The sequence below is a fragment of the Anopheles moucheti genome, chromosome 2, assembly GCF_943734755.1.
Source record: "Anopheles moucheti chromosome 2, idAnoMoucSN_F20_07, whole genome shotgun sequence".
NCBI classification, from domain to species: Eukaryota; Metazoa; Arthropoda; class Insecta; order Diptera; family Culicidae; genus Anopheles; species Anopheles moucheti.
The window spans coordinates 55,400,663-55,515,474 of NC_069140.1; the positions used below are offsets into that span (position 1 = coordinate 55,400,663).

General features: G+C 42.6%; 1 protein-coding gene across 1 annotated transcript; it reads left to right on the top strand.

Moving 5' to 3' along the window:
* Positions 1–39,009: 39,009 nt before the first annotated feature.
* LOC128310394 (uncharacterized) lies at positions 39,010–87,441 on the top strand. The gene is made up of 6 exons (XM_053047023.1): positions 39,010–39,436; positions 79,566–80,405; positions 80,953–84,959; positions 85,038–85,200; positions 85,276–85,444; positions 85,541–87,441. Exons 1-6 carry the CDS (start codon positions 39,010–39,012, stop codon positions 85,716–85,718), a joined length of 5,784 nt encoding a protein of 1,927 aa, XP_052902983.1. The 3' UTR covers positions 85,719–87,441.
* The last annotated feature ends 27,371 nt before the right edge of the window (positions 87,442–114,812 follow it).

A 114,812-nucleotide genomic window follows, 5' to 3' on the forward strand; every position in this document is an offset into this window, starting at 1 on the left:
ATTAATCACTCCATCCGCAGTCGGCATCTGCTGCTGTTTAGCAGTTGTTGGTGGATGCGGATCAGTTACCAGGGCTGGATGCAGCCGGAGGAGGAGGAGACAGTAGGAGGACGATGTTGCTTTTAAACGGGTTGCTTCACTGCACACAAGTGACGCGTTCTCGCACATGTGACGGTAGTAGCCATTACGGTTGAGTTCCTCTGCCGCACCCTCGATCGCTTTGCGATTAATTTCGCATGGATTCCTTTCTGAGTTATTCGGTTCCAAGGGCCAACAATGGCTTACACTGAAGCTCTTTATCTTCACGGCAGCATTTTGTTGGAACTTGGGATAATCTTAATAAAACCCCGCGAAGTGCAATTAAAACTTGGAACTTGTAAGCTCTGGTTGTATGAGCTCGAAAGTTGTCTCTGACGATCGTATTCAAATTGCAACCGTTTATTCTCCTCTCGATCACACAGTTATTTGTGTGTTTCCAATCAGTTGCAGTGTTACCGCGCTATGGACACGAGAATGCATTAGGTTCGTTCACGAAAGCTACCGGAACCCGGCGTAACATCTGACGCGATACGATTGAGCGAGCTTATCTAATGACACACAATGTAAACAAAGTGTTGCAAACCACATCCCCTCGCTGGGCAACGCTTCTGAACGATGATTTATGAAAGTGAGGCGCGATGATGGCCGGTTTTATGGATTCCGATCGGTGGTTTGTTTTCTCTGATTCTCCGACACCTCCCTACCACTGCGTGCCGTTGCACAAACACGACTCAATTCTTTGTTGCTCATTTTTATATTGGTTTTGGCCCGTATGCTTCTTGTGCAGCGTGTGAGCACGTGGCAGTGTTTATGGATCGATTTCGGGCGGGATAACAAAAAATATGCTACACAAATCTAAAATCGATACCATTTCGCCCCGTCGCCCGACGGTAAATTGGGGCCATCCATGTGCAAAAGGATGTGGCACAAAAATGGGAAAAAACGGACCAACCACCACCAACACAGCCTCACGGCGGAAGTTGCAGACATCCTTGTTTTTGCCGCTTTGGGGTGAGGCACCGTCTCTACCGTCGCCGGGCATACCGGTGCCGTAGGCCCATAAAGCGTAAAGCCAACTTGGCAAATGGTCAAATGGGTATAAATAAAGCAACGGACGGATCGATTTTTTGGTGCTTGTTTAGATTATTTTCTTTTTGCTCCCTTTCGCATGCACAATTGTCGCAAACCGTGTTGTGCAACAAGGCATTGAAGGACAGTTTTATTAAAATTCATTTCAAACCGTCGGGTATAACATATGCGAGCAACGACAGTGATGATGATGCGGTGTTTACACACGATCTTAATCGAGTAGGCATTTTTTTAAAATTACTTTAAATTCTAATCTTACTTGCGCAATCACAAAATGGCAAGAATATAAACGAGTTTCTGGTAAAATGGTGAACAATCATTTTCAACTCCAGCGCATAACGATCGTAAGTAAAACTTCCGTTAGGTACACTAAGTACGGTTTAACCTCACTTGTCGTCTTGCTTTGACTTTTCACCTGGGAACCTCACAATTTCACAGTTTCCGCCGTTTGACATCGCGCACCCACCATAGAGGAAGTGCGAGAAATAGCAGTTGTGGCAAACCAATTCAAACGGTACAGGAGGACGAGGTAAACGGTGGTGGTGCTGCGTGTGTCGGGCCACCGTAGTCGGTGGGTCCGTAAATAAGTATCTTAAACACCTTTGCTAATTGTCAACCATCAAATTAGCGAGTAAGCAGGCAAGCAATTGAGCGAACGAACGAACGTACGAACGACGAGCCGGTTAGGGCGACATGCAACGATGCAATCGAAACACCACGACAGCAGCGTACACATATGCACCACCCGACGGCGCAGTGCCAATGAAAGCATGTCAACGGTACTACATGGCCATCATACGCGAGGCAAACTTTCCAACCGAGTCCAGCACTCGTTTCGTCTGTCCTGTTCGCCGTTGAAATTGGTCAACTGATTCCCTCACTGTTCTCTCGGTTTTGTCACCCTCCCGGCTATGTTTGGTGACTCGTCGGCGCATTTCTTTAGCAGCGGCGTTGTTTAACTTTGTTCTGCTTTCGCCTGTTTCTTGGCTCGTATTGCACACACACACACACACACACACACACACACACACACACACCGCGAGCTCATTTGCATATGTGAGAGAATGTAACAATTTGCAAACATAAATCCCGACCCCGGGCGCAACACCTCCAATAGGGGTGGGATCGTGTAGGTACGTTTACGCTCACGTTACGGTCGCAACGTATCCGAAACCCGCCATGTAGTGAAGGAGATGTTCAACCAGCTGGGGACACGGAGACCATAGTAAGGCGCCTTCACGAGTGTTGTTTCGGCGGACACCCGAAGGCAGCAGCGCGGAAGATCACGCGGAAGACACAGAATAAGTTCCTATAGGACTTGACCCCCGAGTCACGACTTTTGCCTGGTTGGATTGACAATAAAAATGCGCCACATGGGGTGGTGTGGTGGCGAATGCCCGCCGTACGTCTGTTCCGATGCATCGACTTTATAGTCTTTTTTTTTTGCGAAGAAGTGTTTTTCGGTTGCTACTTTATTGTAACCATATAGCGTAGAACGACCTGCGGGAACGACTGCTGACAAAATCACGATTTTCACACATTTGGCAAGGCACGCACTCGGCAGCACCTTCGGCTAGTGTTGATGATTACCCGGCAAGAAGACGCTTCATCTTGTAGCAGTGTGAGAGGAATTTTAAAGGTAGCAATTACCAATCTATCGATCATTCCATGTCACGTGCCACCGTAAGAGGCGCTCCAAAAATCATCAACATACGATCAGACTCAATCCGCTGGTCGCTGGTAAACGATACCGTCCGTTTGGACCGTGGACGACGCTTTCGCGCTAATATTGACTACAGCGACAGATAAATAATTTATAGACTAAAGTTTGCTTGCAGGCAGAGTCCACCAGCATAGCATAGTGTCTATAGAGTTATTACCACCCCGTCGCATCGCAATAGATCCAATGGATACCGTGAAACTGTACCATGGCAGACACACGCTAGCGTACATCTGATTACGACTGATTCTGCATCCATATATGTGCGCGTTTAGTCTTGCATTGGCATTTTGCCCGCTATGGTTGTTTGCCAGTAGTCTCAACAGTGAATGGTAGAGATGAGAATAATCACTCTTTTTTGAATGATTTGAATCAGAGTCAAAAAATGGGTTTAAGGATTTGAAACCTTTACTCACTCTTTTGCGATTCATTAAAAAGTATTGCAGTGCAATAATGATTTTACCACTCTTTTGCGTGTATACTCACTCTCACTCTCTGTGCCAACTAGAAACTCACTCAGGAGTGAGTGAAAGAGTAGTATAACTCGTTTGAGATTGTAAACACTAGTGATGAAACCTTTTCTCACTCTTTTGCGATTCATTAAAGAGTATTGCAGTGTATTAATGATTTTACCACTCTTTTGCGTGTATACTCACTCTCACTCTCTCTGTGCCGACTAGAAAACTCACTCAGGAGTGAGTAAAACTGTTTTGTCACTCTTTAGATTATAATCACTCTGTAAGAGCGAGTAAAAGAGTAGTATAACTCTTTTGAGATTGTAAACACTAGTGATGAAACCTTTTCTCACTCTTTTGCGATTCACTAAAGAGTATTGCAGTACATTAATGATTTTACCACTCTTTTGCGTGTATACTCACTCTCACTCTCTCTGTGCCGACTAGAAACTCACTCAGGAGTGAGTAAAACTGCTTTGTCACTCTTTCGATTATAATCACTCTGTAAGAGCGAGTAAAAGAGTAGTATAACTCTTTTGTGATTGAGATTTGAGGTTAAAGGAGTCATAAAAACTCTTCGTGCTGATTTATACCCATTCACTCTCTCGAAGGTTTCAACTCACTCATTTACTCTTACTCAGCGCGCACATCTCTAGTGAATGGTCACGCGCACACGCGCAAAATTATCGCAAAAAGCGGAAATCTCAAGATTACTTTTATTTTGCAATAATCGTTCCGATTTGCGGAAGAGTGAACCACATTTTTTCCTGTATTTATTTTTTTTTGGTTAGACTCCTGCTTGGAACTCTGCCAATAATGGCTTCCGATATGTCTGCCCATTTTGCTGCTAGTGACTTCAATCCAGCGGCAAAAAGGGTCGTTTATCTTGTTGAAATGATCTAAACTGTTCGGTCGTAGTACCTTATGCTGCATTTATTGGACAGTTTTGTTGCCTAAATAAAACATTTTATTTACACCGAGAGAGAGAGATAGGCGCCATCTCTGCAAGAGCATTATACATTTATCTTTACCTTTTCCCATCCCACCCAGTACCAGCCAGTACGTGGTGTTATTTGTTTTCATTATAAATAGTCCGCATAGCATAGCACATAGAGGCAAACTTCTCGTCGTAGTGGTCGTCGTGAACATGACAAATTGAGTGGCGGGATACAAAGAGCGTGGTGATGGTGACGGGATCTTCGCGATGCGGTCGTGATCCGAATTCACGATCGATCTTCAGTTGTTTTAGCCATCTCAAACACGACGATCGCGGAGGCTCGCTTGTGCTGCCCCATCGTGGAAAACTTATTTATGTAAATGAAGGTGGCGGTGGAGGGTAAAAGGTAAATATTTATAAGATTAATTGTGTGCCCCGGCTGTATGGCGGGCCGGGTCAGCCCGCTTGCTTTCTTGATTTTTGCGGAAGGTAGAAGGTAGAAACGGATCAACTGCGGTCTCAATCGATGCGTGTGGTATTGACAAACGTGTAAAAAAAATGGAAAAAACAGTTAGCCAAAGGTCGTCTAAAGCACATGCTGTGAGCTCTTCGGTATCGCTCCAAAGTGTAGCCCGTGATTTATAAGGCAAGTATCCAGCCGATTGCCCTTGTGAGATTGCGGTGGAGGAATTTGATCTTTGATCCTCACATTTTGCGCGCTTCTCCCAACCACTTGTAACGGTCGGTTAAATCTTGTTTGTTTGTTTTTTTGTTTTCCATTTATAATCCTTCGAACGGATGATAAAAAAAACAAACCTTCGGAAAAAAAAGTTAAATTTTGGGATGCCAGCTGCAGATAGAGAAAAACCAAGTGAGATATTGTTTTTTTTTCTTCCTTACAAATGGCTTGAATGAAAGCCCAAAACGGAAAACCAACGGGTTGCAACGAGATAACAAAATGAAGAACATATACTGTTCTAACTGATGAAGCCATCACGAGCTAAATTTGTGCGCTTCAGCTTCTAGAGCAGAAGCTCTAGAGCACTGAAACTGTTCGAAACTTTCGCTTGTCAGATAAATACCAGTTTGAGGACGGGTTCACATCGGCGAGAGTAAAGGAAGTTTTTATTGTGATGATTTGTTGTTGATAACTCCGCTTCATCGAGAAACACTTTTCGGTGCCGTTCTGCCGAAGAAGAGAATTGGGACGCCGCACACACATGCAATGGTTGAATAGCACAACGATTTTCGAAGTAGTGTGTCCATAAACTGTGCAGTAAGATTGCCGGATAAAAGCAGCTGCTGGCGTATTAGGAGCCCGGTGTGTGTGTGTGTGTGGCGGTATTTGCAGATGGAGGACGATGAAAAGCGACGACGGTAAAATTCGACCTGCCCGTGTGCTAATCCTGCTAACCTTTTTCAATCTCGTGTAACGCACCGCCGGTCCTTACCACCGTTCGCTTTGCTTGCTGACGTTGGGTGTGTGTGTGTTTTGAGTGTCCGTATGGCAAAAAGGTGCGGATATTTTCTAATTATCCTTTTTTCCAGTTCAGTTCATCTCCTCCGTCAACGCGAGCGTTTCACTTGACTAGCTTCTCAAGAATCAATCTAGGAAGGTAAAGGCCTCGGTATCAGCATGGCGCAAGGCGCAAAAGGTGGAGAATATAATAGTGCCTCAGAAAAACTTTGCTCTAAACTCGCCTTAAGGTATCCTCAATGAGTGTCGGCCATTTGGTGCAAAAGACTTACAGACAGAAAAACGATGGAAAGCGTTTTGTTCGTTCGATGTTTTTTTTGTGCGTACGACTATCATCTGGTAGTAGAATAATTTATAATTCTGTTCAAAATTGGAGCCACGCTGTTTAGCAGTGCGGACAATTTAGGAAGATAATAAAAATATGCAAACTTCAGTTCAAATATCGAAATAATTCTACACCAACTTTCCAATGTAGAACTTTTCCAGTTATTGCGTTTTTAAAAATGAAATGTAATGATCGTACAATTAACACATAATCAGTTTTCACATTTGATGATCGCAGCCGCTATCCGCGATGAAGAAGCAGATCGCCGGGAAGCGAAAACGCAAAGAAAAACGATTAGAAAAGAAGGCTAAAAGAAAACGGTACCTCAATACTACCAGGTGCTTCCAGGTGGTGTGTGCCGTCGGCGGTCCCTCAATTAGATTGAGCAGCTGCTTCCTTTGGAAACAAAACGAAAAAAAACGATCCTCCGAAAGGATATGGCTACGGTCGGTGCCTGCTGTGTTTTTGTTTCTTCTTGCCCTGCATTCTGTGTGCACCGGTTAAGGAGGGGGTACAAGGGAACAACAACGGACATGAAAGCGAAGTTTACCTTCTTAAGAAGCATTTAATCTTTCCGTATTTGGAGTTGAACGATCTGGATCACTGATCACTTGAAGTTCGAAGATCGAAGAAGAAAACTTACGTGTAAAGAAATGATCGAATGAATTAGAAACGTTATTGTGAATAATGTGTACAAATGCGGATCTTTAAAATCATTTGTACAAAATAATCCAAATTCTTCTATTATTAATGTTTACCAACGGGTCTTTTAATCAAAACAATGGAGATTTTGTAAATGTCTAGTTACTGACATAGACATTATTGTTATGTGGGTACCACTATTCAGTACCCTAACGTTCATAAACGGGTTATACAGTGGCTCGAAACGTTCATACCCAAGGTCTGTATAGGATAGAGGTCGAGTAATAGCCAAGATAGAGGACCGCCATTTTGGATTTCATTTGACGTTTGGTCGCCCGTGTAAGATTCCTTGCGTCTAGCCTACTTGTTTACTATATCGTGAAGTTTCACAATTAGCTTGGTCGTTTTCCTTCGTTTTGAATGCCTTTAGTTAAAACAGCAAACTGTTGATGGTTTTATAAAGTGGTGTGTGGTCATCACCTATTAGTGTTCTGAACCAAGGGTTGATCACACGGTTCCGGACTTTCACGCCTTATTGTGAACTGGGAGATATGATGAGCCTCATCCTCTTCCTCATATGTGAAGAGCCTCACCTACTCGTTGCCAAATGATCGCTTTACAAAATCCGATTATCTGCCTTTTCACCTGCCTTGAACACCAATCATACCTAACACCAATCGCCAATGAGATCTGCAGATTTTATTCCGGACTAAAATCGAAAAACAGCGACACAAATTTCCAACCAAATCTAAAACAATAAAAATCTTGTTGCTATGATCGCCCCGATTAATCAACACAACTACACACAAAACATTTGAAAAGGGCGTCCAAACGTCAAATCACGTATAACTTTTGGATACTTGTCAAATCGCTATATATGACTCGACCTACACAGACCTTGGTCCATACCAAAGCCAGCATGTGGCACTAAATCACGCCCCAACGTAGTAGTACTGCGTTCTGTGCTCTCCTGTTGCTTCGTTGCCAGCCCCCGGCGTGAAGGTACGTCACGTTGGGCAGTAGTCGCTACAGGGCAGGGCAACTTTTGATGGCAATCATATAATTACCGATTATTCATGCAAATACTCCATAAACCATCAAGTCCAGTTTTACCAGTCGCTTACATTGGAAAATGGTAAAAATCGTTGGATTGCGGCAAGTCTTTTATGGTTTGCGATTCATATGCGTGACATTGTTATGGCAAGCTCTCTGGGCCAGCAAGACACGTGAATCTGGAAGCAAGAATTAAACGACTCGAGGTGCTTTTGAAATTGAATTGGGCTTGAGCTCTTTGTGATAGGAATTTGTATGCTAAGCAATCCTAATGAATAATAACAACAAATTGATAATCCGGTCTTATGGTAGAAAATGGTTGTAAAGTTTTTGCTCCGGGAAAGTTTGCAGTTTCACTTCAGAATATTGTCGCCTGCTAGCGGAACATTAATAGCGGCTCTTGCTACAACGCGCAATCTGAAATCGCTTGGCATCGAGATGCGAAGTCCAAAATTGTTCCTACAAATTACCGGCGAGCATGAAAAGCGTGGCGGAAAAACGCCTGGCCGTTACCGTCAAATCAGTCTAATCAGTAAACCGCATACTTTTGCTCACGCCAACTTTCATCTTACGGAAAAGGAACCTTATCCTGGCCAGCGAGAAGAGACCAACACTTCCGAAACTGATGCGAGGGGGACGGGGAACGGTGGCCAGTTGCACACGCGATCAACATGACGCAGTCCTCGTGTGCCTTCCGTAATTGGCGACCATTTGCCGTAAAAATGGTGGCCATCGTAATTGATCTGACTCGGGCGCGCGCGCGATTACCTACCGGTTTCCGTACGATTCTAGTTGCCGTGTCGGATCGGCTTGATGTGGGAAGTAACATGGGGCTGTGTATGATTAAAAATTTTATTACCTCTCGCACGTTCCTTCGCCCGCACAGTGGTGCGGGCCACCACGTGCTAATCGGTATTTTCATCGCCCACTCTGGCTCCACCGAGTGAGATGGTGCGGGTATTTCGTTGGTGCCCTCAAATGATGTGCAAAAATATGATTTAGCTTCCTCAGCAGCTGAGCCGCCGCTCGCTGCACGTCTGGAATGGCTTAATATATACACCCGGGGGCACACGAAGGAACACCAAACCTCTCCCCAAAGTTCAGAGGGTCCGCGTCCGCGTGCGGAGAAGGTGTGTGCACCTTGATGAAAGGTAATTTATTTAATGTAACGATTAGATTTATGAACGGCCAGGCTTATGGTTCGGTTCGCAGAACGATCCATCTACGAGAATACACTGACCTTTAAGCATACGACTGGGCTGGGCTGTAAATTTAGTGGTCAACTGGACACATCTGGATGGTATTCACACAATAGACAAAAATGAGCCTCATTGAAGGTATCTAACCATCTGTATCAGTGGAAAGGTCATGTTTATCATTAGTAGTGCAGAGTTTCTTTTGGGGGATTTGCATTTTCATTACTTTAGTTTCACAATTTTGTTTGTTTGCTAGTTTAAACGATTATTGGATTAATGCACATTTTAACGTGTGTTTGATAAAACTTTGATGAGGAATTTTGGATGAAGTATTCTTTAATTTTGTTTCAGTCTTTTAACATAATTTTCTACAAATAATACTCAAGTACCAAGTGCTCAAATAATGCATACGTGCATACATGCACGTGACTAGAACAAATGCCAGCATAATGTTGTGCATTAAAGTTAAACAATGCTGAACGAAACAATGCCTCCTTCTTCAGTTTTGTAGAGCTTTAAGAATTGTATCATCTCTATTCGGAGTGCTAAAGTCATACCACGGTGCACTTTGATTTCTACGTAGCCAAGTGCAAGAAAACTGCATCCAGCCTTCCTGTGCGGTTAGCCGCACAAAAAACTTCCTCCGCAAGTGTTTGGCGGGAAAAAATAGGCGGAAAAAAGTTTCTTACTCACCGCAAGAACGTATGTGCTTATTGAACTTGTGCACATGCATATTGTATTATGCCTTTTCTTTTTCCTGCCAAGCAGTGGAACACTTCTTGGAAAACTTTCGACCGGTGCAGAGTTATGCATAGGTGTTCGGAACAGAACACGGGAAAAGCCATTAGCATAGAGGAAACTGAAAAATTGCAGACTGTTGGAAAACTTTTCCCATAAGATCATTTTGCAACAAAAATGAAATTGTTTGTTTTTGTGTTGCGCATATTGTTCTGCTTGTTTGTAGTAGGTCTAGTAGGTACCGTGGTGTACTGCATGCGCTTATTATAACGACCTGCACTGTATATTGTTCTGCTTGTTTGTAGTAGGTCTAGTAGGCACCGTGTTGTACTGCATGCGCTTATTATAACGACCTGCACTGTGCCGCCAACCTACTGGTAGGTTGGTGAAAGTTTCTACAGATCGACCCACTATCATGTGCCCCGCGGTGTTGCGCTTTTCCACCCCGACCGAATCATTTGTTCCCGTTTTACTTTCGCCGTGTACTGCACTCCTTGCACTCCTTGCAACTGCATCTAACCCACCACCAAACTAAGCTGGGTTTTAAGCTCTCGCCATGAGCATAAAGTGTGTGCTGCTGGAAATGTCACTCGGCGGGTTATAGAATTTGAGGTTTTTATTTCGCAATAAAATACTTGCTTGTTTTAGGTTGGTTAATTAAATTAGATTATTCCTATAATTTTCATATATAATTTTGTTAAATAGTTTAGCCATTGAAATAACCACTGGAGTGGACGTTTACTCTGCTTACTTCAGTAAAAACCAAGTCAAATACTCCTCATATACTGCAGCCAAATGTGTTCCACGTTAAAAACAAAGTTCCATAATTAATAATCTGTAACTTCCGCCTCCAAAGCTACGAGAAAGGCTAGTTTATACCGGTACATATGTGTGGCATTAAACGAATGCACGTGCTCCCGAGTGCGTGCTCGTTTGCGATAGGAACCGTTTTCAATTCAACCGATGTCAGTTTTTCCTGCCTGCCAGCTCTGTAGCGTCCCCTGTCCCAACGCTTGCCAACGCTTTTATTAATGTTAGCCACCCAGAAACGGATGGGTCGGCGGCGGACGCCGTGTTGTGCATGGTTGTATGCGTGAAAGGCCACTTCCGGTTTAAATAGAGAGCAACGCCGTTGGCCAATGGAGACGTGTACGGATGCACTTAACTGCATCGAGCGAACGAACGACCGGCCGAACAAACGGACGGTTCGGAGAGATTTTATCGACTGTCGACGCCATTACGGTGGCCCATTTTCGAATGTCCTTCTTTCTCCCACACTTGTGCGTCTCCGCGCCCGATACTTCGGTGTCGCTCGGGCATTAAATAGCAGGGTTAGAGAACCGTGGGTGCGGTCGATGCTTTGACCGGAGGAACTCTCCGCTTGAACGGCTACAGCTGGGTGACAACGACGAGTGAAATGATTAACGTTTCCAAATTGCTGCATTCATTCGTGTCCGTACGTTTTCCGATCCGACTTGATCGTTGCGGAGCAGCTGCACTTCGAACGTTTTCCGATGTGTCGTTGTTTCTAGGGTAAAGTGAAACCTGTCCTTGTATGCCAAGCAGAGCTCTGGGGTTGGGTTACCGGAGAACTAATAATGCTGTTAAGCAGCAATCGAATACTTTCATTCTTCGGAATTTTAAGCTAAATCTCCTACACTACTGCTCACGTTTAAAGGGTGCCCCCGAAAGTATAAGCACGATTTAAAAGTTAGACAAAAAAACACCTGTTCCATAAATTTTATGTTAATTTGATAAATACAGTTTGTGGAGTTAAATTTTAAAAAACTATTCGTATGCCAATGATCACACTTTTGATCTGACGCCTCCCATCAGGCTCAGCACAGACTTGTCCCGAACGATTTTCGACACTTTCTTCCAGCCTTTTTGAAAACTGTCGATGTCCTCCGCAGCTTTAAAATGTTTTCTCAATTGTGCCATGGTTTGCGCCCAAAATAACTCAATCGGTCCGGCTTCAGGGCAGTTCGGGGGATTCATTTCCTTCGGCACGTACCGTACCGTCATGTACCTTCATACCATGCGATCGTGTCTTTGGCATAGTGGACAGAGGCCAAACCTGGCCAAAACAACACTGGACCAGTATGTTTTCGTTTCATGGCCAGCAAACGAAGATTCAAACACTCCCGGATGTCGGGATCGGTCCTCATCGTCTACGTTGTCACTAAACGGTTCGGACATCATACCGCATTCGCAAATGGTTTGTCACAACATCGCCTTTTTTCCGATATTTTGGGGAAAAATAGATTTGTCGGCTTCTTCGACGTCCTGGCTTTCAGGCACGGTGTAATATTGACTACCCGGAAGTGTTTTGTAGTCAAAATGTACGTACGACTCATCGTCCATCACGATGCGTGAGGATTGGCGACACAGCAGCTTGTCGTACGACTTCCAAGCCCGATATTTAACGCATGCGGTCTGCTTTGTACTCCGTTTCGGTTTCTTTTGTTTTTTAAACGTTTTTAAATTCAATCTTGCTTTGACACGTTGGATGTTACTGTTTGATGTACCCAGTTTTTGAGCCACATCGCGAATGGAACTTTCCTTTCTTTGCTTGAACGCTTTTGCCCTTTCCCGGTCCAACCGCTGATCGACAGGGCCAGGATTTCGGCCACTTTTCGACGCATCCTCAAAGCTGGACTCCTCCCTGGAATCTTTTGGATGGCGGTTCGTACGGCTGCGGTACTCACACCTTCCGATTTCCTTTTTTGCAAAATGCTTTTGCGCTTTTCGACGGTAATGCCTCGCATTTCAACAGACGTTATTGCAAAAAAATAGTGTTAATGCACTAACTAGTAGCTCTGAATGTAAACAATCAAGCATATCAAGAATCAGCTGTTTTACGTCATCCGTTTACTAGATACGTCATTTAGAAATCGTGCGTGTATACTTTCGGGGACACCCTTTATGACGCCTTTATTTTTTTCTATTCCAAAAGTTGTTTGTTGTTTTGTAAGGTGTTTGATGTTTGATATGTTTGATTTATTTATTTTTTTTCGATTGATTGACAATGCTCTTATCATGCAATAAAGAAAAACATTGTTGGTACCCGAACATTTTCTGCATCGTTCCATTGCTACACTATAGCATATTCATACGTGCAAATGAAACCCCTTACAGTACAGAAAGTACCTCTTAGATTGACATCTATGCAATCTGCACAGCACAAGTCAGATCGTTTAGACTAACCATCATTTCTCCCAACGAGTCCCATCATGAAAATGGCACATGTGCGCGCTGCTACCACCTCAAGTGTTTCATCATACACAAGGGAGAACCTGAATGCAACGCCCACACACACACGCGGCCTTAATCACTTCCACACTAATGAGTTGCCGACCCGGTTTTTAACAACAAGTAGTTGACACTTTAACTCCAGCAAAGGGATGACGGGGGATATCTTTACGCCGTTACGCTTTCGTCCGTCCGATAACTCAGTCCAGGGCAGGTCCGCGCGCAGGTTGTTGTGCAAGTGAATAGACGGTGCCTTTTTACTGCGACGAGCGCGTTTGTGGAAGCTGCTTTTAGAACGATGTAGCATAATCTTGACACGCTGCTTGTGAACTCGAGAAAAGTATTTTTCCGACCCACAATATTGTAACAGGCGCGCGCTGTACGCTGTCTTTTCTTTGGTGCGTAAAGAAAGCACGGCTTGCTGCCATTAAACAATAAATCTAGCATTCACAATTTCTGAATGCGCATCGAGGCTCACTTAAGTTAAGTTTCTTAAGTGAGTTCAAGCGGCAGTATGATTTAATGTTTCATTCACACCGTAGCGATGTTTTTAAAGGCTCTCAAAAAGCCATTAGTCTAGTTTTTGTTTAATATTGTGACCAGGAAACTTATGCACATCATTCAATTAGTAGTACGCTTAGAAGCTCCGAGTACTCTTGAAAAGGATATACTGATGATTATTGTTTTGCAAAAACCATGTATAATATTAATTGTGACAAAATTTACTTCAACAATCGCGGAACAAAATGGCCAAGGCTCGTGCCAGTTCGTATGGAAAGATTATAGTATGGAGAACACCTCCAAACAGCAAAAAGCATACGACCCATTTAGTAAAAGTTATAATCGTCTCCAGTGTTGAGCATGATTTCGCATATTTTCCTCCCGGTTCCAACAGACGGGAAATAACTTATTAGAATTAGCATTCGTAATTACATTTCGTGTCAAGATTTATCGATCGGAATAATGCTAGTGAATATTGGAAATGCAATAAGTACATTCGTTCAGATTGCTTCACCTAGTTTTTCCATCCAGCTTTTCCTTCTCGCCACCGACAGCAAAATGGAGTGAAAGGAAAACATAATTAGCAGCCTACGAACCTCTTTAAGGAAGAAGGTCAGGTTAGGAGCATGTTACTGCAGTTATTGAAGCACTTCATTAACAATCTAGACTCCATCCATCTCGAACAAGAGATGGAACGGTAAAGTTCATCCTTTTCCTTTTTGATATAACAGTACAATTCAGGGGAAGATTTTTCTCAATTATTTGATTAGTATGACCACTACCTACTAAATAATTTTTTTTCTGCAAGATCATCCTCAACACATCCTTTTGCTTCTAAAAGTTGCCCTGTAACTGCTTCGTAAAACTAAACTGTAACTGACCTTCGCACACAGAATTTTGTTGCAGCTGCGATCAAGATTAGGCCCAGTGGGCGCTACCTTTCGAGCAGTTTTTTGTCACAAACGTTCTGTTCGTACTAATTTTGCCCTGATTAGGCTCCTATCCTTTTCGGCACACTGTTTTCTACAACATAATAGTGAAGGTATAGTGCAAAGGTGCAAGTGGTGGTCGCGAGTCCACGTTAATCTACGATTGTAAATCTTTATTAGAATTACTTCATTTACGCTGATTGTTGTGCACGCCGATCTTGACCGTAAGTTACCTTTTTTTCGTTCTTTTGGCGAGATGTGGTTTGGTTGACCTGTGAAATAGTCTCTCGTCCTTGTAATTAATGTTCTCTTTAATTATGAATTCTTTGGAATTTTTTTGCGTGGTTTTTCTTACTTTGTCTTTCTTTCATTCATTGAAGTTTGACATAGAAAATGATTAAAAATCTACCTATCTACTACGGGGGTGATTTTTGGCGTTTGTCAAATTTTCTATCTTTTAAAATATTCTTCGCTATGATAAGAGCCGTTGGGGTTCACAAATGGGGTTTCTTGTCTTGTCGGAAGCCCAAGAGGTGTAAGAGCAAAGAGACGTCGAGCCACAAATTTCGGGCTCCTTTTATATCCTCTGGGGAGGATCTCATTTTTGTTTCCATGTGCTTTTGGGGATCTCACTGGACACTTCCAATGTCACGTTCGCTCATGACCCAATTAACATTCTCACGTCAGACGCTTGCCCATGCGTCTGATTAATCGGGATCGAACAGGGCACTCTAGAATAAACTAATTTAATGCAGCTTCAAATAACTCACAAGAAGTATTGAAAGCAAGTGGTTTTCCTTGTTTTTTTTTTTAAATGAAAATTCATATATCAATTTTATTAACCATTGTCTCGATCGATCGTGTTTTGGTTGAAACATGACGATTGACCTGTTAGCACAGGAAATCATTATGCAAATGTTGTGGACCCGTGCCTCGCATATTGTTATCACGTAGGGCCTCATTTAAAGTTGTGAGGTAGAAAGGGAAATTACTCGTTTGTTCGTTTTGAACGAAACTTACACAATTCATCCAACGTCAATATAAAAATAATGTAAAACGAAGTAATCAAAAGGGCCACTTTTCAACCTTCCATGGCTAGTTGACACCGACACGTTGTCCATCATCGTCAGTTTTGGGGGGAGAACGATGCTTTGGAGTGGAACTTATGGCGTCGGAAATGGAAAACTTTTACATCATCCATACGATGACCGTACATGGTCCATATTGCGTATTACATATACCGGCTAGACGTGCCACTAGTATTCAACGTCCAAAAGCGACGCCCCCATAGCTGATGCGGCAAAGTTTGAACCGAATGGAATGTATTTGCAAGAAAAGAAACACCATAAAATGATGCATAAAAAGAATCAAAACACCATCACTCTGGCCGCTTATGAAACGCACAGGTTGGGGCAGCTAATAAAAAGCACTCAAAATATTTTATTGGCAAAGTTTCAGTGCCAATAATCTTTCGCAAGCGCCCCAGTCTGTGTAGAATATCGGTGGGAAGCTTTCCCTGACGTCGAGTGCTTCTTCGCCTTCCGGGAGTAGCGAAGCGGACATCGGTTTCATCGAAACAAAAAAAAAATTGGCACGAGAAGCTGCTTGATAAACTTAGCGCATAAGTTTGTGTTGCAGCAGATAAATCCATCTACTGGATGGAGGTACTGGTTGTGAGGTTTTCAGAAATAGTATTAAACAGATTAAAAAGTCTCTAAGATGAGATCTGAGTATTCACCTGTTAAGGTCTTTCGCTTCTTGCCGCCGCAGATGATTTAAAGTTTTCCATGATGTGGCTGCAGTGATTTCATCTTCACAGAGATATTTAAACACTGCTAGCACTCGTCGTAGAACTAGAACCGTCCTTACCAAAGAGGAATCAGTAATAGGTTTCTTAACAATGATTGATTTGTTAGACAGAATTGCCTGGTGTGTGATACGCTGTTTAACTTTATTGAAATCAGCTCACCTCCTATCGATCTGCTTGTATTGTATTCCTGGCAGACAGTACGATTATCTCAATCCACTCTACTCATAGTTGCACATTATCATCACTTTCACTCCTTAAACTCGTCCCGCATAGGCGTACATTCCTTTGATATCCGGACTCGAAAGGCAGGTCGATGAATACCTCCTTTTTTTTTCTTCCCTGCCCGTACTCGACAGGCTGCAAAGATTGTAAGCCGATCTGCTAAAGGAGCCCATGCTTTCACACCACCCCCCCGGTATCGATTTCGTTCGGGTGGTTCGTAAAGCAAACAACAGAAAATAACATCCATTCGAGACGTGTACGACGCCGGGGCTACTTACGATCTCTCACGTTTTCTCCAACCCGAATGCCCCGCTTGCCTCGAAAACGCTCGATCATTATCCGCGTCGATGGCTAATTTGATATCCAAACAGCGATCCCCAGCTACGGTTTCCTGGCTGTGGGCACGAACGTCAAACGAGTGCGAATCTGTCTTCTTCACCGTTTCACTGCTCCAAAGCGATGCCCTTTTTTGCACGTCGTTTGAGGTGCGTGCTGCTATGCGAGATGGCACAATCTTGTCCTGACCATTCCGAGAGACCAAGCCGCTTGTCGCGCGTATACGTACAGATCTCTTTCCGCTTACGCGTACGCAGCGGGAACAGGGGGACTCTTGATGCTGATTTGGGGTTTCCGATTTCGGCACCATGTCTCAAAAGGCGAGTTCTTACACTTTTGTCCATGGTCTGGTGTGAGGTCTACTGTTTCTATTTTTTTTTCTCGCCCAAGAATAAGACCATCGCACCGCTGCGATTCAGTAAGCGCGTGCGTGTTTCGCGAATTAATCATATTATTGAATCTCGGGCTGTGCGGCCGAGTAGTTTTTCCCCAGCACTTCTCGTTTCTCGTGCACTTGATTCTTCGTCGACAAAGTCTTGCAAACGTTCACGGCATTTTCATCTCCAGAAGCACCACACAAACTTTTGTACCTTTCCGTTTCGTTGTTCGCTTGAAGATGCTGTTCGAGTCCGTGGTCGCTTCGCATAACCAGCCAAGAACAATCTGAAGAATGGTATCCAGAAAAGGTTCCAAAAGTGGAGAACCGAACGATGGCCGCAACTTGAGCTTGAAGCGGTGCGTGGGTTTACGGACCTCTGTTACCTAACGGCATCTGGGCTCGTTTGAGACGTTTTCTTGACAAAAAGTTTAACTCTCAACTTCGCGTGTTCTACTGAATGAATCTCATTTTTCATTAGTAAACAATGTCTGTTTATTGAAAAAGTTGTGTAACCCTTTAACACGATCATTGAGTAACACTATTCATTATTTAATATGAACAGTAAAGCACTTAAAAGAGGAATTAAGTGTGGGAAATAATATTGGAAATTGTAATTCTATCGATATATTTTTATTACTCCACAGCTTTTCTATTTTTTATAATAATTTTAGTAGAGTAAAGCACAAAATGACTTTCATTACTGGTCAAGAGAAAGATCCCAAAATTGGGGCCTTTACAAGAAAGTTAGATGACGTCCCAGTTAGCTGCTGCTGTGGGCCAAATGTGATAGCACATTTCATAGTCTTTCTAATAGGCGGCAGCAGTAAGGCAGATAAGGCAGTGAATAAAAAGGGGCACTGGGAGAAAATAAGATCCTCGAACAACATCATCACCGTTTGCGCACCCGGGGCGAAAGGTGGCTACGCACACAGCGCACGTACAAACGCACCCATACACCTTTCTTTCCAATCGTCATATGCATGCAGAAGAAACCTTGCGAAGGGTGGATCAGCAAACGGCAAACGACGAATGCTGGACGATGTTTTGCCTCAGTCCCGGTTCTCTGTGTGTGTGTGTGTGTCCGGTTCATTTTGGTGGATAATTTTTCATTCCGTGTTCCGTTTCGCTGGTTTTGAGTTTCACCTGCTGCCTTTCCACCAAGTGCGCCACCCTTTTCGGGTCGTGCGGCGACGACGGAAGCGTCTCGGAAGTGTGCTGCGCGAACGGTGGAGATGGAGACGACGTCTCGAAGATGGAGGGACCCCCTCAATGGGGAAAATGTGTGGGCATTCATTTCTCGGTTTTTTTTTTTGCCGTACATTTCTCGGCACGGCAAAATGTGAATTCACGCAAGAAGCAGCTATGCTCGTGGGGCATGTCGCGTATGCTGCTTATGCTGTATGGAGTCCAAGCTCAGCGACGGCTAAAAACCACAACGACAACCGACCGACCGGTTGTTGTGTCGGCCGGCCGGCCGCATGCTGTATCATTTGGCCAGTCGCTGGTTTCGGATGGGCGAATGATTTATCTGCCTGCGTTGCCGTTAGTCGCGCTGGTTAGATGGCTTATTAAATTATTGCCTCATGCTTGAAATAATTGATGAGACATCCTCGCGTGGTCTTATCGAGGAGAGAGGTAGATAAGCAAAACATCGCACCAGCAGCTTGTCTTGTGCTATAAATATACATATTTTTTTTTTTTGCGGAAGATTATTACCAATTCCGTTGCTAGTGTGATAAGCATGGCGCAAATGCAAGAGTCATTCGAAATTAGTATTAATGGTTTTATCAGCAAACAACGCTGCTTCGATTGCGGTCCTTCACGCATGAAGAAACACAATTTTGATCCCATCAGTAGGAAGGTGGTTCTGTCGCCAATTTTTCTTCTAATTGAAACTGTTTTAATCGCCGTATAAAAAAACATTCTGTGGCAGAGAAACTTTATGCGCTTTAGCATGAGCTTTTGCTAGTGCTTACAACGCACGAGTGTCAAGTTGTCATAATTAGCCTTCTCTGCACACTGAAGCCATTTGATAAATGAATGTTGTGCCTGATAAAAGTGTGACGATTAAAATTGGATCACTAGCGTGGAAAACAGGCATCAAAAAGGACATTCAAAAACAGCCGGCGAGCCGTCAGGCAGCAGCCGTAAAAAAAAAACGCTTGACATCCCATCAACTTTCGTCTACACGTTCCGGGCGCGCTGTCACATACCATGCCATGGGATGGAGTGGGACCGGTACTTTTCCCTCACGGTAGCTACAAGACAAAAAAGGCTGAAAGAAGCCAAAACAAATTGCTTCTCCGTTCGCTGAACCATGCACGTCGGACAGACTACAACAGCGTTCGCATAGCATTCGCCACGTAAGTTCTGCGTCCGGAAAACCGAGTCTTCACCGCTTCGGCATTCTGCCCCTTCGGCACCATAACGGAATGGCATCCTTTTTCGCTTATTTAGTGCAATTTTCCTCTGCTGTCACGAAACGACTAAAAGGTCGCACGGTGGAACGAGTCTCTTTGCAAGCGTTTTTGGAGTAGTCGGCATTCTAAAGTTTGTCTCCTTCCACCACGAATGGTTTCCTGTTTCCCGTTTCCTCCATCCCTACACTCGTATCGGTTAGGACGAAAAAAAATGAAAGAAATTAGAAAATCAAAGTGACGGCAACGGCTTTTCCCAGTGCCCGTTTTCCCCGAGCATACCCCCGTGCGAGCGACCTCTTCCCGACCGCGCTAAAACTCTTGAAGCAGAAAGCCGACGAAAAGTTTTTGGGAAAAATCGATTTTGGCTTGCTCTGGCCCCTTTTGGGCCACCCCCACTCTTAAGGGGTTGGGTGTGTATGGTATTCGAACACACGGCCGGCTTCTGAAGAGTATTTTCTTTTTGTCGGTTTTGTTATGCCGCGTGTGGTTTTAAGGCCTACACTCGTCGGCACTTCCGCTTCCGCGAAGTTTTTCCTCTTTGGTACGTGATTGGCTTCGTACGCTCGGAAAATCTTCCGAATTTGCTACGAACGCATGCGGGTGCGCCTTCGGCAAATGATTCGGTTTCTCGATCGAAGGGTCGTCCTTCTTCGGGTTCGGTTCGGGCACGTCCTTTCGTGTTCGGGTTGTGGAATGTTCTGGAATTTACTCAGCAGAAGTTGGCAGTTGAAATGGCATTTTCCTGCATTTCGAGACTTTCCACTCCACTCCCAGCCGTATCTGCCATGCCGTTCGACAGTGGATTTGAAGTTTAAACCTCCATTTGTTCACCACAGAATCGCTTTTTATGGAGATTTAACGAATTAGAAACCACCCGGTCGCTTGCCTTCCTTCCGTGAAAGGCACAGCGCTATAAAGTATGGCGTGGCGTGTTAGCTTACCGTTTGAATAAGCGATTTTACACTTTTCCATGAGCACGAAAAATGTGAATTCTAACAGTACAACAATTCTTGATTGCTTACCCAGTGTCTAGCGTAGAATAGCAACACTCTGCCAAACGTTCTTTCATCACCCGTCGTTCCTAAACGTCTAATTCAATTTCCAAAGCCTACTCAGCAAACGGATCCAACAGCAAATCGCAACGCAAGGGGCCCAACCCAGAACGGCCTGTCACGTGTGAATGTAGGGCTTCTAAGCCGACGGCAGCAACTGCTTCGAAAGCAAACCGAAAGCTTACAAGCTTGACAAAATGGTGGCACTTAAATGCGTGTCACCTCATAATCACGATGTTAAGCTGTGAACACCCTTGTCACAATCGATTCGGGTAATTTGACACGCTTCAGGAAGGAAAAGTGAATCTGACGCGTATGGTGGGTGACCTGCAAGGGTAATTTTATTTTACCTACAGCTAGGTATCGTGTACGTAACGTTATGATTTTTTTTTAATGAATTTGGTCAAGCAAAGATTTCAATAAAACGTTGAAATAGACGTATAAGTTAGTTAAATTTTATATGTTGGAATATTAACTAAGGAACTGGAGAGTTGTAAGAAATTGGTGGAAATATATTAAGAATTCACTGAGGTTTTTCTATTTAGCATCTCTTTTTGTAGATTTTTTGTTGTTATTTAACAAACAGCAATAATATCTCTAATCTTGTTTAAAAGTTGTATGGTTTTGATAACTTTAACACGATTATAGCAATTTATTTATATTAAATTCATTCCCTGCTTCTGCTGTCGTGTAATGCTTTGATCTTAAAACTTGATTGCTATAAACAAAGGTATTTCTATTCCTATTTGGTGTGCCTGTCCGAACTACTATAACCGGCAACAGTAATCTGATCGGTGCGCGTCAGACAAACGCGTCCAAAAACGGGTAATCTACAATCCCTGAGTGTAGGCGAGAGGTTAACAATAATGTGGCTACAGCGTACATAAATCAATTACCAATTCCGATGTCGTCAGCAGTGCTGTGGGGTGAAATGAATGGCAATGGAATGGATTTGCAACCACCGTTTCGCGACGACAATTAAGACTGATTTAATGTGATAAATGAATCCCGATTTGGTAGAAGACTCCACCGTTTCTTTCTCTTTGGACGTGGATATCCGGCAATGAATCTTTGGATTGAACCTGTTGAAATCGGACAATAACAGTATCCGTAATTAATCGACTTGAGAATGTCCATTTACACTGTGCTGTAGGGCTTTAGCAGGCCTATCAAGATTGCTACTGTATTCGGTATTGCTGTTCGTCTAGTTTACAACAATTTGATCATCTATCAAGGTGGTGCTGTTAAGGTTCGCATCAATCGATTGTTGGATGTCCAATGTCTTTAGGTGACATTCCGACAAAGCTGTTCCACCCCTGTCAGAGGAGCCTTATTGGATGACGCTGGACGCTGGTGGTGGTAACATTTGATCACTTATTGGAGCGTATTAAGACTTCAAAGTTCCGTTCCGTTTGATGCATGCGTCGTGTGATACATGATATAATAGGGGTGGCTTAATCACCTATCAGCTCTGGGAGCGCCTACCGTTCCGATATCACCTTGAAACCGGTGGAAGCGATGGTAAAATAATTATCAGCCGACCAAACACCGAACTGATGCCTGATGTAGGAAATTCCCGAATCGGGCTGACCAGATCGTGTAGCCGCTTCCACATCGCCCTCCTGTAGTTGGCGTCGACGATTACCTGCGTTTTCCGCATCGTCCGATGTGTTGATGATTGAAATCAACAGCACATAAGCAGAAACATAGTGAAAACATAAAATCGGTGATGAGTAAAACGGAAAGCAATACACAAACTTCCCCATCCCCAAGTGTTTGATGAGTTTGGCCCGTTGTGATGGATGGCCGAATGCGAACGGGGCAGACCAAAGGCTCACGACTCGTAGCCACTTAAGTTCTCGTCGAACGGTTAACCTGTGCTGTGGTAGATGGATAAGGAAGCTTGGTGGGAAGCGACGTCCATTGGCGTATGAAGATTGCGTGCGTTCAAGTTAATTAAGGCCTTAAGTGGAAGTAGCAGCGGTGGGTTTGGAAATTCAATCAGAACCAATTTCAAACCTAGCGGCATGGTAAGATCCCTCTTCCCACCGTCCGCGAGCCGACGCCACCATCTTCTGCTGCTGCTGTAAGTTTTGACGCCTTCCTATTTAACCTCATCGGAGCGCGAACTCTCCGTTTTGCTTTTCCAATGCGCGCCGTGATCGTTACTGACGTTGATGAGGTCTAGGTCTCACACGTACCCACCCAACATGATGTAAGGTGTGCTGTTTTTGTTTTTGTTTCGTTCTCGTCTGCTGCGAAGAAGAAGGTGGCACACGTTTTCATCGGTGTGTTTCGATAGACTCAGAAGCTCCGAAGACACCTGGGGCATCGCACCGAATTCCCCACGATTCCCACTGTTTGTAGCAGTTGTTTCTGCTCTCTGCATCATCATTATCATCATCGTCGTCGTCTTGATGTGTCATTTTTCCTAGTTCGTCTAGGAAATCGCGGAAGGAGAAAAAAAACACACCTCAAGGTTGTCATTTTGCGCTACAAAAACGTCCATCAATTCGATGGTTGAACGAACTTGCGTCGCTCGCTTTGGGGAACAGCTTTTCATCGCCGTAACATCAGTCACACCCGTCAAGGTCAGGTCAGTTTATCGGGTAGTACCTTGGTGATTCGTTTTGCAATCGACCGCGGTCATGCGTATTATGCTTAGCAGTGAATAGAGAATAGGGATAATCGAATCGTTTGAATTACCTCGTCATACCCGACAATATCGATGAAATTGTGCATCTTGTGAGATGTAAATCGTCGAAAGTTCGTCCAAATCATCCTTTGTTCTTTTTTTAATCATACAACATTGTTTATTCACTGGTACAAAAGCACTGACAAAAAAAAGGTCGCGAACTTTCACCGTTTTCTGTTGGGGCCTGCGAAAAGCGAACAAGCGGCCAGTTTGTTGAAGCACGAACACAAACCACTTCCCCCATTGGTACACTTTCGGTACCGGGGTTGCTCCTCGCTTCAGTGTGGATCATCATCATCATCGATCATCCAGTTTGATGGCAGTTTAAAACTCTACCGCTTGTCAGTGGTGGAAGTGTTTGTGAGCGTTCTATTTTGTTTGGCACAGTCTGACGCTGCTGTCGTCCTAAATTTGCCAATCCGACTTTTTTATTTCTTTTGACCTCCAAGCGCGAAAACGGCTTGAACAGTGTGTTTATACAGCTTGTGTGCCCTAGCTGTTCTATCTAGAACAATTCTATCGTTTACACAAATGATTTGAGTAATGCAAAATTTTTGCTCAGTGTATATTTTTCTTTGCTAAATGTCTACGAAATCGTTGTTTCAAGTGTCCCATAATACAGTGATAAATGTAGTATGTCTCATCGCTTCAGGAGTGGACATAGTGGATTAACAGTAACAATAAAATCCTTTTATTATTACTGTTAATTATTACTGTACATCCTCATTTTATTAGTTCAAAGATACATCTTTGGAGTATCAGTTTTATTATAAAGCCATAGCTGTAAATTTATCTAAATGCGTTTTTCACCTTAATGGTGAGGAGAGTGGTAAGTTGTTGGTAATTTAGCTAAACTGAAATGAAAAGATCCAATCGATGACAAATGGGCGAAGTTCAAGATCCTCCTGGCAATTAATTAATGGCTTCGAAACGATCAGAAGATTTAAGCACTGGCCGATGTAATATAGCCCATGGTTTCTCCTTAAGTAACAGCTTCAAACGATTAACTTCCACGCACAATCTCTAACTAGAAAAATCGCCCACTGAAATTCGCAAAATATGTTCCCATGCTGTCTTCCCGGCTTCTTCTACATTTTCCTAATGTAATCTGAAAAGAAGAGCACCACACACCGAAGGTCATCCGGAAATCGTATCTGGGCAACGTTTCAGTTCCGATACACGTTTTCAAAAAAAAAAATAAAGCATTTGGATTAGAATTTAAAATTTTATGCCCGCGGTTTAGCATGCGAACGAACGTAAAACAAAATTACCTCCAAACGAGATCGATACGCGCTTCCCACCTTGTCGAAAAATCTCGGCGGGATGAAAAACAAATAGATTTCATAGACACCGGGTTGCCGGTGCCGAAAATGGCGAATCGTGATTTGGCAATAAAAAATGACCGTGAATTCGCCGTGAGCAGCGATGGATGGTCGTAAACTTTGAAAAAGAGTCTGACCGTGTTCACGGCCTCCGGATACACGCAAAATAGTAGACAACAGGAGGTTTGAATGTTTGAACAAATGTGGAAGCAAGCTACGAAGCGTAGACACATGCATCAGCGCGGGATCTTAAAAGAATAGCAAAAAATATAATTGCAGCAGCGAATAGACGACAGCTTAGCCCCATTTGATCCGATTGATGCCGGCGGATTAGCGCCCGCATTAGCTTGCGAGCAACGCAGCCACCTAGGTTTCGATGAGATTTAATTTTACATTTCAATATTATTCAAATGAGGTGTGACCTAAACATTTGCCTTGTCAGCTCGCTGATCGATCAATTTGTTTCGCTCCCATTTTTTTTTTTGCGATTAAGCTCGATCCGGAAGCACAGCTTTACCCTGACCCTTTCCTTTTAGTTTAACACCGTACTGGAAAACAGTGTAATGAATTTTAACATGAACGTTGATCCTCCAATATGAACCTTTCCCAATGAATATATCATGTTCGGTTTTCGAAACATTGTCCGCTTCGCACTCACATATTTTGTTATTCATCGTATTAAATTAACGAACCTTCCTCCCCCGCCCCGAGTGCTTTTGGCAAGGAAGCGATGATACAGGTCGGATCGTTTGGGAAGGGTGTTATAATGACCACACATCTGTCGATGATGGAGAGCACACCATAAACAGCTTAAACGCAAGCGTGTAAGTGCTCTTACGCGCGCCGATGATAATAAATTCTGCCTCCGAAAAGTAATACAAGCACTGATATAACAAGACCAATGTGATGCTATGAGTGGGAAATAATGATAAGTAGCAGCTACCTTAATCCGTTGCTCACTCACCGTTGATTTGGACGTTTGATAGATTGTTTAGTGTTCAAACTATCTATTCAACATCCTCGTAAACACTCGTACGTTGCACTAGAGACAGTTGCAGACCCACATTCAGTAGGCTATGGTTTCCATGCTGGCAGAAGAATTTTGCCTCATCATAGGAACATTTTGTTTCAGTTTTGATTCCGTTTTGCAGTAAAAATAGTAACATAGTGCTCGATTATGATTGATTAAATTTCGCTATACAAATTTTAGTTGGAGGCGACTTATAACGTTTCCATGGTAACATTATTTCCCACATCCATGGATCTTTTTTTCTTTTGTGTGGAGCATTTTTGATTTCCCAGCTCTTCTTTAAACTGCTTTCTTTCGCTAGGCCTTCTATGATCCCCTTGCCAACAATTTATTTTTCCATGTGTACTATGATTTTACCAAATGGAAGTTACACGCATCGACGTTCACAGATGCGCAATTTGAGAATTTGAGAAAGGAAGATCAGAAATGACAGAAATAAAATAAATATATACTAATTCGGTGTACTAGGGATATACTATTTAGTATAAGGGGTATACCATATAAGTATACGGGGATATACTATATTAGAAAAAAAATAAAATAATAAAATAAAATTAACAACGTCCACCAATTGGAAAAAAAACCCTCTATATAAAAACGATGAAATTCCTTGGAAAAATTCGGTCAAATACTTAGGCATTTTTTTGGACAAAAGGTTAACCTTCAAGAACAACACTGAAGCTACCTTGCTAAAATGTGAAAAAATGTTTAAAATCCTATACAGTTTTCTGCACAGGAAATCGAAACTCAACTTTAACAATAAGCTCCTTCTCTATAAAGCAGCAATACGGCCAATAATGCATAAAAAAAAAACACTCACAAGAATTCAAAACAAATATCTAAATGTTCTAAATGTTCTAATCTAAATGTTGCTATACTAAATGTTCCTCCTTGGTACCGTACATCCTTATTACACAAAAAATTATCAAAACCTATTCGAAACAAATCCGCTATGCAGACCAACCTCTCAGACAGGAAATGTTATTTTCCTCAACAAAACCAGAGGTCGAAAATAATCACCATATAAGTTTACAATCAAGTCAACATGACTTAACTAGAGTAGGTAGATTAATGAATAGATACTATTTTAGATATAAGCTTAGTTATGATAAGGTATTTTTTTTTCTCTCGAACTTGTTGGGTTTTTGTCTGTAAAGTTTTCCCACTCATAATTTTCCGTACGCCTTACAGGTAAAGCAATATTCGTTACACATCGCAATGCGAGTAAAGTTATTAAGTATGCGAGGAAAGACGTAAAAGTCGAACCCGTTTTATGTATTACATGTAAATTACTATTGTGAAAACAAAATATTCATCGTCTTAATATATATCACTACTACTACTACTACCGCAACTGCTTCCTTCCAATTTTTTGCCAAATTGTTTTTTGTTATAATATCCAATTTCACGAATGGGGTTCTCCAATAAGTTTGGGACAATCAATTATAGGCGACGTCATAAACTTTCGCATTCAAATCAATAACAAAAAAAACCCACACGCAAACACCACAACGGACACAACTTTAAACGTCTCTGAAAAAAATATGTTTGGCAACACACGGCCCCGCTCGTGTGGCGTAGTGGTCACCGGTTCTTTGGGGTTCTTGTGATCGGTGGAGTGAACTCAGTTATGGAGCGGTTTATGGGACGTTTCGTTTTCTGCGTCCCTCATCGATTGCGTAATGTGGTCTCTTGCGCGAGGAGAGTTCAAATTTGCATGCTCACCATACACGGAACCTAATGGACGATTTATGGTTTAAACCGGTGATTAGTCTCTTCATGTTTCGATCGCTTCAGTGTGATGCCGCTTTATAAAGTGGAATGTTAGGTACAAGGAAGAGACACTCCGAAAGGACCGATAAACAAATATGGATTAAGCTGTTTTGATGCTTTTGTGGGCTAGCTTTTTAGGATGTAGCGCTCTAATTTAAGCAAACTCTTTGACCGATTGTGGAGGTTAAAAACAATTAGTGAAACAACCACAAAAATAAAATCATTTTGATCCGATTGACACTCGACACTCAATTTTGTGAGGTTTACTATGAAAAAGGACTGAAATGCAGAATGATTTTCTTGCGTGGAATAACTAAAAAATTGTATACAGCGTACCAAAAAGGATTAAACACTTGAAAAAAACTTACTCCAAACACTGTGCACATACCTCACCAGAATTTCACTCATTTGCTCTTCTTTGTGGGATCTGGGAAACACTTATGTTTCATTCCTTATTTCCGTATCGGTATCACTGCAATGTGATCCGTAGTTATTTCTTTTGCTTGCTATGGTTTTTTTTAAATTCTTGATCGATAGAACGCAAGAAAATGCTTCCTTAAACTCTTTTTTTCCTTCTGCAATCCCCCATAATATCAGTCAGTGAACGATAAATGTAGGACATGCTGTTTTGTGGACTATGCAACATCCGGAAGGTTGTACGGAGCGTGTGGGCATGGTTTGGTGCGATTTTTCTCCTGCCAAATTTACCAGACGAGCAAAGAGCAAAATCCACTACAATTCGTGGACACGAAAACACACGTTTCATAATCATGCTTTTGTCGTGGAGATCGATCGAGAGGATACAGACATGGGGAATGCCTGTCGTAGCTCGAAGCGACCAAATTGAGCAAGACAAGAACGAACGAAACAAATCGTTTCACAGAACCGAGAACGTTTTTCATTGGTGATGTTGTTTTTTTTTTCATTTCTTCTTGACACTAATGATACCGGTCAGCTTGGAAAAGGCGGAAAATACAGCAACGGAAATAAATACACATCTTCTTTGGCAGGAGGATTTTATTTCATAACGATAATCCTTTCATTATAATTCAATTCCTTGTATTTCCTTTTCCACAGCTTGCTTTTCGCGTAAAGCTTGCTTTGTTTGTTCTATTGGTAGAACGATCTGTTGAAGGTGTGAGATGAAGATGATGTCCTTTTTGAGTTTTTTTTCTAGTACTCTTTTTCGGTTTAATTTGTGAAACAGATATGTTTATCATTTGTTTGTTTTAAAGCTCAAAATATGAAGCAACGCTCACTACTGGACATACCTTGAATAACCTAAGTGAAGAGGACTGGCCCTTATGTTCCTAAGAGCCAAAAACGTTTACAAAAATATTACCAATTGCACATTGCCGGACATTATCAACTTTTCCCGTATTTCTGATCGCCCTGGGTTTATAAACTCTCCCAAAATAAATTGAACTATTTATAATGTTAATAAATATTAATTAATTCGGAAAAATCCAACGTGATCTTTACTGACAGTGCAAGCGTATTAGCCACGATTGAACGAGGGCACGTTAAAGACCCACATATTCAAGCAATAGAATCAATTCCTCACATCAATAATAGTACATTTTGTTGGGTTCCGAGCCACATTGGAATCACTGGAAATGAAATAGCAGACAAACTGGCAAACGAAGGTCGACTATCAACATGTCCAGATACTTACTCCATATCTAGAAAATACACTATAAAGCAGGTAAAACATAATATTCTTTCATCTTGGCAGAGAATCTGGCAAAAAGAACAATCAGGTTTGTTAAGATCCATTAAAATTTCTGCCCAACCCTGGGAAGATCTTAACAATAACAAGGACCAACAGGTGTTATCAAGATTACGGATTGGTCATACTTTCGCTACACACAGTTACCTACTCTCAAAATCACCCCCTCCTTTCTGCCAATTTTGCGGCTCCCAAATCACGGTCCGGCATCTTCTTATTGACTGCTACGGGTACGAAATACAGAGAGATCAGTGCGATCTGGATTTTAACCTAGACACAGTTCTGTCACCTCACCCTGCAGAACAGAGGAAACTTATAAAATTCCTGAAAAACAAACTAAACTATATAAACAAATAAAAAAACATATTCACAGTTATAATATGATAATAAATTATATTCAATTTCAGAGGGGAATAAAAAACAAAACATTGGGCGAATTCGAATTATACCACTAGTCTATCGTCTCTTAATGGCAGTAGGTTTGGGTTGCCTTAGCAACCCTGCTTTCCCCAAGGTTCTACTATTCTACTATTTTTATCTAGTATGCCACTTCCATGGGTAATTAGGATCTCAAAATCTCAAACTTTACCCCTCGCACCCACTTTTCTTTTTCAAACTCCTTTCCCCCTATTACCACCAGAGTCGAAAGAGACCCAGGAGGTCCAAAATCTCTCTAATAATTGACAACAACAACAACTGGCCCTTATGTGTAATTTGCCCGTTGAAAATCAGTTTAATGTTTTTTATTGAGTTTATGCTTTCCGTACGGAGATGTACACCCGACCTTGTGACCGTTCTCACATTGCAAACTGCACCTTTCCGTAGTGCTTTCTTGTTATTTGGCATCGAACTTTGGCATCTTGCTAGATACAAGATTTGTTGTCAAGGATAGAAGGGAAACGCATGAAATATGTTTATCGCCAACAAGTCGTACTTTCTTGGCGGCAGTGCATTCTGTTTCTTATATCTACCAATAATATTACGGTTGTTCTTCCTGTGCGCAATGCGTTGATGCATTGCTGCGGCAATTGTGCTTTTTGTTTATTATGTTAATAACAACTTTTTGGAGGAGGATAACAACGCTGATGGAGCGGCCCGGTGGCATGATGGTAGCGGAGCCGGTCTTCACACGAACGGACCGGACCAAATCCGATCCGGACCAATCCCCCGTAGCAAGGACTGACTATCCGGCTACGTGGTAAAATAAGTCGATACGGCCAGGCCGTTCTAACGAAACAAAAAAAAAAAAAAAAACAACTTTTTTACGGTACGCAAGACTTTGCTATTTGCTCATTGCTGCACCAATCGACTAGTGTCCTCTGTGTTAACCCACTTTATAACAGCGTTCTTCAGAGCTGGAAAAGGTGCTGCCAACTGGCGCAGTCTTGTCACGAACCATCCGGTCAACCCTTTTGCTGCACATAATGGAGATTTATGCCAAAACAGCGAGCCGAGCCGAAAACAAAAACGGTATCACTGCGGGATGCCCTCGAGGTGACCTGGGGGCATAACGGACGTTGAGAGAATTCGTTGATTGGATGCGAAGATGCTTATCGCTCGTGCCGCTTGTTTACTGTTGGCGCACGTATTTGTGCAAGATCGCTCTCGCCACGACGAAACATGCCCTGTCCATGAACGTCAAACATCCGCAGCAGGAGATTGGGAATCCGAAATTGCGTGACGAGCTTCTGCTGTTGTGTGCGAACGAAACGAGCAATCTTTTTCGTACGCGGCCAAACGTTGCAAAACCGCCTTAAAGTTTGGCAATCTTTACCATTCCGTACAGGAGTTTGTACACCTGTCTGTGTGTGTGCATTTGTGTGTTAGCTTAAAAGCTGAAGATCATGAATTATTCAGCAAACCGCACACGATCGTCTCGCGTACGTCCCCATTTTGGGACAACCGGACACAATTTGCCTAGGGTGTCTTACAGCATCAGCTACTTAAAATACCACCGGTTCTCGCTTCCAGCGTGCTAATGTGACAGGTTTGACGCACGAGAATGTCCGGGAGGGGTGGAAGCTACAATTGATTCGTATAACCTGCCGGTCTATCTAACTATCGCCACAGAACATTTGTACAAGGACGTAACATCGTAAAACAAGGCGGAACTCAAAGGAACCTCATGCGACAGCAAATCATGCTTACAATAGTTGGTTCATCTTTCATTTTAAAATACCATAAAAAGCTATAATTGATTACACGTTTATTGATTGAGAACAACCATGCTACGACACTATTTGTTGTTTTATTCTTCCTCTTGCTGAATTGGTTTCTAGGATCTTTATTTAGACCTTACCTTAGAATTCATTTGTAAATGTTTTTTTCTTTATATATTCTGCGTCGTTCTGCAGTCCTAATCTTCCCACAAAATTGAGGTTTAAGTTGTGTTGGAAGAAGAAATCATTCTTTATCTCATTTATACAACAATCGGGCGAATATTCGGCGATCGGTAGCGATAGATAATGCACCCCATAGTCCGATCAACTTGCGACATCCAGACGTTCGAAATTAACATAAGCACCATTTCGGCATCCATCCGCTCTACCACCGCTCTGTTGGGTGTGACTCTCGGATTTTGGTTTCGAAATTTCACCCAACTACATGCAAACACGCAAATTCTCATCGTCGGCGGCCGCTTCCTTTTGCACAACATATTAGGTAAAAGTTTCTCCTCGCAGGAAGACAAAGATGAGATATGTTTGGAGTGGCAAAAAAAATCAAAATTTCCGACACTCGTGAACTTTTGGTTCACGCGAGACATACATACAAATATAGCTTTTGCGCTGCTTTTATGTCGTGCGACACAACCTTCACGCATCATCCCCCCGGACCAGACGCGCGTCGGTCACGTTGGTGTTGGTTTTGACGATTTCGTACTATTTATTTGTTTCGTCTTTAGCTGTTTTTTTTTTGCTGCTCCTGTTTGCACAATTTGGCACGCTTCGTAATGATGGCACTATGGATGGTACGCATGATGATGGTGATGATGATATTTTCGCAGCAACGAACAAAACACTCAACACACGGACCTAAGCCTATTCTATTCTCGACATTGATTCACGCTGCAGGACGACCGCGGAAATAGATTCCCGATATGATGTGTGCCGAAAACGGTGGACTATAAACGAGAAAAACCAAAAAACACATAAAACGGATCATTATACCACGGGTAACACAATATATCGGGCTCGCTCACCACCACCACAGCCATGTGTCAACGTGACAGATACATTACGGATGCAAATGACAGATTAAACGATGCGAATGTCAAACCTCCCCGAAAAGGCCGTCAACTGACCCTCTCATGCTTCTCATGCTCATGTCTTCCCATACACCCCGAATGGTTTTTTGAAAGTTGATACACAGAGCCATTTTCGGCGGCAATAGCTATTGTGTTCGTTTCGACCGTTGACATTTTGGCCTGGTCTTGATCATCATGCTTACCGCGCCAAACCTCCTCTGTTTGACAGGTGACGTGTGCGGCAAATGGAGATGTTTAAAGGCAAAGATATCATCCCGAATAACAGTCTAAGTTGCAACAAAATACGCATGATTGTTGTAGCCACTAGCCCTTAAATCTTAAAACTGTTGCTTTAAATAGTTGAGTTTATCCTTTATTTGTACGAAACGACGAAATCGTATTGGGAAGCATTTCTCCGACACCAAAAAAGTACTAACTTAGAGCACTTAGTCTTATTTAAACAGTCAGCATGAAGGTACGTGCAAATGGTGCAATGGACGGTGGCTGGTGTGGGGGTCCAGGCCCAAAAAAGCCAAGCAACACAAATATGCGATTGTTCACAAACTAGACACTACTTCGTGCTTCCCGTTTTTCCACCTGCTTTACGGCAAACAACACACGGCGTATGTAGCGGGAATCCCGAAGAACCATCAAGATATCTGGGCGTCTTAACGGCCACTACTCGGGAAGCGCACACCCAAATCGGCACTGAAATATGATCCAACCGAAACCGGGCCACGAAACAATGATCATAAAATTCTCACACTCAAACCCACTCCCGGGTGCATACGAGTTGCGTGTTTTTTGCTGCAAGTTTTCTTTCCGTCTGTGCAGCAACTTCCACCACCAACGAGTGCGATAAATGTTGCGGAAATGGCACTTTCCAAAACGCCTCCGCCCGGTTACTCCTCGTTGACGGTTTGCTCTCACGGCCGCGCCAAACCCTCATCCTAGGTGCATACACACCGTGGCAGGACAAGTTCCGTTGCCTATACCCACGAAGTACGGTTGTACTTCGAATTTGCCGAAAATTCAATTATGTTGCCACCGAAAGGCAGCAGCAGCATCGGGGAAACAAACAAACTATTTGCATAAATCCAACCTACAAACCGCTTGCGCGCGCTGCTTCTTCCTTAGCCCGCTGTTTTTGTTAATCTTTCGAGTGGACGACGAAAGCTTTCAGCAGTTTGTTAAAAACTGCCGAGACTTACTGCCGCTTGCCAGTAAGGCAGACATTATTCCCAGCTCATCTTGCCATCTCTTGCCATGGTGGCGATGGTGACTTTTTATGGCTCACTTCTCCGTGAACCATAAGTCCCCAAAGCCTTCCTTTCCTTCCTTCCCTTTTCGCACGCCTAACGTTGCCAACAACAACAACAGCAAATAAAACGCATACACTACGGTTCCGGCTTTCACTTGGAGCCACAGTCGGAGCGTTCCCAGTGTAGCTTGGAAATGAAATAACTTTCATTTTGCCAACTGTACAAGATAAACGGGCAGTGGCGAACTGTAGCATAGATGGGAGGTAAATGTTAGTGTGGCGAAACTGGGACAAAAGGATATCATGCCATTTGTTGTCCATGCTGCCCTCGTGGAAGGAGGAGTAATGCAAAATTAGTGCACCCGGTACGATATCGAAGCTCATGCTTGCAGTAATTTGGTACAGCTTGCACAGATCTTTCAGATCCAGCAACCCTGTTTTGACACGCCTGAAACTCTGACCATGTCGTGTTCGTGTTGGCGGACAACCAAATGTATGTCGCTCAATATAAGAAATGAATTCTTACAGAACAATGTTCATAATGTTCATAATAAACACCAGCAAAGTGTTTAGACCTGGAGCAAAGACCTCCAGGAATGACTTCCAGAAACGTTTTGCTTCAGCAACAATTTGTTTAACTTCTGCTGGTAGATGACCTCTAAATGCATCCAGTACTAGCATTGCTGATTTTTCATAAGAGCTTAATGCGATACTCTCTGGTTTCTTTGCGCATTAATAAAAGATCACGTGAATTCGCCTGTGGTAGATGTCGCTGTGCGTCCACTCCTTTTATTTCCGTCTGTCACTGAACTGTCAAATTTTTGCTTGACTGACAGTTACGTTATGTTTACGTTTATATTACTAGTTGCTGGAGTTTAACCGCTACAAGCTCCAGGTCTCTTGTTCCAAACAGTTTTTAAACAACAGATTCATCCTTGTCTTATCCATCCATCCTTTTATTTTAACAAAACGAACTTTAATCCATAAAGCTAGAACGGAAAAGTTACTACCCTTGTATAACGACCCCCTTAATTGGACTTTGGTCATTTTTGACCTAAAAGGGGGCAAGGTTATACACGCTAAAATACGGTACGTTTAATATTGCCCCTCATTCAAGTCGAATCCTTTTTCACCTTACAAAGCGATCTCTTAAATGATTTAAAAACGAATGAAATTGTATGCTAGCGCGAGTGTCACCTTTTATAACCCAACATCTCGCAAATAGTTGTTGCCAAACGTGTGGTGTTTCGATGGGCCAGCAGCGACACTTTCACTCAATTCCAACGTGTGCAGCTTTTAACCTTCGACAGCAATATTGGCATCCTATTTGAATCACAAAAATGCGACCGGAAAATCGGCAACGAACCTTCGAGACTTCGAGAAACCCAATCCCCAAAAAGTAACCCCGAATTGATGGAGCAGCAATGGCGCTGGCTGGCTGGTCGATTGTGTTGTGCTTCGAGTTAACATAAAGGCTCTCACCCCAAGCTATGGTGATGGTGGGTGGAAAAAGGGAACCAAAAGGGCAAAAATATTTACCCTCCGCTTGAGGTTGTTGTGCTTTACCTCTTCTTGCAGCGATTTGCCTCATCCTGCGGTGATGGAAAACACATTTAGTTCAGCCGTTTATCGAACGAAATTGATTCCACCACAGTGGCGCATTTTCCTCTTGAAAAGGGATCGTCGTACCCGCTGATGCGGGATGTGATTTAGGCCTGTTAAAGTATGTTTCCGCTCTTTTTTCCCCCTAGTTCGATAGAAGAAGGGTCGATTATTTTAGGGGTTTCCGTTTCGTTTATGCTAAATCCGGATATACGAAGAGCTTGAAGGAAGTCGATGTCAGTAGAAGATTGTTTGCTCGATTAGGCAGTGTTTCTTAAGCCGTTACTCTGTCACTGAGAGATGAGTGTAGAAAAACGATGTGTGCAAGAAAAAGATTGCCTATTGACTGTCTAAGGTTCCGATATAAGAGGATTATATTACGAGTTTCTTTGAACCTTCAAGTGAAATGTTTGCTTTGAAATCTCTTCAACATTTGGCTGATCTTGGATTATTTGAAAACGAAAACAAAAACAAATAACAACCCTTATCATCATCATTCATTGATTTCAATAAGCCATGCCCCGGAATGGCGCGTAAAGCTTTATAATTCTACTAACCAGCACGCTCCATCAGCTGATTGCTGTGTATACTGCCATAAAATGAAGCCATCCTTCTTGCCTCTCTAGGGGTAAAAGAATTACTTTGCCGTAAAAATTCAACACCCCCGTTTGGCGCTGAAAAACATGCCTTTTTTCCGTCGCATTTAAATAAACATCGACGAAGAGAAAATCTACCGCGCGTCAGCAACTCGCGTCAGCTAACTAACTCAATCTGCTTGCGTGCTGTTCGCGTGCTTTACTGGGAGCGTTTTTCTTCTCTCCCTTCTTGTGAATTCATTAGCGATGATTTGCTACGCTCAAGCCCGCTCCGAATCGTTTCTTCGCCCAAATACGTACACCACAATGGGCTAGCACAAATCTCTGGGTGATGATGATCATTACTCCGATGACGCTGGTACATCCCGACAGCGACTAGCGAACAGGAACGGCAAAAATCCTCACTTTCCGGTGCCTTTACTACCCTTCGCCAGCATGATCCCCATTCCCAGCAAAGTGCAAGTTAACCAACCGAGAGTTGTGCCCACATCTAAGTTGGGCCTTGCCCTGCCTAACAGCGCTTCGCTCGGAAGCGAGTTTAATGCGAACAAATTAACGCATCATTTAACGCCGTGGTAAACGGTCGACAGAGTGCCAGTTTTGAGATGCTTTACATCCATTACACCGAACGCTCGTCGTTTACCCCCCTCGATAATATAATCACGGAGGGTGTGCTGACAGGGAGTACTCCAATGCCAGATCTACTCGCGGCCTAATACTTGAACTTCAGTGTCATTTCAATCCGTACTTTTCGCTGTCGCGCCGTTCCAGCCGTATATCTCCGATGGTATCTCATTAATCCAGTCCATTGCACTCGTGGAAACCTCGGTTTAGGGTTTACAGACATTGTCAATATTTGGTCGAGCGATTTCTTCCACACTTCCGCCCGGTACGGAGAGCGTACTGTTGATAGAAAAATCTGTTCTTAATTGCCAGACAGTTTGTTTTTTTTTCTTTGATTAATTGATGTTCAATATTATGAAATTATCAATTTTGATAAAAATTTAAGCTTTATGTTATTCGTTTGGTTAACAAGCACTGAGTTAGTTACAGTATATCTTTATTATTTATAATTTCTAGATGTGACGTCACAATGGTAATTTGGAGTAGTGGGTTCGATTAATAATCTCTGCGCAATGATATATTCTTTTCTAACCGAGATTGAATTTTTATACTGGTCGTTGGAGTTAATGATGTGAGAAACATTATTTCAAAAAAAAATATTAGACTAACTAGAGAAACACTCAATCTACCTAAATTAAATTATCTACTAAATTACCTAGATTATCCAGCTAGTTGCTGTACAAATGAATTTGCACTCATTTGGCCTTTTTTTGTAATATTTTTTCGCGCAATCAGATCGATATAATTCTTCTTCTTCTTCTGTCGACAATGTTTACCTCCTATGATGCCGGGTTGGCTCATAATCAGAGTTTTACTGTCTCTGTAGATTAGACCTGTCAGTCTATTTCTCTTTCTTTTTTTGTGTTTTGAATTGCTGTTGGTAGTTTAGTTTCTTTTCCTTCTTTTTCTATCTATCTATTTTCTTATCTTAATTTTGTTTGTTCTGTGGGTCTTCTAGTCTCAATTTTTATTTTCTTTTCCTTCTTGTTTCTCTCTATGCTTTGAATTTTTTTTAACTACCATGTATTTTGCTGTACAAAAGACATGTAGTTAGAGTCTCTGCCTATTTGTTTTTTGTTTTTTTTTTCTGCATTTCTATTTCTTGTTTTTTCTCTTTGTTTTATTTTTTTTGTCTTCCTTTGTCGATATAATTTGTAATGAGATGGGAGTTTGGTTTTTTTTTGTGCAGATCAATAGTGCGGTACCATGGTGGGACATTTAAGAGGATTTTTAGTAATCTGTTTTGACAAATTTGCAATTTCTTTAAGTTAGTTTTGGCGCAACTCTTCCATACAGGAGCAGCGTACATTAGTAGAGGCCTGAAGCAAGCGTTGTAAAGATGCAATTTATTTCGCAGATTCAGTTTTGATTTCCGGTTTACTAGGGATTAAAGACATTTGAAGGTTTTTTTCAGTTTTACTTACATAATTTTCTAAATGTGATTTAAATGTAATGCGTTGATCCAAGGCAATTCCTAAGTATTTTACACGATTATTTTTAAACAACGTTGGGGAAGTTTTCGTTTACTGGTGTATTTAGTTTAGCTGATTTATTTCCGTTTACTTTAAGTTTCCATTTGTTGCAAAATTTTTCTATACTTTTTTAACGTGTTGCTTAGCGATTTTATTATTGCTTTTGGTTGTTTTGATAACGATGTGATGGCAAAGTCGTCAGCGTGAAATTATGGCAGTGAAATTAAGGCAATATCTTCAACACAAATAGAAAGAAAAGTAACATTCAATACAGCGGTCAAAATATCGAGCCACGTCGTAAGAGGTGTGATGATCGTGAGGTCACACGAACACTAGAACCTTCCAGCTTGAACCATGCAACTTTTTTCACGTTTCTCTAGATCCTGTGCTGTCCAGCATCCGTGCCAAAAACTTCAAGGTGGTTTGTGCGTTCGTTCTTGCGCACTCTGTGTGACCACAGCGGGGGAATGCGGTGTCCGTGATGGATCACTTGCTATCCTTGACTAATTAGCGATAGTTTGTGACGTCCCAATGACAAATGCATCCTTCACACCAGTCCACCGTGGTGCGGAACGCTTCGCTCTTCGCCTTCGACAAGTTGGTGGTGCGTGCGCCAAGATGAGGGAGATCGACGTTTGTGGCACAGCCGCGACACCTGCAGCGTACCGATATGGATAAAGCGTACAGGCAGCACGCCTGTTGACGCGTTTGTTAAGTTTTGTTTTGAATGTTTTGGTTGTGGTAATATTGGTGGCCCCTATTGGCTGCGAATGCATACATACTGTACCAGCAACAAGAAACAAAACCGTGAGTGCATTAGAAAAATAACAGCTCCAACGACAGCAGCAGCAGCGTGTTGGTTTTGATCGGTAATCAGATTACCTCCTCCTCCGCGAAGACCTGGCGTAAAGCGTAGTTTTTACCTGAAGTGAACGACGGAGTGGTTTATCGATGATAGCAGCACACGTTTCATTTTGAAGTTGGACCTCATCTGCTTTTGTATCGAACCTAACGTTAGTTACTACATCCAAAAATCGATGCACGACTCCACTGACGGTGGGAGATAAGCCAAGGATTCGACTTCGTATCATGAAACAATGCACAAACTCGTGTAGTAGTACGGAAGGTGTCGCCGAAAGTCATGCCGCCGCTACACAACCGAAGGCTTCCACGATGACGGCAACGACGACATTGACGTCGGGGACTACAACGTCCACCGCTACGACCATAGCCACGAACGCTAAGACGAAGCACGCGAGTGGCACCACGCGGGAGTCGAAAGCTGATCCCAAATCATCCGGAGGTAAATCCGCCTCCGACGTGCATCCGTTGAAGCATCAGCAGCAACAGCCGCAGCAGTACCTTCACCATCCGCACCACTATCCGCTGCATCACCATCAGCTGGGTGCGAAGATGAGCAGCAAACTGGGTACCGCCGGTGTCGATTCGCTGTCCGCACTGCACATGCTTCCGGCGCACCTGAGGGATATGTTTCTTGCCGCGCAGCTGATACGAGGTAAGGTTTTGCAAACTGTCTGTGGGCTGCATCGCATCAAAAAAACCACCCCCCGCGATGGTTTAGAAATGAAATGAAAACTTCTTAAGGAAAGCAGCTGCCGGTAGCATTTCTGGCGCTGGTATCTGCTAATCTGATTACGCTTCGAGATAAAAAAACCCTCCTCGGCAATAAAACGATCGCTTAGTCAAGGATCGGAAAACTTTACGCTTCTCCCCTCTTCGGTGGTGTGGTGGTGTACCGGAGGATATTACTTTTATTGGATCTAAGTACGATCATAATGAAATAATTTCGAAACCCAGCTAATAGTACAAACGATCCAGCGCTTGTGTGCAAACGGATCCATTCCTGCGACCCTACTGTCCTGTCCGGACGCCATCGAGCACCGGTGTAATCCCGTTTAACTTTTGTAATGAATCGTGGAAGGGGAGTTTTCTTTTTGCTTCTAACCTTTTCCCTTTAACCAAAAGATGATTTCGTTACGTGCCTTACGTGAAAGTTTTACGTTGCCGAAGAATACGGCAACAGCGTCTTTCTATCTGCCGCGCTAACGCAGCAGCAAGTAGCCTCGATTCAGTTTTTATGATGAAACGTGCAAAAGTTATCTTCTTCTGCTCGTACCACTTTCACCCCCCCCCACTTGCTTGCTTTATCGTTTTAATAATTTAAACGCCCGCTCCGTCCGGGACGGGGCCAAACCTTATTCATTTTCGTTCCGTTCCGTATTCGAAATGGAAATCAGAACCGTGGCTCCCGATGAATTAATTCCACCGTTCGATTGTTTCGAACTCTATCGTGCAAATGTCTGCCTTTCCTCGCCAATCGTAGCAGGCCGGGGCGTTTGGAGTGCTGTTTACACTCCGCAGATTGAGTGCTCCGGTTGTAGAAAGGAGTCGGTGTTGAAGAGCGGCCACGACGAGAGGGCCAATGAAAGTATGAATTATTGCCAAGGCGTTGTGTTTACGATGCTATAGCCTGCTGTCGAAAGTTTTGTGCCTTCTGTCCCAAAGTTGTACCTTTTGCCCGTGTACCGCACGTTCACGTTCAAGATCCAAGCAGCCTAGTAACGAGTGCAACAGAAGTGATGTTACCACTGATGCCCGACGAGGTTGATGCGAAGGGAAAAATGATTGGAAATAGAAAAACAATACACGTACACACACACAGACGGGGTGTGTACACCCACACCGAGACTAACTAAATGAAACGATCGTCCAGAACTTTCTCGTCCGACGACGTGCGAACGAAGGTGAAGCTGACTTCATTTCCAACAATGAATGGCAAAGACCAGAAATCAAATCGAACACCACTTGTGGTTGGATCGAGGGGCGTTCGACAGGAATAGTAAACCATCCTGCTCAGGACGTGCCCAATCATAACTGGCCCACGCTCGTCCTTCGTTTTGTTGGCGCTTGGCGAAGCGGTCCGAGCATAGACTTTTATTGAACGCAAAAGGACGCTTCTAGGAACCAGCCTGGCGGATTGTCTGCTACCGACGCCTGCAATGAAATATTGGCTTACAATCGTTCACTGGCACCAGCTTTCTGTTCCAGCGCCTAGCATTAGGTCACGAGCGAAATTGACCTGCTTGTGTGTGTGTGTTTTGTGACAAGACCGTTGTGCGAGAACCGTTTTCACCGGATGCTGCAGGCAGTATAGTAGGGATCACCTTTGGCCACTTGTCCTTTCCGTCTCCGCCAAAACCCCCCCAATGTCCTGTATTGTTGCGTGTTAAGAGACGAGAGGGAAAGTTCATCTAGCCATTGAAACTTTTCCAATTTGCAATCCTTTCTCTCGGGACCGCACCACTGCCGGACCACTGCGCAAAAGCTTTAGAGCTTTGGCGTCGGTGGTCCCCGAATCAGCATCGCTCACCGACGGTATAATTGTTCTATATATTCCATCCACCGATAGGTGGAATGGTTCGTTGTAACTAAATTGAATTGTAACTAAGATAAAATGATGACATTAAACTGCGCCTTCGGTCCGGGACAGATCAGATTTTCCTTTTCGGAGCGCGTTCCGACGAAGAAAACATTGCAAAGATACGTTTTCCAGCGTTTGGCCGTATGATTAAAAAGTTAATTGAATGTCTCCAGCAGCACCGTTAGGAATACCGATGAATGATAAAAGTTGCGCTGCTCTAGCACGCTTATCGTGGAGAAGTAATCTGCAGGAAAAGCTGTTCGGAATTCGTGAACCGAATACGAAATTCAATACTTCAATGCCTCCTAGACCAACAAAAACTATTCCTACTGCTAGCTGACAGCTAAACAAAACGGTCAAGGTCTGTGTATGATAGAGGTAATATAGTAAGTAATATAGAGTAATATAGAGTAATTTGACAAGTAGCCAAAAGTTCGTTACGCGTGATTTGACGTTTGGACGCCCTTTTCCATTCAAATGTTTTGTGTGTAGTTGTGTTGATTAATCGGGATATAGTAAACAAGTAGGCTAGACGCAAGGAATCTTACACGGGCGACGAAATGTCAAATAAAATCCAAAATGGCGAACCTCTATCTTGGCTATTACTCGACCTCTATCCTACACAGACCTTGGAAAACGGTAGTAAAAATTATGAATCAGCCTACTTTGATCATAGTTCTCGAATGACACATACTGAAGCAGTAAAGCTATCTTTACAACATTTGCGTAAAATAAGACCTGCATCAATTGTCTAAGAGTGTATTACGGTTTTGCTTAAATGAATGTCCAATTATTAAAACATCATTTCTAATGGTTGTGTTTATTCAAGCCTGTTAACTCAAATGAGCTCAACCTGATAACTAGTTTAATCCGGAATGGTTTTTTTTTCGTGTGAGAAGAATTTTCTCGATAAATCGTGATTTTTCTTGTCGGTGCGATTCTGAATGGTGGGACGTTTTACGACCGAGCCGCATTTCAAAAGTGCAGCAAGCGCGATTATTAGTCACACATTTTGCATCCATTCGGAAGACTGGCAGCGATGACTCACCGGCTAACGCGTGTGTGTGGTGCTATGCGTGTATGTCGTGTGCGCTCTATTATCAACGGGAACCCGACGATGTCGTCAGCAAATATACTTACCGTGTTAGTGAGTACGAGAGTACTAAGGTTTCTGTTCTCCCCGTAGCCGGTAAGTGTTCTCGCATCACCATTCAGTTGCGTTGAGTCAACCGCGCGAACCAGTTGAGCTTCGAAGTTAGTGGACAATAATTTGGTTGTGACATTAGGTTGTGCTATCGTACAGAAATAAGTGCATTACAATAACATTCGATGCAAAGTGATGAACGTGAATGAAAAATAAGTGTGACTGAAAGGTGTGTAAAAAGTTCATTAAGTGAAAAAGAAATTATTGTAGTGAGAAGAGCAAGATTTCGCAACGTTTCAACGATTTTGTATTCCGTGTATTCTGCTTAGAGGTGATTTAAACATTAATTTTAAATATTCTTAACTAACTTCGAACATTTCGACATTGTTCTCTTTAAATTGTTTATTGTACAAAGCAACAACCATATTTTACTAGAATAATTGCTGTTGTCAGCTGTGAGTTAACGATGACTCAAAAACAATGTTTAACGTACAGACGATAATCAATCCCGCGTTGTGTCAAACAGCATGGAGTTTGTTCTAGAAAACAAAACAAGATTGAAAAATAAAAACACACACACACACACTTTGTACTAAATGTTGTTTCCCTCAAGCGAATAGGTTCTGTTGGAAGTAACATAAACACACGAGATGCACTGCACTTGTTGCTGCGTTTGTTTGTTCGGGAGGCTGGTTGAGTGCCCTCGCCGCAGCCAAATGTGGCACAAAAAGTCGTGCACTATGTGGTGAACGCAGCGGAAAATCCCAGCTCTCAATCCCGGCCCGCGGTACGGGTTTGTTTACGGTGCCGCCGCCATCACGGCCCCAAACTGCGTTGTCGATTCGGTTTCCACTTCTTGGTTGGACTTTGAAGGTTTTCAAGGGTAGCTAAATCTGCGTCGCTTTCGGCGCTTCGGTGTTTACTGCTTCTTGTATCACCCCAATCCTCTCAAAAACACAGCTTTACACGAAAACACGTGCTGCGTATTTCCATCAACCATCTGAAAAGGGGTGTTGAGCTGCACTCCCCAACAGCAGAAGAGGGGGAAAAAAACAAAGCAAACTGCGCTTCTATCATTTGTGTGGTCGCCGGTTCGGCGGTTGGTGTCGTCGTCGGTGTGAATTGTATCGGGAACTGCAGCCGCATTGGGAAGGGATGAGATGAGTTAGCAGCACTCTGCACTACGCTGTCAAAGTCAGAGCTCTTTTGCCATACTGCTGTTTTGCCACGTGATCAACGTGAACCACACAGAAACAACAGCAACAACAACGTACAATACGGCTATTGGTGTGGAAAGAATTAATAATTTGTGGATTATTTCATTGCACACATCCTCGCCTAATTCTACGTCTGTTAAGACAGCGAAATGTTTTGTCTGTAAGCCACCCAGCAAGTGGTAGTATCGTACTGTGGCTAATGAACTATTTTGCACCCATTCCATTTGCAATGTCTCACTTCACACACTGTGACACGCGGTTCTATCGAACACTAATGCGTCGCTCGTCAATAAACTGATTCGTTTAATCGACCATCGCGCAACTGCATTACGCACACACTCCCACATTCCCCCTCGCATTACGCACGCCAAACCGCGCACGAAGACATAAACAACAAACGCAAACAAACGATTAGCGGCACCATTTAATCATACTTATAAACAAATTAGCCAACTTTCACGGGGCCGACACATAATCCGACCCCGCCAAATGGAACGACTCGCGACGAACGATGAAAGGGAGACTCTAGTCCTAATGTGTTCGATCGCTTGCGTCGGAGTTGCGTGGCCACGAAAAGGGGCACCGAAGCACGGGAAAGATTCCAGCGAAGAAGAAACGCTGTTGGGTACACGCGCATTCCTACCAGTGCCACTCGTGCCGTGGTGAAGAAGTTGAACGATTAATAGTAAGAAAATCACCAATTAACCCACCAAACATCCGTTGCGCGGAGATGGGTGGTCAATCGTGCCTGTATCAACCGGGGGCATTCAACGAACGGGTTTTTCGGGAGAGCCCTTTCCACGCTTCCATCGTTCCAACATCGGTGGCTGATGAGTGGTTGATGGTTCGGATGGTCATTTGATTCGGGATGTCTTCCTTACGTCGTCTACCAGTAAAGCAACGACGGGGGAGGGTAAATTAAGTCAATTCTTCCCATCGGAGTTTCCTCTCCGTGCTTAGGGTTAATTCTCGTTCCCTTTATGCGTGTGCTGCTTTATTCACTACCCCCGGGTGCAGTGGTAGTGGTTGTACTCGGCAAACGAATCAATCACTAAGCACTGTTCGTGTTCGGCGCCGCCTCACCGAATGACACATAACAGCTGGTTGTATCGGGTGATTCTTCTTCGGCATCTCTGCGTTGGTGTGTACGATTATTTAATCAATGCTTTGTGGAATTTCTGATAAGCATGAGAGCTGGGAATATGGAAAGCAAAGCATCGAATTAAACCCAGAAATCAAAATGAAACACGGACTCTAAGAAAAGCATTCCAATGCTTACCTGGATGGCTAGGGAATTGTTGTTTCCGTCCTTAGCGCACAGTGGTCAAACACCGGGATGAAATACAAAAAGTCAAGTTGCACTCAATGACAATTTTTCTTAAACTATTACAGCTTAAAACTAAGAGAAATCCGAAATATCAGCTTCTATCTCTCATTTGTTTTGGAAATTGTGTTGTTGTTGTATTAAAAACTGTGTTATTAATTTCTGAAGTTACTATGAATTGAACGTTATCAAACAAAGTCTGAAATAAGTCCTTAAAAAATCGACATACAAAGGGGTTTGACATTTTTCAAAAAAAAAATGCTTGCAATAGGGCGAGGTTTAATTAACATTGCATTATACTGTGAGATCTACTCTATCAGATTATGAAGAATTTATCAGCAAATATGCACGAATTCAAAAAATTTATATGTTTTTGTCCTATGCCAGTTGCACAAACAGGAATATTAAACCTATCCATCGAGGTTGAATTGTTAATATTTTTCTTAATAATTAATTTAATTCTTGAGTATAATTATTCAGTTGAAAAATAATTTTATCCCGATATTTGTTCTAAAATGCCCACTGTGCATATTCGTGTAATTGATGCTGATTGGTAAAACAAATCTCCATCATTTCATCATTTTAACTTCTTGTTTTTTTTTGTAATTGATGCTTTTTAATCTTATAGCAGTAAGAATGGCTAGCTACTATAATTTTATTTGTAGAGGACAGTTTTTTTTACGACTGTAACTATCTCTAAATATTTTATTTTGAAATTGAAATCTTTCATGTAACGAATCAAACATAAAAAAATGTGTATGAGGCTTTTCCTCGTCTTCTTTCTTTCCCTGAGAAACGAATCAATATTCGAGATGGGATTAAACGCCATTTTAGCTCGTTACAATTTTCAATATCCTCTCTCACGAAGTCTATCCAACCCAAACAACACCCATTCACCTGCATCGGTATGTTCAGCAGCCCCCAAACGCTGAAAGAATAAGCGTTCCAACACGAAGCGGCTCGTCTTCACGGCAGACTGTGTGAATGAACGACGCTAATGGAAATCAATCGCTTTGTGAGGAGGAGAGTCCAGTCATCCAAACGCTCTGCTAGCACCCACCTGGTGGCTGCTGCACCACGTTCGTAGGCGTTTGGGTACGATTGATTTATAACGAGCATATCAGTCGTTCCGTTTTCGGCGTGGTGGTTATGGATCAATGTGTTTCGGTCGTTCGTAGCTTTTTTTTTTTTTGGCGTAAGCTTCGACCATCATTCACCGTGGATGTGAACCTAGGATGTGATAACATTTCAAACGTATCACAACTCATGCTGAGTCGGTTCAATAGTGAAAAAGTATCTTTGCCCTATGCTTAAAGAAACATACGACGGAGACCGTCTTGTTACAACTTTGGAGAGCAATTCGTAGGCAGCGTAAGTTGTTCTTTATGGCGGCTATCAGAAGCTTTTGCCAAACAGACTGGTACACAGCGTGGCTAACTAATTGGTGTTTTGTCTCCCAGTGACATCACTGCCGAGGAAGTTAATTAACTTCACCTTCTTGTCGATTTTTACTGCCCACAAGCTTGGCACGACGAAGAGGTGCGTGTGCTGCCTGTGTTGGTTGGTAATGTTTTATTTATAGTAAACTAGCTTAATGTCTTTCGGAACAATGTCGTCACAATGCCGTCCTGGGTCTCATAATGTCTTCATTGGGGCGGGTTTATTGATTTATTTATCGCTTAACGTGTGGGATACATGACGACCAGTCGCATTCTTTATGTTTTTACCAATGTGCTGATCCAAACTGAAAATATTGCTTTTAAATTGAATACGTAATGGTTTTTTTATTTTCTTTTCGTAAAAAAAACCAACATTCATAAAAAAACAATACCACTAAAATAGCAATCTGCGAATAGAAAGACAAATTTCTCAGGCGTTCTCTTTTCGAAGCGGGTCAGCCAGATCCCGGTATTTAAAACAACTTAATTAACATTATTTCCGAGTGCGCCGGTGCTACCGAGACCGTTTATCATATTTAACTCAACCACAGTGGCCGACTTTCTTTCCCCCGCGAGAGCGCTAAACGGTTGCCAGTTGAAGCCAGCGCCCCAGTGTAATGTAGGAAGCGCACAGATGGCACCTTACAGAATCCTCATTTAGCATCCTTGATCCCTTGGTCGCAATTTGGCAACGGCTTGCTGCTGGCTGGCATCAGTTCTGGGAGGGGGGGGGGGGGGGGGGGGGGGTTGGGGGGTCCCCTTCGGTCCCTTTCGGTCTCCACGCGGTCAGTGCCAGTCAGGATGCAGTGCTGCTGTGCATTTCGGCGGTACTTCATTTCGGTTTAATTAAGTTTCTTTTTTGTGCTCCTTTTCACCTGCCCCGAAAGCGGCAGATTGCTGTTAATTTAATTCACTTCAAGCCAGTAGTCCCCCGGTTGCTGTGTTTTTTTTTTGTGAACCAGATCGGAATAAAAAACGGAGCAAAACGCCAGAACGGCATCCATCACCTTGTGCTTTACTTCAACCCTGATTTTTTTTTCCCGGGGAAATATCCCAGCCGTCCTGCTGTGTGAAGGGAAAAGCTCCGAAATTGTTCATTACCATTTGAGTCTCTGTTTTAAATTTCATGAGCAGAGCAGCGTAGTAATTACCGTAGTAAAAGATTCTATTCAGGCAGTGTTGGATGATTAGAATACGCGAATATATATGAACAATATACACAAGCGAGTTTCCCTGCTATATATGTTTAACAGCATGGAAATGCCCGACTCAAACAGAAGTGGCAAAGAAGACAAATTTCGCAAATCACATCCACAAACGACAACAAACGATTATAGGCGCGGTAATTGTTAAATTAAATTCCTTCTTATGTTTTCTGTGCTACAAACTTCTGTGCTTCTTGATGTTCCGCAGTTATGCAGAACAAATTATACGCCCAGAATGCTCTCTTCGATGCGGTCAGCCTACCATCTGCCGAACTGGGCGGGTCATTTGGCACAGAAAGCCCGCCAATTTTCTCCCTCTTCGGTTGCTCTTTACGCTTACGGGTGTACAAGAGTAAATACTGCATGTTTTGGAGGGCTATAATTTGCGGCCACTTTATCGGTGTATGGCCGCGCAGTTTCGGCATCGAGTTGCGTTAAATTAAACCTTATTCGTGGATTGTTGGCGATCAAGAATGGCGAGCTGGCTTAAAAAAGGCTGCTTCGTGGAAACACAGATGTCCATTTGTTTGTGGCCGGAGCACACAGACACCGAAAAGATGTGCATGATCTCAAACCGACAAATAAACTCGAGAAGTGTAGACCCATTAGAAAATACACCTGCCATAACAGTGCCAGTGCCTCTGAGATGTCTCCTCGTCCAACAGCGATCCGTGGGATCTTGTTTGATTCTACCTTTTCGTTTGACGCGAGTGACGCGGATGCAAAAAAACAACATCAGCTTCATGGTTGTTTAAGAGTTCTTGTTTTTTTCCGTTCAGCTGAATACACACTGTAGGAAAGGGCAAAGGCAGAAAGGCAGATCGATATTTTTCTGCCCTTACTCGACTGTTACTCGACTGCGACAGTTTGGATTTATTTCCTCAACGTGTGCCCACACGAATGCAGTGGGACGGAAGAAGAATTCAAACAAACATCGTTCAACTGAACATCGCTAAATCGGAATCGTTTCGACCGTGATTTTTTTTTTTAAATAATACTTCAAAGTTTATAAGCTTATTCGTATACATAAGCTTACATTATGAATTTCCTATTAATGCACCATGCCGTTGTTACCCTATCAGCTGTGTTAGCTCATCTTTTGAAACGTTTTGATTTAATTGCTTTAATTGATTTTAATATTGTATTCGTTTTTTTTTGTGTACTCATCAGTTTTAGCTCCGGTTTCATAAGCTGGCTAGGATGTAGGCATTTTAATTTCGTGATCTTTAATGATTTGGCAAAAATAGTTCCAAGTTTTGTTTCTAATTTTACAATCCTTTAGTTTGTGTTCAATGCTTTCCACACATTTGCAACTTTCGCAGTTAGGATGCTGTACCATTTTATATTTAAATTTTAATACCTGAGCGTACATTCTTTATACTAGTGCGTATGTCTTTCATCCTCCCGTGAGGATCGTATGCGATGAGATAGCTGAATATTCACTGTCTGTTTTAATCCTTTAAACTGCCTCTACTTACAGTAAATGATCAAAAAACAAAATGAATTAATATGTCTGCTGTTAGAACTATTTATTGCACAACTTGATGTCACAGTTGGATGAAGACTAATTTGGTTTCTATTATCGTTAACACCTGTCGTACGGTGGAATGTTGAAGAGTATGTAACCCAAACTTAGATAAAATACCCGGCGATCTGTTTCCTTTCAAGAAGAATGGCTCCGAAGGGTTTAAATGAGGGATAAAAAGCATTCTGAACAAATCAATTCCCCTTGCGATTTTAAGGGGTTACACTTCGCTTGAATGCGCTTTGCGGCCCACGGTAAACGACGACTTGATCGCTTTGGACTCGCCGCCGTGTCTGCAACGGCAACTTTCATCTTCCCGGGTCCTCTACGTTGTCTCTCTCTCCGCATCCCTCTTTTTGGGTGTCTGCATCCATGCATGTTTTCTTTCTTGCTTTGTCGATCACGCGTGGCAGCAGCAGTGCATACGGCCACTATCGTGGTGGAAAAATCGAAACGAACAACCATCGGCCAGTGCGATGGGAAAATGTATCCGGTTCTCAGGGGGTACGATCATTCTACGACGGAAAGTCCAAGATCCGCACCCCCTTGCCTTCGCATCCTAGCTGCACGCGTGTGATTGATTTCGTCGTGAGCTCGATCCAATCTCTGCTGGTTTGTGGACCGTTGGACCTTGGTTACATTGAATCTGCCTCTTGCGTGAAACTGCTGCAGTGTAGAATAAGCATATTCTTGAAGCAGGTGACAAACTTTACCATGCGTTTTTGAAGCATACGAATGATGTTTCTTTCCCATGCCAGAAACAAGAAATCCAAATCGTGAATCCATTCGAGGCGGAAACAGATGTTCGGACGAACGAATGCACCGTTGACATCGAAACATAAGGAAGATTCATTGCCGTGAGGTACTATATATTTTCGATGAAATTTAGTGCGGTAGTCCGGTGCGGGAAGCAATTTGAAGCTTGAAAAGAAATGGAACCTTCAATGGCCATTAATTTGGCGGATGTAATGAGCCGCTAGAGTTATTCTGCAGCTGATAAAATACGTTGAAATCGTTCAACTGTTTTTCTCACGAGGCCGTATTTGTCTTACAGCGCACTATCAAATTGAATCAAGTAGCAAAGCATTTATTTAGTGCCATGTACACAGGAATCTTTAGCAATAGCAAATAATCGAACAAATTCAGTTTCAAAATGATACATTGATGAACATCACTAATCATGCGAATGTTTTTCTTGTTTATTTATAGGTAAGAATCGTCGGGCAGAAATCACAACAAGATACTCATCATTAGTGTCACTCGTTAGTGTCATGCGACGGCAACAATATATCTTCCTGGTTTGTAGACAAAATGTTTGTGTTTCCCTAATTGCTTCAAAAATCACCGTTCTATAGCCGTATTAACGCGAAAATTAGAATACTAGGAAATGCAAATATTTGTCGTTGGAATGAGCAAATTAAATGAGCTGTAATGATAAATAATGCATTACAGGTTTGGATTGGCAACGAAGAGTTATTGTCGATTGATTTGCCCTATGTTTATATAATTGGATTTACAAAACGAAAGCTCAAACATTTTTTTTCTGGTACCTCTTATCCATCTTTTCTTTTATTCATATTTTTTTACTCGAAGAATATATTCTCTAGGGAATATACAGGGTATCCCACAATTTGTTGACAGTTGTTTCCCAAGGTTTTTCCATTGCGTCCCAGGTATTTTTGAATCCGTCCCGAGATTTGTTGACTGCGTCCCATCAATTTTTGAATGCGTCCCATAATTGTTTGACTGCTTCCCACATATTTTTGAATCCGTCCCACAATTTTTTGACTGCGTCCTATCAATTGTTGAATTCGTTCTGCGGTTTTGTGACAGTTTCCCAAATAGTTTTGAAAGCTATTTTAAATAAATTGTCTTTCGCTTAACCACAGCAGTATCCTGCAATTGCATTGAACCACAGATAAGGGAGAGAAGGTCACAGGTTCAAATGCATTCATGGAAAGCCGTTAGCTTCCGTATGTCATCTTTGAGGCGAAAAAAGTTTAGAGAAAATCGATCGCTGCGGATGAGCTGTCAAGAGACCTAGGCCTATCATTTCTGGCTTTCTTTGTCTCTATTTATCCGTAGCTGGGTATCTGGGTAATTGATCTGGATGGGATTTTGGACTGGTCCTGTCGAGTGAAATCCGGCGAGGATACCTAGACATCATTGGACCGCCCCAATCGCTAAACCTCGGAATGAATTCCAAAATATATGGGAAACCGTCGAAAAACCTCGGGACGAGTTCAAAAATTGATGGGACGCAGTCAAAAAATTGTGGGACGGATACAAAAATATCTGGGACGCAGCCAAAAAATCTCGGGATGGATTAAAAAATTCATGGGAAACTGTCAAAGAATTGCGGGATACCCTGTATTCTCTTAAGTTATTCGTTTTGTTTTTCATATTTTCTTTACATTTCACTGTTCAGGAGTTGAATGATTAGTTAAAGTATCATACTAATTTAAACAATTGAATTGATTTTAATGTAATTGGATAATTGGTTGAATGAACGATTTAATTCGCCATTCCTTCCGTGTAATATCCTTTTTGTCTTATATTTGCCACATATCCGGCTAGTTAGTCCTCACTGCCGGAGTCTGATCGAACTAGGTAAATAAAAGTTGTTGTACTTAATATTGTGCTTAATTTTTTAGAAAAACTCTCACAGTGTGAAAATGTATTTCAAACTGAGTGTCGCTTAAAGGGTACCTTTTAACATAACTATCGAATCTGATACCACCTTTCGCCGCCGGGAAGGCGAACAACCCGTCTAAGCGAAGTGAAAGGAACTCCACAAGCTCTAAGCTTCGTTTGATATTGTGACACACAAATGGTGATTTTCCCACTTTTTCAACCATATCTCCGACGGATGAACGGCGCAACCATCAAAAACGTTTGCCGACAGCGGCGTGCTCAACACTCGCTGGCGTGAGCGCCAGCCTTATCTTAATGTGCTGCACTTTTTTTTTGTCCGCGACTGTTGCACAATTTTCTTCGGGGCCGCACTGTATCCAGCAGCGAGGCAATGTGCAAAGTAAAAGTACATAATCATTATGTTTAATCCTCGGGACGACATTTTGCGTAGTGATTAAATTGCAACAACGACGCTCATAATGAAATGAGTAAGATAAAATGGGGAATCAACGATCAAACGGTGCAGCGTAAAATTGACACTTATTCGAACGTCATTAGTTCACAGGCTACTGAGAGCACATAATATTTCTCCGAAGTACAAGTAAAATCTCCGTGCGTTGCTAGGCGTTAATACACTTTATAAGACTCTATCTTGGAATTAGAAGTTTTTCGCTGTCCTATTCGCTTTTAATTTAACTATTAACTGTGACGGTTGTTTTTGCTGTTTTGTTATATGTTGTCGTGTTCCGTTTTTTTTTGCCACGATATTAGTTGTGCTCCTCGATAGATTGGCTCCTACGGTAAGATGACATGCACAGCAAAGTGCAACTGCTGTGCCCCTCTTGCAAACTGCAAACCGAACCTGCATCGCGAGGCGCTACGCTTTACAGCGACTTGCATATTATTATCATTATTTCTATTACTACTATTACTGTTATTGTTATCATTATTATGATGTTCAATAAAAAGAGAGCGGTCGGTCGGTTGGTTGCATGAGCACTGCTGCTGCACACCTTACAACGGGAATGGCCCATCGCCGTCCTTCAGCTCGCGAGTCAGGCAAGCAGTGGTGGCTATGGTGGTACTGCAAAAAAAAAAGCTTCATCTCGAAGACATGGGCGTCGCTGAACATGGTTGAATCGTCGCAAAGTAAGAGGAAAAATGCCTGGCACGCTCATAACAGATACAGGAAGCGTTCGGGGCCATCGTACTGCCGCCACGGTTAATGCAGCCGATGCAGCGCAGACACGGGTCTCGGATCTGGCCGTGTTCTGCGGTTCTGCCAAAGACAGCAGCAGCAGCTATCCTCATTACATGCATTTTCAATTTAGCCAATTTCACGCGCCACGGACCGATGGGGCTGATGTTTTATTTTACCCATTTTTTTTGCATCGTCCAATGTGTGTGGTTCCGGCATTGGAGCTGTGTGACGATGGCGGCGCTCGAAGTAAAGCGTTGCCCTTCGGTTATTGGCCTACCGTAACGATCAGTGCGTTCCTGCGCCGGTGGATGACAAATTTGTGCAAACGAACCACTTGCTCATACCTTTCTGGATTGTGGATTGTGCAAAAAAAAAAACACGTTTCTACAGCCGAAAAAAACATACAAACAAACTAAGAGTACTCTCATCTTGTACGCGAGAAGATTGAAGCGATATGAACCTTTAAGAAGCGGGTGCTTTTGAGTGTAATCGGTTTTCACTTTTTCGTGTTTCGCTTATCACCAGAAGACCGATTCCGCAACATAATGACAATAACCACTCGCCCGGTGTAAACAGGACGTGTAATGCAATAACGTTAAAACACAAGCGACAAAACATTGTGTCTGCCGTATCGTGCCTCAATTCGACCGTTTTTTTTACCAGTTCTTGTTTGCCATTTTGTCGATCGGCAGTGGATTGGCGTCGGAGAAATTAGTGTCGGAGCAATTTCGATGCAAACAGATCAAAGATGATAGCGCAATTTCTATTGAGATTATTTACATTACAATCTACTTTGATTACGATTGTAAAACAAAAAAGTTTCTAATTCAACCTTCTGGGGCTATTTTGGAAAACTTTCCATTATCTGTGTTCTGTTTTGAATCTAGGTTTTTTTTATTTTACTTTTAAATTATATTGTTTTTTTTTTCATCTATTCCTATTTCTTTTCCCTTGTGTTTTCCCTTTATCTTATGATTTCGTACGATCGGATAATTATTTATCAAGTTCAATTTTTTTTTTGCTCTTTGTTCCCTGCTTAAGATTTTCGTTAATTTTGACATAAACTTTCAATTGGCGTTGGGTTTTTAGTATGTACAGTAGTTATAAAACAAACTTTCACTATGTTGCAGCAGTTTCAGCCATCTCTACTTACTTTCAATTTCCAAACATTCAAGTTATGTTCAAACGAGCATTTGCCTATCACATTAATGTGTTTACTTTGTACAATATTTAAACTGGTATGAGTTTACATAACCAGTTGATTTTGAAATAGTGAAAAAAAAATACGTAGCCAGAAAGGCTCGTACTGTGTTTCTCTTGTCTTCTTTCTCGCCTCTTTTTCCCCACACACACACACATGCACACATGCACACCCTGTTCGATCATCCGTCTTGGTTATATTATCTCTTCGTTCGAAAATGTCACGTTGGTGCTTACCAAAGCACTGGTGCTCCCCATATGCAACATGGCGCGCCCCCGGGGGCGATGCGGTCCACACGATCGCGTAATCAACTTCGCGCGCGACCAACGCTGGGAAACGCGCCGCGGTCGGCGATAAATCCCGAAAACCCGAACGCTCCTTCCAACGAGCAGCAACGAGACGTGTAAACCAAAACACACTTTCACATTGCTCCAGCCATGCCACCACCAGCACATGATGGGGACCGCACTTAGCTAACCCAAGCTGCCGATGCGGATCAACAGGCAGTGATTTCGTTCGAAAATCAAGTTGCAAATGTTAAAGCAGCCAGCAGTGAACGGGAAAAGGGTTGTTCCGAATGGTGTGATGGTGCACACATACAAAAAAATACAACATACTTACATAAATGATTGCTGCCAGAGCTTTCTGTGTAAACACACATGTGCGCGACCTCGGGTTTTGTACGCGGATGCCAGTGACACCGCGGTACGAGTTATGCTTACCTTCACCCCAGCGCTTATGATGCATGAGCTACGCCAGGCCAGCCACCTGTGTACGTGTGCCTGTTTGTGGACGGATTTTGATGCTCAGGTCGGTTTCTGGTTGAATAACGTGTGAAGGAAGGAAGCGGATTTAGCGACAGGCGCGAGTATCATCGATATTCCCTGACGACAGCTATCGGCCAACGTGCGATGCTCGAGTGACATTTATTCAGCTTTTATACCTTTAAAGACAATTATAATTGTTAAATCATTTATAAATCTTCTGCTTGTTAGCAAATGGAACCAATTTTTACAACATTAAATGAACATCATGTTGGTACTAATTAATGACGAATGAAACATTTTAAACTTATCAAATTAATAAGTTTGTTGAAGAATTTAATTATTACTAAATTTGATTTCGTAAAGCTATCATAATATTTGGGTCGTAAGATTGATACTTTTCCAAGCTCCTACAAAACCAGTGAGCGATTCCGTCGGCTCTAAAGCCTAAAGAAGAAGATATCTAAAGCGTTTACAATGTCATCTAAGCGTATGTGCCATTTCTTACTAAGCCTTTCCAAAAAACACGGTAAAGATATTACAATATCATCTGAAAAACACTGTTCGTTTCATCAAAAACACTGTTCGTTTAGTCGAAGGCATCACAAATTGGCTTTTTACCTCAAAAGACGAAAATTTGTTTTCGTGTGGAATTGGACGATTAACAGAAAATTTATGAAACAGAACAGGGAATTCATGGAAATTTTTATTTTTTTCTGACGAAAATGACGATAAACTCTTAGCGCTCTCTCAATATAGTGTTGTACTTAAAATTACAATAAACTCTTAGCGCTCTCTCAATATAGCGTTGTACTTAAAATAAGTGGAGGTTCTTCAGCAATGAACTTTCTTTCAAATACAGCCAGTCCCCGAGATACGCTATTATAGCGGACCGCTATAATCCGGGAAAAATCCCCGTAACTCGATTTTCCGCGTAAGTCGAATCCGGGTGCAATTTCGTTTATAACTCAAAGTCACAGAGTCGACTTCCTTCTCTGGACTTAATTTTTTCACCGAATCGGGCGATTTTAAGAACGAATACATTAAAATAAAATTATGTAGAAATAAATTACGCACATGTGTACACGACAAAGGTTAGGCACAAAGAGACCGGTTCGCTTCACGTTATGCGTTGACCTCTCAACGCAGCTGTGCTGCCAACCTGTAGTATTTATTCCATTGCAGTTTATAAAGTCTAGTTGGATACTAGCGGTGTTGCTAATGATGATGATGATGTTACATTATAATTATAAGTTGAAAAGAAATATTTCATGTGACAAAAAAAGGTATTTTCGACCAATTTTTTTATCTTTTTGCTTAGATTTTGTGCTGTAAACTAGCTTATCTGTCAAATTTCCAAAAACCGCGTATCTCCGATTCCGCCCATAAGAGGAACCGCGTATCTCGGGGACTGCCTGTATACATGATCCACCATGAGCAAATACCAAAATTAATGATTGAACATTTTCATTTAAAAACCCTCTCCAATGTATTGAAAAGTACTTTTTTCTAAGCACATAAAAAAGGACAAAAAATGACACAATTTAGTGCAAAGTACATATTTCTAAGTACAGTCGGTACTCGAGATAATGTGCTCCCGAGAAAACCGCGTATCTCGAGGTTCCTCTAAAGCATCGTTTATATGTCGTATTAAGGAATCGAGTACTTATTTGCACGTTACGTTCAAGGATGACAGTAAAATACTACGAAAATAAATGTTTATAACAATTAAATGTAACAAATTATTTAAATTTGCAACTTAAAAATTGCATCCTGCATACAAAACTCCGTGAAATGTCCGTCGAGAACCGCGTAACATTCCGCGAAATGCATTCTACAATAATGAACAGACATCCTTTTAATCAACGCATCGGTCAGAAACAGATGTTGCCTTTCGATCTTACGGTAGTGAAAGGTCACTACCAAAACATCAGTGGACCAGTACTACCCACCTCTTACGGACATAACCAATTCCGGTAATTACGATTCCTAATCGATCACAAGCCCCACGAAGAGGATGATGATATGCTCTCGACCGGCCCGCGCATTAAGTATTAATCTCCATCAATCGATCGTAAACAACCCATCGCTTTCGTCTGCCGGCTTTTGGTGTGTGTGTACCGTGCTCGAATGCAAATGAATTAGCTTAATCATGCTAAATTGCTCCAGCGTTCGTGCACCACCATTAGAACCGTGGAGATCGCCATGCAAAGGGGATGGTGCGTTGAAAAAGTCACCCGTGTGTGCAGGTTGATTAATGAAAGCGGCTTAAGGTGGAGCTTTTTCGATCGCTCGGCGGTGGCGCTGATTTGCAATAAATCTTCCGATCGTGTGAGATTGTTTCTTTTTGCTTTCCGTGTCCGTTTCACGCCTTACTGTTGGTTGCTGCTGGTTGGCCGGTGGGAAGTGAGGTCAGATTTATCGACGAGATGTCAGATGTTGTAGGTTTAAATATCGCCATGGGATAAGTGTGAAGACAACAAAAAAAAAAAAGGCTTGTAAATTTCATATCTGTTGACCACGAGATGTTGTTATTAATCTCTAATATTTCTACTCCCACCATCGTTGCTTCCCCCACACGATCTTTTTCGCGCCAGCATTCAGCAGGTGAACGCAATAGGAGTTTTGTGCTATTTATTGTGAAGTCAATTTGTTATGCGCAAACAAAACGAACGAAATAAAAACGTGAAAACAAACTCGAAATGCGTTTTTTAATTTGCTTAAATACTGTTTGTCACGCAACGTGATTAGATTAACGAAAAAAAAACACGATAACCTTAAGGGTGCAGAATTTATTAATATTCTGCAGCAGCAGCAGCAGCAGCAGCAGCAAGAGTGAAACGAAATTCGCTCGTAACATAATCACCGCACGTCGCGCAAAGATCATACGATCGGTTGGTCAGTAAATTTTAAATTGACGATGTTGATGTTCCATCCAAGACTCCATCCATCCTTAGTTCCGCTTGCTGCCGCGCGATCCGTGCCCGTACCCACTTTAATCCGACAGCCAATCGGAATCGATTTATCGCCGGATTAAGCAAATGAATATAAACGCACTCGGTGGTGTTTGTCTCGATGGGAGTGCAGCAAAAAAGAAATCCAGAGTCGTCGACCAAGTTTCAACTCCGAAAACGGCACACACACACACACACAGTATACATATCAAGGTGTTTGTAGTGTGATGTCGATGCTGCCGACCGCAAGTACTCTCGCATGGAACGGGTAGTTGTGACGAAGGTGAACCTGATTTAGATCAATCGAAGCACCGTGCACGCTGCGCTCGATGCACACAGAGAGACAGACCGGATTGCACATCACGCGAGCAACTCGTTCGTCGAATCCGCTGCACAATTATGTAATCGGTTGTCCACGGGGTACCCCCCGGGCCGCCTATCGTTGTCTGTCCCACTCGCTTTCCGTCCACGGTCTAGCCGTCTTTATCTCTTTTCGAATCGCAACTGAATTCAGTCCCGATGAGAAAAGCAAAATGGTCGCCGATGCGAAAAAGCGGGGTCCCCTCGGCGGCGGGGTCGTTCGTGTGTGTGGCGCCATAATTCTCTCTCTCTCTCTCTCGCCAAATGGCAAACACACTGCTGGACAGGAATGAATAAATTATAACCGGCGTCGGAAAGGAAAGGCAACCTGAAGGTGACAATTTGGAAATTTGCTTTGGCCTTAGAAAGCGTCGAAATTGTCTTTGGATCACGCGGCACGCGGCGCAAGGGTGTGACGTTTGGCACGTTTGACAAGAAGGGCCTGATTTGCCATCGTTTATTTCCACTGCAACGAGACACCAAGTGACAAACGAAAACGATTGCTTTCAATTTAAGGAATCGATTCGAAATTACCCCTCTTTCTCCTTCCAGTGATCGGTGATCCGGACCACCGGTAGGGGTGGGTGTGGGAGAGATTGTGCAATCATTTGTCTTGCAATCCATCTTTCAGTAGGCCAATGTTTTATCCCCCAAAACGAATAGGACAACCAGGGGAAAATGTGTGATTTTGCTGTAAGATAGATTTGGACGAGACTGAAAATGACCGTGCTGAGATGGAAGACGATCATCATCCTAGCCACAACGACGACATTTGCTGGTGTGGTTGACCTTCGGATGTTTGAATCATACGACCTTTGCACGATGCATGGTATAAATTTCAAACCTCTTCGCTTCTCGATAGATAGCACACGAGAGGACAGCCGTACATGTTGGTTTCGGCCGAAATCAGAGGACATGATTTGAATGTAGCTTCAACCATCCGGCCGTGTGGCCGGATCGATCCTTCCACCACGCACCCAATTGCCGGCCTGGCGGTGGACGCATATGTGTAAAACTCCTTCCCCCGCTTCAGGAACGCTTCGTTTGAATAATCGATGAACGTGCGCAGCAGACAGCAGCAGCATTGGCAGACGACGACGGTCTTGTGCTTTTGCGGTGGTACCGATGGTTGCGGCTGGTGGGCAGATAACATATGTTTGACATTTGATACATATTATAATGCTGATCAACTGCTGGCCCATGTTTACGAGTGCCTTTACAAAACTCGTCGTCGTTTCGGCGGTTGCCTTCGGACGGAGTCAGCCGTCTGTGCGGAAAGTGAGAACACTAAATTAAATAACTTCAGTTATGTTTGTAGAGGAATTAAATGGCTATCAATTCGAATTATGAAATTCTATATATACATTCTGCTGTGTTCTTGTGTTCTTTTAAAGGAGCGAGAAAGCACTTTCCTTAAGTTTAAACGATCCATATCACTAGCATCAATTCCAATAAATGTGATGTTTATTGTACGTTGTGCGCATAAAGCTACGTGTGGACTACAAAATCGTTAAACCATACGGATTCGGAAGTCATTTATGACCCACAAAGGTCCTGTTTTAACGTTGCACGCATTGTTGCAAAACAAGAATCTCACCAAAGCGTACCGCGAAAAGCTTTTTCGTACCGACTTTTGGCTGTGGTTTTGCGGTTTGTTGCGAAATTAGCCTTCAAAAAGCACACAGCCCAATCTTAAGCCCCAATCCAAACAAAGTACCGCGAAGTACATTCGAATCATTCGCGAATCACGGTCCCGCGCACCGGATTGCGGCCAGTGGCAACGTGCTAAATGAAACTTTTCCGCTTTCGTTTCCGTTTTTTTGTTCCATTCCAACACATACGTCCGTTCGTCCGCCACTGTGGAATGTGTTCTCTGCTCCCACCCACACACACACAGCTTCAGTGCTGCGTCGAGCATAAATATGTTGACTTATCTCTGTTGCCTGGTGTTGAATTCATATTTTTCACCAAGCCATCCGTAACCGTACCGGCGGCACCAACAACGCTCTTCAGGTACACCCTGGGCCGGGAAAGATCGTTCTACACTAAGCTCGCTCTCCACACGGGCACACGGGATCAAAAGAATCCGGAAGCTACCAAGAAGGGAGGGGACAAGGACAGGGGATCTATGGGGAAAAATACAAACGTAAAACAGAGCTACAGCAGCAACAACAGAAAAAAAGCCACCCACTTCCGACGACGAAAGATTTATGGCGCGCGTTTTCCGAGCCGAAGGATGGCAACTCGTCCGGTAGTAGAACCAGAAGAAGAAGCTGCGTTTGCTGAAATCCGGAGTAAATAATTGTTTATGGTTTTTTCCTCCTACCGCACGGCCCATAACAGGGTTTTGTTTTCGCTCGCTCTCCTTGTCGTTGCTGCTACCACCCGGACACTCCCCGCACTCCGCCCCACCGTCTCCGTCGATAGTATCGAAATGAACGAATGCAGCACGGGCATTTGATGCTGTTGAGAAAAAAGCCAAGCGCATACGGGAGCGCTTCAAACAAAAAAACAACAAACTCGAGAACCGAAAGGAAATATTTTTACGGGATAATTTTCCTCCACGCTGGGCTTTTGATGTGCCGGATTACTTTGAGCTTTTGGCAGGTCGGTTAAAGATAGCGTGAACCAAAAGGGTGTCCTCGAAAGTATACACGCACGTTTTCCAAATGACGTTTCTAGTAAATATATGACGTGATTCATGATATCCTTGATGGTTTACAGTCAGAGCTACTAGCTAGTGCTTTAATACTATTTTTTTCAATAGCGTCTGTTGAATTGCGAGGCATTTCCGTCGAAAAGCGCAAAAGCATTCTGCACAAATGGTGCTCGACTCCTAACATTTCGCTCAAGTCAATTAGCGAAATCGGAAGGTAGTAGTAGTAGTAGTAGTAGTAGTAGTAGTATTTCGTTTATTGTAAGCGATAAATTATGTACATGTACATTTCTTAATGTTTACAATGGGTCCGCCTTGAGGCTTTCCACATTACAATTTAGTTGGATTTTAATTTACTAATTAGTTTTACCTTTATCGGAGATTGGAATTCAAGTGGGAAAATATGCAAAACCCCCCAAAAGGACAAGAAAAAAATATTATTCTTTTTTTAAATAAGGACGGCAGCTTACAATAGAAGAGAAATTTAAACCTAATCTTAATATCTAACAGTGAATAAGGATGGGGCATGGGTAAGGGCAAGTTAGGGGGACATGTATTGTTGCGTATTGAGTTTGTTCTTTAACGAGCAACTTATAAAAATTAACATGAGGGATAATAAACCAGAAGAAGTAGAAATAGGAAAGACTTGTTAGCGAGGAATCCGACGACGTTGTCTTGACGATGACAATCAGACGGGTTTGTTCATCTTGTCCAAGTGTCAATGTCTCATTGACATTTACCCAAGGTTGATACACAACATGTATGATAAAGGATTTGGGGTTAGTGATCTAAGTATAACTATGTACGGAAGAGGGATTCCAGTAGTGTGGTGTTTGAGTTTTAAGAAGTTCTTGCTTTGTAACTGGAGTTCAGTTTATTTATAAAGATTTCAATAGATTCCATATTACATTTTTTGTGAATATAACCAGTTCTACTGCAAGGAGGAACATTTGGAAAAGTTTTCAAGAATTTATTTTGAATTCTTTGAACTTATATTTTGTGTGTTTTAGCGCAGGATCTCCAAACGGGGGATGCGTAAGTAATTATAGGTCTTGTTAGGTTCGTGTACATAAGAAGTTTGTTTTTCCGGCTCAATTTCTGTTCAAGAAACAATAGAGGTGTGGTTTGAATGTAAGTGATTTGTCTAGAATCATGCCCAAGTACTTGACCTTGTAACACCACGTGTTATTTATTCCATTGACTTGCAGATTACTGTTGGGAGTTTTGCGCTTGTTTGTAAAACGAGTGAAAAATATAGCCTCAGACTTAATGGGATTGATCTTCAGTTTCCATTGTTTGCAGTACCTCTGGTAGATTAGTAGGGATTTGATCAGCGTTTTAATTCAAGTCTACTACAGGTGCTTGAAATTACAAGCTTGGTTCGAGTCTTTACCGATTTTTGCGATTGGCACGATCTTGTCTTGTTTCCAACTGGTGGGAAAGTATCCTAATTTTAGGCAGCTATTAAATATTAGAGTAACGTGGACAATAACAGTTTTGGGAGGTTTTTTATGGTCCGATAATTTATCCTGTCCGGTCCAGAAGAGGATTTTGATTTTGGTGACTTTATAATATGAAGGATTTCCTTAGGTTCGATTAAGTCAGCAGGAATAATTCCAGGCGTGGGATTTGAACGGAAAAACCTAGACAGCATTGCTTTTACTTTCTTGTCTAAAGGGCTTTTATCGTTTGTTGTAGTATTATGTGCTGTCTGAAAATGAGTTTTGATAGCCTCACATTTTTCGTTAGGAGTCAGTAGGATTTTGCCGTTGCCTTTTAACGCTGGTACGGATTTAGGTTGTTTTTTTTAATAATTTTAATAAATCCCTATAATTTGCTGTTGTTGCGAAATCGCAAGGTGTGAGTATCGGATCCGTACAAACCGCCATCCAAAAGATTCCAGAGAGGAGTCCAGCTTTGAGGATGCGTCGAAAAGTGGCCGAAATCCTGGCCCTGTCGATCAGCGGTTGGACCGGGAACGGGCAAAAGCGTTCAAGCAAAGAAAGGAAAGTTCCATTCGCGATGTGGCTCAAAAACTGGGCACATCAAACAGTAACATCCAACGTGCTAAGGCAAGATTGAATTTAAAAACGTTTAAAAAACAAAAGAAACCGGAACGGAGCACAAAACAGGCCACCGCATGCGTTAAATATCGGGCTCGGAAGTCGTACGACAAGCTGCTGTGTCGCCAATCCTCATGCATCGTGATGGACGATGAGTCGTACGTACATTTTGACTACAAAACTCTTCTACACCGTGTCTGAAAGCCTGAAGGACGTCGAAGAAGCCGACAAATCTATATTTCCCGAAAAATTCGGAAAAAAGGGGATGTTGTGACAAACCATTTGCGAATGCGGTATAATGTCCGAACCGTTTAGTGACAACGTAGACGATGAGGACCGATCCCGACATCCGGGAGTGTTTGATTCGGCGTTTGCTGCCCATGAAACGAAAACATACTGGTCCAGTGTTGTTTTGGCCAGGTTTGGCCTCTGTCCACTATGCCAAAGACACGATCGCATGGTATGAAGGTACATGGCGGTACGGTACGTGCCGAAGGAAATGAATCCCCCGAACTGCCCTGAAGCCGGACCGATTGAGTTATTTTGGACGCTAACCATGGCACAATTGAGAAAGCATTTTAAAGCTGCGGAGGACATCGACAGTTTTCAAAAAGACTGGAAGAAAGTGTCGAAAATAGTTCGGGACAAGTCTGTGCTGAGCCTGATGGGAGGCGTCAGATCAAAAGTGCGATCATTGGCATACGATTGAATTTTTTTTTAAATTTAACTCCACAAACTGTATTTATCAAATAAACATAAAGTTTCTGGAACAGGTGTTTTTTTGTCTAACTTTTAAATCGTGCTTATACTTTCGGGGGCACCCTTTAGTTGCTTCAAACTCAACCAATGTCGTACTTTGTCGGACAGAATGACTACGAAGAAAAAAACAGAATGTTATGAAGATAAAATGTTATGTTAAACCTTACGAGCTTTTGATTATGTTAAGAAATTGATAATAATCATTTCAAACACCTGCCAATGTTGTGGTGCTGCGCCGGGGAACTAGGGATCTATTTCCTCATCACAACTGTGCACAACTCGTTGGAGGCCTTTCTGCCCTCAACGCCGATCATCTCATTTGCATTCTTCCGCCAGCATCATCATCGATGGGCAGGAAGAGAAGATTGAGAGTATCGCTTTACAATGTACAATCCCTTTTGTTAGCCCTTTGGCACCACACTTTGGAGCGTACGTGTGAATCGGTGCTGCATGCACACTGATATACAGCAACGGGTATATCAAATCTGTGTCTCGCTTTGTGCTGCTACCGTTGAGATATTAGAATGCAGATTTGCCATCATCAAAAGCACATCGGTGACATTCCTTGCCATCTCGAAAACGATGTTGTCGTCGTCACCGTGGCTGGCTGTTTGTTGGGTGTTGGGTGGTACCGACTCTGCTCCACTGTGGCAGCATCGCCCGGTGTGTGTGACGGTGGTGGTCACCGTTAGCTCGACTGTCTGTGCGAACGGTTCTTTGCGCTTCGAGCGCTTTTCTAGCCTGCCGGCGACACACATTATCATAAATAATCCTCATCAGCAGCAGTTGCACGTTTTTCCCACCGGACGTGAACCCCGTTGAGGTGTGCGTGAGTGGCCACCGACTGTTGCTGCACTTCGTACGGGGCACACGGGTTCATCCGTAACCAGGCGCAGCATGCAATCCTCCGGTCCGCGTGTCCGAAGCGATATACCCCTCGGTACGGGGAACAAATCTCAATTCTTCAGAAAAAGACCACCACGGGATGCTCCATTTGTGTGTGCCGTATTGCGCTCTTCGGGAGATTGTAGATTCTGAACGCTTCGGATTCAACAAACGCCCATTATTAGAGCATCCGATTCGGTTACGATAGTGTTCACGCCATGTGCAACCTTTTCTCCAGCCAACGAATGGAATGATGTGGGACAAGATTCGGTGCTCCAAGAAGCGATACTGTGTACGCTTATGGAATCCTTGCTGAGGAACAAACGGACGGTCAACAGTACCATACGGCACCAACAATTGAGTTGAGTTGGGGATTTAATGTTGGTCACCCAACACTTATTCCTGGGTGTACGGTACACGGATGCCCAGGATATGCATATCATCGTTAACTCATCTTTGCGCTCGAATCACCGTCTACGGAAAGAAACACACAAAATATGGACCACAAACACTCTTTCAGGCACCAATGGATTCGGTTTGCTTCCAGGGTGAAAGAATGTTCATCCGTTTTTTTTAGGAGGTGACATGTTGCATTTGTCGCATGGTTACCCTTTTCATTCTAATAAATTTCAATCTCCAACATCTTACCGAAGCGTAAACAGCACACTACATACTCGTGGTCATGTGAAGTGAGGAGTTGTTGCGTTTTCCTGTGCCTACTGTGTTGTAACAAAGAGCCGTAAAAATGAACCATAGGAATTCGGCTGGAATGCCTTGAAACCATAAGGGCTCATTCAATTATTACGTAACGCTGATAAGGAGGAGGGGGGTGGGGGTTTAACTTTTTGTTACGTAACATACAATAAGATTATATTTAGTTTCCCGCTTCACAGTTTATGTATGAAAGATTAACTTACTTAAGAGATTTTTATACAAATTCCATGTTATCTACCTACTTGACGATTATTTAAAGGTCAATTCTCTTGGTATATTCTGGTATTCATTCATTGAGAACTTCTGGTGTCTACTCAGTTGGATATTTGGAATTCCAATCTGTGGAGTAGTGGATCCAGTTTACATTCATTGTCACAAAGCAGGCATCGTCGACTCTTAAAACTTACATTGAGCTTGTAGAGCTCTAAACAGACTCAGAATGATGCATCCACTATCGTTATCCACTATCTTAAAGAATTTCACGCAATCATACATCAATCATTAATCATACTGTTTGAATTTGTACTTTATGTTTGTTTACACTTTTGACAACACTACGAGCTAGCAGGATAAACGGACGACAGATCATGACAGATTAGGAACACTATAGACATGAAATAAATGCATATAAAATGAACTAAAATGAACGATAAGAATAATGAAAATTGTAAGCCCGCAATTGATAGCGCATCCACCACGGATATTACACATCATTGGCTACGCCGTGTAAGGTAGCACACTACCAGTGGAAATTTCTTACACATACATCAGTTCTTTATTCCATATCATTTAGTGCTCGTACGCTCATGCACGCTACAATGATCAACTTTCAACACTAGAATGTTAAAAAAAAACACAATTAAAACGTGTGGCATCTCATAATCGGTGTGGTTGGCGTGTTTGAAGTGAGTATACCATCTAATATAGTTGATTTTAATGGTGCAGAATTTGAAGAACCTTTTCGATTCAATTTAACCGTTTTTTTCCTAACCAAATGCCAACCAACATAACCTTACGCCTAATCAAATAACAATTATTGACATTTTAAATTTCTGATGTTCCATTGAGTGTTAAGCTAGAGCTATGTAAGTTATATATCATCACCAAGGTAAACGCCAAGTAAGTTATATATCATCCCAAACGAGCTTCTTAAGCTTTCTTCAGTGGACGATTAGCGAATAAATAATGGTCCTACGTTTGGGATCTGAGGTGATTGAGAACTTGTATACGAAGCGTTTTCCGGTAATTGATATCTTTATCCAGACCCTATCCAGCCATGGTTTAGTCAAATTGGTACATGCCAATGATACAAGATATCGAAGGTGAGGGGGTTGAAAATTGACAATTTTTGCCGTTACGCAATAATTGAATGAGCCCTAAGTATCTCCCCGGGGAGGAAGGTAGACGAACGGGACGAATAAACTAAGCCGAAGAGAGTTAGGTGTAGACATGCTATCGGACCAATTCATTAGAATTAATTGCCATGGTGGCTAGCACCGACAAATGTGCTGCATTGTTAGGTGCAAATTACTCACCTCTCATGTTCACGAACTTGCGTTGGTTGGACCTGCATGTCGACGGTGTCCCTTGTCATGTTTGATGCTTTCAACACACTCACCGAGGCAAGTTTTCGCATGCACGATCCTACCAACTTACTTGCGCGTCAAGTTGTCGTACCTGTGCCGAAATAGTTCATCCACTTTGCTTCCCAGCAGTCAGGTGGGTAAGTTTGTATGACAAAGTTGACCGTACCGAGGTGTATCCGATCGCACTCGAAGAGTTGATTATAGCACTGAGTTTCTTTGAAAGGAGTTGATGCAAACGCGCCGTCTGTCAGGGTGTATCGATGCGGCTCCGTGCAAACTTTACGTTACAAGTGCGGCGCCAACGACATTACATGCGACTCGGCTGGGCCGCACATGTTTTGTTGAAGCTAATCGCCAAAACAGATTGGCTTTAGCGCCAGTACTGATCCCCTATGCATATGCCCTGCTCCGTAATGGATTTGTCGACCTCGAAACAACGATACTTGTTAGTGACCCGTGCTCTCGTTTAATGTTTGTCTAAAACAGTAACACGAAAAAAACACCCCCTGCATGCTGTCAGCATGGCACCAGCAGGACCGAGCAGTGTCCTTTTTGAAGCTGTATTTGGAATTCACCTCACACCAAAATCTACATGCATGGGTGGGGGAAGCATGAGGTGCACGGGGCACGGGTGAAAAGTTTGAAATTTCATACATTCACCCGACAACTGCTCCTTTATTATTGCAGGCACCGCATGAACTGAAACGAGGGCACAATCCTCCACCGCTTGGTTCAACGTTCCCTGACCATGCCACGACGACGACGACGACGACGAAGACGATGACGACGGTCTCGTTGCTCAACAGGGTCGCTTTTTTATGATTCGCTTTCCCACCTTGCCATCATAGTTCCAGTACTACACGTAGATGCTTTCTTTTAGGGATCTCACTTTCACCGCGCAAAACTAGGACAGAGACCTCCCCCCCCCCGTGTGCAGGGATCGCAACCGGTCGCCGCAAATGTTGTAACACTTTGTTCTGGCGTCCTCTCAGGTCCGCTTGGCTTGGTCGGTTTTATGCGCCGTATCGACACGACGGGGTGAATCGTCTGTGTCACGTATTCGCTTGACACGATGCTACCACGACAGTCAACCGCTGAAGCTAGAAGTAACTACTGTTCTATATTGCAAAAGCATTAAAAGCTCTTTCTTCTTGCTGCGGTGACTTCTTTCGCCCCAAGGATAAGAGGAGCTCGATTTTAAAAGAGATGGTTGCTTTTGGAGCATCCTTCAAATGAGGTCAATGGAATTGAAAAAAAACAGAGGTTCGTTGACGAGTAAGATTCCAGTATGCGCAAAATCGATACATAAATCTCGTTCGCTGGTTCGGTGGAGAATAAGATTCCAATCAAGGCAAAATCGATCACCTTTGACTTTGTCATTTTTCACTATTAAAGTTGAATGAAATTAGCGAAAAATATAATAATCAATTGAATTCAAACCATATTGACTCTACCGCTTCATGCATCCTGAACAGGCCATTTTCATGTTTGCAGTGATGCAGTGACTTCCACAACTACTTAGAGACATTTGAGTCATTGATTTAATTAAAACTTTTCAATTTCTAGTTTATTTATGTGGTACTACTCAATTTCCATTATATAATTACTCTACACAATGAATATTTATTTATATTAATCCTTTTACTATCATTAGTTCATGTTATTTTGGAGATTTAAAAATTGTTTTGACAAAACATGGATAGTACCCGTTCGAGCAAGTAACATACTGTAGGAAGTTAACTAACTTGAAAATGGCGAACATTATGCAAGAGAATTTCTATAACTGGTCGGAACCATACTTTAAGCCTGTTTTTTTTATTTGTACGCGTTTGACGTTTGACGTTTCCGTTTGCGTTTTGACGTTTCCAGGCTGATCCGCTTTCACCTCCTCATACAAGGATTAGAATGTCCTAATGAAAGATTCGGTCAGCTCCTCAATAAATGTCAAAACAAAGCATTTTGCTTGATGATCTAAACCAGATTAGGCCATGTTTTTGCCGTATGCCAAAAAAAATAAACAATTTTTTTATGAAGACAGTAAAAAAAAAATTATTGAAAAGGTTTTAAAAGAATTTAATTTAAAGCTGACTTTCTAAACTTTTATCTTTTTTCCCCTAATTGTGGTACCGTAAAAGAATATCCCTTATGTCAATGTCTGTATACTAAAATGATATGTCCTTCACGAATCTGTTCAGCATGAAACAGCCCAGCCTGGCCTGGATTATTTGACAGATTCAGGCTGAAAGCTTAAGCTTTCTAACTTATGATATAATCTGCCCTACTGGCAGATGTAATTTTTCTCAAGAAGTCATAAAAGGAGATGTTACAGCTTAATTCCTGTTTGAGTTTGCAATACGAGTTTTACGAACATGAAAAAGATTGACTCAATTCAAGTGTCCGTTCAATGGAATTTTTCGTGAAATTTGTTTCTTTTTTTAATTTTTGGTTTATATCCCTCTGTTCGTCATCCTTGCGTGCTAGCTATCGGGGTTCCCTGAGCTCTGCAAAACATATGTCAATTGTTAATTCAGTAGCTGACATGTAATTTGTACATCTTATTACGAGTCTACTCCGAGCATCATATGCCCAGCACAGAGAGGATGAGATGTTCCGGCCATTTCATCTTCCGTCGTGCATTTTGCGCTATTCCACAACAATGTCTATTCATCAGGACTCCTAACGATGGCAACCCATCTTGGTCATCCCAACCCAACTATTGTGTGTGTGTCATCTCGACACTAGCCTCGAGATGATCAAGACATCGATCCGGGACCGTCCTCTGGGCTTGCCGATTTCCCACTAGCAGCAGCCGTAATTCTCTTTTCACGCAACTGTTGCCCACAACTGTCGTACGTACAGGAGGTGGAACCCGAACAGTGAAAGACCTTTCGCAGGCGGCTACACAATCATTTTGTGCGGCGTACTTTACCCCTAAGTAGCACTCACAACAGAATGACATGGATCTGCAAATGAAGAGTAATGTTTGCAAAAGCAACAACACAGAAGAAAAAATGCGATAAAACCCGTCATTCTCTCCCCCTTGGTCGGTATTGTTCCTGTTCCGTTACCGTTTGCTGTTTGCTGCTGTCTCTTGAGCAGATGGACAACAAGGGAAGGTTGTTTGGTCCTTTTTGCAAATCGGAGTACACTTTCTTAGCATACGGCAGTAAACAGCAAAAATTGTTGACCGAGCCTTTCCCTCTTCGAGCCGTCCGTCTCAGCAAACACAGCGAAAGGACGCAAGGATCATGCGACACCAATGGTCCATGCTTCCCGTTCTTCTTGCTGCCCCCAAAAAAAAAAACGTTTAAGACACTTTGTCACTGCGGACTCCCAGTATGTGCGCTCTCGATTAGTTTACTTCTTTCTGGCACTTTCGGTCGGCAAAAAAGGGTGACAACGAAAGGAACCACCAATCGGGACAAAACGCAAACGAGTGTCCTAGATTAGGAGTCCCCATTGTCCGTGGGTTTGAGAATGACTGGCCACCACTGATCCTGATTGTCACCGACGGTTGCACGCAGTTTGAATCAAATGGAGCAATGTACTCGGTATAGACCAGTAATGGTGTCGACGTTGGCAATGCGACGTTAATAGTGCTTGGAGAGTGATTTTGATTCAATTTGTGAATGCTCAAACATTGCACAAACTGGCCACGGTAGCGTTATTAAAATACGTCAGTTTGTTTCAAGTTTGTTCTTTTGTTTTGCTCCATCCCTGCTTAAAAACAATTTTCAAAGAAATGTGAGAAAATTACTCACTGTTGGCGTGTGATACCCTACGTTGTGTTCTTTTTTGTAATAAAAATCCAAACGCCTTCCGTTGATTTCTTTTTGTGTTTTTTTGCATTAATCTCTTGCCGTCAATGTGTTACAAAAGCGTTCCTCTTGAAATGCAGATACTAACTGATTTTTTTCCGTCTCTCCTTTTGTTATTTGGTTGCTTTGATCAAAAATCTTACTTTTGTCCTAACTTTCCTGTTCCAGTTTACATATATGGATTAAATTCTTCTTCACAAACCGTCTTGCTATTTGGTTGCTTTGATAAAAAAAACTTACTTGTCAAAACTTTGCTGTTCCTGTTTACATATATGGATTACATTCTTCGTCACAAATCTAACTCTGCTTTAAAAACTATTGTAATTCCAACACTCACTGATGTCGCATTTCCATTTGGGACGTCCCGATGGCGTGAGCGGTATCGGCACCGGTCTTTACACGAACGGATCGGACCAAAATCTCATCCGGACCAATTCTCCGTATGCAGGACTGACTTTTCAGCAAAGGGTAAATAAAGTCACAAAAAGCAATAAATTGGCGCAGAGGCCCTAGACGTCTCTTAGGTTGTTGTACCGATAAAGAAGAAGCATTTCCATAAAAAATTTCTCATATAAAACATCAATTTATACAATCTTTGTAGAAGTTTAATTAGTCTTATTCTTCTTTATCGGCAAACCAATCTAAGCACAAGAGATTCTAGGCCTGCCTTTTTTGGCTTTCTTTGACTTTTTTTTACCCCTGGGCCGGATTGGATTTTGGACCGGTCCTGTCGTGTGCCAGTACCGCGCCGCGTCAAAGCTTAATTATTACATTCATTAAGTTTAGTTACACCTTCTATTAGGCTTGTGCAATGTATGTAATACCACTCATTTATATTACTTAATAAACCCAATTACACAGCACTCGTGGCTCGTGTTCAATCATCATGCTCCGTTTTACTCAACAGTAAAACCGGGACGATAGAATCAACCCGACGAAAATTGCCTCCAAATTAAACTTAATAACTTTTGCGCATTCCTTCTTTCCTCCTCCTGCCTTGACGTTATCCAATTATTAGCAAAGAAGCAGCTTCGTTTCGACCTGTAGCAATGATCTAAAAGTTGGTTTCACCACTCGCAATTATGCTCGCTGCCTTTCCATATTCTCATGTGCAAATGATTGACTTTCAACGGCAAAACACCGCGCGAGCAGCTAAATATTTTATCAACCATCAAAATAGAACCGTCTCATAAAAATAAAGTGCGTTATTATGATTCCATCCTGTGTGCTGCTCACGCGAGCAAACAAAACCGTCGACCTGCTGCCACCACACGCAAAGCCACCGGTGTCGATATTTGCGCGTAGGGCGTCTCTGCCAGGCAGGACGAGCAGCCGGAATGATGTGGCATCCCGTGCTTCCAACGTCCATTATGCCGCCGGGTTGTGTCTGTCAACTGGCCGGGATCCTGGATCTACTACGCCGTCGTCCTACTTTCGTTTGATTTCGCTCTATTCATCTGCCGCGTGGTTTGCTTGGTCGTCGCTTTCTTCCACCGTGAAAGGACGCGCTAAAGTGTCTTGCGACGCGAATGTTTGGCAGGGGGAGGGGGCAAACAGGAACAGGCGGCGGATGTCGGGGCAATCCCGCTGGAAAGACCCGACAAAACGGAGAAAAAGGATAAAATGGAATATTTACGCCTTATTGTGTAATAAAAATCCTCTTTTCATTCATCTCTGCTCGGTTTAATCTTTCGTGCGCCACCGTGCTAGGGCACTGCATTGCTTGCGATTTCTTCCACACTCGCTGGCGCACTAAGGCACACACACACGCCTCTCCACCCCTTAGCCGATCACTTCCTGTCCGTGTTTTTGTGCACCTTCCGTTCTTCACTCCGTAAGGATTCTTGCTACCAGGCAGGGATGCCAACTATTTCTTCCTAGCTCACTTAGCACAGCTGCTGCGCCCGACCTCGTCGAACGGGAGCTACGGAATGGAAAAGAAAAAAAAACACAAAACGACTTACCCCACCGCTCGCGAGGTCGCGTCTGCTGCCATTTATGCCAACCCAGTCGTGAAGGATGTTTGTTCCTTATTGTTTCTTTTTTTACTCGCAAGCATCACTTCTTCCCGCTGGTTTCCCGCTTATGTGTAGTGGCTTTGAGCTGTTCGCTTTTATTGTGGCGCGTAAGGGCAGAAATGTGCACAGCACGAGATGGGATGGCACGGCGTGGCGCGATTGAGCGGTATGTGGCCAGATTCCTTCGCATGCCTAGCGTATCGTTCCGCGACAGTCTTTTGGCCCGCGCCCGCGGTATGACATTGCTGCTTAGCGTGGATAACGTTCGTTAGCTCGGGATAACAAAAAAAAGGAAAGCAGCATTAACCGTTTAGTGCGCAGTTTTGCAATGAATTGCGATAGCAAGAATCAGGTTGTATGATGATCTAATTTTATTTATCTGCTTCAACCTGTATGGGATGTTAATTATTTCATCACCATTCATCAGCATTTGAAAGTGGGTTCTTGCAAATATGGTCATGCTTAATAGGTTTATTCATTATACATACTTATCGTTTCACAGTATCACAGTATTACCTGTTATGGACATTCTTGTGCGAGCAAAACCTTTACTTTGTACTTAACCTAAGTTGAAATTGAGCTGCCTTGCCTAATAAATAGTACAGGCAGTCCCCGAGATACGCGGTTTTTGGAAATTTGACAGATGAGCTAGTTTATAGCACAAAATCTAAGCAAAAAGATAAAAAAATGGTCTAAAATACCTTTTTTTGTCACATAAAACATTTCTTTATAACTTATTTTAATGTATTCTTTCTTAAAATCGCCTGATTTGGTGTAAAAAATTAAGTGCATAGAAGGAAGTCGACTCTGTGACTTTGAAGTCGACTATGTGACTTTGAAGTCGACTTACGTGAAAATTCGAGTTAGGCGGATTTTTCCCGGATTATAGCGGTCCGCTATAATAGCGTATCTCGGGGACTGTCTGTACCTTTTTTAGTTTAAATTAATCAATGCCGAATAGGTAGAGTAATTATTAGAGCAATTGCTTACAGAGAATACATAAATAACATTGTAAAAATGCTAAATAATATAATAAAAGACATCTCAAGATAAACTCCATACCTCAGGAATGGCTCCTAACCTCAAATAAAATGCTTTTATCCATGCTTTACATACTTAATCCCCCGGCTGCTAGCCGCAGAAACTTATGCTCCAGCAATAGAATAGTTCAATCCGGTAATAGCTCCAGCGAGATGTTAAATTGTCATCAAACATCGGTAAACTCCCGGAGGATAACTAGCTGTTATGACCCCTCAAAATAGAACTCACTCCACTTCCGTCTCCAGCTTCCAGCTGCTTGTTGCTGGTTGCCACTGATTAACCATATACAAGTCGTCTTCTGCTGCCACCGCGCTTGCTGTTCCAACAGGGCGCCATAAAGTGTCACCAGAAACTTCATCAAAACACAAACGTACCGCCATCAGTGTACGATCATCACATCTTTATAAGATTCCGCTCCTGCCGCCCGTCCCGCAACAGTGTAAATGGGCAATTGGAGACCATACAGAGAGCAGCCCATGCGGTCCTACCCGCCGCGATGGGCTTTTTGGTGTTGGTGGTGGTGTAATACTATATCCTCCGCCAACAATCTCTATCGCTTCCGAAAAGTGTTTCGACGACCCACCGGCCTGCGGAACGAACCCTACCAAGGCTCATTGCCATCATATTTGACGCATCAAATTCGAAACAAGCAGTGAGCGGTGGTGTGGCTGGCTGACTCCTTGCAAATGTATGTATTTATGTATGTGCGCCTCCGGCATCGTACCGAACCAGCGTATCGTCACATGGGAAGACGAAGTTAGCAATGGTGATGATTTCACTTATATCGAGTGAGGACAGATCCCGCACGTATCGTAACATATTCTGTCCCGCCACGCATCCCTCGCTCTGGGGGTTTTTGGAGGGTGAGGCACGCTTTTGCTGACTCTGTCAGACGCCATTGATTTTATGGTTCCATCGAAAGGCGCCGGAAATGATACTACCGCCTTGGAACGGCGCTCGATGAAAATCCCACGGGTGATTTGCACGATAAGTACCATCAGGGTTTTGTGTCTAACGCGAGCGTAAAGAACCAGTGGATCTCGCTGGATACGACGACGGCTGTTATTAGGATGTGAATAATCATGCATACTCCCCCCAACGGTGCGTTATCAAAATCCGACAAGCATTTTCCTGATTTTTTTTTTTTTGATCAGCAAAACATCCATAAATGCTTTAAACAAACCAAAGTTTAATCGAAGAAAAAAAAACTTCGATTTGAGTATTGGTAACATATCTTTAACGTATCTTAGCAACCCGTGCGTGTCTGAACGGTAATGGTTGCGGAAAACAACTTCACCCTCTCCACGGTTGCAGTGCCCGTTGATCAAGAGCAAATTTGTAAAACTTTTCCACTTTTCGCACCGAAATCATCTCCCCCAAAGAAACCTTTGCCATGACAGGGTTGGCTCCCATGCCCAGAAGGTACAGCTGACGATCAACCGCGACTTAACTAAAGTCTCGTAATCTTCCCCGTTTACCCGTCCAAGTAGGCTGCGATGGCTAAGTGGAAGGGAGAAATTTTATGTAAATGAAACTCGTGCAGCGTGGCGAAGTTGCCGGATGAGGAGTTTATTCGTGTGGAAATTATTCGGGAGCCACTGGCAGGAGCAGCGTGTCGCCCCGTGAGGAGTTTTGCCCGTGTTTTCAACGTTACTGTTGTGTGCCGTTTACTGCTTAGTAGTACTGTGAGGGTGGAGTGAGCGTGTGGTGGGAGCTTTTTAATTTGGACTTTATATATGTCCCGTAAACACTCCCCCCCCCCCCCCCCCCCCCCTGATTTCGGTAGGGTAATCTGGCCGAAATTAATTTGTAATGCGTGATTAGGTGTAAATTGGTTCGGAGGGATTTACTACCGTGTCGTATACACATTGCCATCGTCGTCACTGGCGATGTCACAACGAAGAAGCATCATCATCAGCTGGATTGCACGCATCGTTCGGTATTGCTCGCTGCTCTGTGGCGCAGTATCTTGAATGGCGTCGAAGCCCCCCAAACCATTGCCACGGATTGGCAAGTAATTAACCACCAGATTAGTGACACCTTTTACATGCTACTGCGTGGTAATGGAAGCATAGTCTCTCACTCTCTCTCACACACACTCTCCCTCTCTCACTGATAGCATCATTAAGGATCGTTTTCGCCCGAGAGTCAATCGGTGTAATGGGAGTTTATCGTTTGATTTAGCTGTTGCCAGGTGTATTAACTTATCTCCTTTGGATGTCATTTGGAATATGAAGCATCACAATATTACGGGTTTTTATCAGTTATCAGTTTTATTTATTTATTTTATTGTTAGTTTTTAGTTTATTTTTTTAGTTATTTATTTTGTAATTTATTTTATTTTTTTATCATTTATAATTAGCTATACATAACGATTTTTTAATGTATTTATTTCAGTTTATTTCCAACTATGCTGCTGTAATTAGTAAATGAGAAGATAGTAAAAGAAATACAAAATAATTATGTAAAAACAACAAAACTAATAAACAAAACACAATTACCATAAATCGGTAATTCATATTATTTGGTTTCAATTTCGTTTGTCGCCAGGGACAAGCCAACCCCAAACCCCTCCCACCCCCTCGTTTCCTTCGGGTGGGACGGGGCAATGTTTATTTTATTATTATTTTTTGCCATTGAGGGTTATAAAATATTCATCATCAGTATAACCTCGACATCGTTGTTCACCGGCATGGCAGGTGAATCCGATTTACACGGTGAAAGATTAACTAACTGCTGGCGGGTGGGTTTGTTTTATTTTTTGTTCAACTCCCAAAAAAGGTATGTTCCTTTGCCCCACAGTTCTTGGTTGCTCCGGGGCAACGATTCATTGCCTTTTTAACACCCTTTTTTTTTCTTTGGCCGTTGTTTTTATTCTCCTGTTTTTTTTTGTCGGTGACGTAATCAGAGTCCCTCCGGCGAAGAAGAAGGTAACTTTAGCGCGGGACATGTCGCCGAGTGTTGCCGGTTTTTTTTTCTCCTCGCTCGCACTCGAATCAACCCTCCGCGACGGTGTGGCAATTTATCGCAAAACTGGATTAATATCATTTTTATTGGGCTTAAATTACTGCGCTGTTCATGCGAAAAGAAACCTTACCCCCGGCCCGATCGGGTGCAAAACGGATCGCAATCCGGAGGATCCCATCATCGCCGACAAACCGTAAAATTTACTCACTCCCGTTGGTTGGAAGGAAAGGTGTAAAGGCACAACACACCGTGACAGGTCCAAGCGTGTACTTTTATTGCGTTTCAATTTTTTCCGTCCCTAATGACCCGGGGTGAACTCCTGGAATGTGTGAACTTTGCAGAGCAAATGGTTTACCAGGAGTGAATTTATGGTAAAATCAGTGAACAAGGACAAAAATCACAGCATTGTGTGCTGGTCGCGAAGACTTCCCCTATTGGCCGGAGCACCCTTACCCGTAAAATGTCTTGAGCTACGTGCGTAACAACATGCGTTTTTATCTGGGGTTGAAAACTTGTACGCTTTATTCCATTTCACGCCCCACTGCCTTCCGGGAGGGCTGAAGCGACGCGCTGTAGCATAATCCTCGCAAACACAAAACCCCTGCCGAACTTCGGCGTTGTGTCATGCGGGAAAGAAGTTCGCGGTTCCTACCGCAATCACGTACCGCAACCCCTCGCAAGATGTTCTACTCCAGGGCACAAACCAGTTGGGGTATACGAATTCTATACGTTCAACAACGTGTTAGTCTTGTTGCATAGGGAAGCGAGCGGTCGAATAGCTTCCACCGTGACACGGTGGAAAACGTAAAGTGTCTATATTTGGACATTTGGAACACCCTTCGGGCTTAACTCAATTATCGTGAGATTTCTTACTTCACACAACGACGACAACGATGAGGAGACTGCGATGATTTCTAGGCAGATGATTTTCCCCTCGGGTATAGCTGGCATCACCATCTCATCTTCAGGATTGAAGTTGAGTTTTTTAAGCTACTTTCATTGCCATTCGTTGTCAAAATGTTTAAGGATTAACAGAACGATAGAAAACCATTTGCTGCAACAGAATTGCAAAGATTTGATAGTTAATTGATAAATAGCTTTAGTTTAATTTCGATTCTATTCCATTTTATTGTATTTTTTGTCTTCAATTATTATATCCTATCCGGACCAATCCCTCGTACGCACAGGACGGACTATCCGGCACCGAGGAAATAAAGTCACAGAAAGACAGAAATGAAAGAAGAAGAAGAAATGTCCATAAAAACAATTTTATGTATTTTGTTTAAATTTTTGTTCTATTCAAACTGTAGTTATGGCTTAGTCCTAATAGTGCTCACGTCACGGATGTAAAAATCACATAAACACACTAATATCAGCCAGTGAGAGCTCACTGCTAATGGAGTTTTACATCATTTTTTTACGACAAACTCATGCTGCGCGATAGTGATAGTGCAAACATGCGATCATTTCATGCTGCTTCCTTTGCTTCCGGGCGAAGACGAAAAAAAAATATAGCACAGCCAGAATAACAACACTTCGCAGCAGTAGCAAAGCCTACTATGTACAGCAGAACACCAAATTTTCCATCCGAGAGTGCCCAAGCTCAGACTCAAAAACAACCCTTGTCAATCGGAACCGTAACGAACGCATGTGACACATCAACTTCCTCGAGCAAACCACAATCACAACGGCAAACGACAGCGAACGAGTCGGAACGGAGACAAACTCACGAAACAAAAATAACCAAAAAACATCCTTGCGGTGCATATCAGCAACAGCACAAAATGCTACAGAACAATGAATGTTGTGTCCACCCCCCGCTCATCAGAATTCAACAGTCTTTTTCCCCTTTTTCCTACAGCAAGAAATAAAACCTCATGGTGGGTGAGTTAAGTCAAAAGGACACCCATCAAAGGAGCCCATCGAAAATTCATTCGTTCCCGATGTCACATCCTTCACCGTGGGGATGTTCTTTCTGCGTTTACATTTAAAAAAGAGAAAACAAACACTTGGCCGTTTGGAAAGTGTTTTGGGCAGTTGTAACAGTAAGGCGAACAAAATAGCGTCATCACCGGTCAAGCTTCTTTCCGGCTACCGGTCGTGGTCAATTTTGCAAAACAATTTTATTTATCATTCTTAGTTAATCTTTTTGGTAGAAAAGTATATTGTAATTGGGCATTCGGAATGGTTAATATGTTGTTGTTTTTTTTTTTGTTATTACAGTCCTATTTAGGAACATTTTACTCAACGATATTCATATCCTATCACCGATGGGGTTATGTATGAATAATCATTTAATTAAAAATAAATAGTCCGATAATAAATCTCACCAGCGTAATGAACAAGCGCGCCACTGGCACTGTTATGAATATATAATATAGGGTGAGCCTATGGAACAGATTTTACGCCGCATTACGTGACCGGCGAACCAGTGAAACCCCTTTTTTCTTACCGAAGCATCGAAAGGCCCGCTTTAGGTTAAGCAGTCGAATTTGAATATTAATAGAATTAGAATGTTTAATGCGATTTGTACACCGGACCGAACACGTAAAGCGAAATTTTGTGTGTGTATACTTGTAATTCACCTCAAGCGTAGTGAATCTGGTCGTTAGTTCTATTACTTATAAATAAACAGCGTTTTAAAAACTCATTTCCGGCGTTTATAATTTACACGTTATACGCTCCACGAACCGCATGTTGATCGATGTCTTTCCCATCTTCGTTACAGGTTACTATCAACCGGCTGGTCCGCTGATATCGCCTCATCTACTTGGCCAACCACCGTCCCAGCACGGTCCGAAAAGCGGTCCGGATGGCGAACCGCTGCTACAGAGTCCACAGCAACCGCCCGCGTCTTCCACAGCCGACAGTACGGACAGCGACGTCCTGCTGACAGGTACGCCCGGACGCCCCGCCAACGACCACCCGATGGGCTTCCATCCACTGCGCCCGAGGGCTGCAGTCGCCGTAGCAGCCGCAGCCGCAGCCGCTGATGATGCAGATCGTTATTTTCGTTCCATCTTTCCAGGTGGTGGAGTCGACCTAGGGCATCGCTCCCAACCGTACGGTGCATCCCGTTATGGTCCAGCCCCCGGTAGTGGTGGTCCACCCGGTAATCTCTACCCCCGACCGATGCAGATGCACTGTCCACCGACGTATTTGTCGCCCGGTTACTACACACCGTCCCCGTACGGTCCGCAACCACCTCCACCCCATGGGCCACCGCCGGAGATGTACTACACGCACGCCTATCCGGCCCATTTCTACCCAAAGTTTGCACCGCCGTACTATCCGACATCCCGACGGTACTACGCCGGGCCGGGACCCGGTCCCGAGCATCACCTGTACGAACAGGCACCACCACCCAGCAGTGCACAAGGGCCGCCAGGACCGCCACCCCCACCATCCGGGGCGCAACTCGTACCTGCTGGACCGCAAGGTCCCCAGCATCTGGATCACTATCCGTACGCGCCGTATCCAGGTTACGGTAGTCCCGGGCCGGGCTCCGGTGGCCAGTGTTATCCGCGCAACCTGCAACACCCGCCGCCTCCTCCGCCTGCGTATATGGGTAAGCCAATGTATGACAGCGAACTCATCTCTCACCATCTCGCTTCCGAGTACGTCACCAAGTGCAAACCATTTCAAATCCTTGTGTCTGTGTGTGTCTGAATCACCATACGTGCCGATTCCTTTTTGCATGATGTGACATTTTGTTTGATCGGTAATGGTAGAAATGTTTTTTTAGTATTTTAATTTAAAGCTATTTTTCAACATACTTTATATTTTTATCATTTTTCTAACGTACTTTTTACCAGTTTTGTTGACGTGTTCTACGTGTGTGGCTTTGTCTGTAATTAGCTACGAAAAAACAAACTCCAAGATCATGCACAATTAGAGTAATTGTTACTTCCATTGGGAGTATCCAATTGGGACTTCAATTCCAAGTTTGCCCAATTTCAAGATTTTGAATATTCCATTAACTGTTCACCCTCAATACCATCCCAACATCAAGTATATCGTAAGAAACCTGCAATACTCAATGTACTTGTATGCGCTTTCTTTACTTTACTTTAACTAAATTTGGATCTTCTTGTCCTTTTTTTGTTATCAAATAGATGCGCATTACACAACCAATTGCCCATGTCCGATGCAGTGTCCAAAAAACGTCAATGCTGGGTCCCTTATTGGTATCAAGGCCAGTAAGGGCCCAGTAGCCACAAACAACCATCTCGTACAAAATCAGCCGGGCGCACGGATTAGCACGACCGAACCAATCACGATTTCGTCGAGCTCCTCTTCGGCGTCGTCCTCCTCGTCACCGACGCCAGTCGATTCGCCCGTCACTACCTCGGCAATTACCACCACCTCCGTTAGACAGACTTTGGCCGATGCCGAATCATCACCGAACGCAGCCTCCAAGCAGCAACCCCATCCGTCACACGGTTATCATGGTCATCACCATCACGGCACTGCGCTGCAGATGGAAATGCATCCACAGGGAGCGCCAACGCACCATCCACACACGTATCCCTACCACTTCCATCATCACCATCCCGCCGGTCCGCTGCATCACCCGCAGCATGGACCGATCCAGACGGACGCAGCCGAAAAGACCGCGGTGACGGCAACGTCCACCTCTGCAATGACTACGCTGAGCTCCTCTGCGAAGCATGCACCCGGCGTGGTGACAACGGCCACCACAGGAACCGACACGGATAAAATGTACTGCAAAACGGAGCTGCCAATTAAGCCGGAATCCGTAACGGAACTTCTTTCGACACCAATGCACTATGGTAGCCCGTACCATCATCCTTACCACCATCCGATCGGGTATTACCACCATGCAAAGCTGAGCGACCTCAACGAGGAACAACACGGTACACTGACACCGCCATATTCGATATCGGGCAAGATGAAACTGCTCGAAACTCCCGAGATGAGCCCCGTCCGTGTGTCAACCGTACTAAACGCTGCACCGGCCGTACTGTCCGGCGAAATGCTACAGCCTTCGCGTAAAGCAACGGAATGCGGTGACAAAGCACACTGCACACTGGACGAGGACAAGTTAACAAGCCTGCCGGTGTCGGCTGCGATCGTGAAGCAGGAAATCGAAGAATTCAAGCTACTGGAACCGCTCGACGGTACGGTATGCAAGAAGGAAGACTTCGAGGAGACGGGCCCCGCAATGACGCCGGATCTGTTGGATGAGGCGATTGTGATTAAGAAGGATCGCGATGAGATAAAACCAATCACCAGAACGGCCTGTCACCATCATCACCATTTGCAACAGATGCACGTTGCCGCGCATCTACCGCACCACCTACATCACCACAGTGCCAGTACAAATCTCTTGCATGGGACGCCACAGCATCATCATCTACAGACGCATTATAGCATGCAGCGTCAGCAGCAGCAACCTTTAATTACCGGCCTGCTGGTGGAGAAGGATGATGTGGAAACCGATGCCAAACTACCTCCGGATAGCAAGAGTTTGCTCACCGAGCTCGTCCTGACTACGGAAGCGTCTATGGTGGAGCCACCGAAAACGACGCAATCTATACTTACATCACCTTCGGCAACAGAGGCAGCGATAGCGCTGTCGACCAAATCATCAGTAGTGGACGCGTCGGCAAAGACGGACGTAACAAACGACATCTCTAATAGTTCTAGCCAGCAACCAAGGGGCAACAGTAGTGATAATAGTTTTAGTCTTAGTGATAGCCTAACCCCTAGTGTCGCTGGCGCTCCCGAACATCTGAGCTCAATATCAAAGAACGGTGTAAAAGTACAATCATCACATGACAGCAGTGCAGGCAGCCTAGATCCTCCCTCGCCGGTACCGATACCGGCCTCCACCGTCAAACGGAGACCGCTGCTGGTGGCATGCAAAAAGGCAACACCTAAGCATTCACCCCCAAATAGCTATAAGAATCTGATCAAACGTACAAATGGCCTGGAGGGTGAGGATGGACACCAGCCGCAATGTCCGGAACCGGTAGAACTAAGCGAAGAAGAGGAAGAAGAGGATGAGGAAGAAGACGAAGAGGAGGAGGAGGATAATTACGAAGAGGAAGAGGACGAAGATGCGTTGCAGGACGAACAGATGAAGGACGTGGAGGATATCGAACTCCAGGAGCAGCGTAAGGTCGAAATAGAGAAGTGTACAACTCGGCAACTGGAACCTCTAACGTCCGCAAGAAGTCGCAAACAATCCGCCAAGAAACGACTACTAGTCCAGCGGAAGCTATCAACCGAGCGCAAAAGAAAGGGATGCAAAAGAAGTCTGGCTCGATCATCGGGAACGGCGCACAACAAACTGCACCGCAACCAGTTATGTTCGGAATCGAAAAAATTGTCTGTGCCTACATTAGTAAGTCCGGAACGGGCACGATCAGTGAGACGATATTATCGCGTGTTCCGTTCCAGCATCGAGTCACTGAAGCGTTTGCCTCCGTCAATGCGTAAGCGGTTATTGCGTCGCTCTAACATCACGCTCCTTCCGTTGCGTCGAAGTGCCCACAAACGGTCACAATGCAAATCACAACGATTGTCACCGGCAACGATCAACGAAGGGAGTGACAGGGTCCGTCAGGCTGATGATCAACATTTACCAACGGTTTGTGGAAACGGTAATGACATCAACAAGGGTGGACATAAGCTGCCAAACAAATCAGAACAGTACCCTTCGAAGGAACTGTTGGTGTGTGAAGAAGCAAATGGTGATACCGTTAATGAAATCACTGAAACAGTACCGAAAGCGTTAGCTATTAATGCAATGAGACAACCGCTTTCAAACGTCGATCGTACAATTGATCTCGTTGCCAAAGGATACTTTTCCGAACCGGAAATACTAAACGGTACCGAACTGCAAGCCCACTCTCGGGCTTGGTTGAAGAAACTGAAACAACAACAAGAAGGTCGTTCACATTCAGAACAGAGCCGTGGAGCTGGGGTTCGCGATCAAAACGGTGAAGGTAACAGTACGAAAAGGTGTAAAACCAAGTGCTCTTCTTTGGTTCTAGATGCTCCCATTACTAAAGACAAAAAAACAAAATCTAAACAATCAAAACATACACCCGCGGTGGCAGAGTTAGAGGCTGACTTGAGCGCGGAAAATACAGTCGAATGCAAAGAAAGTAAGAGCAAAAAGAAGGCAACCGCCAAAGAACGCAAGAAGGATCAATCTAGCAGGAAAAGAAAACAGAAGGAACTAAACGAAGATAACGATGATTCTCACGCACGCAAACGGAACAATTTGGAATTGGTTAAATCAGACGAATCTTTGTACCAGCGAGCTACATCGACACCAATCTCCGTTCCCGGTGGTGAGGTGTCCCTAGTGTTGGGCCAAGATGATCGCGAGGAAGATGGTCGCAAGGGATGCCCCGTTGTGTTTGATGACAGTGTCGTTACACTGATGGATCAATCCTCCGTGATGGATGATCGCGAAACAGACTTCGATGACGCGGCGACGATGTTGGTGGAAGACGATGTAGCCAGTGTCGATACGAACGTTCTGGTGAATCGGCATAATAATAACAACAACAACAGTGCCGTTACGGATAAGAACAACCTCAACCAGGAGCAGCAACGGATTGCAACGGATCAGCTAGTTCTGGCCGCACCTATGCAAGCAATCATCGCGGAAGGTAAGGAAGGTAGTGAGCTTGAACCTCCGGAGGGTATGGAACCGTTTATGGAGGACGAGCCACTGGAAGAAGAGGAAGTGCACGCAAATGTGCAGCTAGCCGGTTCGAACCATTTATCCGAAGTGGTGCATCCTTCGGTAGCGTTACAACCGCAACAATGTCCTCCAACGAAATCATCCTTTGGAGACCAGGCAGCGTTCAGCGTGAACTACGATGATGACTACGAGGACCTGGAAGAGGAGGAACTTATGCCAAAGCGGGGCTCAAGCCGTACCATCAAGCGACGGCGTTCTCGATCGAAGACAAAGTCGAAAAAATTCAGCACGAAGAAACGGCATCGCCCGTCCACGCACCGGACGATGGCAGCTGAGCTGGAGGAGCTGATTGTGCCAAAAAAATGCACCTCTATTCCGCGTTGGAGCAATGGTTGGACCTGGGAGGGTCAGCCGTTCCAAGGGAAAGTATTTTTGAACGTGAGTATTCGTGTATAATTCAGATTGCTCGGATCGATTTTTAAGTTAATGCAACGATTCTTATCTCTTCCCTTGCAGAGTGATGATCCGCCGGTACTGCGCACATGTTATCCGGCGATGCGACATTCCGTTGGGGACATAATCAAACCGCGTGACTGCGTACTGCTAAAGGCTGGTAGTAAACGTGCGGAGTTGCCATACGTCGCCAAGGTGGCCCACCTATGGGAAAATCCCGATGATGGTAAGTTCTGCGGGAATTTCGTAGTAAATGCATCATGGGTTAATCTTTTAACTAATTTTGCTTTAAAATTCGTAGGAGAAATGATGATGTCTTTGCTGTGGTATTATCGACCGGAACACACCGAGCAAGGCCGTCAGCGTACTGATGGTCCGGACGAAGTGTTCGCCTCCCGCCACAAGGATCATAACAGCGTGGCGTGCATTGAAGACAAATGCTATGTGCTAACGTTTAGTGAGTACTGCAGGTAAGAAGGGAACCAAATATTCCGAGCAATCAAAAAACGTTTTAATTCTTCGTCGGAATATGATGAATTCATTACATGCAATTTCATCCGTTACAGATTTCGACGACAGCTAAAAGGGTATGAGGAAAACATCGAGGAACAGCCATCGATTGTGCCTCCTCTAAGGCGCGAAAACCCTCGCCTTCCGCCACCGATCGTTTCGCCTGAGCTGGTTATGTACTGCCAGCGGGTGTACGAATTCCGCCAGAAGCGGCTCCTGAAATCCACCTCCTAGTGAAGGTGGGAGAGTGTGCAGCGAAGTCAGGCTAAGAGCACGACGAGGAGTAACGTCGGTGCGGTTCCCAAAGCCATTTCCGGAGCGAGTACCGACTAACGATTCCCGTTGCCAAGCATCCACACGCATATGCTGTACACCTAGCGGCAAATGATTAGACAACAACTACATATCCTGGATTCGTGTGTGCACATTGGATCCAGCTGATCCATATCTCTGGTCTAGTCCTGAACGCGCAGATACCTTTACTGCATCCGGTAGTGTTGGTATGCTCGTATTTTGTTTTGCGGAAGCGCAAGTCATTCATCGGCGCTCGCTGAATGCTTATCTTATCATCCGTATTTCAAATGTGTATTATTTTGTATTCGTCAAGTTCGTAGATTAAACGAACCGTGTTGGCGGTCTACGCCAGACCTTTTACTTTAGACACATGTTTCCAAAAGTTTTGTTGCTTAGTTTGGTGATTTGTTAGTAATTTTATTTGTACATATACAACAGCTACAAACCTAGTGTGTCTTTACCGTACAATTTAATTGTATTACTAACTAAGCTGTCCCAGTATGCGTAAATTATGAAACTTTAGTTTGATAAGATCCTTGAAATGTTCCACGTTTTATCCCAGTGCGCGGTTAGTTTGTTTACGGGGAACATTAACGAGCGTCTGGTCACGTTACTAATAAAGGATGGGCAGTGAGACAAACATATTTACCAGACAATCTCGCATACTAACGGAGAAGGACCCCGAAATAAACCCCGTCGTCAGTCATATAATCTAAGGCCAGAGCCAAACTGAGCCGATATCGAAATGACAACGACATCTGCTCGATGTTGTAACCCCTCGTGTTACCGTACGACAAGACGCATTTGTCCAAACTGAATTTGCGAAATTGCATTTGATATTCAATGTTATACGCCGTGGCAGCCAATTCTTACGAGGGAATATTCAAGACAAACAACACTATACGACAGTGTTTATTGTATCAAGGTTTGTCAAATCAAATTTGAAACAATAACGTACACTAACTAAACTGTAGATGGATGATGATAATGGAAGTTGACGAAAGATATAATAGGTATACAAACATTATTAAAAAAAAACATATTATATATGATTATATACATACAACATTATATATATACAAACTGTAATGTAGAGGAAACAACAACACAAGCTAAGTGTAAGAAACTAATTGTTATTAAGACAGGTTAAGCGTATACAGTACCTTATTATTTAACTGACTTGTATCGTAAGACAGCAATGGAGCATAGCTTTTACTGACTGAAATGATGAATGCCGTTGATACACATTAGACAAACAAAATCATCGGAACATACTGCTTAATCAACCAGAGAATGGGTAGCAGCATACGGCGTCTGAAACTAAACGCTGTAACAGAAACACTGTCAGTAAAAAGCCTCAATTAACATTCTTCCCCACGTTAGTAATGCGTTTTGTGAGTCTAAATGGCAAAATACGCTGCAATTGAATTAATGGCAAACAAAAATTTTACTAAACCAGACTATTGTCGGTCGCGGTAACCGATTTGTTAAAGTTCTTTTCTGTCTGCCCAGACAAAGGTGGTGTGTGTTTTTCAAGAACTGCAAACTTTTTTTCCCCAACAAACAACTACTGTGTGTTGATCGTCGTGCGCTATCATGGAAAATGTACAATGCCACAGTCAAAATAAATTCTTTCTGATAGTTTTCATTTCGATACGTTTGGTGCGATTTTCTGATAATTTTATTTAATCGTTTAACCATTACATTTTTTTACTCCAGAAACCGTACGCGTTTATTGATGCAAAGCACTGCTTGAAAGAATACAGACATCTGATATACTGTTTTACCGATTCACCCGTTGCACCATCGCCGCAGAACATTAATATTTAATACAAATCGTACGGGACACAAAAGTATAACTGAATCAAAATGAGAGCAAATCCGATACCTACAACTTATTACAAGACGTGGAAATAAAGCAAACATGGAATAAAACAAAAACGTGCAACAAAAGAAAAACAGACAACTAACCATACCAAATCAATATTATACAAAATTTTAACGCATAAGAAACGTAACATTAGGAAAATTGATCGGTTTGTTGTTAATTTAAGGCAGTTCGTGAGAAAATGTAACTGTAGACGATTGAATACACGCCCGCGTCGGAAGATTAACAGTGAAATATTCTTTCCATTAACCAGGCATAGTGCATACACAATGGTACGGGAGCGTAACTGGTAGGATGTTTTAGTATCTAGAACGGTATATTTAATCTATCGGCTGAATAGTTTACTTTGATGCAGGATGAATCAATGCCAGAACAATGGGTAGTAAGCCTTTTTAAGAAAAGCACTTGAACTTTTGAACAAGTACAGGAAGTACAGGAAAACGGGCATTTCAGTTAGGATACGTGCAGTTCTAGCTTAGCCAGGAACCCGCTCGTGAGAAGACATTTAAAACTCATTTCACATTACAACCGATCGGAGTAGTATGTGTTCTCGCCTTTTTTGTAGTGCTGTTTTAACTACCGTTCGCCGATACTGGGATAAGCGTCGGGAGGGTACGATGGTAACAATTTACTACTCTAAGTACACACCTAGCTCCTACGTGAACGAATCAGGAAGAAAATAAAATAAAACACAAAATAATCATTACACACGGTTTCTAATTTGTGACCCTGTCCAACTATTATACGTATTTACTTACAGAAGAACATCGATTATGCGGGGTCCAATTAACTGACCAATTATACCACACTATGGCGCCATCGTCTGTCCGGTTTTTATGTGGAATACATCATCGCCATCACCCGTCTCAATTTTGCAGTATCTCTTCTGTCCATTTCAAAGACCTAAATATATTTTTTACGGGCGGGGTTGTTCGGTGTCATTCTCACGACATGACCAGCTCCATCGTACCGCTCGTGGAGCTCATCGTTCCACACATACGGGACCAACAATCATGCTAAGAAACGCTCTTTCGCTAGATTGAATAGTAGACAAGCCAGACAAGCTAGACTTTGCTTGGCGCAAACCTTGTATCCACCATCTCCTGGAATGTAACGTCCTGGAATGTAATATGCAGTCTTTTGAAGTGAATGAAAAGAAGGAAAGAGTAAAGTTCCAGATGTTCCACTCCATCTTCTCCTAGAATTATCGCGTGAAGAAAATCTGATAAGTGATTGATTTACCGTTTCTGATTCCTCGCTGATAATTTCAAACACACTTCTACGAATGGAACAAGTCCATCTTGTAGTTTTAGCGAGAATTTATTTGAGGCGATGTTCAACTACAAAATAGTCCTGTATTTCCTGCACATTAACTTATCTTTCTATTTGTATATGAGTGGCTTATGCTAAGATCCACTCTCCTGTACCTCCGCAGTATTTCGATTAATCTCTCGATCTAGTTCTGTATCTCCATTCTTTTGCCTACAATGCAAGTAGCAGTAGTCTGATGTCGACATAATTCATAAAATTTCGTAGCCCATTAAGAACACAATTATGTCTGTTCCTATTCTGTAAAAAAAAATAATTTTCAGCTATTGATCATATGTAAGTGATAAATGTGAACATTATCTTAAAACTACAGCACAGATTTCGTTTCTGGGACCCACGAACAATTGTCAAAATTCAAACGGCTAAAAATTCAAACCATGTTCGAAAATCCACAACACCGTTGTGACATTTCATGGTTCAATTTCGAAAACATGGCTACCCGAGTTTTCTTTGTGCTTGTGTGCGTCACAAACGTCAGAACGCCAATTGAACAGAAAAATACATTTTTGTGAAAAATAGGAAATAATTCTTCGTGTTCGGTGTGTGGTGCGTGTTTGCCATCAGGAAAAAAGTGCTTGCTAGAACGTGCGAATTCTATTTCACATCAAAAGTTGAGCTAAAGTGTGTATCTTTGGGTGAATGTGTTTTTTTTTTTCGAGAAACAAATAAAACGGAAAGCAATCTAAATGCGAGATTCAATCGGTGCTGCCCTTTTGCTCGCTACCAACAGCAAAGTCTTAGCAAAGGGAGAACTTGCACGCATCACAAAAGGGAATCAATTAGCTTCGTTTGCGGTGCTTCAACAACGAGGGACTTGAAAGATTCTCAACAAATCGCTAGAGATGTCAGCAGCATGCGCTACCAGGGCCGATAATTTCCCACAACCTAAATGCCCCACACGATTAGTGCTCCCGCTGATGAACAATGATCGTATGATTTGATCGGAAGGAATAGTATTTTTGGTATCACCTGCAACATTTGGCAGTTGCCACGTTTATGCTTTTCACCGATATTGTGCTCAAGCGAATGAAGAGGAAATTGTGGCACGTTTGTAAAGAAATTACCCATCAAGAATGGATTTTCAGAAAAATTGATTAGCCAAATGAAGGAAGCGAAAAAACAGCTAACGTGTGATTTTGTGAGAGAGTGTGCGTTCAGTACGTGAGCTCATGAGAACGTGACGTTTGTGTGTGCGTGTGTTGAAATTGAAATTTTAATTTCCAATTGAGCTGTGATTTACACGTTTGTTTGCAAAATCCAATAGACCATGCTTGGTTTGTTTGTTCTTTCTTTGTATTGAATAATATTACCTATTTCCTCAGTAGCAACATATTAGCTAAACGTTTAAACGTATTTATGTTCCATTTATCGACGACGTACATAGTTTTGACAGGAAGGAAAAATTGAGTGAGTAAATTTGAAGAGAGTGAGAGAACGTGAGACAGGGAGAAAGATAGAGAGGGAAAAGTGATCACACCGTTAGCATTTCACGGTGGATAATTAGAGAGTGCATAGTGAAAATTGTGAACGGTAAATGCCAATTAACGGCACTACTTACGATTCACATCTGTTGTACTAGAGGGGATGTAGTTAGAACAATCGTACCAAAAGAAGCAGTGCTGTTTTCACTTACTTCAAAATCACATTCGATTTATTAGAATCATTCGTGAAATATCGAATGCTCATTCAAACCCCATTGCGCCTCACTACAACGCTCTCTTTTGTTCTTTGCTTTACGAGTGAGAGAGCCGTCACTCGCTGCGCTCTCAAGTTTGACAGTGACAGCACGACCAGGCAGGCCAAGTTTCACTTTGCGAAGGAATTCCATTGAGAAGGTGCTGTTTGCGAACCGTGTTCTGTCCGGGGGATTAAAATGGTTCTTTCTTCTCCTGCCGTTTAGCAGAAATATCGCGCAAAACGGTCGTGAATGATTTGTGGAAAGTGTGTGCGGTGCAGTGAATAAAAAAGTTCCACGAGAACACACGTCGAAGACGACGGTATCGTGTAAAAGGAGGATCTTTCCATCAGTGAGCCAAAAAAGGGTTGCGTTATTTACACGATATCAACGGATCGGGTTCGATTTCGGCAGCAAGCAGTGGTACATTTGGTCGAAATTGCAATTTAACAGTCGGTGCGTGTGTGTGCAGGCTATCACTCCTGAAAGTACGCAATACACACCCCAACAATCCCATCCGGTGCGAAAAAAGTGTGTGCCCTTCCACCGTGAGTGAGAAAACGGCGCATCGACATCATTCCGCGAGTCGCCCTTCCTTCGTTCAGGGCTGCCCCGTAAAGAAGATTTCTCATTGTGAGACGGAAGAAGAGCAATCAGCAGCAGCGTAGTGAGAGCAAGCAATTGAAACGGAGCGAAACCAATAGGAAGTTGTCCTCGACAAAAAGTCGGCTATGCTGGTGTATGTGTAATCGAGTGTGTTTGTGGTTTTGAGTCAACGTCGTCGTCGAAGGGCACGGCCACACGCGGGTACCAGCGAAAAGTGAGTGCGCGTGTGTGTGTGTGTGCGGAAAAGCGAATTCGCCTGCCGTTGTGAGGCGCTCGTTTCGTTTTGTGTGGTGTGCTGTTTTTCTCATCGAATGATTCAAGAAAGTCACCTGCGCGCTGACACACAAACCTCTCCTTTCTAATACACATCCACACAAGATCTGGTTGGTGCGTTCGGTCTCGTTCTTTCTCTCACACGCTCCTCGCTCTAACGCATTTACAGTTCCGTGCGGTTCCAGCGCGGTGAGAGGACAAGGCTTTGTTCAAAAACGGTTCCCGATTATTCCACGGAATTAAAATCGCAGTTACCAAAAAAAAGTGGTGAATTTGTGTGTGCCGTATTCGCGCGTTGAATGTGCAGAGTGGTTGTTTGTGGGGCTGGTGTATGTGCGAACTACAGACCCATCATCAATCTACGTGCGTGAGCGAGCCCGTAGTGAGCCGCCGTGAGCAAACGCGTGGTGCCAACATCGCGCTGTGCAGTTGTGGGTGTGCAAAGTGTTAGTGGGTGTGCGAGTGAGTGTGTGTGTGTGAGTGAGTGCAGTTTGTTCGATCGCTTAGCTGGTGGCACGGCAAGAACGTGCGTGCGTGGGAGTGCGTAGTGAGCAGCGGCTGCTAGGCAGGCAGGAATCGCCACCCGGAGAAAGGGGCGCTAGTGTGAAGCGGCAGTTGACAGCAGAGCAGGAAAAACGGAGCCATCAAACGACGACGGCGGAGACATGAGTGGACGGCCCAGGACTACCTCTTTTGCAGAGGGTAACAAACAGCAAAATTGTCCCGTAATGGGGGCAATGAAAATAATAAGTAAGTACACTCCTATTTGCAGGGGATAGCTTTTCCGACTGTTCCAAAGCGCAATAAAAAACGAGCCGTAAAATTTCCTTGTTTTCCGTATTGAAGAAACAAGAGCGCAGCCATCTTTTCTCCCTGCTCTAATACTGAGCTGCCTCGTCTCACGCAGTCTCTCTCACGACTGATGGCTCACCGATGCTTCTCACCCAAGCGAGACAGCTCACCTGATTTGTCGACTTTCAAAATGGCGTCAACGCAAGAAGAGCTGTGTGGGACGGAAAGAAAAAGTAGGATAGAAAGAGATGCAGGCGAGAGCGGTCGGTGCGTTGGTGAGATGATGTAGATGCGAAAACCAGGAGTGAGCAGTGGTGTAAAAAGAGACAACCAAACTGCCCTACCTTGTAATCCTTTAGCCTGCGTGCAATCGTAAAAATTGACTCACTTTTTACATTATGTTTCGAGTGTGCTACAGTGGAAAACTTATGTTTTTGAATTTTCCTTCGTGTCAGGATGCACCCGCGAATGTCCCCTGTGGGCCGCTAGCGAGACTGCAATCTCGGTCGCGATCTATTGCTGGAAGCGGTTCCTTTAATTGCTGTTGATGCTGTGTTTCACTGTTATCATCATTCGCGCACTCATAATCACTACGCCAAGAGTTATGTATGATAATAAATTACGCATTAGAGCAGAATAGCTACGATTGCTCCTGTCGCACATCCGCATAACGCAGCTAGCGTACCGAACGCGTGTTTTCTCAATGCAGCGCGAGAAGTGGCTCACTTCAAGGGTGAAAAGAGAATGAGAGCTCGTATCAGGAGAATTCGTGCGTGCGTGCTACAAATAGGGATCGCGCAAATCAGCAGCACCCTGTCCATGGTGCATTACGATTGCTTTGTGGACGATGTTAAAAGAATCTCCACTACACGGCAAGCTCTATGCTGTGCGAGGATATGAAACGCCTAATGTATGGATGTGTGCAATAGGTGATGGGGTTGGAATTTCCACATGGGGTGTTTGACGTGCTTCACGCGCAAAATACGATCGATCGCGAACAGACCGAAAACTGTGCGGAAAATCAAAATAGAAATCTTTTTTGTTAAGAAGTAATATAATGATCTGGAATATAATTCACCTATAGGAGAACCAAGCATCGGTTTGTCTTTTGTAGCTCTCCTTCTATGCACAGTCAAAGTTTAATAAAATCATCAGTTAACCAACCAGTTAATATGTCAGGCTTTGACAATGTGGTTCAAATGCCAAAGCCAGAACTTTCTGGGCCAAACTTGAGACAAATCAAATCTTCAAACTTCAAATCATACTTCGAGGTCAATACAGAGTGATGGTTGATAACCAAGACCAACAACATACTAACCTGAATGCTAACATTATTGTCTTGGGCAGCGTTAGCTGATGATCCCTATTGACGATAGATGACCCGATAAGACATCAATGCATTTTGCCTGAATGCGACAATGTACCCGTTTGTTAAGTAAAGTTAAGTATTCAGCTACTCGAATTATTTAACACTTGCAATGAACGTGTAGTGAAAACACTTGTCCAATAGTCCAACAGAGTCCAATATTGCAACAGATTCCATTATCTTACTGTTCAAGCAGCTCCCCCTTCATATCACACAAATCAAGACACATGATCGTGAGAACTTCGTATGACATCAAATTCCGCGCACATCAATTGTTAATTGTTTCTGACACACAACAGAGCGCAGACCCGCTTCCACGCAAATCTTACAGATGTTTGCCGGTTCCAAGTGGGCCTCCACTAGCATAACGCACATGCAGCGCCTCTATCATCATCATCACACAAATGTACAGCTCATTCGCTTTTTATTAGGCGGTTGGTTGGTTGATGACGACGACCGCGCATGGTGATGGGTGGGGGTCTACCACAGGCGCCTCTCGAAAAGAAAGAGAAAACAAGAACTAGAAGGAAAGTAATCGCAAAACCACAACCGGCGTTGCCATTTACTTATCAGCGGTAACCATCGCTGGAACATTCGATACTTTATTTCTATTCGTTCGCAACTAACGAAGCTGTACATCCCCCGGTGGAAGTGCGTCATCAGGCAAAGGGAATGAAAGAACCGGGCGGCTTCTTCGTGTCGAAAGGGAAGGGAAAGTAATGGCGGGCCGTAGTGTGCGGGCCGCGTGTGAATAGTTATTAAATCGTCGTTTATTTAAATTCGATTGATTCCGTCGCAATTGCAACGCTTTGCAACTAATTGTAATTCAATTAGAAGCAAATTATCTTCACTTTTACTTTTTTGTGGCGTAAAATAATCAACGTGCGTGGCGAAGGTAGTGTACCAAGCCATTGCCTTGATGCACTTGATGTGGACATATTAACAGCATTCTAAACCCAAGTGATTGGCTTTGAATCAAAACATGCATCGATCACCTCACTACTAAACCGCGAATCACGATCGCATCAGCGGTGTGCATCTTCCTACTTTCTGACCAAGGCGTTAACATCCATTCCAACCAATTCACTTATTAGACCACCTCTTCTACGGAACATTGTGCAGTTTAAGGGGGGAAGAAAACCGATAAATATGGCAATTTGCGCTGCAACGATAGATCGACATAGCGAGATGCAAATAAACGTACGCGACATTCGTCATACACTCATGGCTGCGACATAACGCTGTCGATGCACAATAGAAATAATGATGGAGTGTGAATGATGGACATAACCCACTTGCGAGCCGCTATAAATAAACACCTTGTTGTGGTCCTTTATCTCATACAAAAAAAAAAAAACGGTTTACATTAAATCGAACAGAACAAAGAATATCCCGTTGGACTTGCGTCTTCTATCCCGGAGTGGGAATAACGATTCACATTGGCATCCATTGAAGTGTATGAAGTATAGATTATTTTGACGATCAAGGAACAAGCTAACACTGTGGCTTTATCAAGTGTTAAGCACCGCATGACTAAGTGTATTGCCATTTGTTATACGCTAAAAGGTCGTAAATCGACGCTCTTGACTTCGGATTATTGTTCTGGGTTTGCCTTTGTTTTAGGTGGAATTTGTGAGGGGAATGAACTGGAGACACCTTTAATTTGGTGTAGTGTAAAGCAACTATAGCAACAACATATAATTTCCGATCCGTATTTTTCTTGTGCCGTATATAATCCCTACCATACGTCGTGCACATACAGTTCCACTTTTGCAATGCAATTTTCAATGCATTCAAACATCTCCCAGACACTAAGAAATTGCACCGTTCCGGGATGGATAAAGAGCGGGAAAAATTAAGTTTTAAAGGCGAGCAAACATTCTCCGATTGGGCGTGAGAGAACGGCAAAACACATCTTTCGGGATGCGTACGAGAGCCGATGCTGTTTAACGACGAGCATTTGGTTAGCAAAGCCAAGCTCTTGACCTACTAAACCATATACTGTGTGTGTGACGGATACATCGCAATACACAGGTGTCGCCGCCGCTGGGTTTGCTCATACCAGCAGATATGAAAACGCACGACGGTAGTAGGCGTTGTGTTTTGGAATGGTGGTTCGGCTAAATGCAGCACAAATGTGTAATGGAATAAAAAAGCATATTTAATTTGTTTGCGCCGAGTGATAACGAGAAGCGCTCCTAAAAATGGTGGTTGGTTTTTGGGGGCATCTCATCACTCATTTTAATCTTTACGATCGCCAGCCTAGTGATCGTTGTTTTTTGTGAACATCGTTTATGATTTAATGTTACTTTATTTTGCTCAATCTCGTCTTTTCCTTTAATAGCTTTTATTTTTTTTTGGGGATTTTTAAGAAAATAATTAGTAGCAGTAAAATCTTGCTTAAAGTTAATCAAATTTGTGTAAAATGAATTTAAAGTTCCTGCCACACGGTTTCCATGGCCCTAATGACATAACACAATATCAAAAGTATTATATTATTTATTGAAGAAATTGTTATTTTGCATGTCCAAACTAACCTTATGAGCAACAAAAACTCAAAAGTAGAAAACAATTAGTTACGATCTGTGGACGACTATTTTGCTGTTTGCTTTGGATCCTGCAATGTAAGCAAATGTTGTTAAACACCCATATAAGCAACAAATAGTTTCGAATGTACGAAAAAACCAATATATCTGCTGAATAATAACCTCACCGTCACATGTTTTCGTGTTACATTTGGTCGATGTTTGCGTCAGAATTAGGTCATTCTTCGCCTGGTAGACAGAAGGCGCACATTCTAGCGTGATGATTCGATGTACGCTTCAAACAAACACAGTCCGCAACCAAAATACGTCCGCCTTCTGCACATGGTTTGCCACATGCGTACGTGTGTGCACTTGTGCGTACGCGCGCGCGTGCGCATACGCGAGTGAATCGGTCAACGATCAACCCTTGCGATCAAATCATCAGCTGGCGAGTACGAACAAGTTTTAGTTGCATTATTCTATCAAAATTTTTGCATTGACCATTTGCAAACATTTGCATTGACTGAATGTGTTAATGTGGATTTGCGATATTGCAAAAAAAAAACATTTATTTCTCATTTATACCATAAATCTTATAGTATTTCTTGAAAATTAAAAGCAATTTCTAAAATACTAATACAATCACTTCCATCATCTACACGCGTGTGATTGTGTGCTGACAAATAGTAACATCCCTGTATCAGAGGCATCCCCGTTATTGAAGGCCCAATCTCATCAAAAAGTCCCTCGGGGTAATTAATTGGTGCTCTTATCACTTTAAAAGTCTATGTTCTACCGGAACACGTGTATCGTGAGCCTGATCGCCACAACAATATTGTTCTTCTGTATTGTATTTCACTTCGCCAGAATCATGAACTTTCTGTGCGGGGTGTCGATGGAAATGTAATCAGCGACAGCTTTTCTGCTTGCCAATCCCAGGGAGAGAGAGAGCAAATGCTTCGATATCACGGTACTGCACGCATAGGATACACGGGTACAAAGCCCGTCGGGAGATCGACCGTTAAGACGACACAACATCTGAACTTCATTCATTATTAACTATGAACGGGGCGCGAAGGCAACGGAACTGGAAAGACGGATTAAGTTAGAGGCGGTGAAATAAAACACTGTTATGTTACGGGTATCAGTACGCCCTATCCACTCCCTCGACTTCGCCCTCTACTCGAACCACCTCCACCGATGCGAATCTCTTCGTGTGTTGTTGGGTAAGGTTCATAAAACATTCACCGTAGTAGTGCGGAAGGAAGAAAAAAACAAACTAGCAGCACAAATCGGCAGAGTAAATACGTGCGAGAAATGCGTTCCCGTTTCCTTTTTTGTTGCTGAACGAGCTTATTTCTTATATATCTCCCGTTTTTTGTGTAGTCTTGGAAAACTTTTGCAGAAAAGCACAAGAAATGATATGTTTCCACAAATGAAAAGCACCCTTCCATATTTTCGCTCTCCCAGGGCTGCTAGGAGGTGGTTGTGTATTGGAAGCAATGGCATCACATTTTGTTACATTACGCCGCTGCTGCTCGATTGATGAGTTTTTCTTCGCTTTGATGCCGGGTGAAAATCAGCTCACGAAAGGGAAGAACCGTATATCCGCTCTCTAAGCCACTGGGGGAAAAAAAAGATGCAACGGTCTCGGCACCACTATCCACTATCATTGCTCCTCGCTATGTACTAAAGCGGCCTGGCCCGGCCTGGCCCATTGCCTCGACCTACATTCGCAACATGCGCGCTCGTTCGCCCGATCATTCCAACGTTTGTTGTTTGCGTGATTCAGTCATTTTCACCGATTTTTCACGTGCATTAATTTGTGGTCATCTTTATCTAGGCTGCGAACACGGCTGCGGTTCCAATTGTCTGCAACTTTTAAGTGGTGATGGTGCATTACTTGCTAGATTTTCGGGTTTGATAATAGAAAACAAAATTAGGGTTGGGTTTTAATATTCTTCATTTTCGTGCTGAGGAGCTGTTTTGCGGCTGCTCACATCCTTGACTTTTAAAGTGTATATTTCCAGCCCGTTCCTTTTTTTAAAGTTGCATAAAACATACTGAAGATTTAAGATTGTTTAAAATGCTAGAAAATTATTATTCAGAGTGGTCAATTTTGGTCGTTTAAGTTCCGCCTTGTAGTGTGTCGTAATAGTGGGCACCAAAAATAAAAAAGCGGGTTTTTGTTTTTTTTAAACTTGTCATGAAATGATAATCGTACCACATTAATATAAATTTATAAAAATTAACATAAAAACAAAATGTTGTATTTTCTTTTTCTTTAGTTTTATTGCTAAAAATAAATAAATACAAATAGGGAACCAGAGGTCCCATACATTAAGGCATTCCTAGATGGAAATCAATGTGTTTCATGCCATTTGAATTACAAATTCGTACTTCTGGGATATAATTGGCTAGAGTAAATTATCAGCAATTTATTTGCTATGTGAAATGTTCCACAACAAATAATTCCTATCGGTCTCATAGCACTAGGTCAAAGTCACAGAAACTTAAATACTCGTTGAATCGTCGTGTCACTCATACAGGTATGATCACAGGCCGTATCACACGTTAAGCCTAGTCTCATTCTTTGTTCACGAGCCGAGTCTAACCGAGGGGGGAGGGCTGTGAAATTGATTTTACCAAGTAGCGACTGGTGTACCGATTGTTCCTACTACACGTGTATTACCAACTGCTACCAATCTGTGTCTGGTCTGTGTGATTTTTCATCGTTTTTTCAACGTTATCATAATCCGCGTAATCCCAAAAGCAGGCAACAGTTGTTCCAAATGTGACAATTTGCTTCGGGTTCTTCGGTTTAGTTTCGATGTGGTGTTTTTATCCATGTCCTCGCCATAAGGGCGTCAGACATCCGAAGTAATGGAAAATGCATTTTTACACCGACCCTTTTAGCAAAGTCTTCAAGTCTTAGCAAGTCTTTCTAAAGAGTTTTGAATCCAATGTTTCACCGAGGTTATTCATTTGACTATACACGAGCCATTGATGACTTATTCTTATTTTAATTGTCCCGTTGAGAACAATCTTCAGGATGTTAACGATATAGCACCAACACAATATATAGCACATCGTAAAGCAAGCCTCAAACCTCCGACTGATCAAGCTCTTAATGTTAATTAATATTGGCTCGATTCGTATTGAGGGCTTAATTAAATTAACGGGACTTCTTTGTAAAACCTATCACATGATAAAGTGAGTTTGATAAGTTAAGGTTGAAGAACTCCGAGAAAATAAAGCTTTTTTATAGATTCAGTTCTTTTTCAGTAAATTTTAATATTAGCCAATTAGTGACTAATGGGTCACTAGTGAGTGAAGGTTTAAATTTCTAGTACTCTGATACTGCTTGCGGCATTAATATAAGACATTTGAATTACCAACTTGGCTTTATTCATGTTTGGTCAGCAGCCTATTGTTGATAATGCGATCGCACATCACCGAGCTAGCTGTATTTCAGATTTCCGTTAAGTTAGTAAAATGATATTTTTTTACAAAATAATTAAAAATGCTTTTTAATTAAGAGGATCGTGGGTGAACCATTATCATGTTGTACTTCCACGGTAACTTCTGCGCTACACCTGACGTCGTCTTCTTAATTACCGACTGCGCGTCAATATTTCTTGCCAAAAGTGACAACAATGCAATAATGCAGTGTTCACTAGCACACCGCCCCACAAACAAAGAGGAAGAGCACATACATACACGGACATACGGTGTAACGTCTTACGTCATGCAATTGAAGTAGACTGGCTTCCTAGTTAGTGGTGAACTGATGCACAACGAAACACGGTTAGCTCATATTTTGCTCTGATGCACCGTCGTGTGCCGTCTACAGGTGTCGAAAGGAAAATGAAATATTACCAAACGACTGTTGGAATGTTTGAAGGAATGTTAATGTAAACGGAGTGTTGCAAATTCGGATTTTATAGGTAGATTTTTAACAGCCTCGTTATAATTAGCGACGTTCAAAATTTATTACTCTTCTTTTCTGGATTGCAACAGGAATCGGGCGCGATCCTCGGAATGCAGCCCTTTTTATTTTGCCTTGCTGGTGGCGCCCTCTCCCGTCATTTGTTTCAAGCTCCGATCCTCCAGATGAGCAGGTTGTGTCAAAAACTTTGACACGGAGATTTCTATGCTTACCCCCTTTTAAATTTAATTTAAACAGCATGTCTTGCCTGTGTTGCCTTATATTTTTGTTGTTATCTAGCTCACATCAATAAGTAAAAAGCATTGACTGTCTACTTTTTACCACGCATGCACTGAATTACGTACGAAAGCTGCTGATTTTGCTGTAACGAAACATGAGTGCGGCGGCCAAAAAGCTAGGGCAATGCTCTATGCTTGAGTGTGCTGTCAAACCATAACGTACCTCTTGTTCGATTTTCGTCTCTGATAGTTCTCTCGTGATGACAAAGAGAAGTAAGTAGAGGATGTCTACGGTACGCCAGTGTACACCCACTCGGCAACAGCTGACTTTTCTTGGCAAACGATTCATTGCCGGTTTCAACCAACCATCGGCACAATGGTTAGCTTGAATGAATCGTGAAAAAAGCGCAATCTGATGGTGTTTCGTCTTGATCGCTTTTCTTCCGAAGAAACTATTTTTAAATAATATGAGTTACATCGGTACATTACCCGCTGGCATTCTTAAGAATTGCCCACTTGTTTCGTTATCTAAGCAACATTAATTCCTGAGTGCAGGCAAACCATCATGAATATTCAGAACCGATTCAGGTGCCGATGTTAATTAAATTTGATTTATGCTACTTGATTTCACCGTAAGCTCCGAAAATCAGCCGATCGTTTCTCCCTTAGCTTTAGTAGTACAGCTTAAGCTCTATAAATAATCTCACAATCAAGCAGACATGTGTTGCTTGTGGCCTCGCAAGTGTCAAACAAATACAGCCACCGACGGACACGGATTGAATTGAATGCCTTACTATCGATCCCCGTATCGGTTTGGTGGTTGCGGCGTTGCGGCATCTTCCGCCGACGTTGATGCAATGCTATCAACATTGAAAGAGGTACATGTGCGACGTCATTGTGTCGAATATCGTACAAATAGGTGAATAAGCAGAGCGAGCCGAATGCAAATTAGCGTCCATCAACGTGTGTAGGTATCGATCTGCTGTTTGTGTTCTTGTTAGCGAAACCCCCTTCCCCCCCAGGATTACCACCTTTTTCTACAAAAAAAACCCCACACAAGGTCGCAGGGCACCGAGCAACAAAGGGATCGTCTTCCTTATCGAGCCCCCTCTCGTCGTACTGCTGCACACATTTGCATCAAAGCAGATCGGGAAATCGCCCGAAAGGGAGCGATCTTCGTTGCATTTTGAACTTGAACCAATTTGTTGAACCCATTCCTTTTCTGCAACAGTACACTGGCGAAGATTGGTGCTGTGCGGGTCGACGTCGGTCGAAAGTTGAGAGCCGCGATCGTTCATATAATATCAGTTTGCGTCGGTGGGTGATTTAGGTGAAAACGCGTAAATGATAAGGCAAATGGTGGGATAGTGAATTGGAGGAAGTGAAGGAAGATTTTTCTTCGCACAATGGGTGCAATAGTACAGTGTTTTGGTTTTCCTTAAAGATATTTTGCGTCGTAGTCGACTGACCTACCGCGATCGCTTTTGTGCTAGATTGTGTCTTCGTTACGAAACACTGCTCGTTCGTGTCATCCTGTTGTGTACGGTGATTGTGTTAGACTCATTGTGACTGTTCAATGGACAAAACGGAAAACAAATTATGAAAAATCGTCCCAAAAAAATATGTGTTACGCTGTGCTTCGTTCTGTAAAATATTGCTGCATTTTACTCATTTATACTTCTTGCTACTTAAGTTACTAACAGTTGCACATTTTACATTACTATTAGCTAATTTTTTTTTATGATCTCCATGCTAGACATTAAACCTTACCAAAAGATTTACAGTAGGGGTCTGTGTCGGAAAGTGGATTATGATCGGTTTGTTTGTTCTGCTTTGTTTTAGTATTTTCATCGCTGCCGTCGAAATAGAGCCAGTGTGTATGTTTTACGCCACTCTCGTACACCTTTTGACGTTTTGTTTGTTTGCGTAAAATGTTCAAAGGCAATCAAAATGCGTACCCAATCCCCTCTTGCGGGTAAGAAAAAAAAAAGGGAACCGAAAGATGCTTTTCTTTTGATGATCTTCAGTCTCCATCGGGAAACATTTTATTGCTTTGCGCGTTGTATCTGGATTATATATAAAACTTTTCCCAACAGAAATCACTTACTTATCTGATTCAAAATTTTGCTTAAATCGTTTTACCGTTTAGTACCAATTTTTGTTAGTTTGTTTAGGATTGTTCAAGTTTTTGTTAGGTCTTGAGTTTTCTCATCCGTCTCATTAATTAATGTGCAAAAATAGACAAAGACCATATTTGTGTTGATTTCATCATGACGCTCACACCCATACACACACACATACATACACAAAAGAAGGCACAATCTTAGTGACGATCAACGACACACTGATTTGATCGATTTCGAAGTGCAGTTTTCGTAACAAGTGAGAGTGAACTATAGCAACAAAAGAAAAAAAGTTACTAAACATCAAATAGTGCAATCGGACGGTTGCGTGGTGGGAACAATATTTGAAGAACAGCCCCTGCTGCAACACAATGCTATTTGAATCGGAATGTGCATTTTTTATGTCCGCTGCTGGCGCCGCAGTGTCGACGGCGGCAACCACAGCAGCGTCGGAAAGGACGGAATCAACCAACAGAATGACCGTGTCCTCATCAACATTTTCAAAAGATGTTACCTTTTCCAACGGCTTTTTCGATATAGAACAACCACATCTGTTGATATACGAACCGCAGAATCAAACGGAGTACTGTTTGGATCCGCAGCCAAAGCAAACGGTAGCGCAGCAAGACACACGGCAACCCCAACTGCAGCAGCAAGAGCAAGCAAAGCAGCAGCACCAACAGCTTCAGGAGTCTCCAAAAAGTACTCTTCAACGACCTATGGAAGTTGAACTAAAGCAGCAGAATCTTAATAATGATCAGTCGCCAGTCGATAATCCAATTGTCCAAGAATTGCCAAAGGCTTCCAACGATCAGCATGAGCAAAAACCAGCCAAGAAGAAATCCATCTCAAAGCAAAAGCAACGATCTGCGGAAGAATTGTCCACCAACAGTAAAATGGTCGCTGATGCCGATCATCCCAAGTCTGCCTCGGCACCGGAAGCAACCACCAAGTGTAAAGCACCATCCACCAAATCAAAAACCACTTCCAACGGTGCGGAACCGAAAAAAATTAGTCCAAAGACCAGAAAGGCGTCTTTATCTGCCATTATCTATCGCCAGCTGATGGCTGCCGGGGGGCTGGGACTCGGCGTCGGCATTGATAAGACTGTGCCGATACAGGCAAGACAGCGCCCTCCTCCGGTGGTGCGTAAGGCCCAAACCGCCTCTACGACGGAGCCCACCGTTGGCCGAAAGTCTTCCACCACCTCGTCGAAGGCCAACAGTTCTGATTCGTCGGGCGATCCCATGCCGGAGCATTTCGGGTCAGCGATCGGAGAAAGTTAGTAGAGTTACTGCTACGTTTACACCTGTGAAGAAGGGATGTGGCAGGGTTTTGCGAGGGCAGACTCTATTTTTTTTTTTTGCCAAAACTAATAAACGTTAGGAGGGTTTCGGGAGTAGAGACAAACAGTCCTCGAGCACGCTCGTGTCGCATGCATGCCTAAAATGTCTGCAACGTGTTGTGAGTGTTTCTTTTTTTCTGTTTTGTTTTGTGAATGTTTGTTGTTTGATGTATATTTTGTGTCACGAAACGACGAACTGTATTGGTGTTTCGTGTTGCTTTCATTGTAATTGTATTGTTCGTTTGCATGTGTTGATTGTACACCGCACCAGCAAATCATTTATTTAGAAATATGAAACGTATTTTGACACATTTGATGGTGTGACGTTTGGAGTGACCTACAAAAAAAGAGTTGTTTTCGTACCATATGCATGTTTGAAGAGAATGTTGATTTGTATTAAAGTTCTGTCGAGTTTTACAAAATAGCTACAATTCCATTAAGTCTTTATGTTCTTCCTCCCTTGTGTGACCTTCTGTCCTTCAAACCACGGTTTTCAATCACACAAAGCGAATTTTTATAAACTTTTTTGGAGCATTCGTTATTGATAATTTGCATTTTGTTATTCGTCCACCCAAAAAAGCTGTGGAAGGTCAACAAAATTTGTGTCTAATATTCATTTGTATAAGTTATTTAAAATTGTTTTTAATATCGTTTCTAATACGTATATGTTGCCCGCAAGCTTTTATATTTCTTTTCCACTATTGTTGTGTAATGAGACGATCTTTTTGTATATCTATCCCGAGACAATGAGTTCTATTTGTTCCAAATACATAAAACAATAAATAAATTTAGAACCCTTTCCTACGGTAAGAATCATCTTCTTCGGTAAAATTCGTAAACCGAAGCCCGTTTATTCGTTCGGGCTTCGGGTCTCAAAACCTAATTAATAATTCAAAACGTTTTATGATCGTAAAAATCCTCTCTTGCGCTTGTCCTAGACCTAATTAACCGAAGCCTATGAACGGGAGAGGTGTTTTAATTAAAACTTAGATTTGATACAAATTATAAACGACTGTGGGTGGGTGATACCGTCGAGTAAAACATCTGACAATCGACCTCTGCTCCATTCCGCTGGATAATAGATTATGCTTTGATGCATCTATCACGTGTCTTGCCTCTCTGGGCCTTTCCGTCATTTGATCCGATAATTGATTGCCTTCCTCGCACCTGTCCTATGCGGGAGGGATACGTGCTGGGCATGGTTAATACAGACGTACGGGTGCTGCTACAAATTTATGCAATGGGATCGCTACACCAGCTGAAAAGAACCATCGCCCACCCGCACACCATGCCTTGGAAGCAAATGTCTGAAAGCGAACCGATTGCTCGTCGTCGTCAGCCGCAGGGAAAACTGATAACTTGTGAGCCGGTTTTCGATTTCGTTCAGTTTACTTTGTTGTTGACGGATTGACACGTCGTATTCTTGAAACTGTTTGCGCTGAAAGTCAATGATTCATCCTACAGCGGAATAGTGCCACTGACGCAGGAGGAACAGGTCGCTCTACCTTAATTGTATGGCAACGAAAATAACATTATTTTTCGAAAATATTGCTCTTATTCTTCAATATATTTAATATTGGTCCGAGCCGGTGGTGTATTGGCAGCGGGCGCCGGTTTTCACATGACAGGTCCTTTTCAAAATCTCATCCAGCGACAGATAAATATTGCCAGAGAAAACCAGAAATTCCAGGCTACTTGATCTCTTGAGGTTGTTGTGCTCAAGGTCTGTATAGGATAGAGGTCGAGTAATAGCCAAGACAGAGGTTCGCCATTTTGGATTTCATTTGACGTTTGGTCGCCCGTGCAAGATTCCTTGCGTCTAGCCTACTTGTTTACTATATCGCGAAGTTTCACAATTAGCTCGGTCGTTAAAGTTTTCCTTCGTTTTGAATGTCTTTAGTTCAAACAGCAAACTGCTGATGGTTTTATTAAGTGGTGTGGTCATCACCTATCAGTGTTCTGAAACCAAGGGTTGATCACACGGTACCAAACTTTCACGTCGTACTGTGAACCGCAAGATATGATGAGCCTCATCCTCGCCCTCATATGTGAAGAGCCTCACCTACTTGTTGCCAAATGATCGCTTTACAAAATCCGATTCTCCGTTTTTTCACCTGCCTTGAACAACAATCATACCTAACACCAATCGCCAATAAGATCTGCAGATCTTATTCCGGACTAAAATCGAAAAACAGCGACACAAATTTCCAACCAAATCTAAAACAATAAAAATCTTGTTGCTATGACCGGTCCGATTAATCAACACAACTACACACAAAACATTTGAATGGAAAAGCGCGTCCAAACGTCAAATCACGTGTAACGAACTTTTGGATACTTGTCAAATTGCTCTATTATTACTCGACCTCTATCCTACACAGACCTTGGTTGTGCCGGTAAAAGCAAAAAAATACAATTTTTTTTTACGTATCGTTAAGTATGTCGATCAGTAAGAGTATCATTCAGAAAAGCATACTAACGTGGTTTTGATTTATGAAATTTTACACATTTATTGATTGTACTCTGTCATTGCTGTTCGTAAAAAAACACTTTGCTCCAGTTTCCCATAATTCTAAAAATGCAACCCAAATTAAGCATTGTTCTCGTCCTACTGACAGCAGCATATCAAACAGCGAAACAGTTAATCTGTTGCAATAAAGCTTCATCCTGAACCCGCTTCTTCAGTGCGGTTTCACGTTCCACGGTTGGTTTTGGTGCAGGCTAACAACCACTCCAAGCGCATGCCCCGAAAGAAGAATTTGGACGAAGCAACGGGGACACTCTCTCAATCAATGTTTTCAACCCGCCACGATACGCTCTCGCCAACTCACAGCCTACTAGAAGCGGCGAACATCACGACGGGCAAGCTTTGGCCCGTTGTGCAGCGCTGGTAGTGACAATTGGCAGCGGTGTGGATCCTTGCCATTCACCTAGAAAGGATAACCGGAGGAACATGACGCTCGATGATCCGCTTTACTGGTGCTGCTGCCGTTGCTGCTGCAGTTGCTCTTGTACGGCATCCGTGTAGTGCAATGCTGCCGCTGCGCTTACTGGTTTGTATGTTGATTCTCATCTGTCACTCCTGCCATGCCGCATGCCGTTGGACAGCGTTTCGCTGGCAAATGACAGGACTGACGATGGTGCCACGAATCCTATTTTGTGGTGTCACGAATAGTGCGGCTTACTATGATGATGGGTGTCCTATTTCCGATGTTATAATAATGCCATGCCGAGAGTGAGAGAGAGAGCGGGTGTGGTCGATCGTTTATCGAGATATGTTTATCTTGAAGATCACAAATATTGAAAAAACGTTATCGCATTATGTAACATTTTTTTCAAATACCTTTCCGCAATTATGCTGGTAGTTCCTTATTTGAAACCGAAATTTGAAGTGAATCAATTCGAACGGTGCTAAATTGTGTTTGTTGTGAAACTTATTCATTAGCAACTCAAGCATGGTACTTGTAGTAGAAACTATCGAACTGACCTTCATAGGTAAGTGTATATTAATTCCCAAAAAAAGAAAAACGATCGAAATCAATTATTTAAGAATGACAAAACAATACATCAAAACAGCTTTCTTATTTTTCTAGTAGCTCTGGGCTGTGGCGTATGCTCATCTACATTACGAAACCACCGCCGGAAGCAGAATCGTTCAGATTACTTAACTTGTTTGCTACACAAACTTCGTTACGATCGAGTGGCGGTAGTTTACCTCGGTCTCATCGCTTTAGTAGCACCCGTAGCTGTCATCAGCTTCACACAAATCCGAACACTTTCGGTACCATATTTTCCAATGCGGAAAAGCACGCGGTCTCTAGCCTAGCATCCATACCGGACGCGGCCTTAGATTGAGCGTCCCGGATTTGAATTATTTATATCGTTTCTTCGTGCATTTATGCATGCGAACTCGCTGAATTCGTCACAGGAACGTTCGATACATAGCTCCTACTGAGTAGCAGTATGGGTAAGCATATTAGGAGAGAAGGACGGGATCAGTTGCACCGAACTGTCCTCGGTTACCGTGACACGACGCTAGCTAATGTTTTAAAGATGATTCAATGAACCGGTGAAGGGTAGAGGGGGGGGCTGCTGTGGCAGATCGAGAGGGCAGTTGAGAAAAGGCGTTCAGTGCAAAATAGATAGCGGAATCAGCGTCTACGTGTCTCGTTTTGCACATGTCGGTCTGCTTTCCTCTGCTGGAATCTAAAAATAAAACTATCGAAATTTAAATATTTCGGCCCACTCACGATAATTCCCGTTGCCGAAAAGCCTCTTTGTGGATAATGTGCTCCTCTTCCGTACTAGAGGGACCTGTTTTATTTTATTTCTCGATGTTGGTTTCCTTTCTTTTATCTTTTCGTAAAACAGATGTAGTTACAAGAGAGACGGTATTAGCTCCCCGTTTAGTTTTTCGTGCTAAAGCGAAGGTCTTTCTGAACCTGAATTCATAGTCCAGGGGAGTCCTTTTGCTCTTCATGCATTCATACGATCGTCTCCTGCTTCAATACAATCTCGCCATAATGTAACGAGCGTGAAAAAAGGGTCTGTAATGACAGAAACGTGCAAATAACTTGTGCACTACTTTGAACAACATAATGGAGCCGCGCTTGATTTACATGGGTATCGTCTGTATATTAAGCGATCCTGGGAATGGCTGTTGGGTATCACGCTTGTTTCCTGTATTGCATAACTGTCATCATCGTTAAAGCATTAGACAAACAATTGCTGAACCGGAACAAAACCAAAACTTCGAATAGTTTATATTTACCCCAGCGAATCATCATAAATTGTGGGAAATTTAATGTTTTTACTAACATATCGGTTTGCCACGGGCAGAACATGCCTGTTTACGTATCTGTTTTGCATTCCTTTCCATTGTTTTACAATAACAATTCACACTAAGTGCTACCACGTGACATCGGGAATAAAAAATCAAATTGTCGATAATGTTTTGTCATGCAATAGATGCACTAACACAAATATAGATGTTGTAAAAACATAGTTCCTTCAAACTAGAATAAAGTAACAATTTGACGTTTTGTAACAACCATATTTTGTACATTTTTGTTGCTGTTCTCGTTAACAATATTTTGCAGATGGTGATTTTTGCGCTATGAATTTGAATTTTAATTATTTTTAATTGATATCGTTGTTTGAAATATATATTAATGTGCTGAATTGGATGTAGAGCGTATTATGTTAATTTAATTTTCATGTAAATAATCATTGTTGTATTGTTAACATTGCATGAATAACTTCAAATTGTAACAAATACATCAATATTGCGGGTGAAACTTGATACGTTAATTAATGCACCCGTTTCGTTGCAATTACTTTGATAACCTTTTTAGTGTAGCGTGCTACATTTATTCTGCCACATCCCTTTGCAATTCTTTGAAGAAAATTGCACACTTGCTTGTGTCGATCGACTTGTCGTCACTCTCTTTAACTTGTTTTATTTTTCAAATTCCATTTGAATAATAGTAGCGACCACCATTCCAGGCAACAATCCACCGGTGAGGCAACGTGTTCGTCTAGACGCAGAGCAGCTAGAATGCATGGGTTCGATCTTCATACATCGAATATCGCCATGTAAGCCTTTCGTGTGTTACAGCTGGTACTACGTATACTACTTCATGTTTCATCTTTACGCCGAGCGTTCTTACCCATATTTCTCTGTTAATACTGATCAAATTCTGCTACTCAAACACCAGCACGAATGGGTGGCAAAGTGAGAAAAAAAAACGAGCCGATGTTTTGTGTTTCTTGTGCTTCAAGATGTGTAAAAATATAATGGTCTTAGGATTATGCTGTAATGATAAGAAATACTCCACAGTCACGCAGATTGCTGGTATGTGGAGAGAGACCTATGACTTTCTTACTCAAACTAAGAAAATAATAAGTTGGTACTATCTACAATCAGTCCGCAGATGTGGTACTGCTATGGACCAATGCCGTTTGACTGTTGGTGCGCGTAATCTAATCAAAATTATGTTTTTTCGTAAAAATATGTCTTAACCTTTGAGTTGAACTGCTGAAATATGTAGTGGTCATATATACACTTTTTTACACATTTAAACTCATTTGGAAGCACATTTTTCAACAAATATTTTTAAACATAAAATTTTTGTAGTTTTGGTTACTTTTGACTCCACCCTTCAGCTTTACGTTCATTTAAAACCGCCTGAATGCTCTCTATACAGATACACTCGTATGTCATATGGATTGCCTATCTTTAGGGGTAGATGGATGATGTTTTGAATGGTCTGTTCAAATCTTTTGAGAGATGAAATTTTGTTAGGTGTACTTCAAAATAAACGTTTTTTAATGCTCTTTTATAGAATTACCATATTATTTGATCAATCGATAACATTTCTCTCTTTGCCTGTGCAATTAATATGAATATTGGATGGTGGTGTGGCTAATTATTGAAAATGTCGACATTTTGAAATGCTTTGCTTTGCATTATTGAAGCAATTTTGATGACTGAATGTTTATACTTAGCAGGACACTGATATTATTTATTGAAATGTTATTTGTTTGTATGAAGTAGCTGTATCGATAGGGCTTGCGGTGGGGGAAAACTCCTGCGATTTTAGTACTAATTCTACGAACTAAAAAGCCGGTTCCGCAACCACTATACAAGAATTTAAAAAATTTCACTATACGCACATTTTTCATACAATATTCTAGCCTAGACTGAAATCAATAATAGCTTTTGTATATTGTTGTTTTCATTGCTTATCAGTATCTCTGAAATTGTGCCAACTAGTGGCACCATTAAATACCACCACCGATATGCATATTCCAATTGTAGCCTTCTTCTGTCAATCAAAGCATTCAATAAATACGGCCAGTAGTGGAGGTAGACTAAATTGTACATGAAAGTTTGTTTAAAGTTTTAATCTGCCATAAGATATACTCGTATTGAACTTACGCTTTGAAGTCGTTATAAACCAAGCCAAAAGCTTTCTGATATTCGGTTTTGGCACATTGTCATCTTCAATTCGTTTCAATTTCTTTCCGTTTTTGACACTATTGCTGTCCTCAAACTGGATGCTCAAACTGGCCGTAACCGATAAGTTCGTGTTGCTCTAACCAGTATCGGTTAGAGCTGGAATTTAAATATAAATGTGAAAATTAGCCACGGGTGGATTCCATTTGTTCAACCATTTAACACTGCACAATGTAAAGTGACCGGTGTCATGTGACGAAAGCGTTCGTCGTTATATGGAGTGTTATATGCACGATGAACGTACTTCATCTTTAATATAAAGTACACATCCTAGCGTTAAGCTCTGAACGTAAGAAAGCTTCTTTTTTATATTGCCCTCCTTCGGCTGTATCATGGCATGGGAAGTGAGTGAGTGTAAGAGCTGTTTGTGACTGTGGTTATCACACTTTTTTAGATTATTACTTATGTGTACACAGCTGAATCGTGAGAAGCTAGTACACTTTAATCATTCACCATTTCACGGTTTGAAATTGTTGAAAAAATGTGTTAAAGAAAAAGGGGTTTTTATTGCGTTGCGAGCGTTTTAGCAATTTGTATTTCTTTGAGCTTTTGTAGAACAAATAAACTGAGTGAATGGAATTGGATTTATTCCATTTTAGGCTACACAAATCAGTGTTGGGCATAACAACTCATTTGCTATTTGAGTTATTTGGAATTTATAAAAGACTAATCTGAGTTAATCTCTCATAGCGCATCAATATGATTTTATTTCATTAAAATTGTTTGTGTTATTAAACTTATGAATGACTAGCAACTCGTAATCGATGAGTTAAATCACAAAAGAGGTATAAAAAATGGAGCATTGAATAAATTCACACTCTAATAATATCTATTTACTCATGCATTCTTTATGAAACAATATTATTTTCACTATCATATAAATTAAACAATTGCTTAGAGTTTTCAATAAATTGAGTAAATTTAAGTTTTATTGTTTGAATAATATTTTCACACTCAGATCATCAGTATGTAAGAACTATATTTTTCTATAGAAATAACAAACATCCTACTAGTGCATACGTGACAATTGATTTTTAACAACGAGTTCAAGATTAAACGTTAATAGACTAACTGTCGCATAGTTTTGCTTATTGCAAACATTGATTATAATTTTAAATTTTATATCCAAATGGCCAAATGGGTTTGGATCAGTTCGTATTCCATTCTTCACCTTTGACCTCAACTCAGAACCAACATTGACCTTGGTTGGGAAGTATGGCTGGGCTCAGCAGAACGCTGGATTCGACATCAGGAAAAAGAATAAAAAGTACCCACCACCTACGCGGAGCCATACAGTTTTTTTTTCTGGCGTTGGATGGCCGGCAAACATTCTTTTCGTGCAAGTAGTTCATCAAAGAAGCAGAAAAAAAAGTTTCGCCTTGATGGCGGGTTACCCACACGACGTTCTAATGAGCCACAAGACATTCTCTTCCAGCAAGGGAAGGAAGTGTTGTTTTCAAAAGGCTGAAAAAATGAGCTAGAAGTGCTACGTTGGAATTGTTTTTGCCCAGGGCTAGCTAGCTATTGCCCACACACATACACATCGCTCTGTCCGCCCTATAACCTGCGGATGGGAAGGACGTTAAAGTGGCCACGAACAAAAGGGTAAATTTGCTGACATACGCGTAATAGCGGATGTACTCCTGTTGGCACGTACATAATGCGCCATCTGGTGGGCGAACCAAGCATTAAATAGTTGCTTAACTATATGCAAGAGACATCGGAAGAAAAGAGCACACCAATTGGGCGAAGTTTGCTATCAGGAACCTCCACAAAACAAGGTCTTTAGAGGTACAGGACGAAGGTCTGGCTTTTATAAAAATGCCCGCAAGTATAAAGCTAATGCGGACACGAGATAATTTTAAGGAACGCCAATGACACATCAGACCACATACGCCCAATACCTTCCGAGAGACACAAAATCTTGCCTCCGCCATAGTTTTGCTTTTGAGACCCGTCCCATACAATGCAGTTATATTCGTTATGATGCAATGTGGACAGAGAGCTATGTGCTGTACAATGGTTGTGCTTACCTCGGTGTTGGTGCATCAAATTTGAACAAGGACATTGCAGCCAAAACGTGAACAGAAACTCTTTTGACGACACTGCAGAAGATGTGCACTGCTTGGAGACATTTATCACATAGTTTGATTGCATATTCATTCTCCCTGTGGTTTCGGGGATTACTCAGTCAGTAAAAGTATAACTTAATTAAATTAGTCTTCAGAAAGAAGCTTCCAATACAGCAAGCAATGTTTGTTTATTGAATGTCATTAATGAATCATCAATGTGATTGTAATTCTAATTATTCTTCTTCTCCTCTCTTTTTAGGTAAGTTGCTGTTAAATCACGCCATGACACGGATTGCTTTATATGAACTATGCAAAATCAGGTGACCAAATAGGTGACTTTAAGCGGTCACCACTTCTTTAATGACGATCATCACTCGTATTACATTTGACTGAAGCAGTTGTCTTTAGTCACACTACGAGTAAAAACAATATATATAACAGATTCAGAGATCGCACAGATTTCGTGTTAAATCCAACGTCTTGTCTAAAGATCGTCTAAAGATCATCTAACACAGAGATGTCAAATGTGCCTAGTTCACGCGATTTGCATAGTTTTAACGCAATTATAATGTTTCGTTGCAGTCTACATAAGGTGAATTTGTGAAAAGATGTATTCTAATTGCTGCCGAAGACGTTTGCCCAAATAAGAAGCAAGAATTGAACGTTATCAATTTATCTAGAAAGGCACAATACAGTAGCACAACGCATATAATATGAATATATGGAAAAAAGGCAAGCAATACGGCCTGGCCGTTCTTGAAGAAATTTAAAAAAAAATATGGAAAAAGGCTGGTGTTGGTCAAGTATCTGCTGCCGAGTTCCACGAGGCGTACTTCGAACATTTACTGTGACCTCCTGGAAGGCGTTTTGATTCCGCATTTTGAGAATTACCCATAAGATTTGGAGAATAATGGCATCAAAGTTTTAAGCAAAGGGACCTCAGTCAACACCCAAAAGTATCTCAAAGTGTGCATAAAGGAATGCTGAGAGCAAATCAGCTCACAAACGACCAAAAACCTTATTAATGGAATGTTAAAACAAATCTTTGGGGTACTTAAAACTAAAACAGGAGCTACCAAATACTAAAATTTATAATTTCAAATCAGTTTGATTTATTTCTTTGATTTTTTTTAATGTATTAACTGTTTAAGTTAAAAGAACTACGAAACAAATCAATGCTGGCCCGCAAACCAAACTTAAGAAGAAATTTGGCTCGCATGATCAAACGAGTTCGACGTCGCTGTTCTAACGTAGTGACCATTGCATATAGGTAGGGCATCAGTGGGAAAAACTTCCATTGATTGTCCAATCCTTCCTCTGGTTGGCGAACCATATTAAATCACAGCTCCAATAAAACCTGCCGTAAGGAAGCGAATTGCAAGTGTCAAGTGGATTTACGCAATGATGTTTAACCGTACCCCGCGTAACGCTAGTAAAACACTTTTAGGTTCGAAATAGACCACAGTAGTATTGTGTTGTTCGTTTGCATTGCATTCACCGGTCTGATTCAGAATCGTAAATATACGATGTTTATTGTTGGTCCCCATGGCAGATGGTACCCTGTGGTGGTGGAAGGTCCTTTTTTCTTTCAAATGTAATGCACTGCAACTGCATCGCCCGGCAACGGTCCCTGTGAAAGTAAATTCTGGACAAGGTCAACACAGTTAGCAATTATTTAACCAACCACAACGTCGTCGTGAATCGTCAATGTGGGTCAGTATATTCGGTACAGTGAAGACCTTTTGTCGTTGATTCCTGGCTGGGGGTATGTGTGCGATGTACCAATTGTTATACTTTCACCAGTCGTTCTACATCATGTTCCACATTATTTGTAAACATTACCAAAATTAAACGA

Bases quoted from the DNA above. Each gene is read 5' to 3' on its own strand.
- LOC128310394 (XM_053047023.1), top strand. From the start codon at position 39,010: ATGAAACAATGCACAAACTCGTGTAGTAGTACGGAAGGTGTCGCCGAA. The intron at 39,437-79,565 runs GTAAGGTTTTGC...TCTTCGTTACAG, and splicing joins TGCCGCGCAGCTGATACGAG to GTTACTATCAACCGGCTGGT. The intron at 85,445-85,540 runs GTAAGAAGGGAA...CATCCGTTACAG, and splicing joins ACGTTTAGTGAGTACTGCAG to ATTTCGACGACAGCTAAAAG.